Genomic DNA, 118,091 nt, shown 5'->3' on the forward strand with positions numbered 1-118,091 from the left:
CATCCAAACATGTTGAAAAAGAAGGAAACTTCTCATTTACACATCTTCTTTCCTCTTCATTAACATAGTATTTCTTGAGACATTCTTTTCTTTCCTTTGAAATCTCACTATCTTGATGTGGATGAACACGATTAGGAGCTCCTTCAAGATACTTTGCGCTATAATATCTACAAATTCAATATGAATTATAACAACAAAAAAAACTTATCAAATTGTGGTTGTATTTAAAAATGTAAAATTAAAGCTCAAATAATTATTTAGAATTTACCTTGGATTCAATGAATGTGTCATGCAATGAATAGGTGAAGAACTCTTTGTCCATCTTGATATCAAAATAGCATACATCACATCATAAAATTCTAAGGGCTCATCATGTCCATTGCCTTCTTTTTTATAGATGACGGTTGTAAGTTAGTCTTAAAGTTACTTGGACAACCATGTTCCTCCTCTTGTTGTAAAAGAAATTGGAGCACCTACAACTTCATACACTCTTTGAGGAGGAATATAATTACACCACAAAGAGCCGAAGATTTGGTGTTTGTGCATAATAATCTTCGACTTCTATCAAGGAGAACTCCACAATACAAGAATGAGTTATGGGACATTGGAGGCGATTAATTTGATTCAATGAATTTAGTGAATGGAGGCATGCTTGACGTTGCCAACCTCTCACTTGGAGAGTGTGATTCTCAATGAGAATGAAGAAGATTGAAGTAGTGGAAAATGACCTTATGGTGGTTTTTTTTTTTTGCTTGAACGTATGGTTGAGTTTGTTTTCTATTTTAGTATACTTATGTTAAACATCTTTATGATTTTATCAACTTATTTTTCCTCTTTTTTATTGAATATTTTCCATATTTTCATATTTATTATATTATATATTATTTAAAAAATAAAAATAAAAATCCAAAACATATCCCGTATGGCCGTATCATTTTTTTTTAAATCCTCGTATCACGTATCACGCACCCCGTATCTGTACCCGTGCATCATAGTTCAAAGGGGCAGAGACCACTAGAATATCTTATTTTTACGCAAGAATGATAACTAGATATTGAAAAATATTATTTTCATGTAATGTATCTCGTATCATTAGATTATGGCCACTGTATGGAAAACTTTCTACCAAGAGCATATCTTATTATCTTAGCACCACATTGAAATTGAATACATAATGAATCACAATTGGAGAAATTTTATATTGGAAAAGAGTACATCAACAACATTTACAACACCTTAGGCTGCATCAGAAAGTTTTCTCAGTATATAACCATTTTATTTGGAATAGGCATACAAACAGAGTACTTGATCAATCACTAAGAATTTCATAAAAATCTGAAAATTCATCCAATTGGGAAATTCATGACTCAATTACGAAAAACACACAAAATCAATCACAATGGAATCGATTTAGTTGATGATGAATGCAAGTGGTTGATTCTTAATCTGGAAAAATAGTGAAAAAATAAGAGCATAAACATTCTTATTCCAATTGGCACTTTCTTGTTTCTGTTATCCCTTTAAACAATCAAAGTTGTATTACCAACCAATCATTTCCTCCCTGAGTATATGAAAGAACATCATCAACCAAAGTCAATAGCACAAAGAATGAACCCCGATTACCGAATCAAACAGTAAATTCAATAACGAAGACAATTGATAAAGTGAAAAATCATAGCCACACGGAAAACTAAATCATGGACAACATGAGCAATCGATAAGACTGACTTTAGAAAGAGAATATAAAGCGAACGTGTTATCGATTTTCTATGGAAATATCTCAATGAATGACCACGGATTGAAGAGAACCACAACGCCTGTCAAGTTTTGAAGGTGAAAGAAGAAGAAAAGACAATTGCGGTTGTCGGCTTGTGGAGGGTATGAGGAAAATCTGAAAAAGACTGATTTAAGCTGATTTACAATATACCAAGGCTGATAAGGTTTAAAAAAAAAAACTGAAATTGTTAGATTTTGGAGTTTTGTTTTTTTACAATATGAACAAAAAAACACTCTAAAATTTAACCATTGCAGTTTACTATGACTATTTTATCTCCATTGTAAGACAAAATTTTAAGAATGGTACATGAACCATCATCCACTAATAATTAAGAGTACTCAACTTTCGTTTCTACAACATTAGTACATGAACTATCGAATTTGAACCATCTTTCGTACATCTCCGTTAACTCACCATTAACTTACCATCACATGACATATATGCAAAATCTAATTTTTTTTCATCATTTTGTTATGCTAAACCATTATTCCTTACTGATATTGCTTCCAACTTGTCTGGGTTAGCCACTCAGTCTTGTCCAGAGGCATAGCTTATTCCCCATATACTACATACTCACAAGGATCTTTCCTCCATGGTAAATCCTAATTGTGGTATTTATACTGCTACTCGTGGACAGATTTGTTGATGAATCCTTTGCCTTCGGTGAGACAAGCTTATGCTTCTTTTGTTCAAGAAGAAAAACAAAGAGAACTCAGTTCCTCTATTCTTATTTCATCTAATGCAGCAACAATGTCATGGCGTAATAATTTCAGATCACAAGGAGACCAAAAGTTATAATCAAGGTGGTACTCAAAGGGGCAATTTCCGACCTCGTGCTCTAATCAACCATTGTACTTATTGTGATCAAGATTACCATACTGAACCAACTTGCCATAAAAAGCACAGTTATCCTCCTGGCCATCGTCTTTACAAAGGTCCAAAAGAAACTGGTTCCACACAAAGACATCAAGGAGGTGCCTCTGCCAACCATGTGGATGTTGTTCCAACATTTAGTACACCCAAGTAATTGATGCCTTGACTCCTACACCACAAGCTCTTCAAGCCAATGCTGCTTTTACAGCTGAATATGCCGCAGGTTTGTCACATGTTGCTCCAAGTCGATGCATACTCGACAACGGAGCAACTTACCATATTGTTTCTACTCCCACATCATCGAAAAATATTAAGAAAATTCCTTTGGCACCAATATCATTACCTAGTGGAGACACAATTGAAATTATTGGGATTGGTTCACTTAGATTTAATGGATCTTTTCAACTAAATGATGTCCTATGTGTGCCAAGCTTTAAAGTTGATCTTAATCTGTTGGAAAGGCAATCGATGATTTACATTGTTTTGTGACATTTTTCACATCTTGGTGTATTTTGCAGGACTTGACTACGAGGACAAAGTTTGGTGTAAGTAAGCGATGTGGTAACCTTTACTAACCTTTACATGGATTTTTTTAATGAAACACAAGAGTGAAACAATCTGTACTCTGTCGTTTTTTCCATTATGTTCACACACAATTCAACACAAAAGTTCAACAACTTCGTTCAAATAACAGGGCTGAGTTTTTGTCATTACAAAATTTCTTTCTTGACGAAGGTGTCATCTTCCAACATTCTTGTGCCTATACTCCCCAACAAAATGGGGTTGTTGAGCGTAAACATAGAAATAGTCTCGAGACTTCTCATGCTCTTCGATTTCAATTACACATTCCTATCAAATTTTAGGGCGAATGTGTTCTTACTGCAGTGTATATTATAAATCGTCTTCCCACCTTGGTGCTTCACAAGAAAAAACCTTTTGAAGTTCTTTATAATAAACTTCCCGATTATTTTCGGATGCATGTTGTCAGTTGCATTGCTTACGCAACCATTCCTAATCCATCTTCAAAATTTTCTCCTCGTGCTATCAAATGCATTTTTCTAAGTTACCCTATGGGGGAAAAAAGCTTTCAAACTCTACAACATTGAGAACGAGAAAATCTTTACAAACAGAGATGTAATCTTTTTGGATGACAAGTTTCATCACTTACCAAATCCACCTCTTGAAGAAAAGACGCCGGCCCAGCCCCTTCCCCTCCCTTTAGAAACATACCCTTTCTCCTACCCATACGACAACACAACTATATATTTTCCATCACAAAGTTCAAATATCACGACACTTCCCCCCACCACAATCGCCACCGCCTCCACCCTTTTCACCCACACCGCTTATGTCCTCATCCCACCGGATTTCTCGACCTTAATTATTCAACCCAACCTTACGGCGTCATCATCTCCTTCGGCTGCATCGGCCGACTCGTCTTCAGCTCTCCCTCCTCCTACTTTCGCCACACCTCCTTCGGAAGCTTCTAATTCCGATGTCAAAGCCCCGAAATTTCGAATGATAAAAATTCGAATTCGAAGCCATGATAGCTCTAAAACAATCTCAAATATAATAAAATCATCTTATAGAAACAGTGTGTCGAAACTGAGTTCACCATACGATTCAGTTAATTTGAATAATACATTACTAGTTTATACATTTAAGTATTAAAACAATTGGAAATGTAATATTCATTCAATCCTCACCATAAACCGAAGAATGAAACCATCAGTAATCCTCCGAGTAAGCTATCCGAGCATGCTAATTCCCACCTATAGAAATATCTCCTACACCATCGATTTGGTGCACAAGGATTGTAAACACAAACCCCGTAAGCTTTGCAGCCCGTATGAGTAAACCAATATTATAATATATATCACATACAAGGAAATATAACATATAACATTTAGACACGTGTATTCATGAGACACTGGGCAACCCATCTATTTCCCAATAGCATTTTAAAAATATGTGTACTTATGAGACCCAGGCAACCCATATTTTACCCTCATGCAGTACACCGGCAAACAGACGAGAAATCTCAAAAATCGTAACCGACACCCGGCCAAGGCTTGGTTTCGATTTAATGCCAACAACGTTCTAAGACCAGAAAATGGTCAAGACTCAATGTTAAAACCACGTACAATATAACAATCCATACATGTTATTATACTATAATCAAGCGACTCTTGCACAACAATATATATATATATAGTCACTCCAATAATCCATTATAGCGGAAGGTATGTTATCTCCCTTCCGGTCTCATCCGCCACCATTAATCGAAAACAACACAATCTCATAATTTAAATAGAAACCGTAACATTATATAATACATCAACCCATATATATGTATCGTATTTACCATTTTCATACACATACACAACCCACTATATTATATAAATGTCACGGTTCACTCTTTTTAAGAAATCAAAAATATGAGTCACCGCCAATGGTAGACTTGTCATAGTGATATTTACTCACATTCACCATAGTCCATAATCACTAAAACCTTTTAAAATCATTTACTAAAATTGCGTTTCACTTACCTATGAACCGCAAACCAAAACATATTTTTAGAATAATTTTTATAAGCTAGTGATGCAACGACTATGTTAACAACTCAAACTAAATTCAATAATTATAACACTATTGTGATCATGATAATCATTGTGAGGTTTACTCACCTTAGCTCTTGTTGCGTCTTCTATTCAAAATAAGGAAGGTACTAGCTACCACAATCACTCCATAACCAAGCAACAAGTACCTAATTCATATCAAGGTTGGAAGTCATTAACACATGAGACACGACAACAACAATTCAACCTAGAATCGCCAACCTTTAACAACTATGTTACTCAAGAATTAACCTAACACATGAAAATGACCTATGTAAACGCTCGTATCGATAAGCACATCACAATGGAGTAAACCATTATTCCGACACATGACCCAACACACCGCCACACGCCGCCAACAGTGGCGGCACTACCACTATTTTGGTGACCACCAATGATCACCAAAAATTACCACCACAATCTAAACAACATTTCCAACAACTTTCTAGTTGACAACAAAGTCTAAATCCAAGCCTAAACAATCCAATCGACGAAGAACATAAAATCGACACTATTCACATACTCTAGAAAAAAAATCATCGATTCTCCTTATGTGTTTCGAAATAGATAAAACTGTTTTAGAGGGTTGATATATATCCCACAAGCTTCAAAACACAAGAAGAATCATCTTGATTGGTTGCCGGAGGAGGGAGTTCTCCTCACTTCTTTTAAACGGGACAACTGCCTTGTTCTTCATTTCTGGGCTGCAAACAGCACGAATCTCTCCCAAACACTTACTCAGATCGGTAGGAGACGAAGAGACGGTTCCACCGCCATCGGTCTTACTCAATTCCGTCATCGGACGACAGAGATATGGCCGGAGAAAGATCCGGCAACAAAGAAGGAAAAATCGCGTGAACAGTAATCGAGCTTGGGTGAACAGTAACCGAGCTGATTTAAAAAAAAACTAATTTTCTTAATTTATAATCCATTTCCTTTTATACTCATCCCAAAATCAGAAACCAAACTTCTGTTGCTAATAACTTTCACATACAACATCTGATTAAAGCGTGTCATGCGTCCACGAACTCGTATTGATGAACTGTACGACTTTCATGAATAAATTTTTCTGAGATTCCTAACGGATAAAAAGTCAATTATTGACCCCTCACGGTAACGTTTATGCGTATAATCGCTCAAACACTTTCGTTTTCTCTCTCATACTATATAATTGGACCACCACCAATTTAAATATCTCCAAACAATAATTAAAAAATAATTATAAATTTCCGGGATATTACATCCGATCTTTTTATTCCTCCTGCCAATCCTCAACCTAACGATGTCATTCATGTCGCTCCGATGAGCCGCTTCCCATCATTCTTGCTGCCTAGCTTCATCGTTCTCAGCGACCTTGGGAACCCAACGTCCGGCTTAAAGACTACATTTGCTCACAGGTGATTCTGCCACCGCACCAATTGTTCTCAACCTCGTCTACTTCCACACCAGGTACACGATACCCACTTTGTTACTATATTTCATATGATTGATATTCTACTGCACATCTCAATTATATTGCTAATATTAGTCTAGATGAGGAACCCACTACTTATGACATTGTTGCAGCCGACCAAAAATGGCAAGAAGCCATGACTTCTGAGCTTCAGGCTCTTATTGACAATGGATTATGGAGTCCAGTTGCTTTGCCTCTTGGAAAATGTCCCATCAGTTGTAAATGGGTGTAAAAACTAAAGCGAAAGACTGATAGTTCTGTCGAGCGTTATAAGGCTCGTCTTTTTGCTCGAGGTTTTACCTAGACCGCATGTATCGATTATCATGACACATTTTCTCCCACTGCAAAAATGATCATTGTTTGTTGTGTTTTTGCTATTTTTGCTAGTCTGATTGGTCCTTACATCAGTTAGATGCAATAATGCTTTTTTGAATGGTGATTTATTGGAGGAAATTTATATGTCTCCTCTTCTTGGTCTTCGGCGACATGGGGAGAATCTAGTGTGTCACCATCACAATTTGTTGTACGGATTGAAACAGGCCTCTCGCCAATGATTTTCCAAGTTTACATAGGCCATTCTTGATGTTGGTTTATCTGAGTCCAAGGCCGACTATTCTTTATTTGTCCATAAGTAGGGTACATTTCTCATTGTTCTGTTAATCTATGTGGATGATATTTTGATAACAATGAACAACATGGAGTTGATCTATTAATGATCTAAAATAGTTCCTCCATAGTCGCTTCTGCATTAAAGACCTTGTTGACCTAAAATTCTTCCTTGATATTGAAATCGCTCGTTCCAAGAAAGGGATTTACATATCTCAATGAAAATATGCCTTGAAAATTATCAAAGATTGTGGCTAATTGGGTGCTAAACCAGTTGAGTTTCCCATGGAAGAATCCAAGCTTTCAAACAAAGGAGAACTACTCAAAGACCCTACTGCATATCAGCGTCTAGTGGGTCGGCTGATCTATTTGATCATTACTAGACCTGACATCACATACTCAGTACACATACTTAACCAGTTTATGGATGAACCTCTCCTACATCACATGACTGCTGCTCTTCAAGTTGTTTGTTACTTAAAGTCATCTCCAGGTCAAGGTTTACTTCTCCATGCAAATAATCCTCTAAACTTGAAAGCATTTACAACTATGATTGGGCGGGTTGTCCCATTACCCGTCGCTCTACTATTGGCTATTATGTGTTCTTGGGTAGCTCTCTAATATCATGGAGAACTAAAAGACAGTAAACAATTTCATTATCGAATGGCAGGTACTTGTTATGAGTTTACATGGTTGAGATATTATTGATTGATTTACATACCCATATCAAATCTTGTTGTTTTACGTTGTGATAATCAGGCATCATTACATATTGTTGTAAATCTTGTTTTTCATGATCGAATGCAACATATTGAAATAGATTGCCATTTTATTCGGGATAAAATTTTGCGAGGTGAGGTGGTCACTCGATATGTGATTTCTTCACATCAGTTGGCAGATGCGTTCACTAGAGTCTTAGGAAAGGAAAAGTTTAAATCTCTCATGAGCAAGTTGGGAGTTCATGACATTCACTCTCCAACTTGAGGGGAGTGTTGGAAACTAAATCTTGGCATTCAATTAGATTGCTAATGTATCTTGGACTGATACGGTAGTGTAGCCTATATCTTTATTTTCCTGATTCAATTGTAATTTTGTTTCCTTATTGGCTCCTGACTTGGTGGAGGACCTATTGTAAATGACTTGTATATACGTTACTGAATCAATATAATGAACTATTCAGCAAAATATCTTCTTTTAGATGCACCCGGTGCTTCCAGCTTGCAAGTATTGCGAACGAGAGAATTATGCGAGGCTGGTCTTGCTTGAGAATAAAAGAGAAATCAATTGGCTGTTTCTGTTTTTTTTTTTTGGGTAAATGCTTTGGTGTTGCACACTCGAACAGTTGAAGTACTTCTTTGAGCACACATACAATCATCGAAACTGGAGCCAAAGACTGGGTTCTTTACCTCACTTATCTGTGTATGTGCAAACAGCTTGATCCCACAGGCCCGTTTGGGAATTGGCTCCAAGGTATGATATACAGAGCTACTGATCGAGTTTTGATTTTTAAGGTTACAGTTATTTTGTAATTTTTTCCATATTTTTGTTTTTCAAGTTTGTTCATTTATTTAGATTTTAGGTCGTGGTGTCTCAAATTGCATTTTTATAAATTCATGCTTGTGGGAGTCAGATTTTTAAAAGGGAATACAGAGACAAACTAAGTATTTCATTATATTAGTACCAACTGATCAGATCTTTGTTATATATGTTAGTGACAACTATAGTAATAATTTGATTAATCAAACATAACATTGTACTAAAAGAATTGGAATCATGGTAGGATCGTACTGAGTTTCACTTACTATCTTCAAAGGAACCGCAAACCATCATCTTTTCAAGAAATAATGATGTAAATTAACTTCGTTAAGGGTCACTAGTCTTGTGTCTTCCCAATTGTTATTTTAATGCATATACACTAAATATCTATTGGAATTGTTCACCCCAATGAAGGTAAGTATTATTGCCCATATTTCTTTGAGTATTAGACATTGCATAGATAAATGAGTGTGGTACTATTAGAAGTAAGGGCGATGAGCTATCTTTGAGAAAATAAAAGTGCCCAATATTTCGCAATAATAGATGTATGCTGAGTACATTAGTCAATAATACTACCGGTAGTGATACAATACAAAGGGATCACAAATCATTTGCATATTGCTTTCGACAAAAGCTCAACTGATAGAGCAGAAACAACGATATGGAACATATATTGTTATGGCTCGAACCTCTTATCATTCCTTATAATTTTTCTTTCACTTTTTACTTGTATCAAGAGTCGTTCTAAGTTTGGTGACTCTAAGAGATTGACTTTTCGATGCGTAAGTTTTTCGAGAAAACTTTCTGCACAAAAGTTGTATGCTCGTCGATATAAGTTCGTAGACATGTAGCACGCCCAAATCAGAGTTTGTATGAAAAAGTTACGATTCAAAAAAGACATTAGGGTATTTTTGGAATTAGTATAAATAGAGGGTTTAAATAGAGAAAATCAGAAAATTCAAAATCTTGCTCCACTATTCACCATTCGATCCTGTTTTCTTCTCCGACGCCAATCCCCGCTGTCCAGTCACCGATCAGGTCATCGGTCTCATTTGTTTCACCTCGCCATTTCTACTCAATTTGTACTAGTACCACACCGCGACTACCGCCGTATACGACGCAACAACAACCAGGAAATTTTGTAGTAAGTCAAAGCCCCCATGCACGTGTTTTCGGCGACTCCGGAGCTCAGGGCTGCTGCAAAATGGCGTATCCTTCCCCTCTATGATTGAATCGACCGGTTTCAGGCTGCGTTTTGGGCTACATCACAATTTCAAATTCGGTGTACCGAGTTGCAGCCGTGATTTCCAAACACTTCCCAACCGATCTGGGCTTCGTTGTAGGTATGAAAGATGTTTAGTTCCTTGTGATCTACAACTTTGATGTTGGATTCGAGTGGTTTTGGAGTATTTGTAGATGGTGGTGCGTGGAGCCCATGCGCAGCCATGGTGGGCGGCGTGTCTAGTAATTTTTGGAGCAGTGAGTTGCTTAGATGCATTGCATATATTGATACGATTCTAGCGACATTTAACTTTTGGTTATCATATGATTTCATAGGGAGATTTCTAAGTTGAAGTTGCGGTTTAGTTGTTGTGATTGGTCCCAATTTGTCATTTATATATTGTTCCTTGATTCAAGACTACGTACGGCCACTTCAGTCGATGAAGATCCATACACCGGGCGCTACTAGTTATACTGTGTGAGTGGACTTTGTTTTAAATAAAATTGCATGCAGTACTGTTTTTGGAAAATTGTCTGATATTCTGGCCACTTTATGTAGTTTTGTTGATATGATTGTGATATTCCTTGTTGTAGATGATGTGAGTATTGTGTGTTGATCTCGTTGTGGGTCCGTGCGATATTGGTTATCTAATTTGGTTTGGTATAACTAGGAGTTATTGATGGAGACTATATGGTATGAGTTGAGACATTAGAAGAGATGTAATGAACTAGTGGTCACACAAGCTTATGAAGCTAGAAGAGAAGGAATGAACTAGCAGATTTTATCTATTTATTTTTATACGGTTGAGAGTCGTATTTGAAGATAGAAGATAGGGGATGAACTAACATATTACTTGTGATATCCCTTTTTTGCCTGGGAGGCGATGTGGTATAGCTGACAATACCATAACAACCCAATACCATTTTCAAATCTTACCTAACGTGACGTGATGGTATTGGAAGTATATATTTGCCCTAAGGGATTACTATATGGTTTAGCAGTTTATTTTAACTAGCGGGGCTAGTCCATTTTCTTAACCGGAAGACAGGGGATATACCAGCAATGTTATTGATGTTACTGAGTCGCTAGAAGAGAATGAATTTACTAATGTACCTCAGAGATAGATCCAAGAAGAGAGAGAGAATATACTGGTGACTTGTAGAGTGTTGATATAGTTTTGTACTTGTTTTGTAAGTGATGCGGCAAATATGAGTATGGAGTTGATCGTTACTATTTGTGCATAAACGTGAGTTCGAGATTGATAGTTCTGACAACTCTCATGTTTGAATTTTGAATCACGTTATTTTAAACTCATTAAACACATGCATATTTATTCATATCTATCAAAGTGGGAAAATATTAAATGTTTCAAATCTTACCTAAACCGTAAGTTTGATTTTTATTTTACATGAGCACTACAACTTATAAAGATGTTACGACATCTCTAATATAGATATGTTGTCATTTTGAGAGTTTTATTTAGGACTTTAGGTTATGGGTTTGAGGGAGAGGTTTAGGTTGTTGAGATTTTGGGGATGGCGAGTTTGTTTACTTGCTTGCGAAGTCAGAAAATTTTTTCTCCCGAGGACCTTGATGTTAAGAATTACAATTTTAGTTTATAACCTGATCAATTCGAATGGTTTTCATTAGATAATCCACCAGATTGCCGAATTGCCGGTCATGGGAATGACCATTTAATACAACAACGTACACTACAAAAAATAATTCAGCTCGCCATGGCGACCGACCGTCGCCAAAAGTCAATTTTCCATCGCAAAAGACCAACGGCGACGGCTTTGCGTCGGCAAATCAGTTGTCACTAAAATAGGCAACGCAATTACTCGATGCCACGGTTTTTTGCCGTTGCTAAAAGATTTAGCGATGGAAAAGCCTTACCGTCGCAACAATTTGTGACGGCACATTATGTATGCAATCATTCTCAGTTTGGTGATGTGTGCAATCATTCTCAATGACCATCACTATTTAGTTTTTAGTGATGTGTGCATTTCTTTTACTGATTTGCTGAGTGGATTTGAAGATGATTGAAATCAGAAGTTTAAAGATGTTTCTACAACTACAGATTAAGATGTTTTGAAAGCCAGTGGAACTGTGTTCACCCTCTTGTATCATATCACATAGAGTGAAAGGAAGCAACTTGTGGAAAAGGACAAATCATTCTTTGCACGCCAAAAATAACTATTTATCATGTATTGTTACTCATTCTGTTGCTTGGTATCTCTCTAGTTATCCCACTATATTGTCATATCCTTTTCCAGGATATAACAAATTCCACTTAATAATACTAATTACACGTGTGTGTGTGTGTATGTAAGATCCTTCCCCTCTTTAGCCTATATGAGGGATTGATCATTGATGAACTTCTAATCATATTTGGATCCCTTGCATGTGTATATAACTATATATGTTTGTTCTCTTGCCTAAAGAACACACAAATAAATTAATACATAATGTGGTATAGTGCATCAAACCTACAGTATGAAATATAACATGTAAATATTAAAGAATGTATGAATAACAAGTTTAAATATGTAAACAACAATAAAACTTATTTGTTTTGAAAACTTATTACAATTGTATCCATTAGTTGTGAAACGGTAGCACATTTCATTCTACAAAGAAGTTTCCTGGATAGGTTTAGCCCTAGCTAACCCTTCTTGAGTAGTCCATCGATTTCACTCATCAAACATATCTTGGATAAGTGTAGCGGGAAGCCCTTTGAGCAGGATGCATCATTCTACATGCACAAAAAACACTTATATGTAGTAATGTTCGAATCTTCAAAACACGAAAAAATTACACTTAGAGCTTTGAAAGTTAATACATATTTAAGGCATAGTCAAAACCATGTTTATAGTACTTGAATTGTAAACAGATTTTACTATAGTTGTCCTTTATTAACTGAAGGCCTGGTGAAATTTTGAGGTCAACCTAGACATTTGGAGAAGGTGCATGATTCACCACATTTAGCAAGAAATCAGACTAAATTTCATGAAAATGGAAACCTTTGGATTCCCTGGAAACTTTTCTCCCCTTGTTTTTTTTTTCTTAAGGAGGAACGGCTTGGCTTGTTGGGCAGGCTTCTCCTGTCACCAAACTTGGGATCCAGCTTCCTAGATATTTCTTCAACTTGTTTGCATGAATAGCATCGTCAAATATTGTCCAGAATTGAAGGTGATAGAGTCGATAGAGGGGAGAGACCCTCCCTTTTCAAGTGATTTTGTTGAGACGATGATAAATTTAGCTATATGGAAGTTCATAAAAACAAATACATATATCTTTGCTTCAGTGAGATCATTGAATGTCTCACAATGACATACAAAAGACTACCTAAGAGAAATTCTTCCATGTTTAGCTCCACACTATTTATAACAAAGATTACAGATTACGGGTCAAGTTAATTATGACATAGATATATAAATACACTAAAAGACCAATGACATTTATGTGGTGCGCGTTATTTAAGGTGTAAATGTTTGAAACTATTTTGCAAAAATCAAAATTATGATGATAAAATTAGACTTCTTCATTCCATTCAGAGCAGCAAACATTCTCATTAGATGCAAACATTGGTGGAATTAATGGGTTAAGACTTTGTATGATAGCCTTATAATCCCCTTGCAAGCGGGTGAATTTATCAATAGCCTTTTGAGAAGCCCTCCACCAAGGCCTCACTCATCCATGCATGCCAACATCTTTTAGTAGTCTCTTTAACAGTCAGCCAAGTTATGTTTCGAGTGCTCTGTTTTGGCCAAGACTTAAGGTCCTCCTTGACTAACAAAGCAAACATTGCAACTCTACATATATCCTCCGGGTTTACTTCATCATGGTGAGTTTACTCTTAAATTGATAATACTCCACTAAATCCTGAAGTGAAACATATGCTAGCATTAGTCCATCTAATGAGAAACACAACAACATATTGTATGAGTTAATTACATGGAGAAGGTGATTTCATAAAATTAGTACGCATAATCTTCTGACTATAATGCATACCATATCAATATCATGTGATATTGTCGGAATATCGCAATAATCTTTTGAATATTGTGCTTTGAAGGCCATGTTTTGCTTTTTATCAAATGTTTCAATATAGTTGATGCAAATGATTTTATCATGAACATCTACAAGATGTTTAATCTCTTATAAATATCTCCATCATATTTTAAAGTAGAAAAGTTACAACTCATTATAATATGGACTACATTGAATATATAATAAATGTTATAGTATGTTAGTATAAAATGAGAGAACTCTATTTTATAGTTGGTGGTCATTGGTAGATGGGGATAAGTAGAGAATACTGGTCATACTACTATTATACGTCAATCCAAGTCCTTAAGGATCATAAAACTGAGCATGTACATCCAAAGGTTCACATTTAAGCTACTATATGCACCCGTTTTCATTAATATGATGAACGTGAAAAGTAGGGGTGGGCACAAAAAACGGAAATCCCGATCCCGTCCCGAAATTCATAGGGACGGGACGGGACGGGACGGAGGTCTAAAAACGTATGTCCCATCCCGATCCCGTCTCGTTTCATAATAGTGGGATGGGACGTGGGACGAATCATTTCTATCCCGCTTCGTCCCGTCCCGTCCCACCTTTAATGAAACTAATTTATGTTCTTAATAACTCTAAAATTATATCAACTCAAATAATAATGGTTAATTATAATATTTTGAACATAATATGTATTTTATTTTTGTTAAAATTTCATTATTGAATGTTATTTTGTTAATGAAAAAGTAAAAATATAGGTTTTTATTTAACTTCAAAGGAAGGTGGGATTTGTCCCGTCCCATCCCGATCTCGTTCCGTCCCAACCGGGATTAATCCCGAGTGGGATGCATTTTTAAAAACCTTCGTCCCGTATCGATCCCGTCCCGATTCAAAAAAGTGGGATGAGACGTGGGATGAACCCCGTCCCGTGCCCACCCCTAGTGAAAAGTTACACTACTCTCTCAACGTATGTCACCTCAATTAAAGTCTATAACCTTAGTAGTGAACAATGCCAACATGACGTCTAAATACCTCCTTAAAATGACTAGATGCTTGGCCTAACGCTTGTAATGTACTACACTAATTGCACCAACAAATTCACCACTAGATTCATTTACGATAATGTTTTTATTTTTCTTATTTCCACTATGTCATCACTTGAGACTTTCCCTGCAGATTTGCCTGCGGAATTACGAATTAATCTGGCCAAATTTTTTGAGAGGCCAGATGCAAGTCCTCAATTTTCACTACAAATCCCGTAACTTGCCCAATTATCTTTGCAAAATAATTAACAATCCATTTAACCATTTTGTATGTAGTTTTATCCACAATTGAGCTAAAAAGCTTGGAATCTTCTAATTTTAAGGGCGGGGTTGACAAACACTCACCGTCTTGGTGATGTTTGTCAACCAACCCATCTTCAATGTTCATCTGATCTCACTTTTTATATGCATTCACGCTGATTGTGCACTTGGTGCCCACCCCATCACTAGTCTCATTGACTGCATCAATTATAATATGCTCAAGATACTCTGGATATTTAATTGCATAAACTGTTGAGTGCTATTGCACAATGTAGAAGGCTTAGCAAAGGACTTGCTTTCAAAATTGCTCGTACTGAAGCATCTCCACTACTATTACGTTTTTTTGGGATTCCATGGAAGGAAGCCTTAATAGTTTGGTCGGTGTAAAAAATTTGTTGTTTCCATAACATGAGATTCACAATTACTATTGATGATGTGTTTTATGCTCACAAAAAAAAGTTATTAGATTTTAGGATTAAATACTTATGATGCACTCAAATTAAATCAGTATATCTTTCAACTCTTATTTTTTAACAATTTTGTTAATTCCGTTAGTTTTCTATTAAAAATCCCGTTATCACGCTAACATGTCAAATTTTTGACATTTGAATGACCGCAATATCCTCATCATAAATCAATTCTTTTTATTCCTTTTATTTTTTTTCTTTAACAGTTTGATTAATTCTATTTATCTCTCTAGGTTGATTCTAAGAGGACTTTTTCTTCCGATGAAGAACTAATGAGACATTTGACATTTTATGTTGATACTTGATAGCATTGTCATATCGTATTTATATAGATATATATATATATATATATATATTTGACAATTTGTGTTGATTACATTTATTATATATATTTGATAGCTTATGGATGATAAATTAAATTTGAAAACAAGAAAAACCAAAAGAGAAAAGAAAAAAAAAGCAAAAGAAAAAAATTGACTTTAATTGGGGGTATTATAGGCATTTTAACGGCTTAACGGAATTTTTTACAATTAACAAACGAAATAGATAAAACTATTAAACAATACGAGTTGAAAAATATACTAATTAAATTTGAAAGTAGAATGACAAAACTCTAAAGTATAAGGTATTACAAATATTTAATCTTAGATTTTAAGAACTCATAATGAGAGGGAGATCCAAGTAGTTGATATTTGAGTTTTATTATGCGTGTTGATGATATGGCTTGAAATCTAAAAGTGCAGATTAGTTTGAGGATCAAGCCTTGATCTTTCCCATTGACTAAAAAAAGGGTTGAACCTAGAATTAAAACTCCATGTTGGTTTATTTGATTGTCGGGTTTGAGTACGAATTGGGTCAACATTATACTTCAATGGTTTGTAAATTAGATTTTAGGATTTTGATCTTATTAGTTTTTTATTATTGTGATTTTTTTGAAATAAAAATATTAAAGACAGTAGCAAAAAATAACATAGAGGAGAGAGAAGCGAGAAGAGAAAAGAAAATAATGCTTTATGCAAATGGCGCACTGTTAGTGTTTGATAGTGCTTGCATTCTAACGGTTTGTAGAATACACTCCACACAGTTGTTAGATTCCTTGTTAGAATAATCATCTCAAGAACCTTGAATCATGATCCAACCACATTTATTACTTCCATAAATTTTTCATTAATAAATATAGGATATTACATGAGTTTGAAGGCATGACATGATTTATCCATGCACAAAAAAATCTTATATTTACATGTATTTAGATGCTATGGGATAGACAAAAATTAGGAATGAGAACATGTTGATTGAATTAGTTGCAAGTTAGAAAAATTCAAGCCTTTGATTAGTGTCATTTCTGAATGATCTCTCATCACTTTTATGTCAAAGTTTACCAAACACTTAAACACTACTTGTGAGTTTAAACAAAGCACATTCAACTACTTAATTTCACATCTAATTATTCTCATGCCATCACAACACAAGCTACTTACAATTAATCACTATACCTCGGCGCCAAAAAGAGCCTTTGTCTATCTAAGATTTAATTGATACTTCTTAATCTTTGCAAGATCATTATGAATATAATCAAAGAATGAACTACCAATGGCTTGACCTCTGTGCATTTCACTCATGATTTACTATAGGTTATTTTTATTTTACTTTTCAACAAATATTTGAATAAAAAGAAATTGTATTTCAAGTTCATGTGAGACCTCATTTTAACTGTCACCTTAGTTTCTCAATGAACCCTAAAGCCCTGCTGCTAAGAATAGTTCTGGGGTCTATTTTTTGGTGCAAAATGGCTTTAACTATATGATCATGTGCTAATTAAATATGACTTTAACGTTCTTTAAAATTTGATGTATAATGATGTAGATGCTTTACACTTTTTGAAATCGGTGAAAGTAGTGTCAAGCTCTCCAATTCAGTTTCAAAGATGTGAAATCAAGCATGCTAACAGAGAAGTGAACAAGGTTGTTGATCTGTTGTCCAATATTAGATTGGATTATGAGATTGGAACTTACTAGTGGATGACTCGTGTGAAACTCCGTTTAGAAGCGTACATATTATGTAATTTGGCCAACAAACAAAACATAAAAGAAGATGTGAGACTCGTTAAGACAGAGTTAGCACTCGTAACGTGTCGACCCGTAAATTAGTCAAAGTGACGTACCCGTTTTTAACTCACCGAGTCGACTCGCTCGTGCAGTCGTGCCACTATGAAGTACACTAACCGTGTCGGAGAGAGAGAGCAGGGAGTGGAATTAAAAAGAGATAAATAAAAAGAAAACAAAAAAAAACAAACAACTCTCAGAAGAAGCAGGAAAGCCAAAAAACACACAGGACGCGAGAAAGTAAAGGAGAAAAAGCGACTACACCTCCCCCACGAAGAAGAAAGAAGAATTCAATTCATAGGGTTATTTCCCTCCTTCTCGTTTTTTTGTCCGGACGTGGAATTCTCCAATTCAGGGGCGGTAATGCCGAGGACAGTTTCGGCATTAATTTCTTTCAATATTATTGAAATTCGGGTTTGAATTTCTTTGTGATTCTCTTCGGATTCCGCAATGGAGTCTCTGATGGAGCTCTGCGACCTAATCGCGGACCACCCGGCGCAATTCGCCGAGAAGCTTTCGTGGATATGCGGCCGGTGTCCCCCGCCGGAGTCTCTCCTCGGCGGATCGCCGCGTGTGACCCGGTCCCAGCTCAATGCCGTCCTCGCTGTCGCTCGCTTTCTCTCCAAATGCTCCGACGCCTCCGATCTCCGCCCCAAATCCGCGGTTCTCGAGTTTCTTCGCTCCGTTCCGGCTTCCTTCGACCGCTCCTTTTGGCCGCAGTCGTTCGGCACCGACTTGATCGGTTTCTTCTTCGTTGATTTTCTCGGATACGTGTCGAAGGCGGCGGAATTGTCGCCGGATTTCGCGTCGGATGTCGCCGGGTTCTCGGGAGAGGTCGTCGTCGCGGCGATTAGCGACGGAGGCGAGGATTTAGCGGTTTCTAGGGCTTTTCTGACGGCTCTTTCGCAGAATTTCCCTCCAATTTTGCCTCATGATGCTGAGAAGCTGATCAATATGTTGATTGACCAGTCTGCGGTGGTCTCCGGCAATGTGGCCCAGTCTCCGGTGACGCCGAGAGGTCGGAATGCGGCGATCTCCGAGACCTCGTCCTCGGCGCAGAGCTCGCCGATGAACAATGGGAACCATCACCAGGGCAATGAGAGTAATGAGGTCAGTAATGTGTCTGGTTCGTCAGGGAGTGGTTCGTCTAAGGGGTCAATGGTGATGAATGGGAGCAGCATTATGTGGAAGAGTGGGGTTGATCAGTTGGGAGTGACTTTTGGATTGAATGATGGAGGCAGCGGAGGCGGGGCGGCAATGCTTAGGCAGCAAGTTGCTCAGTTTGAGGAAGAGTCTGTTGAAAATTTGGAGAAGCAAGAGGTGGCTTTTAAATTGATTGCTCATATATTGGAGAAAGCTCGTGTTGATACTGCGCTATTGGAGGAGGTCAGATTAATTTCCAAGAGGCAGCTGCAGTCTATGTACGTGTTCCTGAGGGTAAGAATTTCAGTGCTTTTGTTTTGTTTATAATGTCGTTACGATTTATAGCTATTGCATTATAGTATGGTCTTTGTGAAAGTATATAGAATGTGCTTTTTTAGAGGAAAATAAATGTAAGGAAGAGATGTGATGGTAATGTCCGGTTACATTTGAGCAGATTAGGAAGCGAGATTGGAGTGAACATGGGGCTCTCTTAAAAGCTAGAATCAACACAAAGTTGTCAGTATATCGAGCTGCTGTCGAGTTGACTCTTAATTGCCTTGCTTGTTATGATACTGACGGGAAATCAGCCAAGAAATTAGCACATGAGACTGTTGCATTATTGATGGAAGCTGCTGAAGCATGCTTACAATCTGTGTGGCGTAAGGTGCGAATTTGTGAAGAGCTCTTTGGTTGTTTATTGTCTGGGCTTGCACAAATTGCTGTCAAACGGGGCGGCCAGGCCCTTCGTATTTTGCTCATCCGCCTCAAGCCCGTAGTGTTAGCTGTATGCACCCAGGTATCTGTTTTTTAAAATCTTTGAATTTTTAACTTCAACCAAAACATTTGTGCTGAAAGGTGTATGGGGTGATACTTTACATTTCCCTAATTTTGATTTTAATAGGCTGAGACTTGGGCAAGCAGCCAAGGAGCAATGTTTGATAGTGTATTGAAGACAAGTTGTGAGATAATTGAGTCATGTTGGACCAAGGAGCGAGCTCCAGTCGATACATTCATAATGGGATTAGCTACAAGTATTCGAGAACGAAATGATTATGAGGAACAGGTTGGTTGTATGATTGCCTTTACGATTTTCATACCTGATGCGCATATAGATGCAAACATGCATGCCTACACAGGATGCACAATTAGAGGCAAACACACATGGGTATATGGATGCGTTTGTGTTGATGCTTTCAGGAACTTTTATGCAATTTCTGTAATTTGTTTTGGTTGAATTATTGGTTGTCCCTTTTTACCCTTTCTGTGAGGAAATTTTTTAGTGTTTCACTTATTGCAAAGTCTGATGTTCAGTTTTAATCCATAATGCTCGTTATACCAAACGCTGATGTCATGAGTTATGAAGACTGTCAACTTTTCCCATGCATCTAACTTAACCTATTCTGATTGCATTCTTCTGTTGTTTTGCCAACTTCAGGGTTGTAAAGACAAAGAGGCCATGCCTGTTGTGCAGCTAAATGTTGTACGTCTGCTAGCTGATCTGAATGTTGCTGTTAACAAGTCCGAAGTTGTAGACATGATATTACCTCTATTTATTGAAAGTTTAGAAGAGGGTGATGCAACAACTCCTAGTTTATTGAGACTCCGGGTAAGTTACATTTATTTAGAGATTATTTGTCTAAAGTTGGGTTCTTTCTTTATTATCTCATCTGTATCAAGCAATTTTAATTGAAAACTGCGGGCATCCAGCTTATCAGTTACATAGATGGTCTTTTGAATTATTATTATTATATTATGCTGGGAAGAAGTTTGTCAGCTTTTATACTCTATTGCAGCTCCTTGATGCTGTATCCCGCATGGCGAGTTTAGGTTTTGAGAAATCATACCGTGAGACTGTTGTTCTAATGACAAGAAGTTACTTAAATAAGCTTTCAAGTTTAGGATCTGCTGATAACAAAACTGTGCCACAAGAAGCTACAACAGAACGCGTTGAGGTCTGTATACTTTCTAGACTATGAACTACTCATGATAGTGTTGATTTCTGGACTTCCAATTTTTGAAATGGATTCTCACTGGTTCAATCACATTCTAGACGCTTCCTGCAGGATTCCTTCTCATTGCAAGTGGTCTTACAAATACTAAATTGCGTTCAGACTATCGTCATCGTTTGTTATCTTTATGCTCGGATGTAGGCCTTGCAGCTGAATCCAAAAGTGGAAGGTAGAATTCGTTAAAATAGCAAATTCTGATTGTATAGAATAATATCTATCAAGTACCTCTTATTTGAACCATGACTAATTATGCACTCTGGAGATTTTTGTTCTCTGACACTTTGTGGAATATATATATCCTTATCTCTTTGCATATTTTGATCCTAATTTTTATCTGATATCTAACTATTGCAGGAGTGGAGCAGATTTTCTGGGTCCACTACTTCCTGCTGTGGCTGAAATATGCTCTGATTTTGATCCTACAGTAGATGTGGAGCCTTCACTTTTAAAGTTATTTCGCAACTTGTGGTTCTATATTGCTCTCTTTGGCTTGGCACCTCCTATACAGAAGGTTCAACAACCTTTGAAACAAGTCTCAACTACACTAAACAGTGTGGGAAGCATTGGTACAATTCCTCTTCAAGCTGTGGGTGGACCTTATATGTGGAACTCACAATGGTCTACTGCTGTTCAGAGAATTGCTCAAGGAACTCCGCCACTGGTAAGATGCCATTCCTTTTAATGTCAAACAGTAACGAAGTCTATCTTTGAGGTTTCTGTATGTTGCATGTTAGATCTTTAGCTGATCATCTTATGAACAGAAATTGCCAAGAGATATGCTTATTTAATGCAATTTAGGATTGGATATGTTTAGAGCTGTTGTTATTCCAAATGAAATCATTTTTTTGGAAATGCAATTTAGTGTTTGACTTAGTTGCATGAAATATTTTTTCTCGAAAAGATTGTTTGGTTTCAATGACTATATGGACCAAATCTCAATTTGGTTTATATTTCATACCAATTATGGTTGTTGATTTTAGGTGCCAGTGTGTAATAATATGGTGCGAGAATATATATATGTTTGTTGATGGTAATGGTGATTTCGATTGTCAGCATCTTCATGTTGTATCCAAAACCTTTTTGATTATTTTAATCTTCTATTTCTGCTATACGCAAATACGTTATGATTTTAAATCAAGAAGCAACTTTCTTTGGCAATCAATGAAACAACATAAGAATCCTTAGTGTATGACAAAGTGAGAAATAGCGAAGAATCAGAAGAGAGATGAACCAGAACATGATTAATATCTAAAGTCTCACAATCATTTAAATAAGTTGGGAGAAGCTTGGCATGAAAAGGAGTCTCTATGTAGGTAAATGAATACATACCTTATGATGCCTGGGCATTTATGTTGTGGCATTCTGAAGCTCTTTCTACATGCTGATTATTTACCTGCTGATCCCAGTTTTACCAGTTTTCTTCTATGAGATGTTTTACCTGACAATATCTTCACCAGGTTGTTAGCTCTGTGAAATGGCTTGAAGATGAGTTGGAGCTGAATGCTCTTCACAACCCTGGCAGTCGCCGAGGGAATGGCAATGAGAAAGCTGCTTTAACTCAACGAGCTGCCCTTTCTACTGCTCTTGGAGGGCGTGTTGATGTTGCGGCAATGACTACAATCTCAGGTTGTTAATTCGGTTGTTTTACTTGGTGCTTCGTGGTACTGAATGCACATTATCTGTCTTATTATTGTCTGGAATATTCTCTGCAGAAAGAATAGGCTCATTTTATATTGCTTGATTTCAATCTTTCCAAACTGTAAAAGCTAATCTAGGTAATGACTTGCAGGAGTGAAGGCTACCTATCTTCTTGCTGTGGCATTTCTGGAGATCATACGTTTCAGCAGTAATGGCGGCATCCTCAATGGTGACTCTAGTTTAACTGCTTCTAGAAGTGCATTCAGTTGTGTATTTGAATACCTGAAAACTCCAAATCTTATGCCCGCGGTCTTCCAATGTTTGATGGCAACTGTCCATAGGGCTTTTGAAACAGCAGTTATATGGCTGGTATGCTTTCTATCTAGATTAAAAATTTGAATTTATTGAATTTTTTAATTTTATCTTTTCATGTAGAGACTCATGTGGGCTCTTTTGGTATTGGTTGGTTACAAATCACTTTCATGGGGAGCTATTATTAAGAAGCACATGGAAGTACTTCTATTGAAATCATAATTATATTATATTCGGTAAAGTTGAAGCCAATCAGGTTTTCAAGAACTACCAAAAAGTGCTTCTATTATTCAGTAAGCTCTTTTGACCTTTTTTGGCAAACACTACCAAAATTGTTTCTGGTTGTCTGAAAGCACTTTTGCCAAATCTAGAAGCAGTACAAAGTGAGCCCTTGTGATTCATTGGTATATCATGACACTTAATTTAAGGGATTTTGGCAAATATTCTCACATCTGCACTACACTCTAAACTACTGAAAACTGGAGTGCAAGTGTAAGTTGTGTTAAAATGTGGACTGCCATATTGAATCCCATACAAGAGGCACAAGGGGCTTCATAATGCATCTATGGTCTTTTTTCAGAATACATACTTAAACAGGGACTGAATGTATTGTAAGTGCGTAAATGAGTAAAAGGGTACTTGAGCTTTTTTGTTCGCGTACAATGTTGGTTTTCCTTCTGTATGCCTGTGTGAGTATATATACATGTATGGAACGTCAATATAACAGCCTCTTTGATTTGGGTTCAGGAAGATCGAATATCTGAAACAGGAAATGAAGCTGAAGTGAGAGAATCAACTCTTTTTGCCCATGCTTGCTTTCTTATCAAAAGTATGTCACAAAGAGAGGAACACATCAGGGAAGTTTCTGTGAACTTGCTGACTCAGCTTAGAGATAAGTTTCCACAGGTAATATTGTTAGTAAAATTATATCCACTTTTCTGATAATGTAATTATCACCTGGTGCTTTTTTTAAAATTGAACTGGGCTAGTAGATCTTACGAAGTTCTTACCCATGCAGGTCTTGTGGAATTCATCTTGTGTTGATTCCCTCCTATTCTCAATTCATAATGATACTCCTGCTATTGTTGTCAATGATCCTGCTTGGGTGGTGACTGTTCGTTCTTTATACCAAAAGATTGTTCGAGAGTGGATCATTAAATCACTTTCATATGCTCCTTGCTCTAGCCAAGGTCTTCTACAGGTTGATCTTTAGACTGTATCCTGAAACTGGCATCAATTCTGCAAAATATATGTCATATGTGTAATTTTTGCAAAAAAATATCATTGCTCATACTCAGAAAATTACACTACAGGAAAAGCTGTGTAAAGCGAACACATGGCAAAGAGCACAGCATACACCTGACGTGGTTTCTCTTTTATCTGAGATACGGATTGGCACAGGTAAAACCGATTGTTGGAATGGCATACAAACTGCAAATATTCCTGCTGTTATGGCTGCCGCAGCTGCAGCTTCAGGAGGCAACTTAAAATTAACAGAAGCCTTCAATTTGGAAGTGCTCAGTACTGGTATAGTCAGTGCAACAATGAAATGTAACCATGCTGGAGAAATTGCCGGAATGAGAAGGTTGTATAACAGTATGGGTGGATTCCAGTCCGGCACTTCACCAACTGGATTTGGGCTCGGTGTTGGGCTTCAAAGGTTGATTTCTGGAGCATTTCCTCAACAGACAGAAGCTGAAGATGAGCAATTTAATGGGATGTTGCTCACAAAGTTTGTGCGTTTACTACAACAGTTCGTTAGTGCTGCAGAGAAAGGTTGGGAAGTGGACAAGTCCCAATTCCGTGAGACTTGTTCTCAGGCTACGGCATTACTTCTGTCGAATCTGGTAACTTGTTTGCTTCCCTTAATGCTTGCTTGCCAATTCTTAAGGTTTTGTCCCGTTGCGACTTTATCTGATTTACAAGTTCTTTCATTTCAGGGCTCTACCTCAAAATCATATGTGGAGGGCTTCTCACAACTTCTTCGTCTTCTCTGCTGGTGTCCTGCTTATATTTCTACATCAGATGCAATGGAAACTGGTGTATTCATTTGGACTTGGTTGGTTTCTTCTGCTCCCGAATTGGGCTCTCTAGTCCTTGCAGAGCTTGTTGATGCATGGTTATGGACCATTGATACAAAACGTGGTATCTTTGCTTCAGACGTAAAATATTCTGGGCCAGCTGCAAAGTTAAGGCCTCAACTTTCTCCTGGTGAGCCAGAAGTGCCTCCTGAAGTGAATCCTGTTGAGCAAATAATGGCTCATAGATTATGGCTTGGATTTTTCATTGACCGCTTTGAGGTAAGGAATCACATTACTCTCTCTGCCTCAGTGTCTTTCATGCCCTCTTGCTATATGTATATGCACATTAATATCTAATTATATATTCAAATAGCTTTCTTCAATAAGGTTAACCTTAATGTAGAAAGTGCATCTATGGTTACTGTAGTCATAACATTTAACGGGTATAAGACCTTAGAGTTAAGAAATCAGTCCCTTTCAGCCTTATTTGTAGATAGGAAAGCTTCAGTGTCTTGATGATATTGTATTTTTTTTAATGTTTTGTTTCTTCTGTTTTTATTGAGTTCTTTCCGGCCCATATGAGGAGGACCTCTTGTCCTCTATTCCCCTTTTCTTAAAAAAAAAAAATCGATTTTGTCTAGAAAAGATAGTAATTTTTGGTAGTACTGTTCATTTAGGCATGTTTTACCAGGAAAATTTGTTCGAAATTGACTTCAAAATTAATGGTGTGGCATGGTTACGAGCATGATTGCTCTACCTGGAAAAACAATTGATGTTCAAAGGATTACATATATGTTGGAAAATGGGACTTTTCACCCGTATATGTGTGCTTACATTGATATTATGTTTGGCTCTACTAGGTAGTTCGACACAATAGTATTGAACAACTCTTACTACTTGGTCGAATGTTACAAGGGACGACAAAGCTTCCCTGGAATTTTTCACACCATCCTGCAGCTACTGGTACTTTTTTCACTGTCATGCTTCTTGGGCTCAAGTTCTGCTCATGTCAATCGCAGCGGAATCTGCAGAACTTTAAGACAGGTCTTCAGTTGCTGGAAGATAGGATCTATAGGTGACTGAATTAGGCCTTTTACTGTCAATTTTTCTAAGCATTTTCAGTTTACTCGCTTTTCCTCTAATTCTGTATAATTTGCTATTATTCTTTACTTTATTGCTTGATTCAGTTATTAGTAGCTGAATCTTATTGCTTGATAGACTCCCACATGCATAACTCAATCTTTAGTGTTTCTGATTTGGGTAGTCTTGTGGTCAAGAAAGTGGATTTCTATGCAATTTATTTTGATTGATGTACATTCTGAAATTTGGCCGAGACTTTATTGTGTTGCGTGTTACAGGGCCTCTTTGGGATGGTTTGCTTTTGAGCCTGAATGGTTTGACACAAGCTATATGAATTTTACTCAGAGTGAAGCTCAATCCGTCACTGCATTTGTCCACTACCTTTCAAATGAGCGGGCAGATGCTGCCGTCCAATCCGATTTAAAAGGAAGAGGACATGAAAACGGGAATAGTTTGGTTGATGCGGTAAGGCGTGTATGATTAATAATGTTGTAGTATAGTTGTTATAAATCATTCTTCTGCATGAAAAGAATCTCTGTTGTTTTTTTTCTTGTATATTATCTCTATTTATGTGACCCTTTGGATTTTTCTGCTGTCTATTCATAAAATAAAGTAATAATTTCTTGCAGAGTGATCAATATCACCCTGTCTGGGGTCAGATGGAGAACTATGCTGCAGGAAGAGAAAAACGAAAGCAGCTACTCTTGATGCTATGCCAGTATGAGGCCGACAGGCTTGAAGTTTGGGCGCAACCCACTAATACAAAGTAATCTTTTTTTATAAAAAAAAAGAGATATCTGTTTATCAGTGTTTAAGTGACTAGACACTTTCCTCAACATCTATGGTTCCATATGAAATTTTGAATGACATTCCGTACGTTTTGATTGCCATTTGCTTTCAGGGAGACTTCAACTTCTAAGCAAAAAATTAGTTCAGAGAAGTGGATTGAAAATGCCAGGACTGCCTTTTCTGTAGATCCTCGGATTGCTTTATCTTTGGCAAAGAGGTTCCCAACAAATACATTTTTGAAGGCCGAAGTGACACAGCTGGTTCAGGTACTGTATGTCTTTCCTTAATCAAGAGAGTAGAAACCATATGGACTTGGAGTCATACAATTTAGCATTTCCATTGGTGATTCAGAACACTTCAATGTTAGAGAACATTAGGGATTATGTATTTGAAATTGAGTACACTGAGTATTTGTAGTCTTTCAGAATTTTAAGATCTTAAAATTTGGAAGTTCTCTGTGTCTAGCAATTGTCCTGCCTTATTGTAATAAAAAATTGTACAGTTGGCTGCTTCTCCTGGTCTGAATGTTTTAAATGAAACGGGAAAAATTCAGTCTCGGTTTGTTATATAAGAAAGTTACTATCCCAACATACTTTAGTCAAAATCTCTGTATTTTGAATTTAGTGGTTAAACAAAATCACTATGTATTGACAATATCTAATGGCTTCCGAACCCAATAAAATAAAATTAAAACTATAAAATTTATTGTGAAATGTATGTGCGTGTATTGTCGTTATTTATCTTATTAGTGGGTTCCAAATCCCAATAAAAAAAAGTTAAAACCATAAAAATTATTAAGAAATGTTTGTGCACGTATTGTTGTCATTTATCTTATTAGTGGGTTCCAAACCCCATTAAAAAAAGTTAAAACTATTAAAATTATTGAGAAATGCTTGTGCATTTATTGTCGTCATTTATCTTATATAATTTAAAGTCAAACATCTGATTGTTCTTTGTTTCTCTGTTTTTTATTTCCAGACTTAATGTACTGTGGTTCTCACAGATTCATATATTTCTTTTTGCAGTCACATATATTGGACATCCGCTCCATTCCTGAAGCATTGCCATATTTTGTTACTCCAAAGGCTGTGGATGAAAATTCAGCACTTCTACAACAGTTGCCACACTGGGCTGCCTGTTCAATTACACAAGCTCTTGAGTTTCTTACTCCAGCATATAAGGGACATCCTCGAGTCATGGCATATGTTCTTAGAGTACTGGAGTCTTATCCTCCTGAACGAGTAACTTTCTTCATGCCACAACTAGTGCAGGCTTTGCGGTATGATGAAGAGGTGAGTGAGTTACTTATAGCTGCACTTGATAATTATTACTGTAATTATTATTATTATTATGATATAACTTTTTTATTCTTTTCATTTTCATTCAGAGTTGTATAAGGTATGTGATTAGAAGTGAATTGGATATGTCAGAGGGCAGCTTTCTTAAATAATCTTATAAAAACCCAAGCATTAGATCTTAGAATCCTTGACTTTCAATTTCCTATCTCGGCTCTGACTTAAACTAAAATATTGATATTGAACCATATCATAATCCTTTTAGGTACAGTTGATTTTAGGTCAATGTTTGGTTTTCAGTTTGTAGTCAACAAAATGGGTTTCATTATGTCTCCACCACATCATATATATTCATGTTCCCTACTATGGATGCCTATATGTTATCAACTTGATGGAGTAGTGCTGGGTAAACGTTTTTGCTTTACAGTGTACATTTTGAACGTTTATAAGGCAAAATTGATTTCTTCTAGTTACAATGTTTTTATGTACAGAAAATCAGATTAAAATAGAACACAATGTAAATTGTACTTTTGTAATCCAGATGGATTGAACATGGGTTTTTGAGTACTTGGTTGTGGGTGCTTAACTTGACTGCAGTTCTGCTGTTGAGAACTTTATTTCTGTTACTTTTTATATATTCATTGTGTTTATGATTTCTACTTGCTCTTTTTTGCAGAAATTAGTGGAAGGATATCTGCTTAGAGCTACCCAGCGAAGTGATTTATTTGCCCATATTTTAATCTGGCACTTACAGGTGAATGCCAGTTTTAGGAACTATTATACCTTTACACGCGTGCTCATAGATCCATTATGGTCTTAAAATTACTTGCCTATGCACACTCACACAAAGATACACACAGAATGCACACATTCAGTTCTGTGAATTTGGATAGCATCTCTTATGTGCTTTCAATGTATGATCCGGTTGTGGTTTGGATTTTTAGTAGTAATGTGTTCAAGAATGACAGGGTGAGACGGAGGTTCCAGAATCAGGACAAGAGACTGTGTCTGTGAAGGTATGTATGCCTGAAATCTTGAATTGACTACTTTCTGTGAAATTGATTCGAAAGCAATAATTTAACCATAGTGCAAATTATTCTCTTGATGCCAATGCAACTGTTGATGCCATATAGAAAGTTATTCCCTATTATTCACTTAATCTACTTATTCCTCATGTCCAACCATAGTATTGAATCTCATTATGCCAATGCATTGCATTGTTTTAGAAACAATAGTGCATGTTCATAGTCGTTTTCTAATAGAGTATAAATTAAGAGTGTTAGTCCTCCTTTCTTGTCTTGTATTGAATTGGACATGTAAATTTGTTAGGACCAGGGTGTTAATGTCCCACCATGTTGTGGGCATTTAAAACATGCAAAATAGAAAAGTCAGGAAATCCAGTCCATCCGATCTAATATATCAAACAAGGACTCATGGGATGCAGTTAATATGTGCTACCATTTCATTGAAGTTCGTCAATAATAGTTAAGGGGTCAGATATGTTTGCATGTTTCATTATCAATGGCATAACTTTTTATACAAAATAGTGGTTTATATAATATACAGTGTATTCTTTAATTTGTATGTGTTGATGCTGTCATTTCAGAATGCTGCATTTCAAGCATTGTTGCCTCAAGTTCGACAGCGTATTGTTGATGGTTTTAATCCCAAGGCCCAAGATGTGTTCCAGAGAGAATTTGATTTCTTTGACAAGGTTACATCTATTTCTGGTGTACTATTCCCACTGCCGAAGGATGAACGTCGGGCGGGCATTCGGAGGTACATCTAATCTATTTTATGCTCCCCACGAAAAAAAAAAGAATGTGAATAATATGTGCATAAAGCACATATATTTGAAGTTGACCTTAGTATGCTATCTGTTTTAATAGAGAATTGGAGAAAATTGAAGTGATGGGAGAGGATCTCTATTTACCAACTGCTCCAAACAAGCTTGTCCGAGGAATTCAGGTAGACAGTGGAATACCACTACAATCAGCTGCAAAAGTACCTATAATGATAACATTTAATGTTATTGATCGGGGTGGAGACCACAATGATGTAAAGCCACAAGCTTGTATTTTTAAGGTATGCTTGCTCATCTACGCGATTTCATTTGGGGGCTATTTTGCATATCTAGATTAGCTTATCCCATGAAATACAATGGACTAAAAAGTATGCAAACAAAATTCAAGAATTTTTTGTTCTGATTTTCAATCGTGATGTGCATATTCTCCAAAAATTTAACCCACAAGCTACCTAACTTTTCTTTAAATGAATCACATGACTTTAGCTTATATCATTCCAACCATGTTCTCTATTCTCGCTAAAGTTATATTGTCTTAGTTATTCATTGCAAAGAAAGTAATCTAAAGACGACAATGGCCATTGTTCACATGTCACTCCTCCACTATCCTAGCTAAATTTAGGAAACTGAAGATGAGAAACCCCTCTTCTAATAAATTAGGAGGCAACACGATAGGTAAGATGTTGCTGCAATACTTTTGCAACGAAATTATGATACGGTATATCATTCTTATTTTTTGTTATTATTTTGGTTCACAAATTAACCAACTTCTCCTTCAAGGTTGGAGATGATTGCCGCCAAGATGTTCTTGCTCTACAAGTAATTTCACTTCTTAGAGACATATTTGAAGCGGTTGGAATTCATCTTTATTTGTTTCCATATGGTGTGCTCCCAACTGGCCCAGAAAGAGGAATAATCGAGGTATGGATCTATATAAGTTCACTCAGTAATTGAGCATGTGTGCTTCCTTTGCCTATATGGTGCTTTCATTGAACCCCACAAACTGGTAGGTCCATAACTCAAAATCATCAGCCTCTTTCCATGTACCATACTTGGGATGCTAGTCTTGGCAATCTTAAGGCTTTATTTGACTTCTATCTTCTAATTGTAGCACATATTAAATCTCAAGTAGGTGGAAAAAGGCAAAAACCAGTGTGAAAAATATGATTGAGTTTTACCTTGAAATTTGTCCGCAAAATAGATATCTTCACCATGCACCTGTTTATGTGCCAAGTTTTTGTTAGTTACAATATGGCCAACACAACTGACTTTACTTTACAAAAATAGAGGATATTTTATTACGTTCTAGCTAATCATAACTTTGTTTACTGTTAACAAAAATAAAATGAAGTAGTGGTTTCATTTTTTTATTTTTTATGTTTCAGTAAACAGAAAATCCAATTACTTTCATTTTAGTTACACAATGTTGTAAGTGCCACTCCAATGGATTTATCAACCCTTAATGAGCTATGTATCTATCACCTCTTGATGAGTGACATGTTTTAGCTAAGCCCTGTTATCGTTTAAGTTTGAGCTAAATGACTGGCCAGTGGCCACTGCTTATTGGCTTTCTTATTTTTCGATATTTTGTTTTGCAGGTTGTACCAAATACACGAAGTAGAAGTCAGATGGGTGAAACGACTGATGGTGGTTTGTATGAGATCTTCCAACAGGACTACGGAACTGTTGGCTCTCCCAGCTTTGAAGCGGCTCGTGAGAACTTCATCATTAGCAGTGCTGGTTATGCAGTTGCGAGCCTTTTACTTCAACCAAAGGACAGGCACAATGGCAATCTTTTGTTTGATAAGTATGGTATCTCTCTCTCTCACACAAATAAACCCTTCCCCTTAATTATTTTCTTGCCCAAAGATTCAGATATTTATGATGGGACACTTATTCAGAGGTTTTTCTCACAGTTATCCTTATGGCTGGTGGGCTGTAGCATATTAGTTTACTTGTTTCCTTACCTTTGTATTGTGTGTGAAGCTTTTGGTTTCCCTTAAATTTCTGTTCCTGTTGATTATTTATCCATTATTCTGCTCTCCTCATTAGCAAGAAATTGTACTTATAATGGAATACATGGAATAATGATACTGCAAAACTATGCTGACATGCCACTGGTAATACAGTGTCGGAAGGCTTGTGCATATTGATTTTGGTTTCATCCTGGAAACTTCTCCGGGTGGAAATATGCGTTTTGAAAGTGCACACTTTAAGCTTAGCCATGAGATGACACAATTGCTAGACCCTTCTGGGGTTATGAAGAGTGATACCTGGAATCAGTTTGTGAGGTAGCAAAGAGTTTTGAATTTTTTTGAATTTAATTTTCCCCCTCCCCTCTGTTTCTGGATGACATTTCCACTTACTGCACTTTTCTTTTGGTGTTAACAGCTTGTGCGTGAAGGGGTACCTTGCTGCCCGTCGCCACATGGATGGGATCATTAGCACAGTGGCATTAATGCTAGACAGTGGATTGCCTTGCTTCAGCAGGGGAGACCCTATTGGAAATCTTCGCAAGAGATTTCATCCCGAGATGAGTGAGCGTGAAGCGGCCAATTTTATGATCCGCGTGTGCACAGATGCCTACAACAAATGGACCACCGCTGGCTATGACTTGATACAATATCTGCAACAGGGCATTGAAAAGTAAAAAAGGAAACTTCTCTCCAGTGTCATCTTATGTACATGATTCCTTGTAATTTATAGTAATTACTAGCTGTGATTTTTTTGTCCTGAGGGATCTCCAATTTGTAGCATTGAGGACTCTACTCGGCTTTAAATCGAATCAATTGTATTCTAGGGATAGAGGATTCCTCGTGAGGTTTGTAAAGATACAGTTTGTAGTGATTAAATATAAATGCAGTTCCTGATCATGTCACCAACGTAGTACTTCAAAGATGAATGAAAATTTGTTCAAATGATATGCAATATCCTGATTGAGAGCTAAGTTTGCCTCCACACTAACTCACATGGCCAACCGGCATTCATGCTTAGATATTGGCATATTGGCAACGTTGCCAGAAGACTGCTGTTCTTCATAGGTTCATTTCCCCTAGTTTCTTCATTTTTTATTTTTGACGACGCCACATATAATCATGCTAATATCTACTTTACCCCTGTGGAAGTTCATTCTCAGGAGAACTCCATTCCATTTATACTCCAGATATCTGTTTGTGGAAATGCACATATGCTTCATTATCTTTCTAGATTTTATGAAGGATGACCAAACCAATGAATTTCAAGCTTTTAGGATTTCTTTGAAATCGAAACCTAGTACAAGATAATAAGTATATGAATCCCGAAAACGTAAATTAGTGCTGCTCAGTTGAGCTTAGCGTATAGATAAAACATTTGGCTTAGATATTTCTATCCTGTTGAAATTGGCTACGGTCAACTTTTATTCTGAAACTTTTGCATCAGTGATTATTAGAGCAAATTTGGTTTTTTTGTTTTTGTTACGGAAGATAATCTTTAAGTTTCATTTGTTGAATAATAAGTCATAAGAGACTCCGCACTGCCTTCTCATGATTGGGAGGGGAATGTTTGCTGCTGTATATAGGCCGGCTGTTGTTTTTTTTTCCTTAACAAAACCGTCACAATCAAAGTGTGAGCAAAAGATAGATGCTAGCTAGGTCCCAAACTGTAACATAAGATATCAATGAGGCTAGGTGCAATGAAATGAGGCTACATGATTGTTTTAAGTTGATAACCAAACTACATTTTTCGATTGTCATTTTACCACATGGCGCAACCTCACAATTTTGGTATGTAGTTATGAGACAACAACAACAATGAGACAATGACACTATTAGAGTTTTCAAAGTGTTGTATGATTGTGAGTCTGTGATAGACTCATAGTTTGTAACTCATTGGGTTAAATTTTTGGGATGATACAAGATTTTAATTGTGAGGACGACTGATATAGTATACAACTGAATTTATTTGATGCTGGTATTGGCTTTGGAATTGTGTAGGGAAGCAAACTTTTGTGTTTGCTAATTCACTGCTGGCTTGCTGCAAGTGGAATGCATATCTTCATATGCTGCAATATGCTTGTAAATTAAAGAGAACAACCGAAGCCATAGTGAATTGTATAGCGATGTTTAAATCTTCTACTATTTTTCTATTTCTATTTGCATTCCAGTGTAATATCATGATCACGATGCATATGTCCTCAAGGCTTATGCAACAAACAATTCTGAAAAGCATATACCTACAACTCCATCCTTGCCTTTTTTTTTTCTCTCAAAATTTCTGTAGCAGCCAAATTGCAGAGAAGTAACCGAGGATGGAGCACGTACAACTTGCATTTCGAAAAGTTTGTGCTTCTCCTTGAGTCGGTAGTCATGTAGTTTTATGAGACCAGTCTCACACATGTGATGGGATCGGAAAGCTAACTGGACTGGAGCAGATTATTTAAACTAGAAATTAATGGGATTAGAGCTTTCTTGCTTAGTTTAGGCTTTACTCCATGCGAGAGTTCCATATATAGACTTTAATGAACTTAGTTTGGTTTAGAACTTTAGATAGCTTGTCTAGCTTTCTTGTATAAGTTCGATCTGTTAGACTCTGACTGTTTTCGCAATCAATTCTTTTATGGAAATGACACATCTCTATTCTGTTTAATGAACTTAGTGCATTCAATTGTTTCGTTGTATCTATATATATATAAGCGGGTCATTTAATCTGTGGCGTATCCGCACAGGGATTATTGCTCAATCCAATCTTTGTTTGGCTGGATAGCGTTTTCTGCGTGCAGCTGCTCTGCAGGTCTTGTCTTTGTGAATCTATGTTTTCTCGGGAATGAAATTCGTTGACAAAGCAGGCACAGGGTTTAGTGATTGGAAAGATTAGAATCTATAAACTAACTAAAGAGAAAGTTAACAAGCTTTCTTTAAATTCTCTCTCAGTTTAAATTTGTAGAGAATTAAGCTGAAAACCAACAGAATTGGAAGGGCCGAAGATAGCTGTATATTCAAGCGCAAGCGAAAGTGCGAAACAACTAAAAACCCATACTCAAAACATGTCACATGTCACAGCCGCACAAAGTTAATGGCTGAGAGAAGTGAATGGTTAAATACCTCAGAATATGCTGGTGCATACAGACACTATCAGTCATCATACTATGTGCCACAGTGGTGATTGATGATGTCTACATATCAATGCCAGACGAAATATATTTTGAAAATAAAATTATTTCTAACTAAATAATTTTGTTAGAGATTTTATATATTTTTGAAATTTAATTAATAATTTTGGTAGAGAATATATGGTAATTCTATTAATTAATTATAGTCATTAATATAATTTGTAAATGTAAATAAAAATTGAAAAAAGTCATGAAGTTAATACGGAAACAAATCTTCAGATATTTATTGATAGAAAATCTTTATGATGGAAAAAGATACGTACGACTTAAAAGGAACTAACAAAATTTGGTATGATTCTTGGTGATATACGTAGTATCCATTATTACATACTTAAGGCTTATTTATATATGTCCTTGGTGATATACGTAGTATCCATTATTTCATACTTAATGTTTATTTATATTTTAGTGTGAAATACTACTTAAATTGATTTCTAATGAACTTTCCTAGCCTAAACTGTAAACTGTAAACTGTAAACCCTAAATCTATTAATTTATAAAATTAAATCCAAATTGTGTTTACGTACCTTAGTACGTACTTGGTCATCGTGAATAATGACCTTTCTTTCAAAGTAAATCTACCATTAATTAGGGAAAGGTTCCAAGTGAACATTACTAGCTAACTCCTTATCAGCTAAGGGTTTAGGCTCTTAGCTAGATACTTAGATGACTGCAAATTCCAATGGCTTTGTTTTATTACTATAGCAATAATCGAACTCTCACATTGATATTACTACCTCATTATTGGCTGGTTGAACACTTATTTGTCACTCTAATGTCACTTGACTTTAAATTCAGTGTGAAAATTGATTTCTATTTCAATGCATGTCAATATATAATATGTACATTAGGAAAAAATTGTAAGTTAAGATTGTAAGTTATTTCAATTTCCATTTCAACTCTAAGTTTAGTACTTATTTATAATTAAAAGACATGTACATGACTTGAAATCGCAATGTTGGTGATGGCTAACATCTATTTTAGTGCTCATATATGTGAAATGGATGAAATTACTCATATTGAACTTGGCATGACGTTTATTAGCTTAATTATGTTAATGTGGATGATGACTTTTTTTACACATTAATTAATTACTATTTCTTTGATTGATAGTGCATGTGTTATAAACCTTTGGTTCATTCAAACTCTAAGTAGTGTTATGATTATTTTTCCATGTGAAAACAAATGAGCAATAGTTTGAAACTATCAATGAAGTCTCACTTGACATTTGAAGAACGCTTTCAAAGTTGTGTTTGAATAACTATTTATGAATGATAAACTCTAACACTCCATCAATTCAATTATCATAGAGATGATCTTAATTACCTCTTCAATCATACCAGATGAAAATTATGTTGTAAGGTAACTAAATCGTTTGAATCAAAAAGGTATCTGAATTATATATATCTCCATGAAAATATTTCCTTAAGAAAAACAAAAATATTTTCTAATTTAATAATCATAATGAATAAATTAAATGTCGTATATATCTCATGTCGTAATTAATAGAATAAAATCCATATTAGTCAACTGAATTGAATCACATTGGGAGAGTTGAAAATGGTAGTAATCACATTGGTAAGATTCTTTTGGTAAATTGACTCAAATGCAAGTTCGGGGTGCAAATTGACAATTAAGACCAAATTTGGGGTGTATTTTGGCAATTTTGCCTTTTTTTTTCTGAAAGGATGTCACGACCCCAAAATTTCAAGCATAAAAACTCAAAATTTCAAAGTCGTGAAACACCAAAACAATCTCAATGAATCGAAATCATTTTAAATGCCACATCGGATCATTACTGAGTTCATAATACAACTCAGACAAACCAATTATTACAAACCAAATTTATAATCCAACATTACATAAAAATAGAAATGTAATAATCCTCACAATCTCTCACAAAACCCACAAATAAATCCTCACAAGTTCTCACACAATCCACAATAAAAACCTTACCACAAGTAGGATAATGAACAACTTCGAGTCTTCAGAGTTGTCCCTCGATTTCCACTAATCAACACTTGCGAAATTATTCCCTACACCATTGAATTGGTGCACCGGGATTGTAAACACAAACCCGGTAAGCTTTGCAGCTCGTATGAGTAAAATGAAAATATAACTCGCATGTCAATATATACGAAAATCCACAAATCAACAAATATAAATGCACTCATGAGTCAATGGACGGCTCATCTGGTTGTCCCAAAAAAATATGAAATGAAGTGCTCATGAGAAATTGGGCAACCCTTATGGTTACCCAAATGCATTTATAATACGTGTACTAATAAACGCTGGTACACATCTGTTACCCCTCACGTAGTACACCGCCGATATTGGACAACCTTCTGCTACCCAACATCCAAAAATATGAGTACTCATGAGCCGATAACCCATCTAATACCTCACATGCAGTACTCCGGCAGACAGACTAGAGCTCTAACTGTATCGTAACTTTCGCCCGGCCAAATGCTAGGTTCCGACATGCCAAACACGTCCGAAGACATAAACACGTCTGAAGACATCAAATCACGTCCGAAGACAAAACGTTTTAACAAATACCATGTTAAAACCACATACAATAATCATCACCTCATATTGTACAAATTAAATGACATGCTCGACATATAAATCTCGTCATCAAAATGACATAATCACGATAAAATCATAACAGTATATTATATAGCAAAAAACAAATATATATATATGTACCTATTTACCATTTATACAATATATATATAATCCACTATATCATATACATGTCATATTCCATTCTTAAAAATTTTGCAAAAATCTTGAATCTCCGCAAGGGTATATTCGTAAATATGTGAGATTTTACTCACCTTATCAACTCGAGCGTAATTCCACAATTTCCGAAGATAATTTATTTCCTTGATTTATTGATCACCTTGAAAAGATAAGAAAAGAATTTAGAATCATTTCGTAAACCTTAAATGCCGAAACAGTAATAATAAGTTACTGTTCAGCAATTTCTGGTTTTACGAAATTACTGTTCACGGGGTTATTATTCAAGTATTTATGTACAAATACACATCAATTACGTATCCCTGTACGTGTACATACTGTTTGCGTATTTCTGTACGTATGAATACTATTCAAATGTAAATACTGTCTCAGTAAAATATTAATTACTGATTTACCCTTATGGAATTACTTTTTTACATTTACTGAAAGTAATTTACATTTACATTTACAGTACTTAAATTAAAATTACATTTACCGTACGTAAAATAAAATTTACATTTACTGTACGTAAATCTCATTTTTACATTCACCGCCGTAAAAATAAAATTTACAATTTACTGTTTGAAATTACTGTTCACGTGCCGCCACACGTGGGCGGCGACCGCGCCACTCACTGTGGCAGCGCGTGGGGCCCATGCGCCGAGCCTAAAGCCGGCGCGTAGCACGCCACCGCCGCCCCATTTATCTTCCTTTCTTCCCCCTCCACTCCTACACGGCCAAGGCCGTCTCCACACCGCCCCACGCACTCACACGCGGCGCCTAAGGCGGCGGTGATCCACCCTCCTCCTTTTCCTCCGATCTCCACCAAAATCAACCCAAAATCAACAATCTTCAATCACACAATCACACATAACAACAATCACTTCAAATCTTACGTAGATCGTACGGTGGAGCCGTTGGTACCTCGTCGGAGTGGGATGAATCGTGGGCAGTGCTCGATCCCTCGAGGAGGGCTTGTCACGGCTCGAGTTGCGTTGCAATCGCTGACCTGCGGTGTCAGAGGGTGGAGAGGGGTGAGAGTCGAGTGCTTGCGTCAGCGGAGGGCTGCTCGCACGGCGGAGGCAACTCGCGCAAGCCTAGGATCGTAGCGCGGCTTCACGACGGCGAATGGGGTTGCGTCGTGCTAGGGGTTTGGACCGGAGAGTCTTGCGGTGCTTCTGGGCTGTGCGGTGTCGTCCACGGAGGGCCGGTCGGCGAAATCGCCGGTGAAGTTAGAGAGAGAGGGAGAGAAATCGGGGAGAGGCGAGAGAGAAGAGAGAGAAAGAGGGGAAAAGAGAGAGGGAGGCGCGGGGTGAGGGTTTCCAGAAATGGAAACCCTAGCTCCATTGATTACCTATATATACCCGTTTCCAAAATCAGAAACTACTTCCATCGTTAATAACTTTCACGTCGACGTCCGATTCGAACGCGTGACATGTCCACAAACTCGTATCGACGAGCTCTACAACTTTCGTGAAGGAAGTTTTCACAACCGAGTGACGGAATAAAAGTCGATATATACGTTGCGGAAACGTAACGTTTTATAATTAAACGTTCCGAGAACGTTTCCGTTTTCGTTTAGAAATGTCGCGAACCACCAATTGTCGTTTTGAATTAATTTCACAAATTTAACAAATTGAAAATACTCAATAATTAGTTCCGAAAAATTCGGGTTATTCTATACCATGATGAGTACGAGGCACGTAATATGTGCTCACCACGGATGTTAACAACTATCAATGTAATCAATAACAATGGAATCACGTATAAATTAATAATTATAATAGGGGGTATAGTGTTAATGATATCTTTGAGTTTGAGATTATAGTTTTTGGTTATAACTTTGATTAAAGAGGAATCGAAGTTCTTCTTTCTCAAAGTCAAGTTTCTCGCTTGATTACTTTCTTCCTTAAGTTTATCTTTGTGTTGACCAAGCATGTGATCATGTTACGACTATAAAGATGAAATTGAAGGAAAAAAATAACGAAAAAGATCGACCCAAAAAAGATGTTTGAGGAATAAAATCATTAGTTCATTACAAGCTCCAACTTCTTTGTTCACCAGGTACTTAGAGGTCATTTTACACAACACTCAGATCTCTTTAAAGCAGCAAACCCGAAGAAAAATCAACTGATAATTGAAAACATTAAACCCTAATTGATTACAGTACCAGAACATGCATGGTGAGTAATCATTATTGGACATGCAGATGGATACGAGACATACAACTATTACATGCTGGTGATTGGGGTTCAGAATTATCAACTGCTTAGAAGGTTGCTGCTGGTGGTGACGAAGGAATCCAAACTAGATGATTTGCAGGAAAAAAATGGCAAACTGGTGAAGAAGCACCGGCTTTGATTCCCAACAACCGAAACAAATCATGGTCAGGGTCCCAATCAGAAGTGTCCATGTGACAGACAGCTACAGCTTCCACCTTATCTCCATTCTCGCCTCCCAGTGAAACCTTGAAGAACTTGGTGTCGTTCTCAAAGTGGTGGCAGAAGAAAACAGCATAAGGATAAGGCACGGGGTGGCAAAAGACCATTTTTGAAGCCAAGACTTGTTTGGGCTCATCCAAGATAGTGTACTTCTGTGTGATGGCAGTAGAGGTTTCTGGGTGGGTGGTAGAGAGAATGTTGAAGTTCACCCCTGAACCAATGATTTGCTGAACAAAGTCCATCATAGATTCTAGGGAAGTAGCACAGAACTTAGTCTCTCCCTTAATGGGTTTGAGCTCGCACTGGTCGAGTGTCCAAGCCATGTGTTTTCCGTCACGAGAGTCGCGTGGGGTAGAGAAGAGCTGGAGAAGGTGTGGGAGCTGTGATGTTGAGAATGGAATGGAATCGGCTGTTTCTTTAGGCAAGAAACGAGAATGCTCTTGTTTGGGAAAGTTGAGTGGCAGTGTATTCCCTTTGTAGAAATCCTCGAAAGTGAAAAACCCTTGCTTGAGCGCCTCAGTGTGATCCATGGGAGAAGATGAATGTGAATGCATATGATCATGATGATGATGTCGTCCCATTGGAGACTCGGACTCCATTCCAGAAACCACATTTTGGGAAGGTGGGTGTACTTGCTTCCGATGTTCGCAGTTCTTCGTGTCTTGTTTAGAAATGTATCCTGTTATGTAAGGTGCATCTACTTCTTTTGTACCCTTTTGTGCCTTGTGCAGAAATATATCCAGTTATATAAGGCTCCTCTACATCAATTTTTCCCTTTGTGTCTTTTGCAGAAATGTATCCCGTTATGTAAGGCGCTTCCACCTCCTTGCGCTTTGTGTCTTGTGCGGAAATGTACCCTGTTATGTAAGGCGCTTCTACCTCCTTTGTGACCTTGGTGCCTTGTGCGGAAATGTATCCGGTTATGTAAGGAGCTTCTACTTCCTTTGTGACCTTTGGTGCCTTGTGCGGATCTGTATCTGGTTATGTAAGGAGCATCTACTTCCTTCGTGGCCTTTGTGCCTTGTGCGGAAATGTATCCGGTTATGTAAGGAGCTTCAACTTCCTTCGTGACCTTGGTGCCTTGTGCGGATATGTATCCGGTTATATAAGGAGCTTCTACTTCCTTCGTGACCTTGGTGCCTTGTGCGGATCTGTATCCGGTTATGTAAGGAGCATCTACTTCCTTCGTGGCCTTTGTACCTTGTGCGGAAATGTATCCGGTTATGTAAGGAGATTCTACATCCTTCGTGACCTTCGTGTCTTGTGCGGATTTGTATCCCGTTATGTAAGGAGCTTCTACTTCCTTTGTGACCTTGGTGCCTTGTGCGGATCTGTATCCGGTTAGGTAAGGCACTTCTACTTCCTTTGTGACCTTGGTGCCTTGTGCGGAAATGTATCCGGTTATGTAAGGAGCTTCAACCTCTTGTATGCCTTCTTTAGCTCCATAACTAGTCATGTATGGCGCATTTTCTTCTTTTCTCTCCTGTTTGAGTACATTCCCTGGTCCGTTGGCCTCACGAAACTATTTCAATGAAAAAAATATCGACGTTTTAGTACATAGTTAGTTCAATTATATATCGAAGTTCAAGTTCTTTCCATCATGAAATCTTGTTATAAATCTATTCAAAGTTATATGAATAGTATTGACTATTGATAATGTGCCTGGATATAGACTGAAGTTGTCCAAGAACTTCACACTCGAAATACTAAAGACGCTGATATCGCAGCTGCATGAGTTTTTGCATTAAGACACTCAGCAAAGCAAGTTAAAATCATTCAAATTCAATTAAGTACGTGGCCCTCTCAATGAGACAATCTAGCTTGCTATTGAATGAAAAAAATATTAAGAATATCTATAAATTTGCCACACGCTTGTAGAACGAGAATCTGAAAACAAACAAGAATGCAGACACGTGTACAAATAAAAGTAATTTATTGAATATCAAGCGCGGGGTTACAATCTTTGGTGAACTCCTCTGATTCTATCTCCGTATGTGATTTGGCTCAAGGGTGACATGCACTTGATCTTGAGGATTTGAGTTTGATTTGATGAAGAACGAGCGATTTGGCCGCTTGATGATTCTTCGTGGACTTGAGTTTGGATTGGAATTGGATTTGATGAAAAACGAACGATTTGGCCGCTTGATGATTCTTCGTGGACTTGAGGTTGGATTTGGATTTGATGAAGAACGAGCGATTTGGCCGCTTGATGATTCTTCGTGGACTTGAGGTTGGATTTGGATTTGATGAAGAACGAGCGATTTGGCCGCTTGATGATTCTTCGTGGACTTGAGGTTGGATTTGGATTTGATGAAGAACGAGCGATTTGGCCGCTTGATGATTCTTCGTGGACTTGATGATCTTCGTGGACTTGAGAGACTTCGGGATTTGTCGAGAGTGATTCTTACTCAAGTGATTTCCTCTCTTCTTTTCTCCAAGTCTCAAAATCCTCATCTCTTCATGTTGAAATGGGTATTTATAGTGTCAAGGTTTCTATTTTGTAGAATATTTTAATGACACTAAAATAATAAATTTCTTTAATTGTATAATTAAATCAATATGTATTTTCCGATTAATTCAAAATTAGTCATTCACATAACTAATTTAAACAGAAAAATAATTGATGTAATTATAGCCGTTAAAGAATTTATTAATTTAATCAAATGTCCGATTACCATTTCGAATCGTCAATGACATCCAATTTTCGAAATCACGTAGCTTTGATTACGATCATTCGTTTATGTGCTAACACGAGTTTTATTCGGATCCGCACCAACTTTGTTAACTTTTGGGCCACGTGTACAATTTTGTCAGGCTCTTGGTCAATTTAATCATTTAACGAAGATAATTTACTTCATTAAATTTCATGTGTCTACAAATGTCCCCACTTCAAGTCGTGTTGCAGACATGTCGTCGTCGCGTGCCGAAAACGCAGCTTGAAGTATGTACTTGATCTTGAGAATTTGTGGAGCTAGCTTCTGAGGCTCTCATCATTGCACACATGCTCATTAAGAACAACATTGAAACATAATTTATGTTTCTCCACATATGCAGTCGAGTCTTCATTCACTTTAGGTTCATAAACTGTCAAATAAGATTTGTCATAGGCAGTGACAATATCATCCTTCTTCCGGAAAAATTCCTTCTTGTTTAAAGGTCTCTTTCGTACCACAACTTTTATCTTGGCACGTTGTTTTCCCTTGTGCTTTCTTTTTCGGTCTACACTAATGGCAATGATGCATCTTGAATCTTGATGTAACTTATTCAATCAATCTTTCTTCGACTATTGGTACACGCACTAATGGATCCATCATATTGTAGTTGGTGAGTAGTGGTGCAGACAATGAGTAAGTATTCCTGGAAAGGCTGACCATCTTTCCAGCTGAAATTTCAAAAACTGATGAAGCTCTTCAATTGGTGGTTTATATCTTAAATAAAGATTTATTGCATGACTCAAGAATCCACTCCCTGGGACTCCATTTAAAAGAGAGGTGATCAGTATAAATGACATTGTGATCACATCAGGTTCAACTTGAGCACTTTGTAGCCATTCATTTATGGGACAAGTTCTTGATATCACTGCCACCTCTCCTTTTGCGAATACTTACAATATCACATGCTATCATGATATAGCACGACGTTATAGAAAAGAAATAGTGGAATATTGAGTAATCATCTTCCACATGCATGCCATTCTCTGTCCCAGATACCCTATCACCAAAGCTCTCTGTCAAATCCTAGCATTCATTCTCAACCATCTGAATGTCATCATTTGAACTGCCACATTCGGTAATATATATATCTCTTGATTCTCCCGTCAATTTGATGTACTTGTGCGTTCCACAAGCGATGCTTCCATATTCAAAATACTATTACTCACACAGGGCATAAACTTCTCGTCTTGGTCTATATGGATCACAGCAGTCTCCTTCACCGTCGGTGGCTTCACTATTCTCAAAGACTTCAACGCCTCCATCACAGCCGACGCTTCCGTCGACTAGTCCACGCTGGTCAAGGAGTTCAGTCTGTATTATACTGCTTCCTCATTTACAACTCCACGGTCTCCACCGCCACCTAATTTCATTGAAGCCATGGCAAGGTCATATCCGATTGAAAACAACACGGCTCTGGAGATGGTGTATCGAATCAACGTCGGGGCAGCCCCTGTCTCTCCAAACGATGACACTGGAATGTACCGGACATGGGAAGGCTCCGACGAAAGTTATTTGGATCAAAGGAGTAAAAACCTTAGCGTACTACCACAGAACATCACCATCGAGCTCAACTTCGACACAATTACGGAGTACTCTGGTGAGACTCCATTTTTTGTGAGTTTGAATCTGGTATTACAAAACATGGAGATCGATCGTTTCAAATCTTTATGGCCAATCAAACAGCAGAAGAAATTGTAGATGTCATCGGATGGAGGGGAGCAAATGGGAATCCAGTTTACAGAGACTACGTTTTGTACATGCCTCCTCCGATTGGAAGCCAGAAGAAAGTGAACCTCTTTCTAGAACTCTTTGCGCTCCAAATTGATAGGTATACTAATTACAACGATGCAATCTTAAACGGACTTGAAATCTTCAAGCTCAGTTACAAGTGCTCTGTTTGTGACAAGTCTTTTCCTTCATACCAAGCACTCGGTGGACACAAGGCTAGCCACAGGAATGGGTCTTGAGAAAGTGAAGACGGAGGTGTAGTTGCAGCAGAAGCAATGGTATTCAAAAGCCCCTGCATGGTTTTTTATGGTTTTGGCAGAAGAGGAGCCGTGGAGGGATCAAATGTATAATTGAATCATTGAATGATTCAGTGTGGTTGTGCTTCAGTGCAATCAGTTTTGGTTGTTTTTTTGGTCTGATTTTTTTGACTTTTTTATACCAATTTTGACGTTTTTTTACTTTTGACTTTTGACGTTTTTTACTCTGACTTTTGACTCTTTTTTTGACTTTTGACTTTTTTTTTCTGACTTTTGACCCTTTTTTTTGTAAGATTTTGACAACAATTCGAGTGTTGCGGTCAATCAAACCATTCGACTCCTTTCAAAATGCGTTGATTTCTGACGGATTTGAAGAACGTAAACGACCTAATCGCTTGATTGCTCTCATTTCATAGACTTGACAGCAGTCAACAAAAGCGTGTTAGGCTTTACGCATCACATTCACCATGGTGGCTTTCAAGAGTTTGAAGAACGTAAATGACCTAATCGCTTGACTGCTCTCACTTCATAGACTTGACGGCAGTCAACAAAAGCGTGTTAGGCTTTACGCATCACATTCACCATGACGGCTTTCAAGAGTTTCAAGGACGGGACGATCACTATCCTCGACGATGTCGAAGATGAGTAACATGATGGCGCCACCTTAACCGTATATCCCTCTTTTACCAGGCCATTCGCTTTTAAAGCTCATTCTGTGGCAGTTGAATTCCTGTCTTTCAATGGACTTACGCAGTGAATCGTCAAGTAGCCAGCTATCAAATGCCCAGGTAAGGCGACAAGTTGCTAAGTTCAGATGTTTGTAGGGCTTCGCTTGATCACGACAACCTAAGAAATTTGGCAAAATACTTTTGATCAACGTCAGTCTATGCTTGATTCCCTTGAGAACTTGAAGGAAGAACAACAGATTCTAGAGCAGATGTTGGACTTGCTACATGCAGACATTTTTCTTCACGATGCATGACTTGTTGATTTATAACAGAAAAAGTGCCAAATCCGAGAGATTCCAGAACTAACTGCAACAGAGATTGAAGAGGCAAAGAAGTTACAAGCCAGTTTTGAAGAACGTTGGAGCAGCTTCAAGGGTTTGACCTAGATGTGACAGCTGACTTGAATGATCAGGATTTGCTCATCTCTTCTTCTTTTTTTTCAATCAAACCCTTATATTTTTTTTGATGTGATTGAACTTAAGATTGTTATTCTTAAGCTGCCTACGTATCATTCTAAAGAAAGAATCAAGTCATCACGTAGTTCAAGAGTTTTTTTGGGTGCCTTGTGCAGTTTAAGCTCATGCAGGCGTGGAACGTTTTTTTTTGTACTTTTTTCTGTGTCTTATGCAGTTTAGGCTCGTGCAGACTTGGAACGTACTTTTTGTGTGTGTGTGTGTGTGTCTTGTGCAGTTTAGGCTCGTGCGAACTTGGAGCATTTTCTTTTATTTTCAAGCATAATACTTCTTCAAGAACTTGCCGTTGATGGGACCGATCCTCAAACCGTCTTCCGCCACAATTTTGTAAGCTCCATTGGTGTAAACTTCTCTGACGACGTAAGGACCATCCCACTTTGACTTGAATTTGGAGCCATACTTGTGCGTCATAATAATGGGACTTCGAACAGCAAGGACTAAATCATCAACTTGAAATGACCGTGGTCGAACACCTTTGTTGAAGGCGTGTGACATCCGAGCTTGGTAGCATTCCAGGTGTTGTTGTGCATCAAGCCTCTTTTCGTCCAAAGCTTCTAACTCTTGCAAGCGCAACTTGACATTTTCTTCATTTGTGAGACCTTCTTGCAAAGCGATTCTCAATGACAGGATTTTTTCTCTAATGGTAACACAGCTTCGACACCATAGACGAGAGAATAAGGTGTAGCATTTGTGGCTGTCCGATACGTCGTTCTGTAAGCCCAGAGAGCTTCGCCCAATTTCTCATGCCAATCCCTCTGCTTCTTGCTGACAGTTTTCTTCAAAATGTTACATAGCGTTTTATAGAATGCTTCTGCCAATCCATTTGCCGGAGCGTTATACATTGAAGAAAAGTGAAGCCTGAAGTGAAATTTCTTGGTCAAATTTTTTGTTGCGGTATTCGAGAAGTATTTGGCGTTGTCCGTGATGATGCATCGCGGTATACCATAGCGTTGTATAATGCTTCCAGTAATGAAGTCCACAACATTTTCTTTCTTTATTTCTTTCAGCGGTATCGCTTCTGCCCACTTTGAGAAGGAATCTGTGGCTGCCAAAATCTACATATGACCAGCCGGTGATTTCAGAGTGATGGGTTCGATTGCATCCATTCCCCAGACATCGAATGGGTGCGAAGCAATTGTCGGATGCAACGGCTCAGGTGGCTGATGAATGAAGTTTACATGAAACTGACAAGCTTGACATTTCTGTGCATAGTCCATACAATCCTTGACCATGGTGGGCCAGTAATACCCTAGTTGTCTTACTTGAAAATGTAATTTTGGTCCTGACTGATGTGCTCCACATACTCCAGAATGAACCTCTTCCATGGCTTTGACTGCTTCATCTTTTCCCAAGTATCGAAGGAGTACTCCGTCAAATGACCTCCGATATAAAGTTGCTTTGAAGTAGAGGAAGCACGGTGCTCGTCGCTTGATGCTCCACCTTTGCTTCGAATCTTCGGGAAGTTTGTTGTGCTCAAGATAGTCAATAAAAGGATGCCTCCAGTCTTCAACATCAATGGTGTGAACTGACACTACATGAGAACTGACACACTGGAGTGAAGGTTTTGTTGTCACGACCCACCTTTGGCAAAATGGGATGTCCAAAATTTCGTCTCCAAACAATGCCAAGGTCGTCGCCAAGTTTGCCAATGCATCTGCCATTTGATTTTCTTTCCGTGGCACATGTATGAGTGTAACATTATCAAAGCCCTTCAAGAGTTGTGTGGCGAGTTAGAAATAAGGTACCAAATCTTCCTTCTTGACCTCGTAATTAGTGAGTAGTTGATCAATCACCAACTTCGAGTCTCCATACACTTCAAGACTTTGGATTCTAATTTCTAACGATGTTTGCAATCCCATGATCAAGGATTGGTACTCTGCGACATTGTTAGAGCACAATTCCCCAAGAGTGAAAGAATAAGGCAATATCAGCTTTTGTGGAGAGACAACGATAACTCCAGCCCCTGCTCCGTTTGCCCTAAATGAGCCATCAAAAAACATCTTCCAAGTAGGGAGGACCTCTGCAAGAAAGACTTCCTCATCCAGGAATTCATCTGAGATTTCCCAATCCGCTAGAATAGGGTGGTCTGCCAAGAAGTCGGCCAACACCTGTCATTTCACTGCTTTAGCGGGCACATATACGATGTCGTATTTGTTCAATAGTAACGCCCACTTAGCCATGCGTCCGGTTAGAACTGGTTTAGATAATATGAACTTAACTGGATCGGCTCGCGCCACCAAGTTGTGTAAGCTTGCATGTAATGCCTCAACTTTTGAATGGCGAAGACGAGTGCAAGACACATCTTCTCTATCGGCGGATAATTCAGCTCAAGTCCGGTGAGGGTCTGACTTAAGTAGTACAAGGCTTTCTCCTTTTTGGCTTCATTTTCTTGGGCAAGAAGGGCCCCTAGCGATCTCTCTTGAGCCGCGATGTAAATGATAAGAGGTTTCCCGGCGATAGGTGCACCCAACACCGGAAGATTCACCAGGTATTTCTTTATGCTCTCAAAGGCATTGCGACAAGCTTCATCCCATACAAATGGAACATCTTTGTTCATGAGTCGACTGAATGGTTGGCAGCGGGGAACCGTCTGATGAAGGCAAGTCGTCCTTGGAGGCTTTTCAACTCGCGCAAATTTCTTGGCTCTGGCATTTCCTGGATGGCTTTAATTTTGGATTGGTCTACCTCGATGCCTTGGTGCTTCACGATGAATCCAAGAAATTTTCCAAAACTGACGCCGAATGCACATTTCAAAGGATTCATTTTTAACTGGTACTTGCGTAACCTGTCGAACACTCTTCGTAGATCTTGCAGGTGATCACTTCTTTTCTTTGTTTTGACAACCAAATCATCAACATAGCATTCTACATACTTGTGCAGCATGTCACCGAAAATTTTATGCATAGCGCGTTGGTACGTTGCACCGACATGTTTTAACCCGAATGGCATGACCTTATAGCAATAAATTCCTTTGGGAGTTCGAAATGCAGTGAGTTCCTCATCCTCTAAGGCCATCCTTATCTGGTTGTAACCTGATGATCCGTCCATGAATGAAAAAACCTCATGCCCGGTTTTTGCATCCACCATGAGCTCTATGATTGGTAGAGGGAAATCATCTTTTGGACATGCCTCGTTTAAATCACGAAAATCTACACAAACGCGGAATTGTCCGTTCTTCTTCTTGACAGGAACAATGTTGCGATCCACTTGGGATACTGAACCTCTCTAATGAAGCCTGCGGCAATCAACTTATCAACTTCTGCTTCAATATGAGGAATAAGTTCTGTTCGAAAGCGTCTTTGTGTTTGCTTGGTCGGCCGAGCCTCTGGTTTGACAACAAGTCGATGAACTGCTACTTTTGGATTTAGGCCGGGCATTTCTTTGTACGTCCAAGCAAATACATCTTTGTACTCAAGCAACAGATCAAGATGTTCTTTTTCTTCTTCAGAACTTAAAGACGCACTCACAAAAATAGGTCTTGGGTCTTCCTCTGTTCCCAAGTTAATCTCCTTAAGTTCGTCCATAGTGGCTTGCCCCCCCGTCTTCAAGTTCTGGAAGAGCTTCGTCTAGTTCAATTTCAAAATCTTCATGATCGTCTTCCTCTACGGCATCTGTTTCTGCCACTGTGACATGATAAGAGGTTTGGACAATGTCATCATCACCGTCATTATCGAGGTTGCTATCTCCTTTTTGGCCAGTGAATATGATGGTATGTTGCTTCACTTTGAGTTGATCCGTGAAATCCACTTCCAAAACAAAATGCCTCTTCATACGTGACAGGACAAGACTTCGGATTTCTTTGCTCTCCGCTTGACAACAAGTCATTTTCCTCTTGCATATTTGTCGTTCCTTAGGTGCTGGGATCCTTTCCAATGCGGGTTTTCGCGGAATGAGGTTTGACTTTTTCTTATCTTTGTCTGAACTTGACATCCTTTTAAATGCAGGAGTCCGAGTGGTTGTACTACCGATGCGATTGAAGACTGAACCTCTACTTGTTGTCATGTTCACACGGTTAAAAACCGACATCCTTGTGATTGATCCTTCAATACGTTCAGATGTTGCTCTTCGGGAATTTGGACGAAGGCGATCGAACGACGAAATGCGAGGGGTTGACTGAACCTCTTGACTCTTCTCTTCAACTACCTCGACACTGATATGTTGCACATTGGCTCGCTCCGCCCTCCTCCTTCTTGAAATTCTGATTGGCTTGCTTGAAGTGAAACCGAGACCAGCTTTAGAAGAATCAATTGTTGCCCCTTGCTCTCTTAATTTATTTTGTGACTCATCGAGCTCATGCGCCATCCTTGCTGCAGTCTGGTCGTCCTTTTTGCTTGATGAACCAAAGTCGTATCCGGCCTTTTCTAACAGCTTGTATGCGTTAGGATCGAACCCTTCGCTTGTTCTTTTCTTGGGCATCGATCCATGTTCCGTCTTACCTTGAATTGGTTTGACAAACCCCCTTAATGGCTGCTTTGTGGGATTTTGGTTGCTCACCTTTATTAATGGCAATGTTGACTCCTCCTTCAACAATTTCACATCATCCTCTTCTAATTTTTGTGGCCACTCTTGTGACTTTGTCTCCGCAAATGGAGATTCCCCCTCCCTTCGTCTAGACTTCGGAACATAGTGAAGGACCGGAAAGGCATTACTGACTTTTCTTTCTGCAGACGATTTTGCCACTTCAGATGAGACTTTTTGCGACACTTCACCATGAAGCTCAATGTCTTTTGATTTGGCATTATTCTCCCTAACTTTAGCGACTTTCCCCATTGAGGGTACTCCGACCAGGAGGACTTCTTTCATTGACTCCTTATCTGTATAGAATTTAGAATCCGCAAAGTATGATTCGGCTTCTGTGAAAGGTTTGGTATCTCCAACCACGGTTTTCACACCTCCGCGATAGAACTTGAAGCATTGGTGCAAAGTGGATGGCACGATGCCATTTTCATGTACCCATGGTCGTCCCAGCAACAAGTTGTACGAGGTCTTGGCATCGATGACATGGAACAAGGTGTTTGATTTTAGCTCTCCAATGTCCATGTCTAGTCTGATCATCCCTATCGCTCTTTGTCCTCCTTGGTTGAAACCTTGGATCATGAGACGGCTCCTTGATAACTTATCAACGTTGATGCCGAGTTGAGACATGGTTGACTTGGGCATGATATTTACTGATGACCCTCCGTCTATGAGCATGCGATTCAACTTGCACTCTCGCATGTACCCTGTCACAAAAAGAGGCCGATTATGTGGCTTAGAGCTCAATTGGAGGTCATCATCCGTGAAGTGAATGGTATCACAATATGCATCACCCACGCCACATTCCTTCATGCTTGTGGAGTGTTTTCCTACGTCGATAAGCAACTCCACAAGTGCGCATCTCGTTGATTTTGGCATTTGCATCAAGTCAGAGAAGCTAAGTTGGAAAGGTAGACTCTCCAATTGTTTCAACACCTCATTCTTCTTTAACACTTGACTTGCACCTGTTTTTCTTGCTTCAGGCTTCTCGTCTTATTTGGAGCTAACTTTACAACTTGTGGCCATTGAAGTGACATTCGGTTGTTTTGTCGGCAAGTGTTCTTTTGACAAGTTCCGGCGAAGAAGCTTCCACAAATATGGAACAACTTTCGTCTCAAAACATCCTCGTCCGTTCTCCACCCGTCGTGGAGGTGATTTCTTATGGCTTGGTTGGGCAATCGGTGAATTTAACATCATACCTTTGCGAGTTCTTCTTCGGGTGACCAATATCCATCCTTCATCATCGGCATTAGAAGCAGGACATTCTTTAACTTCTTTGGTCTTTTTATGTTCACACGCCTCCTTTATGAAACAGAATGGAGGTAGACTTCTCGTCTTCTTTGGAGCTAACTTAACAACTTGTGGCCATTGAAGTGACATTCGGTTGTTTTGTCGGCAAGTGTTCTTTTGACAAGTTCCGGCGAAGAGGCTTCCACAAATATGGAACAACTTTCGTCTCAAAACATCCTCGTCCGTTCTCCACCATCTTCTTTGGGACTTCCATGGTATGATGCTGTGCTTGATTCGTCATCAGAGAAAATGTCTTCTAGGATAGGGCCATCACCATGAACGGGTAGAAGAGATTGCTCACTTGGCTCCTTCTCCTTTGACACTTGCTTCTTCCCGCTTTGAAAGGCATGCTCTATTGCTCCCAAGCTCTCCAAGGTGATGACTGGTTGACGAGGCTTACTAGAAAGTGCCATGAACGTCGTGGGTTAAGCTCTAGCCACGCTTCGGGTGACAAGGGCAATCGGTTCACTCTTTGATTAGGAGGATGTTTGCTTGGACTTCTTGACCAGCTCGGCCTCTCTGCTTAACCTCGCGGTTGTGGACTTGGATTTCTTCGTTCGAACTACTTGGTTGTTCTTGGAAGCCATCGCACAAACGGATTTAATTTCTTCGGAGAAAGAGATGAGAGGCCAAAAATGTCCCACTGGGCGTGCCAATTTGTAGAACGAGAATCTGAAAACAAACAAGAATGCAGACACGTGTACAAATAAAAGTAATTTATTGAATATCAAGCGTGGGGTTACAATCTTTGGTGAACTCCTCTGATTCTATCTCCGTATGTGATTTGGCTCAAGGGTGACATGCACTTGATCTTGAGGATTTGAGTTTGATTTGGATTTGATTTGATGAAGAACGAGCGATTTGGCCGCTTGATGAAGAACGAGCGATTTGGCCGCTTGATGATTCTTCGTGGACTTGAGGTTGGATTTGGATTTGATGAAGAACGAGCGATTTGGCCGCTTGATGATTCTTCGTGGACTTAATGATCTTCGTGGACTTAAGAGACTTCGGGATTTGTCGAGAGTGATTCTTACTTAAGTGATTTCCTCTCTTCTTCTCTCCAAGTATCAAAATCCTCCCTCTCTTCATGTTGAAAGGGGTATTTATAGTGTCAAGGTTTCTATTTTGTAGAATATTTTAATGACACTAAAATAATAAATTTCTTTAATTGTATAATTAAATCAATATGTATTTTCCGATTAATTCAAAATTAGTCATTCACATAACTAATTTAAACAGAAAAATAATTGATGTAATTATAGCCGTTAAAGAATTTATTAATTTAATCAAATGTCCGATTACCATTTCGAATCGTCAATGACATCCAATTTTCGAAATCACGTAGCTTTGATTACGATCATTCGTTTATGTGCTGACACGAGTTTTATTCGGATCCGCACCAACTTTGTTAACTTTTGGGTCACGTGTGCAATTTTGTCGGGCTCTTGGTCAATTTAATCATTTAACGAAGATAATTTACTTCATTAAATTTCATGTGTCTACACACGCATTTATACATAAATTGTAGTGTGCACTCTATAGTAGTTTCTAATTATTAAAGCATGATACTGAGAGTAAAGCAATGTGCATAGTTACGGTTTAATTGGTATTAGTAAACTGATGATCTAAAAGTAGCTATCAGGCTAAATTAGTGAGATAATGATGATTGATTACCACTACGAACAGAAGATAGAAGATGATGATGGATCGGACGCCCATATTTTGTTCTGCTTCAGGTTTTTTTTTCTGTATGGCTCTTAGTCATAGTTTGAGGGCGTTTTATAAGCATCTAGAGGACACATTGGTATTAATGTATTGGATAGTCGTCCTTATCTGAAAGTTAAAAAATAAATAAAAATAATGCAATTATTCAAGACTTTGCTTTGGCTACAATTGTGCAATACTCTCTGCCGTAATTCGATCATTAGATTATAGGATTCTCTTTGATTCTGTCATGATTAGTATTAAGTTCATATCTAACCAATTTGACAGTATGAAATGAAAGAAAAAACAGAGATGTTTAATTAACTACTATGTTCAGTAAAATTAATATTGAAATTCGAAGAACGCTGCGCGCAGCACTAGTTATGAATTATCACTAAAAAAAATCTAAAATACATTAAAGACTTGTTAAAGATAATAGTTTGATCTCAAATACTAAACCTATAAGTGGTGAAAAGGTTACCAAACAGTAAAATTATTACTAAATTTTACAAGTCTTACTTAGTGTACTTTATTAGTGAGGGTTGATGATCGAGTGCTCACGTTCTTTTTTACCGGCCTACCATTCCGAATGTTGAAGAGGATCAAAATCAGCCCACCTGATATTTTTGGTTACTCGATCTTTATCTCTTTGTGCATATGCTCTGGCTTAGGGCACTTTGAAGCGTACCTTTTTTGGAACGTTTGAGAGATTCTTTGTACGTATTTCATTGTTTCTTCAAATGTAGCTCCCATTAATTATCTGCATGTCACCCAAATCCAGTTCTCTTGAGTCTTGACTATAGGAAATAAATCTTTTGAGCCATATACGTACACGTACTGTACGTAATCGTATGTCCTATTTCTTATTAGGAATTGTAACTGGCTGTAGATTGTTTTAAATGTCGATCTAAGCACAGCAGGTTGGCCCGATGGTGTTGTTGAGAATAAATAATTGCTGGTTGCGGATAAATGCAAGTGTGCAACCGTATTTGTCCAACTGTGCTCTCACGCCTGCAGCCACCTCTATAGATTACAGATAGAATACATCATACTGATACTCAAACCTTATCAACTGAACCATTCCAGTTGGCGTACTTCTCGTTAAATTATTTTGCTAGTTGCGGGTAAATGCAAGTGTGCAACCGTATCTGTCCAACTGTGCTCTCACGCCTATAGCCACCTCTAAGGATTACAGATAGTATACATCATACTGATGCTCAAATCTTATCAACGGAACATTCTGTGTTTCCGCCACACCACGTGACACTGCTATGGTGGTGTACCCAACTAATCATATTACGCCATGGTATAATTAACATACAAGCGGTGAAAATGACAAAAAATTATTTACATATAAGAACTAATCAGAAAGAATCACGGTAAAAAATGGAAAATAACATTAAGAGTGTACGCCACGTAGAATATATGGTGGGTATGTATAATAATCAATCCTATAATATATTTTATTTGTGAGTATCTAAAATAAGTGAGCAACGATATAGCACGAAGGGACTTGCGACTAGCCGACTACTCTGGTTAGTTATATACTTATATATTGAGCTGTGTCCTTTCTACTAGTGATCTTCTTCTTTGTTTTAGGTTTTGTTTTGTCCCATCAATTTGGTATGATAGTTTTTGAAATCTATCATGTTTCTGTTGAGAGCAAGAACTGTGAGCTATTGAGTTTAAGAGGGTTAAAATTCGAACAAAATGTTTGGTTTGATTGAATTTATATGGCTCTTTGTTACGTGATTAATATTAATTTGCACAAAAAAAATATTTTGTTTGGGTTATGCTCGGTGATGAATGTCGACGTAGTTGAAAGGTGATGGATCTTGATAGTGCACATTATATAAAAGGGTAGAGTACACGTTAACTGAATCATAAATTAGTATGCAGCAGCACTTTCCAACACAAATCTCACACCCACACCCATTGTGTATTTTATCAAACCCCTCATTCACCACACAAAAGTGTGTGTTTAGCATACATGTATGTACAACAGACAAACCCTTACATAGAAGAAGAACAAAATGCATATATTAAGCTAACCGCATTCTTCATCACTTTTTTTTTTTTGGCAATTTATTGGAACTTTCATTCAACCGAAACAAGAACACAAGATTCAACCGAAACAAGAACACAAGAAAAAGGGAGAAACAAGCAAGAACCTAGAAAAACAAGGGAGCTCCTCCCACCACCCTCCTAACAAGCCTGATGAGGGCAGGGGAGGCCATCATACACAAGAACATTAAACAGAACAGAAGGGGGAGAAACGATCCAATCACTTTAATTTACACGGAGAAAAAAAACAAGATGGAGATAGAAGAATTACGTTACGGATGGAAAACTGTATAGGCATGCTACTTAATCTGCATCTCTATCAACAAGTAAACAATAAACTGAATAAAGTTAGGGTTAGGTAACTACGCATTACTTGCTTATCAATAAGTTGAACGTACGTTGATTCCTACTAGCTAGGTACTAAACATTTTACATAAGATATGCAAAGTTTATTCATTTTCGGGCCATAATTACTAATCCCATAATTAATTAAGCAGTCAATCTCTTAAACAACGGGTAGCAGCTTATCAAGAGGAAACAAGATGGTAGATCCAAGAAAATAATTTAGGGATAAATTGTCTAGGATCTTGGAAATATTGGTTTCCACAGAGAAAACAATTTATTGGATGAATCAGTTCTTGGTTATAGTATTGGAAAATGCTAGCTATAATTGAATCATTTATCTACGTACCAGTTATAGGATTGCATCCCATTAATACATCCTCGAGTCAAATGGGGATACATCCTAAGATTGATGTGTAAATGAGCGCATCAAAAAGTAGTGCACACGCTACTAATTTATGACATGCATGTGTTGTAATTTACTACTTACGTAACATGACACTTAAGACTTAATCCGGATGATTAAGTTAACAATGAAAGCTAGTGTTTTCCCTATTACGTACATTCGTTGTGCATGACAGTATGTGATTATTTGATTGACTTGATCATTGCCATAGATTAATTTGACCAATATCAAGTACTGGTAATTAGGACTTCTTGTTGCACTGTGAGAACTCATTGACAAATTAATGAGCAATTAAAGACCCTTGACAAAACTATCACACATTATTTGCAGTAACAATCGTAGTTTTGCTAGTAGCAAAAGAAACCCTGCATAACTTCTTCTGTTATTTTGAAAGATATATTTTACTGTTAGGACTTGGAATTAGATTATGCTCCTTGTCTTTCCAATCCACTGATTACTGTGTTCAGGGACGTATAAGAGTTGCTCAAGCATGAAGTTGGGACTTTATTATAATTAGTGTGCTTAATTAATTAGGTCATACAGCTGGTTCTGAAGTTTCTCCTTCTCGGTCAGTTCGTTTTGTTCATATTCTTCTTTATTTCCAGTATGGTACTAACATGGCGCTTGATTATGCAAGTTAGAATTGAATCCACTTACATATATTTCTTAATTAATATATTCTTCAACTTACTAACATGCCATGCATGCGCCTGATGCGGTCACTGACTAAGTGCACCGTAAATGACATAATATTGGCAGCTGGAATTTGGTTAAATATATAGACTAGAACATCACTGGGAGTGATGGCTTATATCTGAAGGCCGAGGACATATATAGCTTGGTAACACTTAAATGGACGATTACAGAAAGATTTGAGAAATGTAAATACAACTACGGATCACTTCCCAGGTACGTACTTGAGGTCATTGATCATATATATATATATATATATATATATATATATATATATATATCTCAACACGCGCGGGACTTTCTCATACAAAGTTACAGACAAAGTAAAAAACAGATGGATTATTAGCCAGAATTCTTGACTACATTACCATGGCATAAGCATGATAAGTAGAATTTATTCTGTATATACATGACTCTGACATATGATACGTACACGAACATGACTTGACATATAAGAGGGTTAAGCCGTAGCAGTTACTGGGGATGTAATCCAAGCAAGATGATTTTCCGGCAAGAAATGGCACACCGGAGAGGAGGCACCAGCTTTGATACCCAAGTCGCGGAACAGACTGAGGTTAGAGTCCCAGTCAGAAGTGTCCATGTGGAAGACCGCTACGGCTTCTACCGTATCTCCATTCTCTCCTCCTAGTGAGACCTGGAAGAACCTGGTGTCGGTCTCAAAGTGGTGGCAAAAGAAAACAGCGTAAGGGTAAGGGACTGGATGGCAAAAGACCATTTTGGAAGCTATAACTCGTTTAGGGTTTTTCAGTATCGTGTACTTCTGTGTGATGGATGTTGAAATAGAAGGGTGCGTTGTGGAGAGAATACCCAATTTGATCCCAGAACCGATGATTTTGTGAACGAAATCATTCATCGACTCTAGCGAGGTAGCGCAAAACTTGGTCTCGCCCTTGATGGGTGTTTGCTCGCATTGATCGAGTGTATAAACCATGTGTCTGGCTTCACGAGAATCGCGTGGGATGGAGAAGAGTTGGAGAAGTTGTGGGAGTTGTGATGTTGAGAATGGAAGGGAATCAGCTGTTTCCCTAGGCAAGAAAGCAGAGTGATTTTGGTTTGGGAAGTTGAGTGGCATTGTACACCCCTTATGGAAATCAACCAAAGTGAAGAAACCTTGCTCGTGTGCCTCATTGCGAGATGATGAATGTGCATGCATATGATGATGGTGCTCATGGGCGGACGGAACTGTCTTCTCTACTCTTGTTTCTCCTTGTTCTGTGCCCATACTGAGTTATGTAAGAAGCCTCTTCTTGTTTTGTGCCATATTGAGTTATGTAAGAAGCCTCTTCTTGTTTTTTTGTGCCATATTGAGTTATGTAAGAAGCCTCTGTTTCTTTTATATCTTCTTTGCTTCCATAATTGGTCATGTATGGCTTCTCAACTTGTTCACTTTCTGTGGCTCCATAGTTGGTCATGTAGGGCTCCCTGACCTCCATTTCCTTCTCAGTAGTCTTTGCTCCATAGTTGGTCAAGTAAGGCTCGGTTTTTACCACTTCTTTCCCACTTTTCTTCGCTCCATAGTTGGTCGTGTATGGCTCCCTTATCTCCAGCTCCTTCACACTTTTCTTTGCTCCATAGTTGGTCACGTACGGCTCCTCAGCTTCATGCGCACTTTCTGTAGCTCCATAGTTGATCATGTATGGCTCAATCACCTCCACTTCTTTCACCCTTTCTCTAGCTCCATAGTTGGTCATGTAAGGCTCCCGTACCTCCATTGCTTCCACACTTTTTCTAGCTCCATAGTTGGTCATATATGGATCGCTGGCCTCTAATCTCACATTTTTCCTAGCTCCATAGTTAGTCACGTAAGGCTCGCTTACCTCCACTTCTCGCACACTTTCTCTAGCTCCATAATTCGTCATGTAAGGCTCTTTTACCTCACTTTTTCTAGCTCCATAGTTGGTCATGTATGGCTCGCTTATCTCCACTTCTTTCACAATTTTTCTGCCACCATAGTTGGTCATGTAAGGCTCGCTAACCTCTAGCTCTTTCACAATTTTCCTAGCTCCATAATTTGTGACGTAGGGCTCGCTACTGATCTCCAAATTTTCTGTACCTATGTCCCTCGCTCCATTGGGATAAGGACACTGCATTTCAACGAAACAAAAAGTTATGGTTCTATTTTAAGAAATGGCCAATATTAAATGAAAAAGAAAAATTTATCGCCTAGCCGCCTACAAAAATGTATCTAAGATAAGAACTTATTACCACATGCATATAATTTGAGGCTGTTGTGCCCCTCGCAGATATATCCCGAAAGATCTAACCCTAGTGTGATAATTTTAAATATGTTTCCCGCCCAAGTAATCATATATTGGGTATATACATGTACATCATTAGAATAATTATTAATCATTAGTTGGTAAAACTAATAAGAGAAACTACTTAAAGACGAGATCGATGTTCCACCTTAGGTAATGAATATAATGCTTATTTCGCCAGGAGCGAAAAAAATGAAACAAAAAATGAAAAAGAAAACTAATTTCTATACGGAAAACATACTGCACTATGATAACAGAGGTGATAATCAAACTTTCATTTTGGTTATAGTTAAGCACTTTTCACCTTCTTAAATAGTAACTTAATATAAATGGAAAAAGAGGGGTAAGAAATGTGCAAATGTAGGAAACTGATACTACGAAATTGCAAGCTGAATTTCCATATTGAATAGTTGCTAAGAGATAAATGGTAAAACAGTATTTGTCTTTGTGAGAAGCAAAGGTTACCACTAAAAACAGAAGGCAGAATATGATGAGTTGCAAGCCCATGGTCTTTTTTCCCTTTTCTTCTGCTTTAGGGTTTTTGCTGGGGCTCTTACTCATGGCATTAGGGGCTTTTTATAAGAATTTGAGTGGTTTCATTAGCCCTTATTTATTCGACGCATAATCTTTTTCTATCCAAAAATGTACTGAATAATGAAACTAGCACTTAAGAAAATTAGGGAAAGACTTTTTGGCCCGCAAGTTATGGCTTCTTTAGTCTTTCTTTATATAAAGAGATTCCCACAAAATAAATTAATCTTATTCGAAGAGCATTTTATACATTAATTAAAAATTAAAAATTGACACAGTTTTCTAAACTCTCAAAGGAAAATTTTATTTTATGGTTGATCATAACCACGTCTCTTGTAATTGGCTCATGTAGAAAGGAACATGTGAAGTTATGTAACTTAATATTTTTTCCTCCTTCAATTCGTTTAGTATAATTTGATATGGTGAAGATTTTATATCGATCCATTGAAGAACTTGAAAACTAACAGATAGCTAAAACAATTTATGCAACCAAAGAATAGATCGAAGAATTAGAATCGGTGTTTCATCAACATGGAAACCCGGCCACATTCAAAAACTGAAATTTCCCCACGATAATAAAAATTCTAATGGCTACCAAAGAATCAAGTCGAGATACGTGAAGATCGAGTTATTTCTATATAAATTAGATCCGTTAAACATTTTACATTGTTGGTTCATGCAAAGAGAAATTTTCCAGTTAATGTACAACTATGTACATGCATATTGATGTAATTTCACTGGCAATCAATCTACAACGAAGCTTATGTTGTGATGTTAGAATAATTAGTGTGAACTTCATTTTTTGGTAAATAATTTTTTGTGAAAATGTTGCTAGGATTCAATTGGCATTTTAAAATATGCATTTACTCTTTCTATTGCATATGTTGCGAAATTTCATTTCGTAGCTTTCATAATTTGTTTGTAAATTGCATTGAGAATTGAGATGTTATCCTGTTAAAAAATAAGTTTAAGTTTAGTGATCAAATATTTTTATAAGCATAATATATATAATAAATAATAAATTATAATTGAGATCATTGACGAGACCAAACTCGTCTTGAAAACAAATTTGCCCACTATCCAAACTTTACCTACCTCACGCCCACCTCCTAAATTATGTCACGTGTCCTCTTATTTAGCTAGCCTAACTATGATGAAAAGGAAATAATATATATTGTAATAAAATTTAAACCCTAAAAGGAAAACTGAGATTAATAGTGTAAGTTGCAAAATAATAAACGTTTAACCTTATCTTAATTAAAGTCTTGATTGTTCCGTGGAATTAAAGTATGTATGTATGATACTTACGCAATAATAGCAATGCTATGCACTTGAAAGTTACGTCATCCACTCATGCTTATGCGTAGAAAACAACTTCCCAGCTTCTCTGGTTCAATTTCAACTCTCCATCAGTATAAAATGGTCTACAACACTTTTTAAATGACCGTCCTCTCTCATATCTCTAAGGAACTGATAATAAGTTGATGGTTCAATCCTAACTGATAATAAGGCATCTGCAATTTTATGATGCCCAATCAAAATGGTCAATCCAATGTTTTTTATGCTGAAACTAATGCTTTATTGCTTTAAGAGCATGTCTACATTCGGCTCCTGTTCTGAAGTTTTAAAAATTACAAGTTGAATTGTTACTGACTACGTAAACAAGAGGATTAAAACCGTTTCGGAGAATTGCCACATTGGTGCATGATATACAATTATTAGCTCATCACTTTCAGGAAATTACTTTCAAACATGTTTGGGGAGAAGGAAATTTTGCAACCCCTGGACACTCAGATTATTTTTAGCAGCTGGTCTCAAGTAGTTCCTGCTAGGGGTGGCATTCGGTTTAAACGGTTCGGTTTTGGGCTCAAACCGTAAACCAAACTGAAATTGAACTTCGGTTCGGTTCACGGTTTTCCAATAGGTCAAACTGAAAACCGAACCGAACGGTTTGGTTCGGTTTTTTTCGGTTTTTTTTTGAATTTTTTTTATTTTTAAAAAATTCTAGTTTCAAAATATTGTCCATCGACACCAATAAATGTGATCGACATATATATTTAGGGACCATGTAAAAATTTCATCTATTTTGAACATAGTTTAACCGTCCATACTAACGATTAACCAAAAAAGAGGCGTTTTCACATAATAAAACCTCATTGACCGGGGCTTTGTCAAATGAGTTTCCTTATTTCGACCACGCACGATCGATGACAAAAATTATGTGATTTCAAATATGTAAATAACTTTTCTCATTCGCATCTTGGTAATGGGTCCTCCCTTAGGGTATATTAGTGTTTTTGGTTTACCAGAAATTCTGACGGTCAAACGAGGTCCGAATTGGATGAAATTTTAAAATGATCACTAAATATATATACTGATCACATCGGATGGTGTCGAACAATTCCGATAAGTTTCTTTCATATAGTCGCTTCATAATGTGATAGTTTTATTATAACCCTAATATAAAGGTTATGATACATTAGTGGACATTTCGGCGATTGACAACTCCAGTTTGAAATATGGTCGATCGAAACTAGTAGATGTGATCAGTATATATATTTAGAGAACCCGTAAAAATTTCGTCCGTTTTGAACATGGTTTGACCGTCCGTACCAACGGTCAACCAAAAAACATGTGTTTTCACATAATAAAACCCCCATTGACCGGGGTATTGCCAAATGAGTTTCCTTGTTTCGACCACGCACGATCGATGACAAAAATTATGTGATTTCAAATATGTAAACAACTTTTCTCATTCGCATCTTGGTAATGGGTCATCTCTAATGGTATATTAGTGTTGTTTTTGGTTTACCGGAAATTCCGACGGTTAAACGAGGTCCGAATTGGATGAAATTTTAAAATGATCACTAAATATATATACTGATCACATCGGATGGTGTCGATCAATTCCAAGAAGTTTCCTTCATATAGTCGCTTCATAATGTGATAGTTTTATTATAACCCTAGTATAAAGGTTATGATACATTAGTGAACACTTCGGCGATCGACAACTCCAGTTTGAAATATGGTCGATCGACACCAGTAGATGTGATATGTATATATGTTTAGAGACCCCGTAAAAATTTCGTCCGTTGTGGACATAATTTGACCGTTCGTACCAACGGTCAACTAAAAAAGAGGCGTTTTGACATATTAAAATCCTCATTGACCGGGGCTGTGCCAAATGGGTTTCTTTGGTGCGACCACATACAATTGGTGACGAAAATTAGGTGATTTCAGATATGCAAACGACTTTTGGTGTTCGTATTTTGGTAATGTGTCTTCCATTATGACATATTAGTATTGTTTTCGGTTTACCGGAAATTCCGACGGTTAAACGAGGTCCGAATTGGATGAAATTTTTACAAGGTCACTATATATATATATATCAATCATATCGACTGGTGTCGATCGATCTCGAGAATTTGCCTTCATATAGTTGCTTCATATCGGTATATATATATGTTTGTTTTAGCAAACTTATTTGAAACATACATATAAACATAGATGATTATATATACATATATAACACTACAAAAGAGAAACATATAATTATATATAATATAAACCTAAAATCACATTAATCAAATCAAATATTCGGTAAGATAAACGTAAAACGACATTATTTTATAAATAGTTCGGTTTTTCGGTTCGGTTCGTTTCTTATGTGCCTAAACTGAAACCAAACCGATTAATTCGGTTTGGTTCGGTTTTTCTTGTGTTCGGTTCGGTTTTTTCGATTTTTTCCGATTTCAGTCCGGTTTTTTCGGTTTGATTTTCGGTTTTTCGGTCTTAAGTGTCACCCCTAGTTCCTTCCTGCTTTAACTTCTAAGCAACAAGATATTGTAAATTCTAAAGTTTGTAGAGATTTTTCCTTTGTAATGTATTTTCTTTCATCGAGAAACTCATCATCTCTGTGTAAGCCTACATCCTATTATATCTCCACTACTATGATTTGAAGTTTTTTTTTAGTGTCAACAACTTTACTAAAATTTTAAATTCTCTAAAATGACCATATTAGAGAAAAAAGAAAAGAGAGAAAATAATGTGAGAGGAATAATATGGTAAACTAAAAAAACAGCAAAATAATATTTAGAAAAAGAAATTATGGAGACGTGAGAGAGCATGAGTTCACCCTTGAGGTAATCACTCAAACTTGCGTTTTTCTGTTATAACCATGAATAATTCAAATTGGGAGAATTTAATCTAGTTAGATACCTTAATAAGAGAGTAATAGATTAGTTAAACACTTCACTATTTGCAACTTTTGTTTTCATATACCAAGTACGCCCAATCCTATATTTTTGCAAAAGCCTACTAGGAATGGGCTTCTCTTCTAAAACAACATTTGTTGTCTTACGAAAAACCTTGGCTCTTGTTTTTGAAACTACCTTGAGTCCTTGAACATTTGAGATTGGGCTAACTTAGGCCTCATCATTTAGCCCCATCCGAAAAGCCCGTGGAGGCCCGCAAGTCTGATGGGCTTTTACTCAGCCCGGCCCGCGAGAAAGCCCGTCAAATCCCGCTTTCGTGGGTAGAAGACCGGGATTAGTTTAGAGGTGTGAAACTCGGCCGGGCCCGCCAAAAGCCCGCAAGGCCCGTGTACTCCCCAAATCTTTTACCCTTATGATTTTACTTTTACTTTTATCGGGAGTCGTACTAAGTATAGAGACTCTAAATATTAACATTTCCCTGCGTAAGTGTTTCGGGAAAATTTCCTTCACAGAAGTTGTAGGGCTCATTGATACGAATTTGTAGATACGCGGCACGCTTAAATCAGAGTTCGTATGAAAACGTTACGGATTAAAAATGATTTGGGGTATTTTTTTGGAAAATAATATAAATAGGAGGGTGAAAAATCAGAAAAAAAAGAGACGAAAATGAAATTTCAAATTTTTGGCGGCACGATTCATCGGGGGAAATGTCCCACTTTCCCGAGCCCGAGCCCGACCCAACCCTGCCGCCTTCTTCTCGCTAGAACGCCGTCGTCCGGCCACTTCAGACCGGCACACCGGTCCCATTCGAGAGCCAGCTCGACCGTCCGTTGATCTGGGTTGGTGGCCGACCCTGTCTCGCCGCCGTGTAGGAGCGGCGTCGCCTAGAAGTTTCGCCATCGCCGATCGCTCTTTTGATCTGAACTCCCTCCTCCGGCCGCCATAGCTCGAGTTTCTTGAGGAGTTTTGAATGTCTCATCTCCAACAGCAAACCCTCCAAAGGAATCGAGCCAACATGCATCGAAGTAAGAGAATCGACGAATTGAAACTTTAGGGTTTGTGAAAAGTGTCGATTTTGTGTTCTTCATAAATTGGTCTGTTTAGGCTTGGACTTGGTCTTTGTAGTGAACTAAAAAGTTGTTAGAAATGTTGTATAGATTGTGTTGATGAAATTTGGTGATCAGAGGCCGCCGGTAGGGGTGGCACGTGGCCCCGGAATTCGGCCTTGTTTTGAAATGTAAAATAACCCTCTCGGTGTAGGGAATTCATGAGTAGATTGTGAGATTGAATCAATGAAGTTAAGAATCGTTAGGATTAATTGAAAATATGCATTCTCGGATTGTAAATCGTGAAAATCCACCCCTTGGATTCATTTTGTTTTCGACCTAAGGAATAAGGATTAATTAAGTGGGTTTACTAAATGTGTTGGTTGTTTAATTACTCGAGAATAGGATTCTTGACTTGTCTCTTCGATCATAATGAATCTATACCTTACTAAGTTGAACTACGAATGACTTGATCCCTTGTAAAAGGTACGTAGGCAGCCCAACGAAGGTTTGAGCAATTATTTTAGATTAGATATTGGTTTGCTTGTTATAAATTGAATTTTAACGCGTAAATAGATAAATTTTGGGGCGGGTCGTTTCATTTGGTATCAGAGGTTAGCTTCAACGCTTGGACCATCGTACTTTTGAAGTAGTGATTCTGTAATTAGAGATGTGAAATATCGATTATGCTAATTAGTTAACTTTTGGCGCTATATTGAATTTTATTTCTTATTCATTCATAGCGGCTTGTTACTAATTAATTTGAGTGAGTGTTGCAGGGAATGGGAATCCTGTGAATTTTATTTGAGTATACGTCCTGTTATTCATTTATTTCAGTTGGGAACCATAATTATAAAGTTTCCTTTATTTGACTTGGGAAATGAATATGAGATTTATTTAACGCCTTAGATAATATCTTTTGATTTTGTCTATACTTATCCGACAATGGGATTCCTGGAAAATTTTACTGAATATTTATTAGGAAATGAGATTTCTAGGTGTCTATGTTTAATTTGAATTTTATATATGATTATTTTCCCTTGGTTTTGGTAATTAGAATATTTCGGAAATGAGATTTCCGAGAGATAATATTAACTGTTTTATTTCCTTATTTGCCATATGTGGGACATGTCGAATTATATTATTTCTTTCTTTGAATTCTCTTATTTGATTTTGAGATTTATATGTATGGTTTGGAACCATACACGCTCTATATATTCTTATTATGGTATCCTCTCTTTTAACAAAGGGGGCACGATCAGCAGATACGAATGATTTTTTTGTTTTATTCCAGTATCATCTCCTTTAATCCTATAAAAGGGGCATGATCAATGTAATCATATTCCATTCTTTCATGTATCCTCTCCTTTAACAATATAAAAGTGTAATAACCCGATTTTTCGGAACGATGTTTGGTTTGATTTAATTTCTATAAGTTGTGAAATCCATTTAACTGAAATTTGGTTGTTTGGGACATTACAAAACAAGAACGGAAACGTTCTCGAAACGTTTATTTAGAAAAACGTTACGTTTCCGCGACGTGAATATCGACTTTTATTCCGTCGCTCGTTTGTGAAAACTTCCTTCACTGAAGTTGTAGAAATCGTCGATACGAGTTCGTGAACACGTCACGCGTTCTAATCGGACGTCGTACGTGAAAGGTATTAACGTCGGAAGTAGTTTCTGATTTTGGAAACTAGTATAAAAAGGACTTTTTTTTATTAGGGTTTCCATTTCTGGAAACCCCTCTCTCTCTCCTCTCACCCGCCTCCCTCATCTCTCTCTCTCTCCCCGATTCGCTCTCTCCCCCTCTCAAAAACCCATCTCCGGCGATCTCATCCTCTGACCGTCCTTGTCGCACACCGCCGGCCTAGGAAGCTTCGCGCGACCCTCCGCTGCCAACCCCGAGCTCGACAAACCATCACACGCCGCGCCGGAGCTCCACCAACGACCCCAAGATTCGGCAGAAACCGCCTCCTTCCTAGGCGCATCTCCGGTGACTCCCCGGTGGTTCTAGAGATTCGTCGAGGTAAGGGTTTTACTTGATTGATGGATTGGTGTGGTTGTGGATCATTTTGGTGAGGTTTTGGTTGTGATTTGGAGGAGGAGGAGGGGAGGAGGAGGGGGGAGAGATACCGTCGCCTTAGGCGGCGCGTGAAGGGCAGTGGAGTGGCTTAGGGGCGGCGTGAGGCCGTGGGGAGGAAGAGAGAGAAGAAAGGAGGAGATTAGGGGCGACGGTGGCGTGCTACCCGCCGGCCTTAGTCTCGGCACATGTACCCCACTCGCCGCCACGTGCAGCGGTGCATGAATAGTGTTTTCAAACATTAAATTTTAAAAAAAATTATTTTTACGACGGTGAATATAAAAAAGTGATTTACGTACTGTAAATGTAAATTTATTTTACGTACGGTAAATGTAAATGTAAATTACTTTCAGTAAATGTAAAAAGTAATTTCGGAAGGGTAAATCAGTAATTAATATTTACTGAGACAGTATTTACATTTGAATAATATTCATACATACAGAAAATATGTAAACAGTATGTATACGTACATAAATACGTAATTGATGTGTATTTGTACATAAATACGTAATTGATGTGTATTTTTACATAAATACGAAAACGATTCTAAATTCTTTTCTTATCTCTTCAAGGTGATCAATAAATTAAGGAAATGAATTACTTTCGGAAATTGTGGAATTTCGCTCGAGATTATAACGTGAGTAAAATCTTACATATTTACGAATCTACCATTGCAGAGATTCAAGATTATGCAGAATTTTAAAGAATGAAATATGACATGTATATGATATAGTGGAATATATATATTTATATAAATGGTAAATAGGTACATATATATATAGTTTGCTATATTATATACTGTTATGATTTCGTTGTGAATATGTCATTTTGATGAGGAGATTTATATATCGAGCATGTGATTTGATTTGTACAATATGACATGATGATTATTGTATGTGGTTTTAACATGGAGATTGTTAAAATGTTTTTGTCTTCGGACGAGTTTTTGTCTTCAGACGTGATTTATGTCTTCGGACGATTTTTGTCTTCGGACGTGATTGATGTCTTCGGACGAGTTTTGTCTTTGGACGTGTTTATGTCTTCGGACCAGTCTTCGTACGTGTTTGGCATGTCGGAACCTAGCCTTTGGCCGAGTGAAAGTTACGATACAGTTAGAGCTCTAGTCTGTCTTCCGGGGTACTGCATATGAGGTAACAGATGGGTTATCGGCTTATGAGTACCTATATATTTTTGATATTGGATGACAGATGGTTGTCCAATATCGGCGGTGTACTACTTGAGGGGTAACAGAGGTGTACTAGCGCTCATGAGTACCCGTATTATAAATGTATTTGGGTAAACAGAGGGGTTCCCAATTCTCATGAGTTCATATATTTTTCACATTACTAGACAACCAGATAGGCCGTCTAATTGTCATGAGTGCATTTATATTTGTTGAGTTGTGGATTTTCGTATAAATTGATATGCGAGTGGTGTTTTTTATTTTACTCATACGGGCTGTAAAGCTTACCGGGTTTGTGTTTACAATTCCGCAGGTGCCGATTAGTGGAAATCGAAGGACAACTCTGAAGATTTGAAGTCGTTCATTTTCCATCTTGTGGTGAGGATTTGTTGTGGATTTGTGTGAGATGTTGTGAGAATTATTACATTTCCATTTCATGTAATGTTAAATTATAAATTTGGTTTGTAATAATTGGTTTGTATGAGTTGTATTGTGTGAACTCAGTAATGATCCACTGAGACATTAAAATGATTTCGATTTATTAAGATTTGTTTTAGCGTTTTTCATGACTACGAAATTAGAGTTTCATACTCAAAATTTCGGGGTCGTGACAGTTGGTATCAGAGCCTAAGTGCGTATTTGGCAATTATCAATACCATCCAGGAGCGATGATCCGACTGCAGCAGGCACCCATCACATGCTCCTCGGTATTGATATGTCGTCGGGTACGAGAGAGTGTTAGGAGCCATACCATATGGTTTGGATCTATTTTGTTGAATTCGAGACTTCACATATATTGACTAAGTGTTTCATTGTTTGAAGGTGATGAATTCGGATAAGGGCCAAGGACGGGCGAGAGGCCGAGGCCGGGGTAGGGCCGCATGCCGAGTCCGCAACGTGGAGAACCTTTATGAGGAGGCTGCTCCACAAGAATAACAGGTTGAACCTGCTACTATTGTTACAGATAATGGTCGAGTGTTAAAGCTGATTAAGGATATCAGTGGACTGTCAGCGCCGTCCTTTCTTGGAGGCTTGGATCATATGGTAGCTGACCATTGGATCGAGATTATGGAGACTTACTTTGAGTTGATAGAGTGCACTGAGATAGAGAAGAGGAAGATAGCAAAATTCTTCCTGAAGATGACACACTAGATTGTTGGAAGAGTATGAGGCAGATGGTAGATGTGTCTACTTTCACCTGGGATGGTTTCACGGCTCTATTCCGAGAGAAGTATTTTCCAGCTTATGTGCAGGAGAATTTAGAGCTTGAGTTCCTTGCACTAGTACAGGGGGATATGACTGTCAGAGAGTATGATGCTCATTTTTCTCAGTTGTACCGGTATGTCAGGCCGATGGGTGAGACCTCCTTAGCTCAGAAGTTTCTACGAGGGCTTAAACAAGAGTACATGACCATCATATCAGCTCTTTGTCTGTCTACCAAGGAGTTCATATATGAGAGTGCCATGAGTTTGGAGCAGGCAGATAAGACTAGAGGTGGAGATGCGAGTGATAGAGATGCGAAAGGAAAAGGCAAGGCAATCTGTTCAGGCAGCGAGCACTCAGGGCCGAAGGGTAGATCATGGAAGAGGCCAAGACCCTACTACCAGATTCCGGCTAAGGCAGCATCTCCATCAGTCAAGACTGCACCTGTTAGACCATTAGCATCGGTGAGGTGTTTTGTCTACAACGAAATGGGGCACTACGCCACAGCATGTCCGAAATCGAAGAGAGCAGCTGTTACAGGTGCGGACAAGTGGGACACATGGCTAGAGATTGTACCTGACCCCTTCAAGGTAGACAAGAACGTCAGCAGAGACAGTTACAAGCGGGCCAAGCTAGGGTGTTTGCAGTGGGTCAGCAAGACACGAGAGTGGAAGGTACTTTATCACTTTTGGACTACCTTGCTAGAGTATTGTTTGATACGGGAGCATCGCATTCATTTATTGCTAGTTCGGTAGTGGAGATGTTAGGATTGATTCCTACACCTCTTGGAAACTCTTTATGTGTCACTTCGCCCCTTGGAGTGTCTCTTGATTTGGAGACGATATGCAAGGCTTGTCCTATTGTGATTGGAAGTAGAGAGTTCTCTGCTTCGTTGATTGTGATTCCGGACCATATCTATGATGTGATCCGGGGAATTGATTGGTTGAGGCCGCAGCATGCGGTGATTGATTGTTTTGACATGGTAGTGTCCTTTCATCGACCCGGGGTACTAGTGTTTCGTTATCGTTGCCTCAAGTCAGATAATGCCATGAGATCAAGAGTTTTGGCACATGTGGAATCGGTGGATCAGAAAGTAACTATTGCAGACATTGTGGTAGTATTTGAGTATGGTGAGGTGTTCCAAGAGATACCAGGACTACCTCCTCGAAGAGTGGTAGATTTCTGCATTGATGTAGTACCTGGTACGGCACTTGTGTCAAAGGCGCCATATTGAATGGGGCAAAATGAACTTAAGGAGTTGAAGGTGCAGATCGACGAGCTATTGGACCAAGGGTTCATTAGACCTAGTGTTTCACCTAGGGGAGCACCGGTTTTGTTCGTGAAAAAGAAAAATGGTTCGCTGCGGTTATGTGTGGACTACAGAGAACTGAACAAGGTGACTATCAAGAATAGGTATCCCTTACCTAGGATTGATGATTTCTTCGATCAGCTTAAAGGTGCTACGGTGTTCTCTAAGATTGATTTGAGATCCGGTTATCATCAGCTCAGGGTGAAGGAAGAAGATATATCGAAGACAGCCTTCAGGACCCGGTATGGACATTATGAGTTTGTTGTCATGCCCTTTGGTCTAACAAATGCACCAGCTGTCTTTATGAGTTTGATGAACCAAGTCATTAACCCGTACTTGGATGAGTTTGTTGTGGTGTTCGTGGATGACATTCTGATATACTCCAAGACACAAGAAGAACATGTGGAGCATCTGAGTACAGTGTTGCAGACCTTGAAGGAGGCGAGATTGTATGCCAAACTAGAGAAGTGTGAGTTCTGGAAATAAGAGGTTAAGTTCCTTGGTCATATCGTCTCAAAAGATGCAGTACTAGTGGACCCGTTAAAGTTAGAGGCAGTAAAGAATTGGAGCCGTCCAAAGAACCCTGCATAGATTCGTAGTTTTCTCGGTTTGGCAAGTTACTACGGGAGATTTATCGAAGGGTTTTCTAGTATTGCATCTTCATTGACCAAGTTGACTAAGAAAGATGCTCCGTTTGTGTGGACAGAAGCGTGTCAACAAACTAAAGACCAGTTTGACCACATCTCCAGTGTTGACGATTCCTTCAAGTGGGGGCGGTTATGTCATTTACAGTGATGCTTCGCTCCAAGGTTTGGGTTGTGTGTTGATCCAGCATGGAGGAGTTGTTGCATATGACTCTAGACAGTTGAAGATTCATGAGAAGAACTACCCCACTCACGACCTAGAGCTTGCGACAGTTGTGTTTGCCCTGAAGATTTGGAGACATTACTTGTATGGTGAGAAATTTCAACTCTTCTCTGATCATAAGAGTTTGAAGTACTTATTCTCATAGAAGGAACTGAATATGAGGCAGAGGAGATGAATGGAACTCCTTAAGGATTATGACTTCACATTGGAGTATCACCCGGGGAAGGCAAATGTGGTGGCCGATGCCTTGAGCAGGAAACCGAGAGGTGTGGTAGCTTCACTTATGGTTCAGGAATGGTTCATGCTCGAAACTGCATTAGAGTTGGACTTGATACCATCGTGAGGAGAACCAAGGGTCTTTCTTGGTAGCGTCACAGTGCAACCCACATTAATCACGAGGATCATACAAGGTCAGGCGCAAGATAAATTCTCACAAGCTAAGTTGGCAGATCTTGTAGTGGATACGGTTGATGAGTGTCCTTCCGAATGGAGAGTTGGACCCGATGGAGGGTTGAGGTTTGGGGCAAAATTGTGTATCCCAGATTGTGATGATCTCAAGGAGGAGGTCCTTCGTACGGCACATCGATCACGTTATACCATTCATCCAGGGAACACTAAGATGTACTAGGACCTATGCAGGCAATTCTGGTGGAACGGTATGAAGAAAGATGTAGCAGAGTTTGTATCGAAGTGCCTTACGTGTCAACAAGTAAAAGCAGAACATCAACGACCAGCTGGCATGTTGAAGCCGTTGACTTTTCCTCTTTGGAAGTGGGAGCTGATATCTACGAATTTTGTGACTGAACTGCCTAGATCCAAGAAGGGTCATGATGCTATATGGGTGATTGTCGATCGGTTGACGAAATCGGCTCACTTTCTTCCAGTGTCAATGAAGTACTCAGTGGACGTGCTAGGGAAACTATATGTGGATGAGGTAGTGAGACTTCATGGAGCTCCAGTTTCTATTGTTTCTGATCGAGATGCACGTTTCACTTCGAAGTTATGGGGTGGTTTACAGAAGGCGATGGGTGCTACCTTGGATATGAGTACTGCTTTTCATCCTCAGACTGATGGACAGACGGAAATGGTGAATCAGGTGATGGAAAATATGTTGAGAGCTTGTGTACTGGATTTTAGAGGTAGTTGGGAGGATCATTTGAGATTGATTGAGTTTGCCTACAACAACAGTTATCATTCTAGCATTGGCATGGGACCTTATGAGGCTTTTTATGGTAAACCATATCGATCACATGTCTGTTGGGCCAAAGTTGGTGATGAGGCACTGATGGGTCCAGAGGTGGTTCAGGAAACTACAGAGAAGATCTCGATCATTCGAGATAGAATCCGGACCGCATAGAGTAGCTAAAAGAGCTATGCTGACTTAAAGAGGAGACATGTGGAATTTGGGATTGGCGATCATGTGTTTTTAAATGTTTCACCTATGAGGGATGTAGTGAGATTTGGCAAGAAAGGAAAGTTGGCTCCGAGGTACGTTGGGCCTTTTGAGATTCTCGAGAAGGTTGGAGAACTAGCATATCGACTAGCCTTGCCTACTAGCATGTCGGGTGTTCACAATGTCTTCCACATTTCCATGTTGAGGAAGTATGTACCAGATGAGTCACATGTGATCGATTATAGCACCATTGAGGTGAAGGAAAATGCTACCTTTGTTGTGGAGCTGGTTCGTATTCTGGATAGATCCACAAAGAAGCTTCGGAGGAAGGAAGTAGAGCTAGTCAAGGTATTGTGGAGCAATCATGATGAAGGTGATGCATCTTGGGAGCTTGAGTCAGATATGAAGGCGAGATATCCACAGTTATTTGTTGAGTGAACTTGAATTTCGGGACGAAATTCCTTTAAGGGGGGTAGAATGTAATAACTCGATTTTTCGGAATGATGTTTGGTTTGATTTAATTTCTATAAGTTGTGAAATTCATTCAAAATGAAATTTGGTTGTTTACGACATTACGAAACAAGAACCGAAACGTTTATTTAGAAAAACATTACGTTTCCGCGACATGAATATCGACTTTTATTCCGTCGCTCGTTTGTGAAAACTTCCTTCATGGAAGTTGTAAAACTCGTCGATACGAGTTCATAGACACGTCACGCGTTCTAATCGGACGTCATACGTGAAAGTTATTAACGTCGGAAGTAGTTTTCGATTTTGGAAACTAGTATAAAAAAGACTATTTTCTGATTAGGGTTTCCAGCTCTCTCTCTCTCTCTCCCCGATTCGCCTCTCCCCATCTTAAAAAACACATCTCCGGCAATCTCATCCTCCGACCGTCCGTGTTGGACACCGCTGGCTTAGGAAGCTTCGTGCGACCCTTCGCTGCCGACCCAAAGCTCGACACGCCGTCCCACGCCGTGCCAGAACTCCACCAGCGACCCCAAGATTCGGCAGAAACCGCCTCCTTCCTAGGCGCATCTCCGGTGACTCCCCGGTGGTTCTAGAGCTTCGTCTAGGTAAGGGTTTTACTTGTTTGATGGATTGGTGTGGTTGTGGATCATTTTGGTGAGGTTTTGGTTGTGATTTGGAGGAGGAGGAGCAGAGGAGGAGGGGGGAGAGATACCGTCGCCTTAGGCGGCGCGTGAAGGGCAGTAGAGTGGCTTACGGGCGGCGTGAGGCCGTGGGGAGGAAGAGGGGGAAGAAAGGAGGAGATTAGGGGCGGCGGTGGCGTGCTACGCGCCGGCCTTAGGCTCAGCGCGTGAGTGCCACGCGCGGTCGCCGGAGGGTGGCACGTGTACCCTATGCGCCGCCACGTGCTGCATCGCGTGAATAGTGTTTTCAAACAGTAAATTATAAAAAAAATTATTTTACGACGATGAATTTCAAAAGGTGATTTACGTACTGTAAATGTAAATGATATGTATATGATATAGTGGAATGTATATTTGTATAAATGGTAAATAAGTACATTTATATAGTTTGCTATATTAAATATTGTCATATTTTCTTTGTAAATAAGTTGAAATTGGTGATGAGATTTATATATTGAGCATGTTGATTCGATTGGTACAATATATATTGCGATGATTACTGTATGTGGTTTTAACATGGAGTTTGTTAAAACGTTTTGTCTTCGGACGAGTTTGATGTCTTTGGACGAGTTAATGTCTTCGGACATGTTTTATTTCTTCGGACGAGTTTTATGTCTTCAAACGAGTTTTTTCTTCGGATGTGTTTATGTCTTCGGACGTGTTTGGCATGTTGGGACCTAGCCTTTGGCCGGGCGAAAGCTACGATACAGTTAGAGCTCTTGTCTGTCCGCCGGGGTACTACATATGAGGTAACAGATGAGTTATTGGCTTATGAGTACCCATATAGTTTTGATATTGGATGACAAATGGTTGTCCAATGTCGGCGGCGTACTACATGAGGGGTAACAGAAGGTTACCGGCGCTCATGAGTACCCGTATTATAAATGCATTTGGGTAAACAGAGGGGTTGCCCAATTCTCATGAGTACATATATTTTCACATTATTAGACAACCAGATGGGCCGTCTAATGAGTCATGAGTGCATTTATATTTGTTGATTTGTTGATTTTCGTATATATTGATATGCGAGTTATATTGTTGTTTTACTCATACGAGCTGCAAAGCTTACCGGGTTTGTGTTTAATATCCCGGTGCACCTATTCGATGGTGTAGGGGATAACTCTGCATGTGTGGATTAGCGGAAATCAACGGACCACTCAGAGGACTTGAAGTTATTTATTTCCATCTTGTGGTGTGGACTTTGTGTTGATTTCTTTGTGAGGATGTTGTGAAGATTATACATTTCCATTTGTTATAATGTTGAATCATAAATTTTGTTGTGTAATATTCGATTGGACTGAGTTGTATTTTGAACTCAGAGATGATCTGCTGTGACATTTAAATGATTTCAATTCATTGAGATTGTTTTAGTGTTATCCATGCATCGAAATTTGAGTTTCATACTCTAAATTTTGAGGTCGTGACAGTTGGTATCAGAGCCTAAGTGCGTATTTAGCGATTGTCAATACCATCCAGGAGCGATAACCCGACTGCAGTGGGCCCCCATCACATTCTCTTCGGTATTGATATGTCGCCGGGTACGCGAGAGTGTTAGGAGCCATACCTTAAGGTTTGGTCCTCGAGGGAGTATCATGATGATACTTCAATGATTCACCTTATTCTGAAATTTCATGTTAATATATGTTGGGTCTATTTTGTTTGAAGGTGATGAATCTGCATAAGGGCCGAGGACGGGCGAGAGGCCGAGGCCGAGATAGGGCTGCAGGCCAAGTCCGCAATGTGGAGAACCTTTATGAGGAGGCTGCTCCACGGGAAGAACAAGTTGATCCTGCGGCTGTTGTTAGAGACAATGGTCGTGTGTTAAAGCTGATCAAGTACATGGGTGGTCTATTAGCGCCGTCATTTCATGGAGGTCTGGATCGTATGGTAGCGGACCACTGGATTGAGAGCATGGAAACCTACTTTGAGATGATAGAGTGCTCTGAGATAGAGCAGAGGAAGATAGCTACATTCTTTCTGAAAGATGAGGCACTAGATTGGTGGAAGAGTATGAGGCAGACGGTAGACATGTCTACTTTTACCTAGGATGATTTCACGGCTCTCTTTTGAGATAAGTATTTTTCAGCTACAGTGCACGAGAATTTAGAGCTTGAGTTCCTTGAGCTAGCACAGGGGGATATGACAGTCAGAGAGTATGATGCTCATTTTTCACAGTTGTACCGGTATGTCAGGCCAATGGGTGTGACCTCTTTAGCCCAGAAGTTTCTACGAGGGCTTAAACAAGAATACAAGACTATCATATTTGTGCTTTGTCTGTCCACCAAGGAGTTGATGTATGAGAGTGCCATGAGACAAGACTAGAGGAGGAGATGTGAGAGATAGCGATGCTAATGGAAAAGGCAAGGCAATCAGTTCAAGCAGCGGGCACTCAGGGCCGAAGGGTGGATCATGGAAGAGGCCAAGACCCTACTATCAGATTCCGGCTAAGGCAACAACTCCATCTGTCAGTACTGCACCTATTAGACCATTTGCATCAGTGAGTTGTTTCGTTTAAAACGAAATGGGGCACTACACCACGGCATGTCCGAAACCAAAGAGAGCAGGTTGCTACAGGTGCGGGAAAGTGGGACATATGGCTAGAGATTGTACCCGACCCCGTCAGGGTGGACATAGACAGCAGCAGAGACAGTTACCAGCGGGCCAGGCTAGGGTGTTTGCAGTGGGTCAGCGAGACACAACAGTGGAAGGTACTTTATCACTTTTTGACTACCTTGCTAGAGTACTGTTTGATACGGGAGCTTCACATTCATTTATTGCTAGTTCGGTAGTGGAGATGTTAGGATTGATTCCTACACCTCTTGGGAACTCTTTATGTGTCACTTCACCCCTTGGAGTATCTCTCGAACTGGAGACAATCTGCAAGGCTTGTCCTATTATGATTGGAAGTAGAGAGTTCTCTGCTTCGTTGATAGTGATTCCAGACCACACCTATGATGTGATCATAGGAATTGATTGGTTGAGGCCGCAGCACGCGGTGATTGATTGTTTTGACATGGTGATGGACTTTTATAGACCCGGGGAACCAGTGTTTCATTATCGTTGCCTCAAGTCGATAATGCCATGAGAACAAGAGTTTTGGCACATGTGGAATCGGTAGATCAGAAAGTAACTATTGCAGACATTGTGGTAGTATCAGAGTATAGTGAGGTGTTCCTAGAGATACCAGGGTTACCTCCTCGGAGAGTTGTAGATTTTTGCATTGATGCGGTACCTGGTACGACACCCGTGTCAAAGGCACCTTTTAGAATGGGACAGGACAAACTTAAATAGTTGAAGGTGCAAATCGATGAACTATTGGACCAAGGGTTCATTAAACCGAGCGTTTCACCTTGGGGAGCACCGGTTCTGTTCGTGAAAAAGAAAGATGGTTCTCTGCGGTTATTGGGACTACAGGGAACTGAACAAGGTGACCATCAAGAATAGGTATCCTTTGCCTAGGATTAATGATTTGTTCGATCATCTTAAAGGAGATACAGTGTTCTCTAAGATTGATTTGAGATCCGGTTACCATCAACTCAGGGTGAAGGAAGAAGATATATCGAAGACAGCCTTCACAACTCGGTATGGACATTATGAGTTTGTTGTCATGCCCTTTGGTCTAACAAATGCACAAGCTGTCTTTATGAGTTTGATGAACCAAGTTTTTAGCCCATACTTGAATGAGTTTGTTGTGGTGTTTGTGGATGACATTTTGATATACTCCAAGTCACAAGAAGAGCATGTGGTGCATCTGAGAACGGTGTTGCAGACCTTGAAGGAGGCGAGATTGTATGCCAAACTAGAGAAGTGTGAGTTTTGGAAAGAAGAGGTCAAGTTCCTCGGTCATGTCGTCTCAAAGGATGGAGTACTAGTATATCCGACAAAGGTGGAGGCAGTAAAGAGTTGGAGTCGTCCGAAGAACCCTACTGAGATTCGTAGTTTCCTGGGTTTGGCTGGTTACTACAGGAGGTTTATCAAAGGGTTTTCTAGTATTGCATCATCATTGACCAAGTTGACCAAGAAAGTGGCTCCGTTTGTGTGGACAGAACCATGTGAGGAGGCATTCAACAAACTAAAGACCAGATTGACCACAACACCGGTGTTGACGATTCCCACTAGTGGGGGTGGTTATGTCATTTACAGTGATGCTTCACTCCAAGGCTTGGGTTGTGTGTTGATGCAGCATGGAGGAGTTGTTGCATATGGCTCTAGACAGTTAAAGACCCATGAGAAGAACTACCCCACTCATGATCTAGAACTTGCTGCAGTTGTCTTTGTCTTGAAGATTTGGAGACATTACTTGTATGGTGAGAAATTTCAACTCTTTTTTGATCATAAGAGTTTGAAGTATCTATTCTCACAAAAGGTATTGAATATGAGGCAGAGGAGATGGATGGAACTCCTGAAGGATTATGACTTCACATTGGAGTATCACCCTGGGAAGGCAAATGTGGTGGCCGATGCTTTGAGCAGGAAACCGAGAGGTGTGGTAGCTTCACTTATGGTTCAAGAGTGGTTTATGCTCGAAACCGCATTATAGTTTAATTTGGTACCATTGGGAGGAGAATCGAAGGTCTTTTTTGGTAATCACGAGGATCATACAAGGTCAGGCGTAAGATAAATTCTCACAAGCTAAGTTGGCAGATCTTGTAGTAGATACACTCGATGAGTGTCCTTCTGAGCGGAGAGCTGGACCCGATGGGGGGTTGAGGTTTGGGACAAGATTGTGTATCCCATATTTTGATGATCTCAAGGAGGAGGTCCTACGTACGGCACATCGATCTCGTTATACCGTTCATCCAGGGAACACCAAGATGTACAAGGACCTATGCAGGCAATTCTGGTGGAATGGTGTGAAGAAAGATGTAGCAGAGTTTGTATCGAAGTGTCTTACGTGTCAGCAAGTGAAAGCAGAACATCAATGACCAGTTGGCATGTTGAAGCCATTGACTATTCCTCTTTGGAAGTGGGAGCAGATCTCTATGGATTTTGTGACTGGACTGCCTAGATCCAAGAAGGGTCACGATGCTATATGGGTGATTATCGATCGGTTGACGAAGTCGTCTAATTTTCTTCCAGTGTCAATGAAGTACTCAGTGGACGTGCTAGGGAAACTATATGTGGATGAGGTAGTGAGACTTCATGGAGCTCCAGTTTCTTTTGTTTCTGATCGAGATGCACGTTTCACGTCGAAGTTCTGGGGTGGTCTATAGAAGGCGATGGGTACTACCTTGGATATGAGTACATCTTTTCATCCTCAGACATATGGGCAGATAGAAATGGTGAATCAGGTGATGGAAGATATGTTGAGAGCTTGTGTGCTGGATTTCAAAGGTAGCTGGGAGGATCATTTGAGATTGATTGAGTTTGCCTACAACAACAGTTACCATTCTAGCATCGGCATCGCACCTTATGAGGCTCATTATGGTAGACCATGTCGATCACCTATCTGTTGGGCCGAAGTTGGGGATGAGGCACTGATGGGTCCAGAGGTGGTTCTAGAAACCACAGAGAAGATCTCGATCATTCGAGATAGAACTCGGACCGCACAGAGTAGACAGAAGAGCTATGCGGACTTAAAGAGGAGACATGTGGAATTTGTGGTCGGCGATCATGTGTTCTTAAAAGTTTCACCTATGAGAGGTGTAGTGATATTTGGCAAGAAAGGAAAGTTGGCTCCGAGGTATGTTGGGCCCTTTGAGATTCTCGAGAAGGTGGGAGAATTAGCATATCGACTCGCCTTGCCTACTAGCATGTCGGGCGTTCACAACGTCTTCCACATTTCTATGTTGAGGAAGTATATACCAGATGAGTCACATGTGATCAATCAAAGCACCATTGAGGTGAAGGAAAATGCCACTTTTGTTATTGAGCCGGTTCGTATTATGGAGAGATCCACAAAGAAAGTAGAGCTAGTTAAGGTATTGTGCAGCCATCATGATGAAAGCGATGCGTCTTGGGAACTAGAGTCAGATATGAAGACAAGATATCCACAGCTGTTTGTCAAGTGAAGAATTTGAATTTCGGGATGAAATTCCTTTAAGGGGGGTATAATGTAATAACCCGATTTTTCGGATCGATTTTTGGATTGCTTTTAATTTTATAAAATTTGTGAAAGTTATTAAACGTGTTTGTGTCGCCTTGCGACGTCGGATAAATCAAAAACGGAAACGATATCGGAACGTTTATTTAGCAAAACAATACGTTTCCGCGACATGAGTAACGACTTTTTCTCCGTCGCTTGTTTGTGAAAACTTTCTTCACGAAAGTTGTGGAGTTCGTTGATACGAGTTTGTGGACATGTCACGCATTCTATTCGGACATCGTACGTGAAAGTTATTAACGACGGAAGTTAGTTTCCGATTTTGAAAACGAGTATAAAAAGGAAGTGTTTCAGATTAGGGTTTCCAAAATCGCTCTCTTCTCCCCGAAATCGCTCTCTCCCCCTCAGAAAACTCACCGTCGATCCACCACCCTCCGGCCGTCCGTGACTCACACCGCCGGCCCAAGAAGCACCGCGCGGCCCTCCGCAAGCGACCCTGAGATCGCCGAACCTCGCCTCGCCGCCGTGAGCTTCCTCGAGACAACCCAAGGCTCGGAGGATACCTCAGCCGTTCCACGCGTCTTCGCCAGCGAGGCTAGGGTTCAGGGACCAGCTCGTCATCGCCGATCCCCACCCTAGCGCCACCTGCAGAGCAATCAAAGTTCAAATCGCCGCTCGTCGCTCGCCTCTGCTCGATTCGACTTCGCCGTCCTCGCGAGCACCTCTGGTGGACTTCTCAGCGGTTCTACGCCTTCACGAGGTAAGGGTTTGCCTGAATTATTGGACATGTACTTGTTGTTGTTTTTGTGGTGTTTTGGGAGGAGATAGGAGGGGAAATGGAGTAGGTGAGGTTATCGCCGCCTCAGGCGGCGCGTGTGGGTGCGTGGAGGAGGTAGGAGGCGGTAGGAGGTCGTGGAGGAGCAGAGAGGAGGAGAGGAGAGGATTTAGGAGCGGCGGTGGCGTGCCAAGAACGAAATATGATATGTATATAATATAGTGGAATGTATATTTGTATCAATGGTAAATAAGTACATTTATATAGTTTGCTATATTAAATATTATCATGTTTTCGTTGTGAATAAGTTGAAATTGGTGATGAGATTTATATATTGATCATGTTGATTCGATTGGTACAATATATATTGTGATGATTACTGTATGTGGTTTTAACATGGAGTTTGTTAAAACCTTTTGTCGTCGGACGAGTTTGATGTCTCCGGACGCGTTAATGTGTTTGGACGTGTTTTATGTCTTCGTACGAGTTTTATGTCTTCGGACGTATTTTATGTCTTCAGACGTGTTTGGCATGTCGGGATCTAGCATTTGGCCGGGCGAAAGTTACGATACAGTTAGAGCTCTAGTCTGTCTGCCGAGGTACTGCATATGAGGTAACAGATGGGTTATCGGCTTATGAGTACCCATATATTTTTGATATTGGAGTACCTCATATGCAGTACCCCAAAGGCTAGGTTCCGACATGTCAAACATGTCCGAAGACATCAAACACATCCGAAGACAAAATGTTTTAACAAACTCCATGTTAAAACGACATACAATAATCATCGCATCATATTGTACAAATTAAATCGACATTCTCAATATATAATCTCATCAAAATGAACGTATTCACAACGAAATCATGACAGTAAATAATATAGCAATATATATATATACCTATTTGCCATTTATACATATATATATTCCACTATATCATAGACATGTCATATTTCATTTTTTAAAATTCTGCATAAATCTTGAATCTCCGCAAGGGTAGATTCGTAAATGTGAGATTTTACTCACCTTATAAGCTCGAGCGTAATTTCACAATTCCGAATGTAATTCATTTTCTTGAATTATCAATCACCTTGAAAAGATAAGAAAAGAATATAGAATCGTTACGTAAACCTTAAATGCCGAAACATTAATAATATGTTACTATTCATGTATTTACTATTCACGTATTTCTGTACAAATACACATTAATTACGTATTCTTGTACGTGTACATACTGTTTACGTATTTCTATACGTATCCATAGTATTCAAATGTAAATACTATCTCAGTAAATAATAATTACTCATTTAGCCTTCCGAAATTACTTTTATATTTACTGAAAGTAATTTACATTTATATTTACCGAATGTAAATAAAATTTATATTTACTATACGTAAATTACTTTTTACATTTACCGTACGTAAAAATAAATTTTTACAAATTTATTGTTTCGAAAACACTATTCACGCACCGCCACACGTGGCGGCGCGTGGGGTACACACGCCACCCGCCGGCGACCGCGCGTGGCGCTCACGCGCCACTCCTTGTGGCAGCGCGTGGGGCCCACGTGCCGAGCCTAAGGCCGGCGCGTAGCACGCCACCACCACCCCATTTCCCTTCCTTTCTCCTCCACGGCCTGACGCCGCGCCCTACTCCCTCCACGCCCCCACACGCGCCGCGTAAAGCGGCGGTATCCTCCCCACCTTCTCCGCCCTCCGATCTCCACCAAAACACCACAAATCAACCCAAAAATTCAACAACATCATGACAACAACCAACCTAGGCTAACCTCACCTCGATTGGAGCTTGAAAACCACCGAAGATGGGCTTGGCTGCGGCGGAGGAAAAACGCAGAAATTGGCGGCGTCGTGCGGCTTCACGGCGGCGTGAGAGGGTGCGTCGACTCGGGGTCAACTACGAGGGGTGGTGTGACGCTCCCTAGGCCGGCGGTGAGGAACACAGACGGCTGGTGAGAGAGATCGCCGGTGATGACAGTGAGGGAGAGAGAGAGAGAGGTCGAGGGAAGAGAGAGAAGAGAGGGAGGCGCAGGTTTGGGGAGAGAAGAGGGTTTTCGAAAATGGAAACCCTACTTTTGATAAGTTTCCTTTTATACCCATTTCTAAATCGGAAACTAACTTCCGTAGTTAATGACTTTCACATACGACGTCCGATTCGAACGCGTGACACGTTCATGAACTCGTATCGACGAGCTCTACAACTTCCGTGAAGGAGGTTTTCGCAAACGAGCGACGGAATAAAAGTCGATATTCACGTCGTGGAAACGTAACGTTTTTCTAAATAAACGTTCCGAGAACGTTTCCGTTCTTGTTTCGTAATGTCGCAAACAACCAATTTTCGTTTTAAATGAATTTCACAAACTTTATAAAATTAAATCAAACTAATAATCGTTCTGAAATATCGGGTTATTACACAGATGGTTGTCCAATGTCGGCGGCGTACTACATGAGGGGTAATAGAGGGGTACCAGCGCTCATGAGTACCCGTACTATAAATGCATTTGGGTAAACAGAGGGGTTGCCCAATTCTCATGAGTACATATATTTTCACATTATTAGACAACCAGATGGGCCGTCTAATGAGTCATGAGTGCATTTATATTTGTTGATTTGTGGATTTTCGTATATATTGATATGCGAGTTATATTGTTGTTTTACTCATACGAGCTGCAAAGCTTACTGAGTTTGTGTTTACAATCTCGGTGCACCTATTCGATGGTGTAGGGGATAACTCCGCAGGTGTGGATTAGCGGAAATCGACGGACCGCTAAGAGGATTTGAAGTTATTTATTTCCATCTTGTGGTGAGGACTTTGTGTTGATTTCTTTGTGAGGATGTTGTGAGGATTATACATTTCCATTTGTTATAATGTTAAATTATAAATTTTAGTTTGTAATATTCGATTGGACTGAGTTGTATTTTGAACTCAGAGATGATCTGCTCTGACATTTAAATGATTTCGATTCATTGAGATTGTTTTAGTGTTATTCATGACTTCGAAATTTGAGTTTCATACTCTAAATTTTGGGGTCGTAACCGTTAATAACTAGCGCGTTTTAACTTAGAACTTCAGGATTTCAGACTATAGAAATATTAACTTGATAATAAAAGATTCTTGCTAGTTTATCGAAGCTATAAATTTCTAATAGTTTTAGTGGTGTTGATGAAAGAGAATTAGTTGGTACTCGTAATGAGAACATAGAAGCGAACTGCGTGGCCTGTTTAGGACTAATGTACATGATTCCCTGTAATTTATAGTAATTACTAGCTGTGATTTTTTTGTCCCGAGGGATCTCCAATTTGTAGCATTGAGGACTACTCGGCTTTAAATCGAATCAATTGTATTCTAGGGATAGAGGATTCCTCGTGAGGTTTGTAAAGATACAGTTTGTAGTGATTAAATATAAATGCAGTTCTTGATCATGTCACCAACGTAGTACTTCAAAGATGAATGCAAATTTGTTCAAATGATATGCAATATCCTGATCGAGTGCTAAGTTTGCCTCCACACTAACTCACATGGCCAACCGGGCATTCATGCTTAGATATTGGCATATTGGCAACGTTGCCAGAAGATTACTGTTCTTCATAGGTTCATTTCCCCTAGTTTCTTCATTTTTTTATAATCATGCTAATATCTACTTTACCCCTGTGGAAGTTCATTCTCAGGAGAACTCCATTCCATTTATACTCCAGATATCTGTTTGTGGAAATGCACATATTCTTCATTATCTTTCTAGATTTTATGAAGGATGACCAAACGAATGAATTTCAAGCTTTTAGGATTTCTTTGAAATCGAAATCTCCAAATGTGATTCAATTTAGTTGACTAATATGGATTTTATTCTACTAATTACGACATGAGATATATACGACATTTAATTTATTCATTATGATTATTAAATTAAGAAATATTTTCGTTTTTCTTAGGGAAATATTTTCATGGAGATATATATGTCTGTATGTGTGAAAATATATATATATATATATATATATATATTTCAAGCATACATTTGTAAATATCAAATTTTTTAATTACATTTTGAAAAATTTTTTGAAAAAATAAATGATATAAAAAAGAATAAAAAAACATTTTTATAATAATTTAGAACCGTTGGATTAAATAAGATTGTCTTTTCATTCAAAAATAACATTTTGTGATTATTATAATTGCTGACATGGCAATGTGACGTAACATGCCACGTATAATTGTGACGCGGATCTAGCGCCAAAATATTTTCGTTCTTCTAAATCTATACCATGATGAGTACGAGGCACGTAATATATGCTCACCGCGGATGTTAACAACTATCAATGTAATCAATAACAATGGAATCACGTATAAATTAATAATTCTATAATTGGGGGTATAGTGTTAATGATATCTTTGAGTTTGAGATTATAGTTTTTGGTTATAACTTTGATTAAAGAGGAATCGAAGCTCTTCTTTCTCAAAGTCAAGTTTCTCGCTTGATTAATTTCTTCATTAAGTTTATCTTTGTGTTGACCAAGAAAGTGATCATGTTATCGACTATTAAAAGATGAAATTGAAGGAAAAAAATAACGAAAAAGATCGACCCAAGAAAGATGTTTGAGGAATAAAATCATTAGTTCATTACAAGCTCCAACTTCTTTGTTCACCAGGTGCTTGAGGTCATTTTACACAACACTCAGATCTCTTTAAAGCAGCAAACCCAAAGAAAAATCAACTGATAATTGAAAACATTAAACCCTAATTGATTACAGTACCAGAACATGCATGGTGAGTAATCATTATTGGACATGCAGATGGATACGAGACATACAACTATTACATGCTGGTGATTGGGGTTCAGAATTATCAACTGCTTAGAAGGTTGCTGCTGGTGGTGACGAAGGAATCCAAACTAGATGATTTGCAGGGAAAAAATGGCAAACTGGTGAAGAAGCACCGGCTTTGATTCCCAACAAGCGAAACAAATCATGGTCAGGGTCCCAATCAGAAGTGTCCATGTGACAAACAGCTACAGCTTCCACCTTATCTCCATTCTCGCCTCCCAGTGAAACCTTGAAGAACTTGGTGTCGTTCTCAAAGTGGTGGCAGAAGAAAACAGCATAAGGATAAGGCACGGGGTGGCAAAAGACCATTTTTGAAGCCAAGACTTGTTTGGGCTCATCCAAGATAGTGTACTTCTGTGTGATGGCAGTAGAGGTTATTGGGTGGGTGGTAGAGAGAATGTTGAAGTTCACCCCTGAACCAATGATTTGCTGAACAAAGTCCATCATAGATTCTAGGGAAGTAGCACAGAACTTAGTCTCTCCCTTAATGGGTTTGAGCTCGCACTGGTCGAGTGTCCAAGCCATGTGTTTTCCGTCACGAGAGTCGCGTGGGGTAGAGAAGAGCTGGAGAAGGTGTGGGAGCTGTGATGTTGAGAATGGAATGGAATCGGCTGTTTCTTTAGGCAAGAAACGAGAATGCTCTTGTTTGGGAAAGTTGAGTGGCAGTGTATTCCCTTTGTAGAAATCCTCGAAAGTGAAAAACCCCTGCTTGAGCGCCTCAGTGTGATCCATGGGAGAAGATGAATGTGCATACATGTGATCATGATGATGATGTCGTCCCATTGGAGACTCAGACTCCATTCCAGAAACCACATTTTGGGAAGGTGGATGTACTTTCTTCCGATGTTCGCAGTTCTTCGTGTCTTGTTTAGAAATGTATCCTGTTATGTAAGGTGCATCTACTTCTTTTGTACCCTTTGTGCCTTGTGCAGAAATATATCCAGTTATATAAGGCGCCTCTACATCAATTTTTCCCTTTGTGTCTTTTGCAGAAATGTATCCCGTTATGTAAGGCGCTTCCACCTCCTTGCGCTTTGTGTCTTGTGCGGAAATGTACCCTGTTATGTAAGGCGCTTCTACCTCCTTTGTGACCTTGGTGCCTTGTGCGGAAATGTATCCGGTTATGTAAGGAGCTTCTACTTCCTTTGTGACCTTGGTGCCTTGTGCGGATCTGTATCCGGTTATGTAAGGAGCATCTACTTCCTTCGTGGCCTTTGTGCCTTGTGCGGAAATGTATCCGGTTATGTAAGGAGCTTCAACATCCTTCGTGACCTTGGTGCCTTGTGCGGATCCGTATCCAGTTATATAAGGAGCTTCTACTTCCTTCGTGACCTTGGTGCCTTGTGCGGATCTGTATCCGGATATGTAAGGAGCATCTACTTCCTTCGTGGCCTTTGTGCCTTGTGCGGAAATGTATCCGGTTATGTAAGGAGCTTCAACTTCCTTCGTGACCTTGGTGCCTTGTGCGGATCTGTATCCGGTTATATAAGGAGCTTCTACTTCCTTCGTGACCTTGGTCCCTTGTGCGGAAATGTATCCGGTTATGTATGGAGCTTCTACATCCTTCGTGACCTTGCTGCCTTGTGCGGAAATGTATCCGGTTATGTAAGGAGATTCTACATCCTTCGTGACCTTCGTGTCTTGTGCGGATCTGTATCCGGTTATGTAAGGAGCTTCTACTTCCTTTGTGACCTTGGTGCCTTGTGCGGAAATGTATCCGGTTATGTAAGGAGATTCTACATCCTTCGTGACCTTCGTGTCTTGTGCGGATCTGTATCCGGTTATGTAAGGAGCTTCTACTTCCTTGGTGCCTTGTGCGGATCTGTATCCGGTTAGGTAAGGCGCTTCTACTTCCTTTGTGACCTTGGTGCCTTGTGCGGAAATGTATCCGGTTATGTAAGGAGCTTCAACCTCTTGTATGCGTTCTTTAGCTCCATAACTAGTCATGTATGGCGCATCTTCTTCTTTTCTCTCCTGTTTGAGTACATTCCTTGCTCCGTTGGCCTCACGAAACTATTTCAATGAAAAAAATATCGACGTTTTAGTACATAGTTAGTTCTATTATATATCGAAGTTCAAGTTCTTTCCATCATGAAATCTTGTTATAAATCTATTCAAAGTTATATGAATAGTATTGACTATTGAGAATGTGCATGGATATAGACTGAAGTTGTCGAAGAACTTTACATTCAAAATACTAAAGACGCTGATCTCGCAGCTGCATGAGTTTTTGCATTAAGACACTCATCAAAGCAAGTTAAAATCATTCAAATTCAATGAAGTACGTGGCCCTCTGAATGAGACAATCTAGTTTGCTATTGAATGAAAAAAATATTAAGAATATCTATAAATTTGCCACACGCATTTATACATAAATTTTAGTGTGCACTCTATAGTAGTTTCTAATTATTAAGGCATGATACTGAGAGTAAAGCAATGTGCATAGTTACAGTTTAATTGGTATAAGTAAACTGATGATCTAAACGTAGCTATCAGGCTAAATTAGTGAGATAATGATGATTGATTACCACTACGAACAGAAGATAGAAGATGATGATGGATCGGACGCCCATATTTTGTTCTGCTTCAGGTTTTTTTTTCTGTATGGCTCTTAGTCATAGTTTGAGGGCGTTTTATAAGCATATAGAGGTCACATTGGTATTAATGTATTGGATAGTCGTCCTTATCTGAAAGTTTAAAAAAATATAAAAATAATGCAATTATTCAAGACTTTGCTTTGGCTACAATTGTGCAATACTCTCTGCCGTAATTCGATCATTAGATTATAGGATTCTCTTTGATTCTGTCATGATCAGTATTAAGTTCATATCTAACCAATTTGACAGTATGAAATGAAAAAAAAACAGAGATGTTTAATCAACTACTATGTTCAGTAAAATTAACATTGAAATTCAAAGCACGCTGCGCGCAGTACTAGTTGTGAATTATCACTAAAAAAATCTAAAATACATTAAAAGCTTGTTAAAGATAATAGTTTCATCTCAAATACTAAACCTATAACTGGTGAAAAGGTTACCAAACAGTAAAATTATTACTAAATTTTACAAGTCTTACTTAGTGTACTTTATTAGTGAGGGTTGATGATGGAGTGCTCACGTTCTTTTTTACCGGCCTACCATTCCGAATGTTGAAGAGGATCAAAATCAGCCCACCTGATATTTTTGGTTACTCGATCTTTATCTCTTTGTGCATATTTTTGGTATATACATGTACATCATTAGAATAATTATTAATCATCAGTTGGTAAAACTAATAAGAGAAACTACTTAAAGAAGAGATCGATGTTCCACCTTAGGTAATGAATATAATGCTTATTTCGCCAGGAGCGAAAAATGAAACAAAAAATGAAAAAGAAAACTAATTTCTAAAAGGAAAACGTACTGCACTATGATAACAGAGGTGATAATCAAACTTTCATTTTGGTTATAGTTAAGCACTTTTCACCTTCTTAAATAGTAACTTAATATAAATGGAAAAAGAGGGGTAACAAATGTGCAAATGTAGGAACTGATACTATGAAATTGCAAGCTGAATTTCCATATTGAATAGTTGCTAAGAGATAAATAGTAAAACAGTATTTGTCTTTGTGAGAAGCAAAGGTTACCACTAAAAACAGAAGGCAGAATGTGATGAGTTGCAAGCCCATGGTCTTCTTTCCCTTTTCTTCTGCTTTAGGGTTTTTGGTGTGGCTCTTACTCATGGCATTAGGGGCTTTTTATAAGAATTTGAGTGGTTTCATTAGCCCTTATTTATTCGACGCATAATCTCTTTCTATCCAAAAATGTACTCAATAATGAAACTAGCACTTAAGAAAATTAGGAAATACTTTTTGGCCCGCAAGTTATGGCTTCTTTAGTCTTTCTTTATATAAAGAGATTCCCACAAAATAAATTAATCTTATTCGAAGAGCATTTTATACATTAATTAAAAATTAAAAATTGACACAGTTTTCTAAACTCTCAAAGGAAAATTTTATTTTATGGTTGATCATAACCACGTCTCTTGTAATTGGCTCATGTAGAAAGGACTTGATTTTCATAGGTAGCTAATGATCAGGATCCGGTTCCTTAATCTGAAGTCGTCAGGAACATGTGAAGTTATGTAACTTAATAATTTTTCCTCCTTCGATTCGTTTAGTATAATTTGATATAGTGAAGATTTTATATCGATCCATTGAAGAACTTGAAAACTAACAGATAGCTAAAACAGTTTATGCAACCAAAGAATAGATCGAATAATTAGAATCTGTGTTTCATCAACATGGAAACCCGGCGACATTCAAAAACTGAAATTTCACCTCGATAATAAAAATTCTAATGGCTACCAAAGAATCAAGTCGAGATACGTGAAGATCGAGTTATTTCTATATAAATTAGATCCGTTAAACATTTTACATTGTCGGTTCATGCAAAGAGAAATTTTCCAGTTAATGTACAACTATGTACATGCATATTGATGTAATTTCACTGGCAAATCAATCTACAACGAAGCTTATGTTGTGATGTTAGAATAATTAGTGTGAACTTCATTTTTGGTAAATATTTTTTTGTGAAAATGTTTCTAGGATTCAATTGGCATTTTAAAATATGCATTTACTCTTTTCTATTGCATATGCTTCCGAAATTTCATTTCGCAGCTTTCATAATTTGTTTGTAAATTACATTGAGAATTGAGATGTTATCCTGTTAAAGATTAAGTTTAAGTTTAGTGATCAAATATTTTTATAAGCTTAATATAATAAAAAATAATAATTTATATTGAGATCACTGGCGAGACCAAACTCGTCTTGTGTCACGATTCCGAATTTCGAATGATAAAAATTCGAATTCGAAGCCATGAAAACTCTAAAACAATCTCAATAAATCGAAATTATCTTATGTCACAGCGTATCGTTACTGAATTCATAGTACAACTCAGTTGAATGGATTATTACAAAACCAATTTAAAATTCAAGCGTTATATCAAATGGAAATATAAAATCCTTTCAATACTCACCACAAAATAAAATAAATAAACTTCGAAGTCTTCAGAGTAGTCCTCTAATTCTGCTAATGCACACCTGCATAACTATCTCCTATACAACGAATAGGTGCACGGGGATTGTAAACATAAACCCAGTAAGCTTTGCAGCTCGTATGAGTAAAACAATAGTGTAACATGCATAGTAACACAAGAGTAAATACTGAAAACATTCAATTATAAATGTACTCATGAGTCACAGGACGGCCAACTGGTTGTCTAATAATATCTGAATATATAAGTGCTCATGAGAAATCGGGCAACCCATCTTTTACCCAATTACATTTATAATACGGGTACTCATGAGACCCAGATACTCATCTGTTACCCCTCATGCAGTACACCGGCAGATAGACTATAGCTCTAACTGAATCGTAATTGTCACTCGGCCAAGGCTAGGTTCCGACATGCCAATAGGTCCGAAGACAGAAAAACGTTTTAACATAACTCAAGTTAAACCACGTACAATACATTTCTCACATGTTCTAGCACAAAAAGACAAGCGATTCATGCTTAAATAAAACAATATCAGGGTTATAATTAAACTCATTTGAATAGGAATATGACAGTATATAGTATAGCAACCCATATATATGTATCGATTTTACCATTTATACACATACACAACCCACTATATCATATATATATCTTATTTCGATATTTTAAAATAAAGCATAATTATGAATCACCGCTAAGGGTAGATTCGTCATAGTGAGATTTACTCACCTTATTTTCCTGAGCGTAATTTCCACAGTACCGAAAGCAAATCCTTTACTTGTTTCCTCGATCACCTAGATTGGATAAGATGTGATTAAAAACGTTACGTAAAACCTCAATTGCCGAAACAGTACTAATGTTTTACTATTCAGCAATTTTCGGTTTTACGAAAATTACTGTTCGCATAAATACTATTCATGTATTACTGTACAAGTACATACTTTTTATGTATTCATGTACACCAATGTACTATTCATAGTGAATACTGTCTCAGTAAATACTATTCACCGATTTACCTCTAAGAAATTTACTTTTAAAATTACTGTACGTAAATTACTTTTACAATTACTGTACGTAAATTAATATTATAATTATTGTACAGAATTATTTTTTACATTTAACGTACAGAGATCACTTTTTACAAAAATTTATTGTTCGAAATTTACTGTTCACGCGCCGCCGCTAGTGGTAGCGCATGGAGCTCACGCGCCGCTCAAACCAGCGCACGTGGCTTGCCCACCGCTGCCCAAAACCCTTTCTTTCCTTCTAGTCTACCCTTCTACGGCCTAAGGCCGCCTCCTACACCCCTCACCCTCCCTCATGCGCCGCCTAAGGTGGCGGTGCTCACTCTTCCTCCTCCGATTCTCCATAAATCCGCCCAAACTACACACAATCACTCATATCAATCATTCAAACGCATTTTCGTTGAGCAGCGGTGAGGCGGCGACGCGGTTCGAGTGATAAGCTAGCCCTTGTGCTCTGGTCTCGCCGGCGACGAGCTTGGACGGCGGAGGAAGTCGCAGGAGCCTCGGGTTGTCGCGCGCGCTGCACAACGGCGAGGGAGGACGCGTCTTGCTCGGGGTTTGCTGTGGTCGAACTTGTGGAGCTTCTGAGGCAGGTGACGAGAGTCACGGCGGCCTGGGTTGAGAGATCGCCGGAAGCAATTTTGGGAGAGAGAGAGAGGGTCGGGGAGAGAGAAGGGGAGAGCTGCGGGGGAGAGGAGAGAAAGTGAGGGTTTCCGAAATTGGAAACCCTAGCTCCTAAAAATTCGTTTTTATACCCTTTTCGAAAATCGGAAACCAATTTCCGTCACTATTAACTTTCACGTACGATGTCCGATTATAATGCGTGACGTGTCCATAAAATGGTATCGACCAGCTCTATAACTTTCGTGAAGGAAGTTTTTGGAACGAGCGACGGAGTAAAAGTCGACTCCCGCGTCGCGAAAACATAACGTTTTTCCAATTTAGATTTCCGAAGACGGTTCCGTTTTCGATTTGACATCGTCGTAAAGCAAGAAAATGCGACTCATTAAATTTTCTAAGTTTAATCAATTCTAAGAATTCATACAAATTGAACCCAAAAAATCGGATTATTACATCTTGAAAACAAATTTACCGACTATCCAAACTTTACCTACCTCACGCCCACCTCCTAAATTATGTTACGTGTCCTCTTATTTAACTAGCATAACTATGATGAAAAAGAAATAATATATATTGTAATAAAATTTAGATCCTAAAAGGAAAACTGAGTTTAATAGTGTAAGTTGCAATATAATAAACGTTTAACCATATCTTAATTAAAGTCTTGATTGTTCCGTGGAATTAAAGTATGTATGTATGATACTTATGCAATAATAGCAATGCTATGCACTTCAAAGTTACGTCATCAACTCATGCTTATGCGTAGAAAACAACTTCCCAGCTTCTCTGGTTCAATTTCAACTCTCCATTAATATAGAATGGTCTACATACGTAGAAAACTTACCTACAAGGCTACAACACTTTTTAAATGACCGTCCTCTCTCATATCTCTAAGGCACTGATAATAAGTTGATGGTTCAATCCTAACTGATTATAAGGCATCTGCAATTTTATGATGCCCAATCAAAATGGTCAATCCAATGTTTTTTATGCTGAAACTAATGCTTTATTGCTTTAAGAGCATGTCTACATTCGGCTCCTGTTCTTAAGTTTTAACAAGGGTTAAATACTTGTTACACCCTATATTTTAGGTGTAAAAACAGTTTTGTACTTCTACTTTCAAATTTAATCTGTATATCTTTTAACTTTTATTTTTTAACAGTTTTGTCCATTCCGTTAGTTGACCGTTAAAAAATTCCGTTAAGCCGTTAAACTGTCTAAAATACCCCAAATTCAAATCATATTTTTTTTTCTTTTTTTCTTATGCCTTTTTTATTTTCTCTTTTGGTCTTTCTTTTTGTTTTTCTTGTTTTTAAATTTCATTCATCATATGTGCTATCAAATATATATAATTGTAATCAACACAAATTATCAAATTAATTGTAAACATCTTATAATCAATTGGATAATGCCTAAAATGACATGTGAGTGCCAGTACTCAAATCCAATTATAAACTTTTTTTATATTATGATGCTCTACAAACATATTTTGATTAATTTCTATAATGCTTAGACAAAAAAGACTTCTACTATCATATCCATACTTTTATGCAAAAATAGTTTCAAATTATTTATTTCCAACTTGATGTTAAGCAATTGTCATTAATTCTCCTCTTGTTTACAATTAATTTGATAATTTGTGTTGATTACAATTATATATATTTGATAGCACATATGATGAATTAAATTTAAAACCAAGAAAACAAAAAGAGAAAATAAAAAAGGCATGAGAAAAGAAAGAAAAAAATCTTATTTGAATTGGGGGTATTCTAGGCATTTTAACGGCTTAACAGAATTTTTTGACGGTTAACTAACGGAATTGACTAAACTGTTAAAAAAGAAGGACAAAACTGTTAAAAAATAAGAGTTAAAGGATATACAAGTTTAATTTGAAAGTACAGGACAAAACTGTTAAAAAATAATAGTTAAAGAATATACAGATTAAATTTGAAAGTAGAAGGATAAAACTGTTTTTACACCTAAAGTATAGGGTGTCACAAGTATTTAATCCTTTTAACAATTACAAGTTGAATTCTTACTGACTACGTAAACAAGAGGATTAAAACCTTTTCGGAGAATTGCAACATTGGTACATGATATACAATTATTAGCTCATCACTTTCAGGAAATTACTTTCAAACATGTTCGGGGAGAAGGAAATTTTGCAACCCCTGGACACTCAGATTATTTTTAGCAGCTGGTCTCAAGTAGTTCCTACTTTAATTTCTCAGCAACAAGATCTTGTAAATTCTAAAGTTTGTAGAGATTTTTCCTTTGTAATGTATTTTCTTTCATCGAGAAACTCTTCATCTATGTGTAAGCCTACATCCTATTATATCTCCATTACTATGATTTGAAGTTCTTTTTTAGTGTCAACAACTTTACCAAAATTTTAAATTCTCTAAAATGACCATATTAGAGATAAAAGAAAAGAGAGAAAATAATGTGGGAGGAATAATATTGTAAACTAAAAAACAGCAAAATAATATTTAGAAAAATAAATTATGGAGACGTGAGAGAGCATGAGTTCACCCTTGAGGTAATCACTCAAACTTGCGTTTTTATGTTATAAACATGAATAATTCAAATTGGGAGAATTTAATCCGATTATTAGTTTAATCTAGTTAGATACCTTAATGAGAGAGTAATAGATTAGTTAAATATTTCAGTATTTGCAACTTTTGTTTTCATATATCAAGTACGCCCAATCCTGTATTTTGCAAAAGCCTACCAGGAATGGGCTTCTCTTCTGAAACAACATTTGTTGTCTTACGAAAAACCGTGGCTCTTGTTTTTGAAACTACCTTGAGTCCTTGAACATTTGAGATTGAGCTAACTTAGCCTCATCCGAAAAGCCCGTGGAGGCCCGCAAGCCTGATGGGCTTTTACCCGGCCCGGCCCGGCCCACAAGAAAACCCGTTAAATCCCGCTTTCGTGGGTAGAGGACCGGGCTTAGTTTAGAGGTGTGAAACCCGGCCCGGCCCGCCAAATGCCCTCAAGGCCCGTGTACGCCCCGAATCTTTTACCCTTACGAATTTACTTTTACCTTTATCGGGAGTCGTACTAAGTATAGAGACTCTCAATATTAACTTTTCGCTGCGTAAGTTTTTGGGAAAACTTCATTCACAGAAGTTGTGGGGCTCATCGTTACGAATTTGTAGACACGCGGCCGTCTACATCAGAGTTCGTATGAAAAAGTTACGGATTAAAAATGGTTTGGGGTATTTTTTGGAAAATAATATAAATAGGAGTGAAAAATCAGAAAAAAAAAGAGACGAAACTGAAATTTCAAATTTTTGGCGGCACTATTCACCGAGGGAAATATCCCACTTTCCTGAGCCCGAGCCAATCCCGACGCCTTCTTCTCACCAGAACACCGTCGTCCGGCCACTTCAGACCGACACACCGGTCCCGTTCGAGACCCAGCTCGACCGTCCGTCGATCTTGGTTGGTGGCTGACCCTGTCTCGCCGCCGTGTAGGAGCGGTGTCGCCTATAAGCTTCGCCATCGCCGATCGCTCTTTTGATCAGAACTCCCTCCTTCGGCCGCCATAGCTCGAGTTTCTTGAGGAGTTTTGAATGTCTCTTCTCCAGCAGAAAACCGTCCAAAGGAATCGAGCCAACATGCATCGAAGTAAGAGAATCGACGAATTGAAACTTTAGGGTTTGTGAATAGTTCCAATTTTGTGTTCTTCATAAATTGGTTTGTTTAGGCTTGGATTTGGTCTTTGTAGTGAACTAAAAAGTAGTTAGAAATGTTGTATAGATTGTGTTGATGAAATTTGGTATTGATCAGATGCCGCCGGTAGCGGCGGCTCGTGCCGCCGGAATTCGGCCTTGTTTTGGAATGTAAAATAACCCTCTCGGTGTAGGGAATTCATGAGTAGATTGTGGATTGATTCTGTTTTCGACCTAAGGAGTAAGGATTAATTAAGTGGGTTTACTAAATGTGTTGGTCGTTTAATTACTCGAGAATAGGATTCTTGACTTGTGTCTTCGATCATAATGGAGCTATACTTTACTAAGTTGAACTATGAATGGCTTGATCCCTTGTAAAAGGTACGTAGGCAGCCCAACGAAGGCTTGATCACTAGATATTCGGCTATTTTGGTAATCTCCTTTTGACAGTTGTCTTGTTGGGTGAATGTTACGCTTCATAGTAACGGATCGATGTGACACCATCGATTAGTTATAATTGAATTATGAGTTGAGAAGTCTTAGGAGGAAATGTTTTCGCATTTATTCGAGAGGTATGTCGAGTTCTAACTTGTCTATTGTGTGGAATAATAAGGGTAGTACGTATATCGATACGTATTACCATACTTGTATTGTGTGATCAGTTTTGACCGTGGAGGTCATGATCTTCATAGACTTGTGTCCTTTTCGTTGGGGGCTAAAGATCTTGAGAATTAGATTATTTGGTTAATTTATATTCTTAGTGATTCCTTGTGAGACGAGATGTTGAGGGTAACTTCCCTGCTATCTTGTCATTTTGAAAAAGCTCAAGGTTGAGTGTGATATTTCCGACGAGTCTTTACCTATCTGAATAAATATCTTGGTGTGGGCAGTTGGGGACTATGCTTGGTGTATTAATAATAAGGACTCGTTACTGCTTCCTCATATTCTTAATTCGGTAATTTCGTCGAAATTTTGGTTGTCACATATTTCAATTGGCCACTAGTTGTGTCGCTACTTGTAATAACCCGATTTTTCGAAACGATTTTTCGATTGCTTTTAAATTTATAAAATTTGTGAAAGTCATTACAACTTTCGGAATGTTTATTTACAAAAACGTTACGTTTCCGCAACGTGAGTATAGACTTTTTCTCCGTCTCTCGTTTGTGAAAACTTTATTCACGAAAGTTGTAGAGATCGTCGATACGAGTTTGTGGACAGGTCATGCATTTTATTCGGACATCGTACGTTAAATTTATTAACGACGGAAGTTAGTTTCTGATTTTGGAAACGAGTATAAAAAGGAAATGTTTCAGATTAGGGTTTCCAAAATTGGAAACCCCTCTCTCTCCTCTCACCCCGCGTCTCCCCCTCTCTTTCTCCCCGAAATCGCTCTCTCCCCCTCAGAAAACTCACCGTCGATCCACCACCCTCCGGCCGTCCATGACTCACACTCCCCACCCTAGCGCCACCTGCAGAGCAATCGAAGCTCAAATCGCCGCTCGTCACTGGCCTCTGCTCGATTCGACTTCGCCGTCCTCGCGAGCACCTCCGGTGGACTTCTCGTCAGTTCTACGCCCTCACGAGGTAAGGGTTTGCTTGAATAATTGGATGTGTGCTTGTTGTTGGATTTGTGGTGTTTTGGGAGGAGATCGGAGGAGGAATGGAGTAGGTTGGGTTACCGCCGCCTCAGGCGGTGCGTGTGGGTGAGTGGAGGAGGTAGGAGGCAGCACGAGGCCGTGGAGGAGCAGAGAGGAGGAGAGGAGATGATTTGGGAGCCGCGGTGGCATGCCACGTGCTGGTTTTCGAATCGGCACGTGGGCCCCACGCGCTGCCACAGTGAGTGGCGCGTGAGCGCCACCCGCGGTCGCCGAAGGTGGCGCGTGAACCTCACGCGTCGCCACGTGCGGCGGCGCATGAATAGTGTTTTCGAAACATTAATTTGTAAAATTTATTCTTTTTACGAACGGTGAATGTAAAAAGTAATTTACGTATAGTAAATGTAAAGTTTATTTACATACGGTAAATGTAAATGTAAATTACTTTTAGTAAATGTAAAAGTAATTTCGGAAGGGTAAATCAGTAATTATTATTCACTGAGACAGTATTTACATTTGAATAGTAAGCATACATACAAAAATACGTAAACAGTATGTACACGTACAAGAATACGTATTTGATGTGTATTTGTACAGTAATTTGGTAAAACCAGAAATTGCTGAACAATAAAATACTATTACTGTTTCGGCATTTATGGTTTTACGTAACAATTCTAAATTATTTTCTTATCTTTTCAAGGTGATCGCTAACTCAAGAAAAGGATTCACCTTCGGAATCGTGGAATTACGCTCGAGATTATAAGGTGAGGAAAATCTCACTTTTACGAATCTACCCTTGTGGAGATTCGGGATTTTGTTGAATTTTTAAGAACGAAATATGACATGTATATGATATAGTGGAATGTATATTTGTATAAATGGTAAATAAGTACATTTATATAGTTTGTTATATTAAATACTGTCATGTTTTCATTGTGAATAAGTTGAAATTGGTGATGAGATTTATATATTGAGCATGTTGATTCGATTGGTACAATATATAGTGCGATGATTACTGTATGTGGTTTTAACATGGAGTTTGTTAAAACGTTTTGTCTTTGGACGAGTTTGATGTCTTCGGACGAGTTAATGTCTTCGGACGTGTTTTATGTCTTCGGACGAGTTTTATCTCTTCAGACGAGTTTTGTCTTCGGATGTGTTTACGTCTTCGGACGTGTTTGGCATGTTGGGACCTAGCCTTTGGCCGGGCGAAAGTTATGATACAGTTAGAGCTCTTGTATGTGTGCCGGGGTACTGCATATGAGGTAACAGATGGGTTATCGGCTTATGAGTACCCATATATTTTTGATATTGGATGACAGATGGTTGTCCAATTTCGGCGGTGTACTACATAAGGGGTAACAGAGGGGTACCGGCGCTCATGAGTACCCGTATTATAAATGCATTTGGATAAACAGAGGGGTTGCCCAATTCTCATGAGTACATATATTTTCACATTATTAGACAACCAGATGGGCCATCTAATGAGTCATGAGTGCATTTATATTTGTTGATTTGTGGATTTTCGTATATATTGATATGCGAGTTTTATTGTTGTTTTACTCATACGAGCTGCAAAACTTACCGAGTTTGTGTTTACAATCTCCGGTGCACCTTATTCTGAAATTTCATGTTAATATATGTTGGGTTTATTTTGTTTAGATTCGAGATTTCACATGTATTGACTAAGTGTTTAATTGTTTGAAGGTGATGAATCTGGATAAGGGCCGAGGACGGGCGAGAGGCCGAGGCCGAGATAGGGCTGCAGGCCAAGTCCGCAATGTGGAGAACCTTTATGAGGCGGCTGCTCCACGGGAATAACAGGTTGATCATGCTGGTGTTGTTAGAGACAATGGTCCTGTGCTAAAGCTGATCAAGGACATGGGTGGTCTATCGTCATTTCATGGAGGTTTGGATCGTATGGTAGCGAACCACTGCATTCAGAGCATGGAAACCTACTTTGAGATGATAGAGTGCTCTGAGATAGAGAAGAGGAAGATAGCTACATTCTTTCTGAAAGATGAGGCACTAGATTGGTGGAAGAGTATGAGGCAGACGGTAGACATGTCTACTTTCACCTAGGATGGTTTCACGGCTCTCTTTTGAGATAAGTATTTTCCAGCTACAGTGCAGGAGAATTTAGAGCTTGAGTTCCTTGAGCTAGCAGAGGGAGATATGACAGTCAGAGAGTATGATGCTCGTTTTTCACAGTTGTACCGGTATGTCAGGCCAATGGGTCTGACCTCCTTAGCCCAAAAGTTTCTACGAGGGCTTAAACAAGAATACAAGACTATCATACCAGTGCTTTGTCTGTCCACTAAGGAGTTGATGTATGAGAGTGCCATGAATTTGGAGCAGGTAGACAAGACTAGAAGAGGAGATGTGAGAGATAGAGATGCTAAGGGAAAATGCAAGGCAATCAGTTCAGGCAGCGGGCACTCAGGGCCGAAGGGTGGATCATGGAAGAGGCCAAGACCCGACTATCAGATTCCAGCTAAGGCAGCATCTCCATCTGTCAGTATTGCACCTATTAGACCATTTGCATCAGTGAGTTGTTTCGTTTGCAATGAAATGGGGCACTACACCACAGCATGTCCGAAACCAAAGAGAGCAGGCTGCTACAGGTGCGGGCAATTGGGACATATGGCTAGAGATTGTACCCGACCCCGTCAGGGTGGATATGAACAGCAACAGAGACAGTTACGAGCGGGCTAGGCTAGGGTGTTTGCAGTGGGTCAGCGAGACACAACAGTGGAAGGTACTTTATCACTTTTTGACTACCTTGCTAGAGTACTGTTTGATATGGGAGCATCGCATTCATTTATTGCTAGTTCGGTAGTGGAGATGTTAGGATTGATTCCTACACCTCTTGGGAACTCTTTATGTGTCATTTCACCCCTTGGAGTATCTCTCGAACTGGAGACAATCTGCAAGGCTTGTCCTATTATGATTGGAAGTAGAGAGTTCTCTGCTTCGTTGATAGTGATTCCGGACCACACCTATGATGTGATACTAGGAATTGATTGGTTGAGGCCGTAGCACGCGGTGATTGATTGTTTTGACATGGTGGTGTACTTTCATAGACCCGGGAACCAGTGTTTCATTATCGTTGGCTCAAGTCGGATAATGCCATAAGAACATGAGTTTTGGCACATGTGAAATCGGTAGATCAGAAAGTAACTATTGCAGACATTGTGGTAGTATCAGAGTATAGTGAGGTGATCCGAGAGATATCAGGGTTACCTCCTCAGAGAGTTGTAGATTTCTGTATTGATGCAGTACCTGGTACGAAACCCGTGTCAAAGGCACCTTATAGAATGGGATAGAACGAACTTAAAGAGTTGAAGGTGCAGATCGATGAACTATTGGACCAAGGGTTCATTAAACCGAGCGTTTCACCTTGGGGAGCACCAGTTTTGTTCGTGAAAAAGAAAGATGGTTCTCTGCAGTTATGTGTGGACTACAGGGAACTGAATAAGGTGACCATCAAGAATAGGTATCCTTTGCGTAGGATTGATGATTTGTTCGATCAGCTTAAAGGAGCTACAGTGTTCTCTAAGATTGATTTGAGATCCGGTTACCATCAACTCAGGGTGAAGGAAGAAGATATATCGAAGACAGCTTTCAGGACTCGGTATGGACATTATGAGTTTGTTGTCATGCCCTTTGGTCTAACAAATGCACCAGTTGTCTTTATGAGTTTGATGAACCAAGTTTTTAGCCCGTACTTGGATGAGTTTGTTGTGGTGTTTGTGGATGACATTTTGATATACTCCAAGTCACAAGAAGAGCATGTGGTGCATCTGAGAACGGTGTTCCAGACCTTGAAGGAGGCGAGATTGTATGCCAAACTAGAGAAGTGTGAGTTTTGGAAAGAAGAGGTCAAGTTCCTCGATCATGTCATCTCAAAGGATGGAGTACTAGTAGATCCGGCAAAGGTGGAGGCAGTAAAGAGTTGGAGTCGTCCGAAGAACCCTACTGAGATTCGTAATTTCCTGGGTTTGGCTGGTTACTACAGGAGGTTTATCGAAGGGTTTTCTAGTATTGCATCATCATTGACCAAGTTGACCAAGAAAGATGCTCCGTTTGTGTGGACAGAAGCATGTGAGGAGGTATTCCACAAACTAAAGACCAGATTGACCACAACGCCGGTGTTGACGATTCCCACTAGTGGGGGTGGTTATGTCATTTACAGTGATGCTTCACTCCAAGGCTTGGGTTGTGTGTTGATGCAGCATGGAGGAGTTGTTGCATATGGCTCTAGACAGTTAAAGACACATGAGAAGAACTACCCCACTCATGATCTAGAGCTTGTTGCAGTTGTCTTTGCCTTGAAGATTTGGAGACATTACTTGTATGGTGAGAAATTTCAACTCTTTTCTGATCATAAGAGTTTGAAGTATCTATTCTCACAAAAGGAATTGAATATGAGGCAGAGGAGATGGATGGAACTCCTGAAGGATTATGACTTCACATTGGAGTATCACCCTAGGAAGGCAAATGTGGTGGCCGATGCTTTGAGCAGGAAACCGAGAGGTGTGGTAGCTTCACTTATGGTTCAGAAGTGGTTTATGCTCGAAACCGCATCAGAGTTTGATTTGGTACTATCAGGAGGAGAACCGAAGGTCTTTCTTGGTAATCACGAGGATCATACAAGGTCAGGCGTAAGATAAATTCTCACAAGCTAAGTTGGCAGATCTTGTAGTAGATACACTCAATGAGTGTCCTTCTGAGTGGATAGCTGGACCCGATGGGCCTTTGAGGTTTGGGACAAGATTGTGTGTCCCATATTTTGATGATCTCAAGGAGGAGGTCCTTCGTACGGCACATCAATCTCGTTATACCGTTCATCCAGGGAACACCAAGATGTACAAGGACCTATGCAGGCAATTCTGGTGGAAGGGTATGAAGAAAGATGTAGCAGAGTTTGTATCGAAGTGTCTTACGTGTCAGCAAGTGAAAGCAGAACATCAACGACCAGCTGGCATGTTGAAGCCATTGACTATTCCTCTTTGGAAGTGGGAGCAGATCTCTATGGATTTTTTGACTGGACTGCCTAGATCCAAGAAGGATCACGATGCTATATGGGTGATTGTCGATCGGTTGACGAAGTCGGCTAATTTTATTCCAGTGTCAATGAAGTACTCAGTGGACGTGCTAGGGAAACTATATGTGGATGAGGTAGTGAGACTTCATGGAGCTCTAGTTTCTATTGTTTCTGATCGAGATGCACGTTTCACGTCGAAGTTCTGGGGTGGTCTACATAAGGCGATGGGTACTACCTTGGATATGAGTACAGCTTTTCATCCTCAGACTTATGGACAGACAGAAATGGTGAATCTGGTGATGGAATATTTGTTGAGAGCTTGTGTGCTGGATTTCAAAGGTAGCTGGGAGGATCATTTGAGATTGATTGAGTTTGTCTACAATAACAGTTACCATTCTAGCATCGGCATCGCACCTTATGAGGCTCATTATGGTAGACCATGTCGATCACCTATCTGTTGGGCCGAAGTTGGGGATGAGGCACTGATGGGTCCAGAGGTGGTTCTAGAAACCACAGAGAAGATCTCGATCATTCGAGATAGAATTGGGACAGCACAGAGTAGACAGAAGAGCTATGCGGACTTAAAGAGGAGACATGTGGAATTTGTGGTCGGCGATCATGTGTTCTTAAAAGTTTCACCTATGAGGGGTGTAGTGAGATTTGGCAAGAAAGGAAATTTGGCTCCGAGGTATGTTGGGCCCTTTGAGATTCTCGAGAAGGTGGGAGAACTAGCATATCGACTAGCCTTGCCTACTAGAAGAGTCACATGTGATCGATCATAGCACTATTGAGGTGAAGGAAAATGCCACTTTTGTTATTGAGCCGGTTCGTATTCTGGATAGATCCACAAAGAAAGTAGAGCTAGTTAAGGTATTGTGGGGCCATCATGATGAAGGCGATATGTCTTGGGAACTAGAGTCAGATATGAAGACAAGATATCCACAGTTGTTTGTCGAGTGAAGAATTTGAATTTCGGGACGAAATTCCTTTAAGGGGGTAGAATGTAATAACCCGATTTTTCGGATCAATTTTTGGATTGCTTTTAAATTTATAAAATTTGTGAAAGTCATTAAACGTGTTTGTGTCGTCCTGCGACGTCGGATAAATCGAAAACGGAAACGATATCAGAACGTTTATTTAGAAAAACGTTACGTTTCCGCGACGTGAGTATCGACTTTTTCTCCGTCGCTCATTTTTGAAAACTTCCTTCAGGAAAATTGTGGAGCTCCTCGATACGAGTTTGTGGACACGTCACGCGTTCTATTCGGATATCATACGTGAAAGTTATTAACGACAGAAGTTAGTTTCCGATTTTGGAAACGAGTATAAAAAGGAAGTGTTTCAGATTAGGGTTTCTAATCTTGGAAACCCCTGTCTCTCTTCTCACCCCGCGCCTCCCTCCTCTCTCTCTCTCTCTCCGAAAACGCTCTCTCCCCCTCAGAAAACTCACCGTCGATCAACCACCCCCCGGTCGTCCGTGACTCACACCGCCGGCCCAGGAAGCACCGCGCGGCCCTCCCTAAGAGATCCCGAGCTCGCCCAACCTCGCCTCGCCGCCGTGAGCTTCCTCGAGACAACCTGAGGCTCATAGGATACCTCAGCCGTTCCACGCATCTGCGCCGGCGAGGTTACGGTTCAGGGACCAGCTCGTCGTCACCGCTCCCCACCCTAGCGCCACCTGCAGAACAATCAAAGCTCAAATCGCCGCTCGTCGGTCGCCTCTGCTCAATTCGACTTCACCTTCTTCGCGAGCACCTCTGGTGGACTTCTTGGCGGTTCTACGCCCTCACAAGGTAAGGGTTTGCTTGAATTATTGGACATGTACTTGTTGTTGGATTTGTGGTGTTTTGGGAGGAGATAGGAGGAGGAATGAAGTAGGTGAGGTTACCGCCGCCTTAGGTGGCGCGTGTGGGTGCATGGAGGAGGTAGGAGGCGGCAGGAGGCCGTGGAGGAGCAGAGAGAAGGAGAGGAGAGGAGAGGATTTGGGAGCGGCGGTGGCGTGCCAAGAACGAAATATAACATGTATATGATATAGTGGAATGTATATTTGTATAAATGGTAAATAAGTACATTTATATAGTTTGCTATATTAAATACTGTCATGTTTTCGTTGTGAATAAGTCGAAATTGGTGATGAGATTTATATATTGATCATGTTGATTCAATTGGTACAATATATATTGCGATGATTACTGTATGTGGTTTTAACATGGAGTTTGTTAAAATGTTTTGTCTTCGAACGAGTTTGATGTCTTCGGACGCGTTAATGTCTTCGGACGTGTTTTATGTCTTCGGACGAGTTTTATGTCTTCGGACGTGTTTTATGTCTTCACACGAGTTTTATGTCTTCAGACGTGTTTATGTCTTCAGACGTGTTGGGCATGTCGGGACCTAGCCTTTGGCCGGGCGAAAGTTACGATACAGTTAGAGCTCTAGTCTGTATGCCGGGGTACTGCATATGAGGTAACAGATGGGTTATCGGCTTATGTGTACCCATATATTTTTGATATTGGAATACCCATATATTTTTGATATTGGAGTATCTCATATGCAGTACCCCGGCAGACAGACTAGACCTCTAACTCTATCGTAACTTTTGCCCGGCCAAAGGCTAGGTTCCGACATGCCAAACACGTCCGAAGACAAAACTCGTCCGAAGACATCAAACACATCCGAAGACAAAACGTTTTAACAAACTCCATGTTAAAACCACATACAATAATCATCGCATCATATTGTACAAATTAAATCGACATTCTAAATATATAATCTCATCATCAAAATGAACGTATTCACAACGAAATCATGACAGTAACTAATATAGCAATATATATATGTACCTATTTGCCATTTATACAAATATATATTCCACTATATCATATACATGTCATATTTCATTCTTTAAAATTCTGCATAAATCTTGAATCTCCGAAAGTGTAGATTCGTAAATGTGAGATTTTACTCACCTTATAAGCTCGAGCGTAATTCCACAATTCCGAATGTAATTCATTTTCTTAAATTATCGATCACCTTGAAAAGATAAGAAAAGAATATAGAATCGTTACGTAAACCTTAAATGCCGAAACATTAATAATATATTACTATTCACGTATTTCTGTACAAATACACATCAATTACAGATTCTTGTACGTGTACATACTATTTACGTATTTTTGTACGTATCCATACTATTCAAATGTAAATACTATCTCAGTAAATAATAATTACTGATTTACCCTTCTGAAATTACTTTTACATTTACTGAAAGTAATTTACATTTATATTTACCGTATGTAAATAAAATTTACATTTATTTTACGTAAATTACGTTTTACATTTACCGTACGTAAAAATAAAATTTTACAAATTTACTATTTCGAAAACACTATTTATGTACCGCCGCACGTGGCGGCGCATAGGGCCCATGCACCGAGCCTAAGACCGGCGCGTAGCACGCCACCACCACCCCATTTCCCTTCCTTTCTCCTCCCTCTTCTCCTCCACGGCCTGACGCCGCCCCCTACTCCCTCCACACCCTCTTCTCCTCCCCACCTTCTCCGACCTCCGATCTCCACCAAAACACCACAAATCAACCCAAAAATTCAACAACATCATGACAACAACCAACCTAGGATAACCTCACCTCGATTCGAGCTTGAAAACCACCAGAGATGGGCTTGGCTGCGGCGGAGGAAAAACACAGAAATTGGCAGTGTCGTGCGGCTTCACTGCGGCGTGAGAGGGTGCGTCGACCTCGGGGTCAACTACGAGGGGTGGTGCGACGCTCCCTAGGCCGGTGGTGAGGAACACTGACGGCTGGTGAGGGAGATCGCCGGTGATGACAGTGAGGGTGAGAGAGAGCTCGAGGGAAGAGAGAGAAGAGAGGGAGGCGCGGGTTTGGGGAGAGAAGAGGGTTTCCGAAAATGGAAACCCTATTTCTGATAAGTTTCCTTTTATACCCCTTTCTAAATCGGAAACTAACTTCCGTAGTTAATGACTTTCACGTAAGACGTCCGATTCAAACACGTGACACGTTCATGAACTCGTATCGACGAGCTCTACAACTTTCGTGAAGGAGGTTTTCGCAAACGAGCGACGGAATAAAAGTCGATATTCACATCGCTGAAACGTAACGTTTTTCTAAATAAACGTACCGAGAACGTTTCCGTTCTTGTTTTGTAATGTCGCAAAAACCAATTTTCATTTTAAATGAATTTCACAAACTTTATAAACTAAATCAAAGTAATAATCATTCCGAAATATTGGGTTATTACACAGATGGTTGTCTAATGTCGGCGGCGTACTACATGAGAGGTAATAGAGGAGTACCAGCGCTCATGAGTACCCGTACTATAAATGCATTTGGGTAAACAGAGGGGTTGCCTAATTCTCATGAGTACATATATTTTCACATTATTAGACAACCAGCTGGGCCGTCTAATGAGTCATGAGTGCATTTATATTGTTGATTTGTGGATTTTCGTATATATTGATATGCGAGTTATATTGTTGTTTTACTCATACGAGCTGCAAAGCTTACCGAGTTTGTGTTTACAATCTCGGTGCACCTATTCAATGGTGTAGGGGATAACTCCGCAGGTGTGTATTAGCGGAAATCGACGGATCGCTCAGAGGACTTGAGGATGTTGTGAGGATGTTGTGAGGATTATACATTTCAATTTGTTATAATGTTAAATTATAAATTTTAGTTTGTAATATTCGGTTGGACTGAGTTGTATTTTAAACTCAGAGATGATCTGCTGTGACATTTAAATGATTTTGATTCATTGAGATTGTTTTAGTATTATTCATGACTTCGAAATTTGAGTTTCATACTCTAAATTTTGGGGTTGTAACACTACTACCGTTAATAACTAGCGCGTTTTAACTTAGAACTTCAGGATTTCAGACTATAGAAATATTAACTTGATAATAAAAGATTCTTGCTAGTTTATCGAAGCTATAAATTTCTAATAGTTTTAGTGGTGTTGATGAAAGGGAATTAGTTGGTACTCGTAATGAGAACATAGAAGCGAACTGCGTGGCCTGTTTAGGACTAATGTACATGATTCCCTGTAATTTATAGTAATTACTAGCTGTGATTTTTTTGTCCCGAGGGATCTCCAATTTGTAGCATTGAGGACTACTCGGCTTTAAATCGAATCAATTGTATTCTAGGGATAGAGGATTCCTCGTGAGGTTTGTAAAGATACAGTTTGTAGTGATTAAATATAAATGCAGTTCTTGATCATGTCACCAACGTAGTACTTCAAAGATGAATGCAAATTTGTTCAAATGATATGCAATATCCTGATCGAGTGCTAAGTTTGCCTCCACACTAACTCACATGGCCAACCGGGCATTCATGCTTAGATATTGGCATATTGGCAACGTTGCCAGAAGACTACTGTTCTTCATAGGTTCATTTCCCCTAGTTTCTTCATTTTTTATTTTTGACGACGCCACATATAATCATGCTAATATCTACTTTACCCCTGTGGAAGTTCATTCTCAGGAGAACTCCATTCCATTTATACTCCAGATATCTGTTTGTCGAAATGCACATGTGCTTCATTATCTTTCTAGATTTTATGAAGGATGACCAAACGAATGAATTTCAAGCTTTTAGGATTTCTTTGAAATCGAAACCTAGTACCAGATAATAAGTATATGGATCCCGAAAACGTAAATTAGTGCTGCTCAGTTGAGCATAGCGTATAGATAAAACATTTGGCTTAGATATTTCTATCCTGTTGAAATTGGCTACTGTCAACTTTTATTCTGAAACTTTTGCATCCGTGATTATTAGAGCAAATTTGGTTTTTTTTTTGTTACTGAAGATAATTCATTTTCTTTAAGTTTCATTTGTTGAATAATAAGTCATAAGAGACTCCGCACTACCTTCCCAGAGTTCGTTTATATTTGTAGGATTCTCTCCTCATGATTGGCAGGGGAATGTTTGCTGCTGTATATAGGCCGGCTGTTGTTTTTTTTTTCCTTAACAAAAAAACCGTCACAATCAAAGTGTGAGCAAAAGATAGATGCTAGCTAGGTCCCAAACTTTAACATAAGATATCAATGAGGCTAGGTGCAATGAAATGAGGCTACATGATTGTTTTAATTTGATAACCAAACTACATTTTTCGATTGTCATTTTACCACATGGCGCAACCTCACAATTTTGGTATGTAGTTATGAGACAACAACAACAATGAGACAATTGACACTATTAGAGTTTTCAAAGTGTTGTATGATTGTGAGTCTGTGATAGACTCATAGTTTGTAACTCATTGGGTTAAATTTTTGGGATGATACAAGATTTTAATTGTGAGGACGACTAATATAGTATACAACTGAATTTATTTGATGCTGGTACTGGCTTTGGAATTGTGTAGGGAAGCAAACTTTTGTGTTTGCTAATTCACTGCTGGCTTGCTGCAAGTGGAATGCATATCTTCATATGCTGCAATATGCTTGTAAATTAAAGAGAAAAGAACCGAAGCCATAGTGAATTGTATAGCGATGTTTAAATCTTCTACTATTTTTCTATTTCTATTTGCATTCCAGTGTAATATCATGATCACGAAGCATATGTTATGCAACAAACAATTCTGAAAAGCATATACCTACAACTCCATCCTTGCCTTTTTTTTTTCTCTCAAAATTTCTGTAGCAGCCAAATTGCAGAGAAGTAACCGAGGATGGAGCACGTACAACTTGCATTTCGAAAAGTTTGTGCTTCTCCTTGAGTCGGTAATCATGTAGTTTTATGAGACCAGTCTCACACATGTGATGGGATCGGAAAGCTAACTGGACTGGAGCAGATTATTTAAACTAGAAATTAATGGGATTAGAGCTTTCTTGCTTAGTTTAGGCTTTGCTCCATGCGAGAGTTCCATATATAGACTTTAATGAACTTAGTTTGGTTTAGAACTTTAGATAGCTTGTCTAGCTTTCTTGTATAAGTTCGATCTGTTAGACTCTGACTGTTTTCGCAATCAATTCTTTTATGGAAATGACACATCTCTATTCTGTTTAATGAACTTAGTGCATTCAATTGTTTCGTTGTATCTATATATATAAGCGGGTCCTTTAATTTGTGGCGTATCCGCACAGGGATTATTGCTCAATCCAATCTTTGTTTGGCTAGATAGCGTTTTCTGCGTGCAGCTGCTCTGCAGGTCTTGTCTTTGTGAATCTATGTTTTCTCGGGAATGAAATTCGTTGACAAAGCAGGAACAGGGTTTAGTGATTGGAAAGATTAGAATCTATAAACTAACTAAAGAGAAAGTCAACAAGCTTTCTTTAAATTCTCTCTCAGTTTAAATTTGTAGAGAATTAAGCTGAAAACCAACAGAATTGGAAGGGCCGAAGATAGCTGTATATTCAAGCGCAAGCGAAAGTGCGAAACAACTAAAAACCCATACTCAAAACATGTCACATGTCACATGTCACAGCCGCACAAAGTTAATGGCTGAGAGAAGTGAATGGTTAAATACCTCAGAATATGCTGGTGCATACAGACACTATCAGTCATCATACCATGTGCCACAGTGGTGACTGATGATGTCTACATATCAATGCCAGAAAGAAAATGATGTCTCTTACTGATGAGCTAACCGTAAGAGTTTGGACATGTCAGCCCAACGGCTTATTTTTGACATTAAGCCCTCTTCTCTAACCGAATAGCCATATAGATATGGCAATAGGTGGATTTAACTAATGATTTTTTATGTCAAATTTGACATATCAAACCACTCATGTCTTTTATTTTCTTACTATTTCCCTTTAATACTCTCACTTTCCTTCCCGTCTCTCTCTCTCTTTTCCTACTCTCTCTTCCTATGTCAAATTGATAAAATAATATTCAAATTATAGCACATCCATTGGAGTAAAATTGTGTTAAATTTGACTTTGACACCTCATATGCAAAATTCAAATGTGACACGAGTTATTTGGCATCTCCATTAGAAATGCCCTAAGGGTTAATCTCGTTATGTATGATAATTTCTTGGGGCACATTTTCTTTCAATTATCTAGAGATTAATTACATGTCATATATATATATATATATGAAGATTAAGAAAACGTGAGGTTTTCAATCTGTATAGCATGAGCTACTCTCAGTGTTCTCCTCCAATAAAGCTGGAGTCATTGGAGTCGATCAAGGTCCAGATCTTAGAGTTTGTATGTGCTTAATAAACTTAAGCGTGCGTGTTTCACGAGGAATACTAGGGCGCCATAATATGACGTCAAATTCGGCGGCGCAATCCTACGTGACATGCCATGTCACACTGTCATGTCAGCAATTACAATAATCACAAAATGTCATTTTTGAATGAAAATACAATCATATCCTTAATAATCCAACGGTTTTAAATTATTATAAAAATATTTTTTTTGTTCTTTTTAGCATTTCTTTTTTTCATCACAATAAAAATATAATTAAAAAAAATTAAAACTTACAAAAATATGCTTGAAATATATGTGTGCACAAGCGAAATATATATATATATATATGCACGAAATATATTTTCAAAATAAAATTATTTTGTACTAAATAATTTTGTTAGAGATTTTATATATTTTTGAAATTTAATTAATAATTTGGTAGAGAATATATGGTAATTCTATTAATTAATTATAGTCATAAATATAATTTGTAAATGTAAATAAAATTTAAAAATTGAAAAAATTCATGACGTTAATTTGGAAACAAATCTTCGGATATTTATTGATATAAAGTCTTTATGATAGAAAAGGATACGTACGACTTAAAAGGAACTAACAAATTTGGTATGATTCTTGGTGATATACGTAGTATCCATTATTACATACTTAATGCTTATTTATATATGTCCTTGGTGATACACATAGTATCCATTATTTCATACTTAATGCTTATTTATATTTTAGTGTGAAATACTACTTAAATTGATTTCCAATGAACTTTTCTAGCCTAAACTCTAAACTCTAAACTCTAAATCCATTAATTTATAAAATTAAATCCAAATTGTGTTTACGTACCTTAGTACGTACTTGGTCACTGTGAATAATAACCTTTGTTTCAAAGTAAATCTACCATTAATTAGGGAAATGTTCCAAGTGAACATTACTAGCTAACTCTTTATCAGCTAAGGGTTTAGGCTCTTAGCTAGATACTTAGATGAGTGTAAATTCCAATGGCTTTGTTTTATTACTATAGCAATAATCGAACTCTCACATTGATTTTAATACTTCATTATTGGCTGGTTGAACACTTATTTGTCACTCTAATGTCGCTTGACTTTAAATTCAGTGTGAAAATTGACTTCTATTTCAATGCATGTCAATATATAAGATGTACACTATGAAAAATTTGTAAGTTAAGGTTGTAAGTTTAGTACTTATTTATAATTAAAAGACATGTACATGACTTGAAATCACAATGTTGGTGATGGCTAACATCTATTTTAGTGCTCATATATGTGAAATGGATGAAATTACTCATATTGAACTTGGCATGACGTTTCTTAGATTAATTATGTTAATGTGGATGATGACTTTTTTTACACATTAATTAATTACTCTTTCTTTGATTGATAGTGCATGTGTTATAAACCTATTGTTCGTTCAAACTCTAAGTAGTGTTATGATTATTTTTCCATGTGAAAACAAATGACCAATAGTTTGAAACTATCAATGAAGTCTCACTTGACATTTGAAGAACACTTTCAAAGCTGTGTTCGAATAACTATTTATGAAATGATAAACTCTAACACTCCATCAATTCAATTGTCATAGAGATGATCTTAATTACCTCTTCAATCATACCAGATGAAAATTATGGATTTTAAATATCATTACTCACCATTTCAACTCTCCCAATGTGATTCAATTCAGTTGATTAATATGAATTTTATTCTATTAATTACGACATGAGATATATACGATATTTAATTTATTCATTATAATTATTAAATTAGGAAATATTTTCATTTTTCTTAAGGAAATATTTTCATGGAGATATATATAATTCAGATACGTTTTTTTTTTCAAACGATTTAGTTACCTTACAACATTTATTTAGATGAAAATTTTTAGTAAGATTCTTTTGTAATTTTTTTCTGAAAAGAAATATTCTTTTATTAGGGTATAATCGATTTAAGGGGACATGTAAGGTAACAAATATTATTTTTCCTAGAGTATACATATTTGAATTAATATCATATTTACGATTCATGACTTTCTAAAATTTAATTTTTTTACGTTTATGATTAATTAATGGCTGTAAGTAATTAATACAATTACCATATAGGCACTCACACACACACACACACACATATATCTATATATCTATATATGTGTATATATGTGTGTGTATCTATACAGTCTCTATCCAGAGTGAAGCTTCACTCTGAAATTACAGAGTGAGGTTTCAATTTTGGCACACTTTTCGGTCAAATTTTTTCACCATAAGTGATTCAATATTTAGGTATGTTATTCAAGATCATCTCTACAAAATTTCATCTAATTCGGACATCGTTAAGGTATTGAAATTAGATTAAATTAATGAATGAATTAAAACTGTTCAACGTGAACCGTTCGTGTAAATCTCAATTTTGAAATCTCAAACCATTGTCAAATTAGATGAAACTTTGTAGAGATGATCTTGAATAACATACCTAAATATTGAATCGCTTATGGTGAAAAAACTTGACCGAAAAGTGTGTCAAAATTGGAACTTCACTCTGTAATTTCAGAGTGAAGCTTCACTCTGGATAGAGACTGTGTATCTATATATATGTGTGTGTATGTGTGAAATATATATATATATATATATATATATATATACAGTCCCTATCCAGAGTGAAGGTTCACTCTGAAGTTTTTGAGTGAAGTTTCAATTTTGGCACACTTTTCGGTCAAATTTTTTCACCATAAGTGATTCAATATTTAGATATGCTATTTAAGATCATCTCTATAAAGTTTCATCCAATTTGACAATGATTTGAGCTTTCAAAATTGAGATTTACACGAACGGTTCACGTTGAACAGTTTTAATTCATTCATTGATTTAATCTAATTTCAATACTTTAACGATGTCCGAATTAGATGAAATTTTGTAGAGATGATCTTGAATAGCATACCTAAATATTGAATCGCTTATACTGAAAAAATTTGATCGAAAAGTGTGCCAAAATTGGAACTTCACTCTGAAACTTCAGAGTGAACCTTCACTCTGAATAGGGACTGTATATATATATATATATATATATATATATATATATATATATATATTCAAGCATACCTTGTAAATATCAAAATTTTTAATTACATTTTGAAATAATTTTGGAAAAAATAAATGAAATAAAAAGAACAAAAAAATATTTTTATAACAATTTAGAACCGTTGGACTAAATAATAATGTCTTTTCATTCAAAAATGACATTTTGTGAATATTATAATTACTGACATGACAATGTGACGTGACATGTCACGTAGGATTGTAGCGCGGATCTAGCGCCATATTGTGGCGCCAAAACATTTTCCTTCTTCTAAATCTATACCATGATGAGTACGAGGCACGTAATATATGCTCACCGCGGATGTTAACAATTATCAATGATATCTTTAATCACGTATAAATTAATAATTCTATAATAGGGGCTATAGTGTTAATGATATCTTTGAGTTTGAGATTATAGTTTTTGGTTATAACTTTGATTAAAGAGGAATCGAAGCTCTTCTTTCTCAAAGTCAAGTTTCTCGCTTGATTAATTTCTTCCTTAAGTTTATCTTTGTGTTGACCAAGCATGTGATCATGTTATCGACTATTAAAAGATGAAATTGAAGGAAAAAAATAACGAAAAAGATCGACCCAAGAAAGATGTTTGAGGAATAAAATCATTAGTTCATTACAAGCTCCAACTTCTTTGTTCACCAGGTACTTGAGGTCATTTTACACAACACTCAGATCTCTTTAAAGCAGCAAACCCAAAGAAAAATCAACTGATAATTGAAAACATTAAACCCTAATTGATTACAGTACCAGAACATGCATGGTGAGTAATCATTATTGGACATGCAGATGGATACGAGACATACAACTATTACATGCTGGTGATTGGGGTTCAGAATTATCAATTGCTTAGAAGGTTGCTGCTGGTGGTGATGAAGGAATCCAAACTAGATGATTTGCAGGGAAAAAATGGCAAACTGGTGAAGAAGCACCGGCTTTGATTCCCAACAAGCGAAACAAATCATGGTCAGGGTCCCAATCAGAAGTGTCCATGTGACAAACAGCTACAGCTTCCACCTTATCTCCATTCTCGCCTCCAAGTGAAACCTTGAAGAACTTGGTGTCGTTCTCAAAGTGGTGGCAGAAGAAAACAGCATAAGGATAAGGCACGGGGTGGCAAAAGACCATTTTTGAAGCCAAGACTTGTTTGGGCTCATCCAAGATAGTGTACTTCTGTGTGATGGCAGTAGAGGTTTCTGGGTGGGTGGTAGAGATAATGTTGAAGTTCACCCCTGAACCAATGATTTGCTGAACAAAGTCCATCATAGATTCTAGGGAAGTAGCACAGAACTTAGTCTCTCCCTTAATGGGTTTGAGCTCGCACTGGTCGAGTGTCCAAGCCATGTGTTTTCCGTCACGAGAGTCGCGTTGGGTAGAAAAGAGCTGGAGATGGTGTGGGAGCTGTGATGTTGAGAATGGAATGGAATCGGCTGTTTCTTTAGGCAAGAAACGAAAATGCTCTTGTTTCGGAAAGTTGAGTGGCAGTGTATTCCCTTTGTAGAAATCCTCGAAAGTGAAAAACCCTTGCTTGAGCGCCTCAGTGTGATCCATGGGAGAAGATGAATGTGCATGCATGTGATCATGATGATGATGTCGCCCCATTGGAGACTTAGACTCCATTCCTGAAACCACATTATGGGAAGGTGGATGTACTTGCTTCCGATGTTCGCAGTTCTTCGTGTCTTGTTTAGAAATGTATCCTGTTATGTAAGGTGCATCTACTTCTTTTGTACCCTTTGTGCCTTGTGCAGAAATATATCCAGTTATATAAGGCGCCTCTGCATCAATTTTTTCCTTTGTGTCTTTTGCAGAAATGTATCCCGTTATGTAAGGCGCTTCCACCTCCTTGCGCTTTGTGTCTTGTGCGGAAATGTACCCTGTTATGTAAGGCGCTTCTACCTCCTTTGTGACCTTGGTGCCTTGTGCGGAAATGTATCCGGTTATGTAAGGAGCTTCTACTTCCGTTGTGACCTTGGTGCCTTGTGCGGATCTGTATCCGGTTATGTAAGGAGCATCTACTTCCTTCGTGGCCTTTGTGCCTTGTGCGGAAATGTATCCGGTTATGTAAGGAGCATCTACTTCCTTCGTGGCCTTTGTGCCTTGTGCGGAAATGTATCCGGTTATGTAAGGAGCTTCAACTTCCTTCGTGACCTTGGTGCCTTGTGCGGATCTGTATCCGGTTATATAAGGAGCTTCTACTTCCTTCGTGACCTTGGTCCCTTGTGCGGAAATGTATCCGGTTATGTAAGGAGCTTCAACTTCCTTCGTGACCTTGGTGCCTTGTGCGAATCTGTATCCGGTTATGTAAGGAGGTTCTACATCCTTCTTGACCTTGGTGCCTTGTGCGGAAATGTATCCGGTTATGTAAGGAGATTCTACATCCTTCGTGACCTTCGTGTCTTGTGCGGATCTGTATCCGGTTATGTAAGGAGCTTCTACTTCCTTTGTGACTTTGGTGCCTTGTGCGGAAATATATCCGGTTATGTAAGGAGATTCTACATCCTTCGTGACCTTCGTGTCTTGTGCGGATCTGTATCCGGTTATGTAAGGAGCTTCTACTTCCTTTGTGACCTTGGTGCCTTGTGCGGATCTGTATCCGGTTAGGTAAGGCGCTTCTACTTCCTTTGTGACCTTGGTGCCTTGTGCGGAAATGTATCCGGTTATGTAAGGAGCTTCAACCTCTTGTATGCCTTCTTTAGCCCCATAACTAGTCATGTATGGCGCATCTTCTTCTTTTCTCTCCTGTTTGAGTACATTCCTTGCTCCGTTGGCCTCACGAAACTATTTCAATGAAAAAAATATCAACGTTTTAGTACATAGTTAGTTCTATTATATATCGAAGTTCAAGTTCTTTCCATCATGAAATCTTGTTATAAATCTATTCAAAGTTATATGAATGGTATTGACTATTGAGAATGTGCATGGATATAGACTGAAGTTGTCTAAGAACTTCACACTCGAAATATTAAAGACGCTGATCTCGCAGCTGCATGAGTTTTTGCATTAAGACACTCAGCAAAGCAAGTTAACATCATTCAAATTCAATTAAGTACGTGGCCCTCTCAATGAGACAATCTAGCTTGCTATTGAATGAAAAAAATATTAAGAATATCTATAAATTTGCCACACGCATTTATACATAAATTGCAGTGTTCACTCTATAGTAGTTTCTAATTATTAAGGCATGATACTGAGAGTAAAGCAATGTGCATAGTTACGATTTAATTGGTATTAGTAAACTGATGATCTAAAAGTAGCTATTAGGCTAAATTAGTGAGATAATGATGATTGATTACCACTACGAACAGAAGATAGAAGATGATGATGGATCGGACGCCCATATTTTGTTCTGCTTCAGGGGTTTTTTTTTTCTGTATGGGTCTTATTCATAGTTTGAGGGCGTTTTATAAGCATCTAGAGGTCACATTGGTATTAATGTATTGGATAGTCGTCCTTATCTGAAAGTTAAAAAAATAAAAAATAATGCTTGACTTTGCTTTGGCTACAATTGTGCAATACTCTCTGCCGTAATTCGATCATTAGATTATAGGATTCTCTTTGATTCTGTCATGATC

At 38.5% G+C, this 118,091-nt stretch overlaps 4 protein-coding genes and 1 pseudogene across 10 annotated transcripts; 1 reads left to right on the top strand and 4 right to left on the bottom strand.

Annotated features, from left to right (window-relative positions):
- Positions 1 to 18,193: 18,193 nt before the first annotated feature.
- LOC126781941 (phosphatidylinositol 4-kinase alpha 1) lies at positions 18,194 to 108,491 on the top strand. 4 transcript variants are annotated; one of them, XR_007670718.1, is made up of 27 exons: positions 18,196 to 19,421; positions 19,582 to 19,923; positions 20,029 to 20,190; positions 20,563 to 20,733; positions 20,921 to 21,079; positions 21,178 to 21,305; positions 21,491 to 21,797; positions 22,594 to 22,762; positions 22,926 to 23,143; positions 23,834 to 23,992; positions 24,105 to 24,287; positions 24,400 to 24,933; positions 25,027 to 25,386; positions 25,968 to 26,182; positions 26,466 to 26,652; positions 26,817 to 26,953; positions 27,089 to 27,242; positions 28,002 to 28,268; positions 28,948 to 29,025; positions 29,240 to 29,287; positions 29,878 to 30,050; positions 30,161 to 30,356; positions 30,856 to 30,996; positions 31,674 to 31,882; positions 32,205 to 32,366; positions 32,467 to 32,896; positions 108,435 to 108,491. XR_007670718.1 is itself a non-coding variant. In XM_050507065.1 (26 exons), exons 1-26 carry the CDS (start codon positions 18,435 to 18,437, stop codon positions 32,723 to 32,725), a joined length of 6,105 nt encoding a protein of 2,034 aa, XP_050363022.1. In that variant the 5' UTR covers positions 18,196 to 18,434; the 3' UTR covers positions 32,726 to 32,953. The 4 variants fall into 4 exon arrangements, 2 of the variants coding, with proteins under 2 accessions (XP_050363023.1, XP_050363022.1); XR_007670717.1 differs by lacking the exon at positions 108,435 to 108,491 and adding an exon at positions 84,787 to 84,843; XM_050507065.1 differs by lacking the exon at positions 108,435 to 108,491 and having other exon boundaries at positions 32,467 to 32,953.
- Positions 40,236 to 41,863, bottom strand: LOC126783844 (BURP domain-containing protein BNM2A-like). Its single transcript, XM_050509377.1, has 2 exons — positions 41,264 to 41,863; positions 40,236 to 41,129 (listed from the first exon to the last, which is right to left on the bottom strand). Exons 1-2 carry the CDS (start codon positions 41,861 to 41,863, stop codon positions 40,236 to 40,238), a joined length of 1,494 nt encoding a protein of 497 aa, XP_050365334.1.
- Positions 57,782 to 60,107, bottom strand: LOC126781951 (BURP domain-containing protein 11-like; annotated as a pseudogene).
- On the bottom strand, positions 86,050 to 89,912 carry LOC126781948 (uncharacterized). Of its 4 annotated transcripts, none has more exons than XM_050507076.1 (4): positions 89,859 to 89,912; positions 87,926 to 88,246; positions 87,686 to 87,805; positions 86,050 to 87,565 (listed from the first exon to the last, which is right to left on the bottom strand). In XM_050507076.1, the coding sequence occupies exons 1-4, from the start codon at positions 89,898 to 89,900 to the stop codon at positions 86,264 to 86,266; spliced, it is 1,785 nt and encodes a 594-aa protein (XP_050363033.1). In that variant the 5' UTR covers positions 89,901 to 89,912; the 3' UTR covers positions 86,050 to 86,263. The 4 variants fall into 4 exon arrangements, with proteins under 4 accessions (XP_050363033.1, XP_050363035.1, XP_050363034.1 ...); XM_050507078.1 differs by lacking the exon at positions 89,859 to 89,912 and adding an exon at positions 88,762 to 88,823 and having other exon boundaries at positions 86,050 to 87,385; positions 87,746 to 87,805; XM_050507077.1 differs by lacking the exon at positions 89,859 to 89,912 and adding an exon at positions 88,762 to 88,823 and having other exon boundaries at positions 86,050 to 87,505.
- Positions 108,492 to 115,123: 6,632 nt separating the features above from the next.
- On the bottom strand, positions 115,124 to 117,231 carry LOC126783845 (uncharacterized). The gene has a single exon (XM_050509378.1). It carries the CDS (start codon positions 117,229 to 117,231, stop codon positions 115,366 to 115,368), a length of 1,866 nt encoding a protein of 621 aa, XP_050365335.1. The 3' UTR covers positions 115,124 to 115,365.
- Positions 117,232 to 118,091: the final 860 nt, after the last annotated feature.

The sequence above is a fragment of the Argentina anserina genome, chromosome 2 (assembly GCF_933775445.1).
Source record: "Argentina anserina chromosome 2, drPotAnse1.1, whole genome shotgun sequence".
Classification (NCBI taxonomy): Eukaryota; Viridiplantae; Streptophyta; class Magnoliopsida; order Rosales; family Rosaceae; genus Argentina; species Argentina anserina.

Coding starts and splice junctions, on each gene's coding strand:
- LOC126781941 (XM_050507065.1), top strand. CDS start 18,435: ATGGAGTCTCTGATGGAGCTCTGCGACCTAATCGCGGACCACCCGGCG. Junction 30,997..31,673: donor CAGAAAGAGGAATAATCGAG/GTATGGATCTAT, acceptor TTTGTTTTGCAG/GTTGTACCAAATACACGAAG. Junction 32,367..32,466: donor ACCTGGAATCAGTTTGTGAG/GTAGCAAAGAGT, acceptor TGGTGTTAACAG/CTTGTGCGTGAAGGGGTACC.
- LOC126783844 (XM_050509377.1), bottom strand. CDS start 41,863: ATGACTAGTTATGGAGCTAAAGAAGGCATACAAGAGGTTGAAGCTCCT. Junction 41,130..41,263: donor GAAGCGCCTTACATAACAGG/GTACATTTCCGC, acceptor TTTCTGCACAAG/GCACAAAAGGGTACAAAAGA.
- LOC126781948 (XM_050507075.1), bottom strand. CDS start 88,806: ATGGGCGTCCGATCCATCATCATCTTCTATCTTCTGTTCGTAGTG. Junction 88,247..88,761: donor TCTATCTTCTGTTCGTAGTG/GTAATCAATCAT, acceptor TCATTGAAATAG/TTTCGTGAGGCCAACGGAGC. Junction 87,806..87,925: donor TTTCCGCACAAGGCACCAAG/GTCACAAAGGAA, acceptor CAAGGCAGCAAG/GTCACGAAGGATGTAGAAGC.
- LOC126783845 (XM_050509378.1), bottom strand. CDS start 117,231: ATGACTAGTTATGGGGCTAAAGAAGGCATACAAGAGGTTGAAGCTCCT.